The sequence below is a fragment of the Lithobates pipiens genome, unplaced genomic scaffold (assembly GCF_037356315.1).
Source record: "Lithobates pipiens isolate NorthernLeopardFrog02 unplaced genomic scaffold, aLitPip1_a1.2 Scaffold_18, whole genome shotgun sequence".
NCBI classification, from domain to species: Eukaryota; Metazoa; Chordata; class Amphibia; order Anura; family Ranidae; genus Lithobates; species Lithobates pipiens.
In genome coordinates this window covers 105,575,952-105,720,130 of record NW_027507758.1, presented here as the reverse complement: position 1 = coordinate 105,720,130, position 144,179 = coordinate 105,575,952, and the positions used below count along the sequence as shown (strand labels likewise).

At 43.7% G+C, this 144,179-nt stretch overlaps 1 protein-coding gene across 1 annotated transcript; it reads left to right on the top strand.

The window, feature by feature from the left end:
• Positions 1-39,435: 39,435 nt before the first annotated feature.
• On the top strand, positions 39,436-137,116 carry LGALSL (galectin like). The gene is made up of 5 exons (XM_077485970.1): positions 39,436-39,562; positions 75,804-75,875; positions 101,608-101,696; positions 104,221-104,398; positions 133,220-137,116. The coding sequence occupies exons 1-5, from the start codon at positions 39,530-39,532 to the stop codon at positions 133,361-133,363; spliced, it is 516 nt and encodes a 171-aa protein (XP_077342096.1). The 5' UTR covers positions 39,436-39,529; the 3' UTR covers positions 133,364-137,116.
• Positions 137,117-144,179: the final 7,063 nt, after the last annotated feature.

The window sequence follows — 144,179 nt, the reverse complement described above, 5'->3', positions numbered from 1 at the left end:
GTAAGAAAGGGAAGCTCAGAAAAAAAAAACTGTGAATCCTGGAGTTCTTTTTTAAAGGAATGAGACTGGGTAATTATCTGTACAACAGAAGGAAACTGGGAGACTTGAGATGTAGAGGGCAAAAGCTCTAAAACTGAAGACAGTACAAAATTAGAAATATCAGATACATTATGTCAGACTCAGAGATTCTAATTTGTAGAAGATTAGTCTGGTGGAACTCCTCCGAAGATGTTGGAGCCAACTGGGTCTCTGTAGATTGTGACACTGGCATAGTGTCTGGAGAGCAATCACTAGGGAAGTCTCAGGACACGTAGCACCTGGCAAGGCAATGACTTGAACGCTGTATGTGGAGATGAAGCATCTAAGGCATTAGACTTAATTCTGAAGTTCAGCTTTAATGCTTACTATCTTATGTTTGCATTTCAAGATAAACAGGAACTTCACCCCCGCAATATTTTGATGGTACGCTGCTTGCTGTCACCTACTATTATGGCTGTAGTATGTTATATTCCATTGAAATCAAAACCTGTTAAATAAAAACACAGCAGATGGTCGTATCTGTTTCACAATAACACAAGTGTATTTTTAGTAAATTATATATCTGGAATGTTTTGTGGACAGGAGGAAGGTAAAATCATTCACAACATACAAGCAATCAGTACATTAGAAAAATCTTAAAAGGCTTGGAGGATATTCAGGAAACAAAACATTTATAGGAAGGAAGCGTAGTGAGCATGGGCAACAGTCTGACTGCAGACTTACAAAAGAATAGTTTTTAAATATATTACCGTATATGTATATAAAAGCAAAAGAAAAAAAGTTGTTTTAAAAGAAATTGTATAATTGGTACAGAAATCTTTAAACTACCTTGGCCAAAAAAAAACATAATGCTCAACTACATGTTAACCTCACTGTCTTTATCTCCCAGTACCCAAATTTAAAAACACGTTAAAACTTAAAAAAAAAAGGATTCTCACCTTAATTTTTATCACGCGATCAATTGAGCTGTTGTACCTAATGACTTCTAATTCTGTTCACCCACCTTTGTGTCAAACCACCTATGGCTTTCAACAGCCCCTCCCTATGAAGAATAGCCATCCCTTATTGATTCAAGTGTTAAAACAAAAAGGTAAACTGAAAGGGAATTTAATGGAAGTTGACGTCAGAGAAGGAACTTAAATCGCAACTCCAAGCAACGATTTAATTTAAATAGTGCATTGTGCATTCATTACCTTACTCTTCAGGCTTTATTACAAACCCCTCTTCCTAAAGCCAAGTACACACTCTCAGTTTTTTTTTTTCAATTCAGCAAGCTGAATGAAAAAACTGAAGCGTTCTGGAGGAGATCCTGTACTAACAATCCGATAATAGTACAAAGATCTCCCCCGCTGAGCTATTGTGTTCTGACAGAACACACCGGTCAGTGCTCTGAGCCATTGACTGAGAGCACAGATCAGATGCTAAGCAGCAGACCTTTTTTGGTCATGCCCCTTCAACAGAAGCCAGACTTTAGGTCGGCTTTGGTTGGATCAGCTGGCGTACACACAGGGGCGGATCCAGAGTCTAGTCTCGGGAGGGGCACTGCTATAAAATATGTTTTTTGGGGGGCAATTTATATGGGAAATGGCTGGTATTGGCGCTTCAATCATTACGGCACCATGGTTGTTATGGTGTCAGGATGATTGAAGCGCATTATTTCTATTAATACATTGTAATATAAAATTAAATGGTTCAACTCACCATATTGCAGTATCAGTGGGAGCCCTGAGGATGTCACTTGCCATGTCGCCTGCCACCAAATGTGGATTGTCACTTGTCACCAAATGCGGATTGTTACTTGCCACGCCACCTGCCACACATTGTGGATTGTCACTTGCCACGTAGCCTGCCACACATTGCAGATTGCCACTTGCCACGTCACCTGCCACACATTGCGGATTGTGACTTGCCACGTCACCTGCCACACATTGCGGATTGTCACTTGCCACGTCGCCTGCCACCAGATGTGGATTGCCACGTAGCCTGCCACACATTGCGGATTGCCACTTGCCACGTCACCTGCCACACATTGCGGATTGTCACTTGCCACGTTGCCTGACCCACATTGCGGATTGCCACTTGCCACGTCACCTGCCACACATTGGGGATTGTCACTTGCCACGTCACCTGCCACACATTGCGGATTGTCACTTGCCACGTTGCCTGCCACACATTGCGGATTGCCACGTCACCTGCCACACATTGCGGATTGTCACTTGCCACGTTGCCTGCCACACATTGCGGATTGCCACTTGCCACGTAGCCTGCCACACATTGCGGATTGTCACTTGCCACGTCACCTGCCACACATTGCGGATTGCCACTTGCCACGTAGCCTGCCACACATTGCGGATTGTCACTTGCCACGTCACCTGCCACACATTGCGGATTGCCACTTGCCACGTCACCTGCCACACATTGCGGATTGTCACTTGCCACGTCACCTGCCACACATTGCGGATTGCCACTTGCCATGTAGTCTGCCACACATTGTGGATTGCCACTTGCCACGTAGTCTGCCACACATTGCGGATTGCCACTTGCCACGTAGTCTGCCACACATTGCGGATTGCCACTTGCCACGTAGCCTGCCACACACTGCGGATTGTCACCTACTGGTGGTCTTTTGTTGGGTCCCAGAGTGAAGATAGGCAGCAGAGAGATGATGCAATCTCTCTGCTGCACACAGCTTCCTACACAGTGAGGGTGGAACTGGAGGGATGCAGGGCAGTGAGAGATGATGTCATCTCCCTGCTCCCCTGCCTGCTGGCTTCCTGATTGGCCAGCAGCCCTCCTAAGCCGCCCAGCTGCCCCCCCCTCACCCGTCCACTCAGCGCGGGTACCCGCGGAACCGGCCGCGCGGGTACCCGCTGAACCGACCGCGATTGGACCCGCTGAACCGGCCGCGGGTACCCTCGGAACCGGCCGCGATTGGACCCGCGGAACCGGCCGCGATTGGACCCGCGGAACCGGCCGCGATTGGACCCGCGGAACCGGCCCGCTGGTACCCGCGGAACCGGCCGCGATTGGACCCGCGGAACCGGCCGTGCTGTCATTAGCTGGCGGTATTCTCGGAGGGGGCAATTGACCCGTTGCCCCCCCCCCAGGATCCCCCCCTGCGTACACAGGGGTCGAATGTCAGCCATTTCAATAGATACCACTTGATATTCGGCCCCTTGTGTAGGGTCCTTGCGCCATCCTTCAGTCTACTGGATCAAAGTCACAGTTTGCTCTATGGGCCCTGGGGACCAGGCATGTTTCCCTACTTGTTATCTCCTTGGGCACCAGTATCCACCATAAGTTTTCCTACCTCTGAAGCCTATGATGGAGGACCCAACAGCTGCAAGTGTTGCCTCCACCAATAGGAAGTGTGCACACCAGCGATGTGAACACTCAGTGAACAATCTCAGAAGTAAACAATGGAAGAGAAAAGGACCAGGTCAGCATTACAGAACTGTGGCTTCAGAGAGTGGTAGTAGGGGGCCACTAACATCCTGGAGTTAGGCTTTTTTTTTTTTTTTTTAAACAAATATTTTTATTTTTATTTCAAAAAGAAAATAGAAAACAAACATGCATCAACAGGGTACATACATATCATGTGCAGACAGATAACCAAATTGCAGCATATATGGATCACAAAGGAAAAAAGAGTGGGTTGCGCTCAAAAATTTTTCTAACCAAAAAATACACCTGTGTGAAAAAACTCCAATAACTTTAACTTAATAATTTATCAATCCTATACAAAAAAGTTTTAAGTGCAAGGAAATTTAAGCAATCACATAAAAATAATAAGTGCTGAATCTATGAAGACAGCAAATATGCCTCCATATTGTTCATAAAAACACCACAAATGATGATGGATACTCAGATAAGTGTGAACAATAGGAAAAGAAGGGGTGGGCTGCGCTAAAAAATATTATAGGATTAATACTTTTAAGCGAAAAAAACCCTTAAAGTGAAAAACTTTAGGAAATAACTGTTTAGTTAATATCAACTATACCAGAAGATAGAATTATATTAGGTATAGGTAACAAATATATATCAATATTGTCAGTGAAGACACCATAAATAATAATGAATTATCCTAATATGATGTGAACATTCAAAGAAAGGAGCAATGTGACATCCAATGACCAATTGCCTTAAAACATTAATAAAACATCAATATATGTGAAAAAAGATCATAACATTGAATATTAAAGTGTTCATAAAGTCCATGAAAAGTATCTCTTTTCAAAGTATTCCACAGTGATATGGTGACAGCATAAATATCCAAAACGAACGTGAACCGTGCACAACCTCCACCACAGATATTACTGCCGCTTACCGAAGGTGTATGGTTCCTTATTACAGAGAACCATGCAGAGCGGATGACTGATTCCCCCAGTCCAGCGTTTTCACAAATGGATGCAAAGGAACTCTGGAACCCGTTCGCCTCCAAATACACTCCCTAGAAATAATGTTTAAAACGATCGTTAAGCAAATCCGAGCCGGCCGGTCTCGATTCGCGCCCAATACTTCCGCAAACAAACAACGCGAGCTGGTGGCGTCAGGACGTCGCTCCTCCTCCCTATGCGTTTCGTCACTATAGGACGTGGTCACCCTGTTGCATCTAGGGCAGGTAGTCAGTCGGTCAGGGTAAATCCTTGCCAGGCGTGCCAGCGAAAAGTATACCCGGTGGAGGAACTTCAATTGTATATACCTGTCCCTTGCAGAAATCACCAGGGTCAGGTATTGCTGTATGCCCTCCTCCCAGTCCTCTACAGTAAGTTCCGGAATGTCACTGTGCCAGAGCTCAAACAAATGGGAGATCCTAGTCTCGTCCTGTATGGCCAGCGCGGTATAGATCTTGGACATTGTGCGCGCCCCCCCCCCCACAGAACCAAGTACATCCTCCACTGCAGTCACCCCTAGAGTCACTCCGGATGGGAATTGAGACCGGAAGGCGTGTCACAGCTGCAGAAATCTGAAAAACATATGATTCGGCAGGTCTCTAGCTTGTTTAAGAGCGTCAAAGGGTAGTAGTTGCCCCTGAGATACTATGTCCCCTAGTGATGTAACTCCATGCCTGGCCCAGACAATCGGATCAGGAATGGACTTAAAGTGGGGCAGGCGGGGGTTCCCCCAGAGGGGAGTCCTTGGGGCCCAGACTCCTGTGCCCACCAGCTGTTTGTTTACCAGTTCCCATACCTTAAGAGTCGTGCGCATCGGAAGAGTTATCCCGGGGTTAGAACGGGGTCCCCTATGGATTAGGTTTCTTAGTTCCGCATAGGAGCCCAACAACGCCGCCTCCAACGAGGATGCATGGTTGGCCGGACCCTCGGAGAGCCACCATTTAATAGTCACTAGGACTGCCGCCCAGTAATACTTCAGGAAACAGGGTAATGCCAAACCTCCGCGCACAAGGGGCCGTTGGAGGGTTGTTCTAGCTATTCTAGGGGGCTTACCATTCCATAACGAAGGACGAGATAATGCCATCCAGTTTCTTAAAGAATCTAAGTGGGATATGGACTGGGGTCTGGCGGAAGAGGTAGGTAAACTTAGGAAAAACCGACATTTTAATTAAATTGACCCGTCCCACTGGTGAGAGCGGCAGGGACCTCCACACATTACACTTCTGGGCTAGCTGGGTGACCACCGGACTCAGGTTAAGGGTAATAAACTGTTTCAAGTCTCTGTGTATTTCCACACCCAGATATCTAAATTGAGAAACCCTCTGCAATTGCCCATCCACCCGGGAGTCGCCAGCACCATCATGTAGTGGAAATAAAGTCAATTTATTCGTATACCCGAGAACTGTCCAAACTTGTCGATAAGCGACAATGCTGCTTTTAGGGAGGTTCCGTCATCTCTGAGATACAACAGAGCATCATCAGCATATAACGAAACCTTTTCCTGCAAAGGACCCCTGACAATGCCCCGAACCTCAGGGGAGGAGCGGAGGAGAGCCGCCATAGGTTCAATTGCCAGGGCTAAAAGCCCCGGGGACAGGGGGCACCCCTGCCTGGTTCCCCTGTGGAGGGGAAAAAGCGGGGAGAGGACCGTGCCCGTGCACACCCTAGCTGTGGGAGCCTTGTATACTGCCCTGACCCAGGAGATAAAGGCTGGACCAAATCCAAACTTACGGAGGACTTCCCACAAATAGTCCCACTCCACGGAGTCAAAGGCCTTCTCCGTGTCTAGGGAGGCCACTACCTCCTCCCCGCCTTCTGCATCCCCTGAGGCCAAGACAGTGAAGAGCCTGCAAATATTAATGTCTGTCCCCTTCCCTGGCATAAAGCCAGACTGATCCTCATGGATCAGGGTAAGTATAACATCATTCAGTCGCCTGGGAAGGATTTTGGTCAACACTTTTGCGTCTGAGTTGAGCAGGGAAATAGGTCGGTATGACGAGCACAGCTGGGGGTCCTTCCCAGGTTTAGGGATCACCACTATAATGGCTTGTGCCATAGATGGAGGGAGATCTTCCTCCTGGAGGGACGCGGTAAGCATGTCGTGCATTCTAACTGTCACCTCCTCCAGGTAGTGTTTATAGAATTCCGGGGGTATCCCATCCTCCCCAGGGGTCTTCCCTGGCTGCATGGACCCCAGTGCAAGTCGGACCTCCGCCAGTGTGATCGGGGAGTCCAGGCCATCCCTGGCCTCAGAGGTGAGGCCAGGGAGTGTCACACCCTCTAAAAAAGCATGCAACGCCTGCGGTGAGTACCTTGCCCTAGATGAGTAGAGGGTGGAGTAAAACTCTGCAAAACAAGCGTTGATGGCAAGAGGATCCGTCACCAATGTCCCAGCACTATTCTGTATTCGAGGTATAGTGGAGATTGGGGCCTGCTCCCTAGAGATCCAGGCCAACAGCCTCCCCGTCTTTTCGCCCTGTTCAAAAATCCTCTGCGTCTGAGCCAGGTGACGTTTGCTTGTCTTAGCCACCCTAAGCAGCACCACCTCCTGGTAAGCTACTTTCATATCTTGTGCCATGAGCGGGTTGGCCGTGAGGGTGAATCGGGTTTCAAGGTCTTGTGCCCTGGCTTCTGCCTCCTCAACCGTGATCCTATCATTCCTACGCTCCCGGCCAATGGAAGAAAGGTCGGCCTTGAAGGCATCCCAGACCATCCCCCTCGCAGCCGTGCCTACGTTGGAGGCCCAGAATCCCCGTATTTCACCGCCCATCTCAATGGCAATAGTGGGGTGCTCAATCCAGTACCTTGACAGTCGCCAGAGTCTATCCCGCTGGGGGGTAGAGGTCTGCAGTGTACACAATAGTGGGGAGTGGTCAGAGATGCCCCGAGGGAGTAACTCTATTCCAAGAATCCTGGGAAGCATGGGGGCACCAGCGTAAACAAGGTCAATACGGGAGAGTGTGTTGTGGGAGGAGGAGTGGCACGTAAACCTTCGATCTGATGGGTGTTTCCACCTCCAGACATCCTCCAGCCCAAACACCTGTGCCCAGCGAGAAATTGGAGAGTCCGTAGCCCGGTCAGGCGCTAACCTATCTAAGGAAGGATTGGGAGGGATATTAAAGTCCCCCGCTAGAACTACATTGTCAGTATGAAATGGGGCGATCAGGGCAGTCAATTTATGTAGCAAAGACAGGTTCGCTGGAGGTGGCATATAGAGACCCTCCAGCACCATCTCTATCATGTCTATTCTGGCGTGCACCAGCACGTATCTCCCATCCTTATCTGTAACAATATCAAGAGGCTCAAAATTAAGGGACTTATGGACCAGGATGCTAACCCCCCGGGCATAGCCGGAATACGTGACATGATAGTGGTATCCCACCCAGGGCCTTTTCAAGCCCATAATCCTTCCCCCTACTAGATGCGTCTCCTGAAGAATACAAATATGCGGAGCATATTTTTTCATGTAGTCGAAAACAAGAGAGCGTTTAATCTTCTGGTTAAGCCCCCTAACATTCCAGGAGAGGATCTTCAACGGAGCCATAACCTGGAAGGGCAGGGGGGACCAACGGATATGACCGCCTGACCAGGGTCAAGGCACAAATATCTTATCTTAAGTAATGCAATGACATACACAGTACATTTGTTATAGTAGAGCTGTCCACAGTAGAAAACATATAAGCATGTAACAGAAAAACAACTAAAAAACAAACAGAACTCCCCTCCCTTCCCACCCCACACCCCAGAAAAACAGCCCCAGGGTGTTTGAGAACCCAAACCAAACTTAGTTGAACTAATTTAAAGGAGAAATCTCCCGTGGGGGCGGTGCGTACCAACCAGCACACCTAGGACAGAGTCTTCTGCGCAGAGTAAACAGACTCCAGCGCAGCCGCTTCCTGGAGGCAAAACATGTTAAAGGGGAACAAACAGGAGTATAGGTGACGCCTCAGATTGAAGTACATTGTTCGCTTGGAGTGTTCCAAGGGCCCATTCTTAGTTGCAACTCTTCCAGCAAGGAGGAGACAAAAACCAAAAAAGCAAAAAAATTGGAAGAAGAAAAAATAAGAGAATAAGACAAAACAAGGGGGGAGAAAAAGGTACAGCTCTGGGAGCCAGGGTTGTCAGGGCGTCCAGGTCCGGCATCGCCGGTACAGTATGTCCATGTCCAGAGGTAACCATACAAACCCCCTCAGGCATAAAACTAGGGGAGAGGTGAGGCCATAAGGCCCGCAAGACAATAATATGGACCCCCCCCCACGGAGCATCAGAGCATAAGCAACCACTTCAGGACATCTCCTCGCCCCCTGCCCAAAACAGCTAATGGGAGGGAGGGGGGCAGTCTAACCGGATCCCCAAGTTCAGAGACGGAGGGTCAGAATTGGGGGGGGGACTGATCTGCTTACGACTGGGCAAAGCTGGTGATGCGTGTGGACCTCAGTCAGGGATTCTCCATCCAGGATCATCCTTGTCGGGGGAGGGAATCAATCCATCTGGAGGCCTCACTCGGGGAGGTAAAGAAACGGACGGATTCTCCATCAATCACTCTGAGTTTCGCGGGGAACATCATGTTGTACTTGAGACCTTTGGTGCGCAGCTGGGCCTTGACTTGGTCGAATGTCCTGCGTTGCCTTTGCATCTCCATTGAATAGTCAGGAAAGAGCATTAATTTAATGTTTTCAAAGCGCAGTTCGCCCACCTTCCTCGCCTCCCGGAGAACCAGGTCTCTGTCTCTAAAGTTCAAAAGGCGGAAAATAAATGTGCGCGGCGGGGCTCCTGGCGGGCCTCGAACAGACGGCATTCTATGTGCCCGCTCCACCACAAATTGAGGGGAGAACACAGCTAGCAGGAGAAGTGTGCGCAGCAGATGTTCAGTAAAATCCTCAGTGTCCCGGCCCTCCGAACCTTCTGGCAGGCCTACCAACCGCAAATTATTCCTCCTGTTCCTGTTCTCCTGGTCCTCTGCCCTGGATTCCAGCGCCTTCATCCTCACTTGTAGGGTGCGGAGGGAGGCATCATGGTCGCGGGTGACATCTTCCACGTCCCCCACCCTCCGCCCTGCCTCAGTAAGCCGCTCCCGGTGCTTATCCATATCACGCTGGATAAGCCCCATGTCAAGCTGTATCTGCTCTATCTTAGTGGTTAGGGTAGTCTGGCAGCCCGTAATCGCTTGCATAAGAGCCTGGAATTGTTCAGCACCCAGCGGCGGCGTGTCAGCTTGGTCCGTCTGAGACGCCATGTTGGTGTGGGCCTTCCCGCGTGCAGCGCGGGTCTGTAGCGGGGTTCCCGGCGGGGTTCCCGGTGCTGTGTGTTTCTTCCTATGGGAACCGGAGCTGCCTCTGCGCATCCCCGATCCTCACCACCGCTTCACCGGCCCAACAGGATAGATATATGTCCCTAATTGCCGGATAAATAGCCTGCCAGGTGCGGAGCTCTCTTCCAACACGTCCTAGCTGGTTGCCATCTTGGCCACGCCCCCCCCCTGGAGTTAGGCTTAAAGTGGACCATACACAAACTGAAATTGTTCAGCAGGGATCAGCTGCATTTTAGTGTGTGTCTGTCCCCACCGGAAAGAAGTCGATTGTTTAATCCACTTCTGTTCAAGGGACAGGTTGAAAAATATTCCCTAATCATTGGCTGCAGTTGTTGAGCAGTGTATCCTGACACCAGCGGGTTTCGGCTGTCAGAAAAAAAAAGGTTCCGGCAGGGTGGTTGGGGGATGGGGGGGGGGGGGGGTGGGGGATTCCTCCATCCACCGCTTTTGTGCGGATGGAGAAATTTGTTTTTGTTTTTAACCACTGGCAGAATGAAAAAAAAAACAAAAAAACGAACTGTATTTGGCCAGTTTTAGTTGGATTCACCTATATGCTATTGATTTAGAAATCTAGAAACCACAGGATCCCATGCTGATAACTTCCTCTTTAGATACTTTAGATACCATTCACGCTTGCTTTAGAACAGTCACACATAATCAGCAAAGTGTTATCTAATTTATTCCTTAATGCTTCTCTATTGCATTGCTCCGTAATCCAGTTTGTGAAACGGATTACAAGATACTGTGATACTAAATATTGTAGACCAACTTTCTTCCAGTTCCACCCTTCGACATGCCGAGGATTGCAGCCCACTTTAGAATCTAAACAATAAAAATAGTATGAGATTATCCCTTTGCCATGAATATATTACATTTATTGTGCATACACTTTTTTAAAGGGGATTTCTAAGAGACTTAGAAAAGGTTTGTTAGCACCCATTTTGTATGTTAGCACAAAGGGGTACACCACTCACTCAGATTCTAGAAAGAATCTGAACCAAAGCTACACATTTCACCTGCTGCACCACCTACTGGTGAAATCTGGCTTTGTAGTTTAATCGTATATCATGATTCTCCGTTGCAAATATCATATTTTTCTTTATTTTTAGACTCATGTTTTTTTTTTCTTTTACACACATCTTCATGATGCCACACAGAGTCGTATCATGACAGCAGGCAGGGTTTGTGATATAGAGTTCCTGCTTGCCTTGTCATAGTATTCTAAAAAATACAATACTGATACTTAAATGCATGTACAGATACCAAACTTTGTTTCTGTTATCACTGAGGGAATGATTCTCGTGATTTCTCCTCCTCCAGTCATAGAACATCTTGCATTCAGTGAAAAGAATGCAAGGCTTTATCTGAATGGATAAGGAGTTTAACCATAATACTTTGTGCTATATGCCCTGTCCCAAATTCCAACATACAAACAATATGCTTAGGTACCCATGGACTTTTGAGGGGCAAATAGATAAAAAAAACACTGCTTCTATAAAATCACTAAAATGTATTTATACACCGAGTAAAGACCACATAACTGGCAAACAAACATTGGTATTAAAATATGTCTATTTTGGGGTTTACACAAATATTTGGATCCATTGTAATCCACAAGTAAAATCAACGCATTTTGAATTATCTTCATCAGGAGTATATGTAAATAATATCAGTGATGAAACCCACAATCTCTTAAGTAAAAACAAGGATACATTGATTGGCTGGAATCCACAATCTGTAAGGTGTCTTTTTCCTATGGAAGGGGGGGGGGGGGGGGGGGGAGAAAAACAGTTCTCGTAGTATAGAGTGCAAGCGTTAAAAGATGTCACAAGATATCATGGTGGATTGTAGCAAACATCATTAGGTACCCATCACCTTATGTTGAGGGAAATGGGTGACCTAAGAAGATATCTCCACAGCATGTATTGTGTATTCAACACACAGTATCACTTATGCACCAGTAGGATAAGGAAAGCTCCAAGCTTCTCCACATGTATTTAATCAAAACATTCTATACATCAACATATCTTGTAGGTATCTCATGGAGTTCAGCAATGCGCTAGATGACAAAATACAGGCATTTTGTTACAAATTAGTAGGTCAATGGTATAGGGTCCAGATTAAATGTTCCTACAATCCTCACACCTTTGCTGGAGATGCCAATGGCAAGAGGGGTTGCTCTTACATGTAGTTAGGGATTGTCCAATTCTGAAAGACTTCTGAGAAAAGTTTTGGATACTATTTTTCAATAATTGGGAAAAATAATTGGGAGATGACTCTGCTGACACTAATGTCTCTCAAACATTAAAGGACAGTGATTCTCAACCAGGGTTCCTCCAGAGGTTGCTCGGGGTTCCTTCAGCATTGGGCAATTTCTGCCTCTCAGATAAGTTGCCACTGACACCATTGATCTTCTTAGCTATCTGTAAAGAGGTAACTCTTCCCAATGACCGCAAGTGTAAGAACCATTCTTCCCACTGACCATCACACTATTGTATCATGAGTTAGCCCTTGCACACACGGTCGGACATTCTGACGGAAAATGTCCGATCAGACAGTGTTGTCGGCTAATCCGACCATGTGTGGGCTCCATCGGACTGTTTCCGTCTCAATATTCGACCGACAAAGTTTTAGAGCAGGGCTATAAAATTTTCTGACAACATGATCTGATCGGACTTTGTCTGATAGTTTGTAGAGAATTCCGATCGGACAAAGTGCCACGCATGCTCAGATCAAATTACGAGACCAAAGCTATTGGCTACTAGCCTGAACGTAGTCCCGTCGTAATGAACGAACGTCATCACGTTCCAAACGATCGGATTTTCCGACAACTTTGTCCGACCGTGTGTATGCAACACCCAGTTTCAGACAAAATCTGATTTTGTTGTCGGAATGTCCAACCGTGTGTACAAGGGCTTATAGATTTCAAATTTTTAGCAGGGGTTCCCAGAGCCCGACAAACTATTTCAAGGGTTCCTCTGTGTTGAAAAGGTTGAGAAAGGCTGTTATAGGAAATCGTTACTTGTCCACCTCCTCAATGCAGTGAAGGCCTGTATCCCATTGTGCTGGAAGCAGACGCCTGCATTCGTCAATTGGTTTGTGGATAATTAAGGTAGAGGAAATACAGATTATGGAGGACCTGATGGCAGGAGTTCCCCATACATAATTGGTAAGTTTTCCAAACCCCATCAGAATACACTACACTTATGATCACAGTGCTTGGGTTGGTGTGAGAGATATGCTTGTCCCCTGCCTCCCTTCCTCTCATCACTCATCTTTCTTTCTTTCTTCTATACACTTCTATACATTTTCTTCTTCTTTCTTTTTCTCCCAGGCTTTTCCCTATGTCTGGTTACCCATTGCCAATCTCCCAGGAAAGGAATTCCAGCTCTGCGAGGACTGGGTTACTTTAGTCCTCCCTGAAACACCATAGCCTTATCTTATACATGCTGTATATATGGTAGTGAGCCTATATCAGGAGACAAAAAGGACCTATGCACCACACATCACTGCAAGATTCTGTGGATATGTGAAATGACAGCCTCAGCCTGGGGGTGGAGTGAAATGCGTTGGGGGCGTGGCTTGGCTGGAACCCAGGCTGAGGCTGTCATTTCATTTACATATCCACAGGGTCTTTCAGTGATGTTCTTTGCATAGACCTTTATTGTCTGCTGTATCATTGAAGCTGGGATGATCACTGTACTTTCCAGTACTCCCAGTGGTGTGCTACAGGAGAGGACCCAGCTGAAGCCATGAGCATCACACCAATTTGTTGTCTGGTCCCAGCCTATATCAGGGTTTCTGTTGAGATCGCTAAATCAGAGATGATGCATGCTCTCTCTTGAGTTACCTCTCTGGAAATTAGCCCTGTTTTGTTCTATATGTCTGTCTTTCATATGCGAAATCTGCTTATATTTTGTTATAATATTGAAAAACCTAAATAAATAATTTATATATATATATATATAAAAAAAATAGTTTATAGAGAGTTCTTCTTCAACTACTTTACACCCAGCCCCAGCATCCCTGTAACTGATCCTTTACACCTGGGGGCAGGAATGACTGCCATATCATGTGACCATTGTGATTGACTCTGACAGTGGTTGCATGATCAGGAGGGTCTTTCCGGCACCCAATCATTACTAGAGACCAAGAGCTGTCTAGGATGGTTCAGTCGCTGTGCTAATGCCAGCCATACACGGTTCTAATTTCAAAAGAATTTTCTTTCGAAAATCATATCTGAGAATTTGCGTACGAGTTTTGTACCATTAGTGGGCTGCAGCAATGGCCGATTTTCGTGCGGCAATCAAATTTGAGTAATTGGACATGTTGGAAATTTTTTGGAAAAACAACGGAAAATTCCTATCAAAATACTTACCGTAATTTTCCTTTCCTGATGGACTCCATGGCAGCAACGTGTGGGGTTAAGTCCCGCCTCCACTACCCTATAGGACACCACTCCCATAAATCTTTGCTCCCTGCCCATGGCCGTGTTCGGTAACTAGCCTACTCCAGCCATTTTGGGAGGGAACTCCTGCTGCCATGGAGTCCATCAGGAAAGGAAAATTACGGTAAGTATTTTGATAGGAATTTTCCGTTTTCCTGACAGACTCCATGGCAGCAACGTGTGGGAAATAACTCGCCAAACACACTCGGGTGGGCAAAAATGCTGAACAAAAATGTATGTAACACTGTCAACCGACAGCACCTTTAAACCAAAATCAATGGAAGATAAACTGGTAGGTTCGACACAATAGTGAGCCATAAATGTATGAATGGATGACCAAGAGGCAGCCTTGCAGATAAACTCAGGAGCCACATGACGTGAAGCTGCCCAAGAAGTAGAGAGACTTCCCGTGGAATGTGCCGTAACCGCCTCAGGAGGAGCCAAGCCCTTCTCTTTAAAAGCCCACTGGATCGCCTGAACCACCCACGTGGCGATGGCTCTGACCAAAGCCCAAAGGCCTTTGTTTTTACAGTGAAAAAGAACAAAAAGATAATCCGATTGCCGGAAAGAAGCTGTTGCCTCCAAGTATCGTTTCAGAATAATTCCCATGTCGAGAGGATGAAGATCCTGACTCCCAGCCGAATTAAAGGTAGGAAGAGTAATATCCTGAATTTCGTGGAAGACTGAGGTAACCTTTGGATTCGACCCCAGTATTGGCACTAGGACCACTCTGTCAGGAAAAAATGTGAGGAAAGGATCCTTTGATCCTAAAGACTGAAACTCAGAGACTCTCTTTGCTGAAGATATGGCTGCCAAAAAAGATGTCATTAGGGACAATTCTTTAAATTGAAAGTGTTCTGTCCAGTTGTGAGAAGAAGACGAGAACCAGCGGTAAATCCACTTGGGGAATCTAGGTTTCCTCTGTGGTCTAAGTCTAATTGCTCCTTTAAAGAATTGCTGAACCAAGGGATGTTTAGCCCAGGATACTCCAGAGACTTGTACACGAAGAGCGCTGACAGATAGGGGAATGTCTAGTCTGGACTGTAAGAGACCCAAAACATCCTGAACCGTCAGATTACCATTAGAGCAAGACTTGGAAGACAAGTGACTTGTGAATCTAGACCAAATCCTCTCATACACCTGGTTGGTACTTTTCCTCCTTGCACCCATGAGAGTAGGAAAGGCCTCCTTGGGACAACCCAGAGCCTCTAATCTTCCCCTCTCAAAAACCAGACCCTCAGACATAGATGGGCCGGACAGGGATGGAGCTTCGAGCCCTGGGATAGAAGATCGGGTCTGAGAGGTAAGGGAATCGGATCTCTGACGCTGAGGAGCATTAGAAGCGGAAACCATGGCCTGTTGGGCCAAAAAGGTATTACAGCTATCACCTCTACTGCTTCTGATTTGAGTCTCCGCAGGAACTGTAGAATAATAGGAATCGGAGGAAAGGCGTAAGCTTTGTTGAACCGCCATCGATCCGTCAGTGCATCCACTCCGTAAGCCTGAGGATCCGAAACCTGGAATAATACCTTGCCAGTTTCTTGTTGCAAGGAGAGGCAAATAGGTCAACCTCTGGGGAGAAACACAACGTTAGAATCCGCCTGAAAACTTCCTCGTGAAGAGACCATTCGTTGTTGTCCAGATTGACTCAAGACAGGAAGTCCGCTTGGACGTTCTGCGTTCCTGGAACATAAGTTGCTGTAATGCTGACCAGGTTCTTCTGAGCCCAAGACATGATTGGCTCTACCCCCTGAAGAAGGGACAGACTCCGAGTACCTCCTTGTCACCTTATATATGCCCCTGCTGTTGTGTTGTCTAGTCTGAGAAGAACCGAAGTTCCTGAGATCAGATGACGAAAGGCTAGGAGCGCCCGGAAGGCTGTCTTTAATTCTAGAATATTCGACACCATCCCCCTGGAAGGGAAGTCCCAGGTGCCTTGTGCTACTTCCGTCAAACAGTGGGCGCCCCAGCCCCTGTTACTGGCATCCAAAGTTATTGATATCCATGAGATGGGGAGAATGGAATGACAATTGAATAGATTCTCCTTCTGAAGCCACCAGGGCAGAGAGATTCTCATTGAAGATGTGATCCGGATAAGTTGAGCCTTGTCGCCTAACCATTGGTGAAGAAACCCTTTTTGGAATGGTCTCATCTTCCATTGGGCCCACTTCACCATTGGAATGGTGGCCACCATAGTGCCAATAATTCTCAGGCACTGAAGAGCCGGGAGATGGGAGGCTGAGAGGGCCGGACGAATTCTGTCCCGAATTACCGGTACTTTCTCTTCGGGTAATGAGATGGTGCCCTTCACTGTGTTGAAGAGTGCGCCTAGGAATACAAGAGAGACTGAGAAGGAATTAACTGACTCTTTTCTAGATTCAGGATCCAACCGAATTCTTGAAGAGTGGAAATAACCTGATCCTTGTGCAATAACAGACGGTCTCTGTCCTGGACTAGCAGCAGAAGATCGTCCAAATAGTGGTGAAGACGAATCCCCTTGGATCTCAATAGAGCCACTACGGCCAACAACACCTTTGAAAGACTCGGGGGGATGTCGAAAGCCCGAACGGAAGACATACGAACTGAAGATGTCGTTTTCCTACTGAAAATCGCAGAAACTGCTGAAAATCTTCTGCCACAGGAACATGAAAGTAAGCGTCCTTTAGGTTTATTGAAAACATCCAGACGCCTGACTGTTGTATTGTTGACAAGGTTTCCATCTTGAACCTTTTCCTTTTTGATAAAATGATTCAGATGTGTAAGGTCTATGACTGGCCTCCAAGAACCGTTTTTCTTTTGGACCATAAAAAGAGGAGAATAAATTCCTCTCCCTCGTTGATCATCTGGCACGGGAACGGCAGCGCCTTGAGCCAGTAAAGATTTCACGTAGGCCAACAGGATCTGCCTTTTTTCTTCTGAGGTCGGAAGGGAGGTGGGAACATACTTTAGTCTTGGGGACCTGCTGAAGGTCCAAGAATGACCTGAAGAGACCGTTCTGACGGTTCAGAAGTCCTGGACTGAGGCTGCCCAGACATGCCGAAAAAGTAGAAGATGAGCCCCCACCTGGCCTATCTGAGCGGGCCCAATCTCAAAAAGATTTGGTTGGTTCCCTCTCTCCTGTCGCACTGCTCTTGGCGGATTTCTTGAAAGGAGGACTGCCTTGACTTCCATGACCTGGAATATTTTCGACCCGGTCTATAGCTACGGGCCTCCCTGGCCTGCTCTTGATATTGCTTTTTAGGAAAAAATCTCCTCTGGCTTTCTAAACGTCTATCCTGAGGGAGAAACCCCGACTTCCCACCAGAGGCCCGGGTTATGGCATTATCCAACTTATTCCCAAAAAGGGAAGAACCCTCGAAAGGGATATGGCACCACACCTGTTTAGATGCTGGATCAGCCAGCCAGGAACGGAGCCCAAGAGCCCGTTTGGCGGTTACAGCTGAAAGCATAACCCGAGACACTAAGCGGATGATGTCAATCGAAGCCTCCCCCAGAAAAGCCGATACAAGCCGTAACTCCTGGATAGGAGAGTTTTTGCGACTTCATCCGAAATGTTTCTGAGGGTATCATCCACCCTGTCCGTCCAGACTTCCATGGCCTTGGACATTGCCGCTAAAGCCAATGCTGGCTTGCATGCCAAACCAGCAGTGAGGTAGACTCTCTTTAAATCGGAATCAATCCGCCTATCTAAGGCATCCTTAAATGAAACTGTATCTTCCAATGGAAGGGTTACATGTTTTACTAGTCTCATCACCGCTGCATCCACGAGAGGAGCTGAAACCAGATACTTTACCTCATCCTCCTTAAAGGGATATAACCTTAGGACTTTTGAGAGCATACTATTCTTTTTCTCAACTTTTAGTCCATTCATCCGTGATGACCTCACCAAGTTCAGACAGGAATGGAAAGTTAAGACGCTCCCTTTTAAGTTGCTTAAAATACTTCCTTTGTTTGGAAGGATTAGCCAAGTTCACAGCCTCTCTGATAGCCTCTCTGATAGCCTTCACCAAGGGGGAGAGTAAGGCAAAGTCAAACCCCACACAGGTACTATCTTCCTCAGAAGCTCTTGAGCATGCGACTCCCTGACTGGAGACTGAGGTGACTCTGACTGAGGCACAGGAGCCTGACTGGCACCGATCCCCTTGAGGGATTCTTCACCACATTTTCCACAAGGGACCTTAGATGCTGGTCCGTACCCCCTCTCTCACTAGAGGCTTTGGAAAAGCAGAGGTCACACAGGGATTTCCCAGTAGGAACTTGCGATCTGCATCCCCAGCAAGTATTAATAACTGAACGGCTGGATGAGCCTTGGAGGAGCGAGATCGATCCTCGCTACGGCGCCCGGATCTTGAGGGTGAGCCGTGATGTTTAGACTTAGAATATGAATGCCGGTGGTAAGACTTAGAAGAATCGCTTCCTCTATGCGTTGAGCTGCGTTGCTGTTCTAAACTAGATGGGCTAAGACAGAGATAGAAGAGACACACAGATAAGGAAAGATAACAGACTGACTAATACCGGACCCCCCCCCCCCCTACTCCCCCCCCCCAGACAGTACCTATTATGAAAGGGCTGGCCAAATACAGGCGGAGGTGAGTCCATATCTCTAGGGGTTTCCATAAATGCTGCAAAGACATATAAGTAAGGCTGAGAGCACCATACACACACACGCCCACCCCCCTCTTCCCAGAAGGCCACCTACCTCCACAGAAGAAAACCTGGACAAGGGGAAGTCATATAATAGCCTACAAGCAATCCCAAAGCTTGCAGGCTATTTCCTATGTTTAAATAGGGCGCCTTAGTGACGCCCTCATCGTATCCTGTGCGCCGCTACTGCGCATGCGCGAATAGCGTCATTTTGCCGCTATCGCGCATGCGCGAACCAAGCCTCGTTCCTGTGCCGCACTCGCGCATGCGCAGAACGAACGTATCTAACGAAAAACCAGGAAGTGAGCGGCGGCTGGAACGCAGGCTAATCCAGCCGCCATGCCTATACCCTTATACATGAAAACACAAAAAAACAAACGGAAATGAAGGAAAAGCAAGGAACAAACACAAACTGCTGCCATGAAAAAGAGGAACAATCTTACCGCTCCCACACGATCGTCTCCAGGCCGAAGGTAAGAACAAAACATACCGGACTTCTCAGGGCAAAATAGGTCACCTGCTATTTAGCTGGGCTATCCGACCAAATGCGCAGCCTGCCTGCCAGTGGCTAGGTTCCTGGCTTCCTCCAGCGCTTATATCCAATGCCCAATCCATACCCCGCTAGTAGCTAGGGCTTAACGGAGTCATGCGACAATTCCATCCAGTCGCAATTCGGCCAAACCAACAATGGAACCGTGTGGGAGCAATCTTCAGGTAGAAAGACCATAACGTCTGGTCCTACGGAGGAGGACAAAAAAAGAACACGGCCATGGGCAGGGAGCAAAGATTTATGGGAGTGGTGTCCTATAGGGTAGTGGAGGCGGGACTTAACCCCACACGTTGCTGCCATGGAGTCTGTCAGGAAAAATGATTTTCTAATCAATGATGGGAGAATCGTGCGATATATGTAATAAGAAAAAAAAAGTGCGCATGTGCAAGAAAAGAAAATTTACGGAGAGAAAAGAAGATTCCCAGTCACGAAAATTCTTTTCTATAGCAACATGAAGTGAAATTGAAGGCTTGGTTGACCGAATTTCGGAAATCAATGGTGGCATCATCATGTCAGAAATTTTTTTTTTTCTGGTTTTGAAAAGAAAATTTGTTCGAAATTTGACCATGTATGGCCTGCCTAAGAGCATTCTATGAGCACGCTTTCAGCACAGAAACCTTGGCTGTCCCTGGACATGTGTGAACGTTAAAGACCATCTTCTTTGCTGTTCCACATATGTGTTACATGGACAGACAGAGGTTAAAAACAGGTGCTCTTATGAGGCCTTTGTTCAACTCCTTTCAACTTAAAGAGGAGGGCCGTTTAAAAAACAAAAAAATTAAAAGTCAGCAGCTGCAAACACTGCAGCTGCTGACTTAATAAGCTGACTTACCTGTCCAGGGCGCCCGCGATGTCAGCCTCCCGAGGCCGACCCGTCCCTCGGCTCTCGGGTCCCGGCGCCGCCATTCTTTCTAAGGGAAACAGGCAGTGGAGCCTTGCGGCTTCACTACTTGTTTCCTACTGCGCATGCGCGAGTCGCGCAGCTCTTTGAGAATGGGACGCGCTGTGTTCTGGGACACACAGTTTCCAGAACACAGCGTGACTCATTACCCAGAAGACAACACGACGAAGAGAGAAGAAAGAAGATCTCCGCGGAGGAGGAAGAGGCAGATTTGGATTATGTGCCTAGCAACAGGCATTTCTGGGAAGTAAAAAAAAAAATTTCTTTCATTTTTTTTTTTAGATTTTTTTTTGATTTTTTATGTATTTTTTTTTTCAGGGTGGCCCTCCACTTTAATTTTTCGATTACGAAAATACTGAACAATTTTACTGAATCCTGGATCACCTCCTGATTCATTGCCCAGTGAGCAGTTTGGAGGCAAAGAAGTTGTGTAAAAAGTAGACATGTGCAATTTGTTTCGTTCTGAATAAATTTTTTAACAAATTTCGACAAATCGTTAATTCGGATACATCCAAATTAACGAAAATCCGTTTAACTAATTTTTCTAAATATTTGTAAATACATAAATTCAAAAATTCATAAATCCGAAAACCTGAAAATCTGAAATAATAAATAACTTAATTATAAGTATTGGAATTTCCTTTCAAATTTATCTGTTAGTGAACGTAACGAATACGAATTTATTCAAAGTTACGAATGATCTGAAATAATGAATGACGTATCTAAACAAATGGAACATAACTAATTAATAGTAATAAATAACAATAATAATAATTAAAACTTTTTATTATTATTATTAATTAGTTTTGTTCCATTTGCTTAGATGCGGCATTCATCATTTTGGATAATTCGTAACTTCAGATAAATTCATATTCATTACGTTCACTAACAGCCAAATTTGAAAGGAAATTCTAATACCTATAATTTAATAGTTAGTTATTGTTAGTTATTATTTTGAATTTTTGGATTTACATTCTTTCTTATTTTAGGATTTTCGAACATACGAATTTTTGATCTTACGAATTTACGAATTGCGATTATAACGACCCGAAAAATGAAAAATAAAATAAAAAGAAAACTAACAAATTTTTCGTCAGTGCATGTATCTACAAAAAGCAACCTTTGGTATTGAGTAGACAGCATTATTTTCCTGTGTTTACCATGCGTTTGAAACACACAAGAAAAGCAGGTGAGCAGATTCCCATTCAGTGCAGATAACAGTACCGAGGCTGCTGTAGACCTGCTTTTCATGTCTCTGGACCCAGCAGCTCATACCGTTTACATTCCAGGCAAAGTGGGTCAAATGCAGCTCTTTGCTGTGTTTTGCAAAAGAATGCAAACGCTCCAGCAGTGCTGCATATGAACACAAGGCCATGTTCAGCTAAAATACCTTTATACAAGTCCTGCCTGAATCAAGAAATATATGTTATCTACCTGGCTGAGCATTGTGGCAGACATTGTATTGTAAATCACAAAATTGATAGAAAAGTCATAGTTACAAATTCTTTGGAGGGATTTAGATAAATATTTTTGTAGATTTAAAGAGGTTGTATACCCTTTTTTTAAATTCTTTACCTACAGATAAGCCTATAATAAGGCTTACCTGTAGGTAAATTAATATTTCCTAAACCTGTATGGTTTAGGTAGAGCCAGTAAAAGGTGCGGCGGCAGGGACGGATGCCCTGAGCGGGCGCAGTGAAGTGTCCTTCTAAAACAGCTTTCACTAGTTTGCTGGGACTGCGGGTTTCCCCAGAAACCAGTGACGCTGCATACGCCTGCCCTCTGCTCCTCACCGCAGGTCTCGGAGTTGACAGAAGACCAGCTCGCACTCACGGGCCGCGAGTAGGGGCATGACGTCACGTGCGTGCCCCCCTGCTACTCGTTCCCAGGTCCTGGCTCTCCATATCTTGAAGCTTCCGCCCCTTTGGTATTTCAGTTGTGCCCTGCTGCATTCAAGGTATGTGGGCCACATGTTAACCAGTGATCATTAATGGGCATATTTTTATTGTGCACACTGCTGGGCAAATTTTGTTAAAGGCCATGCTGATGGGCACCTTTTTTTATGTTAAGGGGCACTCTGATGGACAAATTTTATTTTAAGGGGCACGCTGATGGGTATATTTTAAATATGCATACTGATGGCCATATTTTCTTAAGGTGCACACTGATGGACACATTTTGGTGTGCCAATCAGAGTGGCCCTTAACATAAAAGGTGCCCATCAGTGTGACCCTTATTTTATGTTAAGGGGCAAGCTGATGAGCACATTTTGTATTAAGGGGCACTCTGATGGGCACATTTTACATTAAGGGGCACGTTTTCTTGTGCCCATCAGAGCACCCCTTAATATAAAATGGGCCCATCAGGGTGCTCCTTAACATACAATTTGCCCATCAGAGTGTCCCTTAATATAATAATATTAAGTATATTTTTTGAAATGACATTGATTCTTTCTTAAAAACGGGGGGGGGGGGGGGGGTGCAGTTTGCCATCTTTGCCCTGGGCACAAATGACCTTGTCCCAGCACTGGATTTAGGAGATATTCACTTTGCATGCAGTGCATGCACTGTGAATGTCTGGCAGATGCTGCCGGACCTTGCCGGAAAGAAGACTCCCACACCCATGTGCGGGAGTGATGTAATCGTGGCTCCGGCCATTTACAGCATCGGAGCCGCGAACCAAGAAGAAATGCTGAGGGCAAAATGTCAGTTCCCGCTGCGTGGACTGGGATCAGATACCGGCGCTTAGTTCTAAGGTGAGTATTTCATAATGAGCTAGTATGTGTTGATATACAACCGCTTAAGCATGTATAAACCTACATTTTACAGAGTTTCAGTGTCTTACGTGTGTATGCTCCATCGGACTTTTGCTGGCGGAGTTCCCGCCAGCAAAAGATTGAGAGCAGGTTCCCAATTTTTCAGTCGGAAAATGTTCTGATTGGAAATTTCGATTGTCTGTACCAATTCCAACGTGAAAAATTCCTACGCATGCTCAGAAACAATTTGCTCTGAAGCATTGAATTTAATTTTCCCAGCTTGTTGTAGTTTTGTACGTGTAGCGCTGACTCCTGACGAGCATGAGCTATATGTTTTTTTGAAAATTAATATTCCTGAAACCACAGTTGGGTTTTAGGGCTAATTTTGCTAAATTATGATTTCAGTACCAGTCTGGCTGGATTGCACTGAGTTCTCCTTGACCGCAGGTGTCGCTGTCACCGCCGGCAAGTGGTAGAATGCAGTTTAGCTAGGTGTATTGAGTGCCACGTTTTCTTGGAACCAGCCCAGTGCGAGTGTTTCTACTGCTGTGCACTCTGGGAGGTGGTATTTAAGGTACTGACATCACGTGTTTCGGGGTTCCAATCCAGAAGATATGTTCTGTCTGTTGGTCCTGGTCCTCCTGACCAGCCCCCATGGCCCTCCTGGCCTGGGGTGCGGATCCATGCATCCATGCAATTCCAAGTCTCGGGGCTGGATAGCCCGAGGCAAAGTAACTGCAGGGACGGGCCTGAATGGATATTGAGGCCTGAGGATTCACAGGTGGTCCGGTGCCTTCTCGTCTAAGGAGAGGCCCAGCAACTGGAGAAGTATCCAGGGGAAGACTCTTCAGGAGAAGGCCATGCACAAGGCTGGTTTGTCTGAAGGAGCTTGGAGGCTCAGTTGAAGGACATTTCATGGATCCACACTCATACGGTATCGCCGGACCGGCTGAGAGATATTGGTACTGTATGATAGTTCTCTAAATTTTTCTATGTCCCTCAGTTACGCTCAAGTCTGTGGCAGAGACTTTTCTCAAGTATTTCAAGCTCAAGTCTGTGGCAGAGACTTTACTTTATTTAACACCCTACCAGCTGCTGGGCCTAGTGAGAGGTCTATCCGGAGGTTGTGAAGATCCATCTGTGAAGCGGTTATTCTCTGGATTCTTTCTATAAAGACTTTCCATTTTTGACAGTCCAAAAGTCCTTGAACTTCCTCCTTCCTCTATCCTAAACTGAGAGATCTTGTTCCTGTTCTAAATAAATAAACTAAAAGGAGATTCAGTGTCAGTTTCTGCATTTCTTTTGGCCATCTACCTCAGGAAACCCGAGACAGAGACAAGGTCAAGAAGGTAACGGTAAGCTCAATAAAACCAGCAACTCCTTCAGGGGTCAGTGCTACATACATCACACATCTTGGCGGTCGAAAGTTCAGAGAACTTTTGTGTGACCGCGTGTATGCAAGCCAAGCTTGAGCGGAATTCGGTCGGAAAAACCATCCACGTTTTTTCAGACGGAAAATCTGCTCGTGTATACGGGGCATTACAGTCTCTGTACAGCAGAGCTCAGAGAGGGAGAGGAAAAGACTGCACAAGGAACCAATCAGTTCATGTGCTGGCTAGGAGATAGGAGAGAGCAGGGTGACAGAGATATGAGAGCATCACTGTACTTCTCCTCTCCCTCCACTGTCTAGTAAGAAGTTGGGGGTGGGCCCATGACGGTGTGGGCTCAGAGGAAGCAGATTGAATGGTTCTGTCATTAAATCTGGAAGACAGGACATCTATTGATGAAAAAGAAGTACTGAAGGAGTCGGCTCCAGATTGAGGAGCGGCTCACAGCCAGAGTACGGTGTGTCTATATTCACTGTTTCAGGTCCGATTTTAGTCCAAATTTTTGGCTGACTTCAGACCTGAAAAACAGACCAGAAGACACACAGGACTCCTGTGCAAATCACACCGGAGCTGTTCCGGAGATGTGTGAACCGGCTCCATAGAGAGCCAGTCACAATCTCCTGCTATGCGAATTGGATGCAGTAAAATCAACATCTGATTTGCAATAGTGTGAAACCAGCCTGACGATAAAAAACCCAATCATGCATTTGTATCTGGTTGATACCTGTACATGTATCCGAAATGTATTAATTATATACACCGTCCATGATTCCTGATTGTTAGTGTTGCCTGATGATGTTGCTTTAGACCCCTTTCACACTGGGGTGCTTTGCAGGCGCTAAAGCGCTAAAAATAGCACCTGCAAAGTGCCCTGAAAGAGCCGTTCCTGTGTCTCCAGTGTGAAAACCCAGAGGGCTTTCACACAGAAGCAGTGCACTGGCAGGACGCTAAAAAAGCATCTTTGGAGCTGTGAAGGAGCGGTGTATGAAATCAATGGGGCAGCGCAGCTATACCGCCGGCAAAGTCCTGCTGCAACAGCGCTTTTCAGGTGGTTTAACCCTTTTTCGGCCCCTAGCAGAGGTTAAAATCACCCCGCTAGCAGCTGAATACCTCCGAAAATATGATGGTAAAGCACCGCTAAAAATAGTGGCGCTTTACCGCCGACACCATCCCAGTGTGAAAAAGGCCTTAGTGCTCCTGTTTATAAACTGAAATCTATTAATCTTCTCAGAGGAACTGGAAACAGCCTCTGGGTAGTTTATCCTGTAAATATTTCTCAGCAGTTGTTCAGAAAGACTGCCGACAGAAAACATATCTACACATCCAAATAAAAACAAATTAAAAGAATAAAGTGCTTTAAAGTGCTAACCAAAATGATACTGACCCTTAAAGGGGAACTCCACCTTACATGCAGTAGCTATTTTTTTCTACTTCCTGCTAAACAAATCCTGTATGTAATAATTACGTACCTATTAATGCATGGTGTCCAGTGCTGTCCTACTTCTAGTCCAAAGTTCTTCTTCGTTGTTCTGCTCCTGTCTCCCGATACTATCTTGGACCGATATCCCAAGCATGTGAAGACACCATGGCTCTGCGCCAGGTCTATGGGACCTAACAAAGCTCTGCTGTTTGTCCCATAGACAAACAACAACAATTTTGTATTCACAAAATCCTGCACATCCCCAGTGCAGATATTCCTTATATCTGTTAGGTCCCTGAAGACTCATGCACACGCTCAGATTTTTGGACGAAAGTTTGTCCGTTTTTTGTTGCATGCTAGTCTCATGTCGAAAGTGAAGAGGTTACTCACAATACGAAAATTCTCATACAACAGAATAGAACTTCAGAAGTGACGTCAGGTGTTGAATAGTTTTGTATGTATTCTTTCGTATGTACACACGGACTTTCTGATAGAAAATGTGCAATCGGACTGTGTTGTCGGAAATTCCGATCTTGTGTGGGCTCCATCAGACTTTTTCCGTCTGAATTTCCGACACACAAAAGTTTGAGAGCAGGATCTAAAATTTTTCGACAACAAAATCCGTTGGTTTAAATTACGATCGTGTGTAGACAATTTCGACGCGCAAAGTGCCACACATTCTCAGAATAAATTACGAGAGGAAAGCTACTGGCTACTGGTCCCTTTATAGTCCCGTCGTACGTGTTGTATGTCACCTTGTTGTGAACGATTGGATTTTCCGACAACTTTGTGCGACCGTGTGTATGCAAGACAAGTTTGGGCCAAGATCCGTCGGAAAAAATCCGATGGATTTTGTCGTCGGAATGTCCGACCATTTGTACAGGGCATTACTCTTAGCCCTTGTACACACGGTCGGACATTCTGACAACCAAATCCATTGGATTTTGTCCTACGGATTTTGTCCGACGGATCTTGTCCGAAACTGTTGCATACACACGGTCGGACAAAGTTGTCGGAAAATCCGATCGTTCAGAGCGTGATGACGTAATTTCGTTACAATGGGACTACGTTCAGGCTAGTAGCCAATAGCTTTGATGTAGGAATTTGATCTGAGCATGCGTCCGATCGGAATTCTCTACACATGATCGGAGTATGTCCGATCGGAGCAGTTTGTCGGAAAATATTTCCGGCAAGTTGGAAAATTTGGTCCGACGGATATTCCGACGGAAACAGTCCGACGCAGACCACACACAGTCGGAATATCCGACAAAACGGTCCGATAGGACACTTTCGGAAATCTCAATCTCAAATCTCAATCTCACAACGGAATCTCCGACCATGTGTACAAGGGCTTACAATTATTTTTTGGACAAAAACTGTACTAATGAAAATCACATGCAGTTTTTGTCGGACGAAAAATCAGAATCGGCTGTCGAAAGCACCATACTGACGATCCAAAAATCGCTCGTCGGACGAAATTTTACTGCTGATTTTCGTATTGTGTGTACGGGCCTTTAGAGACCTGCTTCTTTCTGCATATGCAAAGGGGGGGGGGGGGGTCATGGGATTGTACCAACCCCTATAGACCTGGCGTAAAAATAAACCCATGGTCTGTCTGCACATGGGTGAGGTCATCCTCACCTAGATGTAAACATTTAAAAAAAAAGGTATTTGTGGTTTCATAATTTTTTTTTGTGTTTTTAACCGCATCCAATTCGCAGAACACGTGAATGTGACCAGCTTTCAGTGAAGCCGGTTTACACATGTGCGGGGCAGCACGGTTTTGAAAAGAGTCCTGACTTGGAGCCAGTATGCTTCTTTTATATGTGATCGTAATGTTCATGCTCTGGAACATGCTTTTAGTTATTACGTATATGTTTGATTTTGATTTTTGCCTTTCTTTAATAAAAACATTTTGGGATAAAAAAAAAAAGAAAAGGGTCCCGTGCATTTTTGGGTCCGGTTCAGGTGTGAATTCAGAGAAAACTTCACACCTGAACGGATGAACCGTAACGCACCGGACTGCAAACCGCAGCCGCACATGCGTGAACCCAGACTTTTGCCCCGTACACACGGTCGGATTTTCTGACACAAAATGTTCGATGGGAGCTTTTTGTCATAAATTCTGACTGTGTGTAGGCTCCATCAAACATTTTCCATCGGAATTCGCGTCGCACAAAATTTGAGATCTGGTTCTCAAATTTTCCGACAACAAAATCCGTTGTCGGAAATTCCGATCGTGTGTACACAATTCTGAAGCACAAAGTTCTATGCATGCTCGGAATCAAGCAGAAGAGCCGCACTGGCTATTGAACTTCAATTTTCTCGGCTCGTCGTACGTCACCGCGTTCTTGACGTTTGGAATTTCCAACAACTTTGTGTGACCGTGTGTATCCAAGATAAGTTTGAGCCAAGATCCGTTGTCGAAATGTCAGATCAATGTCCGATCGTGTGTACGCGGCATAAAGCCGAAAAACACACTATCAGATTTTCTGATGATTTTTTCCTTCAGATTTACCAAAACCATGTAGTGCAAGGGCCTACCTGATTGCATACAAATTGAAACGCCTAAGGTTTGACCTCATATTATATGGTTTTGGTAAATCTGAAGGAAAAAAACTTCAGAAAATCTGATAGTGTGTATGGGGCTTTAGAGTGTCTCCACTCTGGATGATGGAGCAACAGTGACACCTATGGACAGTAGCATTGACAGTCTGGGGAGGGAGGGGGGGAGTGTTAAATGTATTGGCACAAATAAACAGAAGCCAAACTCCAGCTAACACTTTATAAGTAGTTACAGCAACAGTTTTATTGCGTTCGGAATAAAGAAAAGCTGATCTTTGTAAGCACTCTTGTCAGTGGAAAATGGTTTGTCTCAACCCCCTAATTGCTACGTCTGCAGCACAGCTCATTCTGTTAAACAATAACAGACTTACTAGCTGGATGACTAGGCATATATGAAAATAAAGGAAAGCAAGCATAAAAAAAAGAAAACAAATTCAGTCATCACATCTAAGAATTGACAAGCTGCAATATAATATTTGTTTTATGGGTTTAATACTGTTATGCTTTGCTGGAAACATTACTGATACATAATGATATAATTTATAAATGCCCATTAAAAACACAAGACTGTACATGACCTATTCACACCATATATTTTCCTCCAAGACCAGCAAAGCCAAGAGAAGTGAATACATGGCACCTTATGCCATACTCCCTATAGGGCTGTCAGCGAGGCCCAGCCTTAACCCATTTGTTGCTGAGGGAGTCAACCTGGCTTTACTAGAAACTAGGCGGTACTGCTAACCATCCCTGCCTACAGGGGCTATGCTAAACACGTCATTAAACAGACCTTTCAGTTAATTAACAGCAGGGTGGGAATGTATGTGAAGGGTTTGTTAGATGATACCATGATGTCAGCATCCCTGTAAAAAAAAAATCCAGCAGGACAAGTTTATTATGCACATTATAGTATAATGGAATGTGCTGTCAGACACAAGAAAAACCACACACATCAAGGAACAGACACAAACAAAAACAACTAAGCTCGCCCCATATACATACTTGACTACTGAGAAGCTTAAGCCTCATACACACGAACAATCAGGAATTCTGCCAGCAAAAGTCCGATGTGAGCTTTTGGTCAGAAATTCCGACCGTGTGTATGCTCCATCCAGGGCCGTCTTTAATATTGACTAGACCCTGGGCAAACATTTTCTTGGGCCCCCTCCTCCATGCAATTTAACTCTCCACATGCTTTGAGACATACAATAAATAGCAGCTAGACTCAAAATCAGTTTACTGAATCAGATCAGGCAGCGGTTGTGATTGGTTGCCAGAGGTTACAGTGTATCATTACCGCTCACTGACTGGCTGCTAGAGGTTACAGCACACATTATGGCTCACTGTTATTTTCTAGAGGTTACAGCACATGACTTCTGCTTGTTGATTGGTTGCTAAAGATTACTGTACATCAATACTGCTCACTGAATGCTAGAGGTTACTGAACATGTATACCACTCACTAATTGGTTTTTAGAGGTTACTGCACATTACTACTGCTCACTGATTGGTTGCCAGAGGTTAGTGCACAGCATTACTGCTCACTGATTTGTTACCAAAATTCAGGGTGCTATGGCATCGTGTTATTTTGAAGAAGGGTTCCACCTCCAATTTGCTTACTTTTGCAGAACATGATGTTAGGCTTAATGACCACAATTGTAGGCAGGACTTTCAAGCATGCTCCTTTACCTCCCCAGTGGGCAGCATTCAGCAAAAGTGATGGTGGATGTGACCTCAGGGAGACATGATATACATATGAATGCCGCCTCTATTTAAATATCAATACCACGGTCCATGACTATTTACATATTAATGCCACCACTATTTACATATCAATACAGGTTATTTACATGTAAACACAGGGTCTGCAAGTGAGCCATCTGTATATGGCAATAGGGAAGAGCTGGGCAAATTTTCAAGGGATAAGGGAATTTAAACTGGGATAGTTGGCAAGTATGAGGCAGCTGCTTTGGTCCCCACTACAATGATGGGTCCCAGGGCAGATGCCCCTTTTGCCCTGCCTTAAAAACGGTCCTGGCTCCATCGGACGTTTGCTGGCAGAATTCCAACCAGCAAAAGATTGAGAGCGGGTTCTCTATTTTTCGGTCGGTAAAAGTTCCAACTGGAAATTTTGATCGTCTGTACAATTTTGACGCGCAAAATTCCTGCGCATGCTCGGAAACAATTCGACGTATGCTCAGAAGCATTGAACTTCATTTTCTCGGCTCCTCGTAGTGTTGTACGTCACCGCGTTCTTGACGGTCGAAGGTTCAGAGAACTTTTATGTGACCGTGTGTATGCAAGGCAAGCTTGAGTGGAGTTCCATCGGAAAAACCATCCAAGATTTTTCTGAAGTAAAATACGCTCGTGTGTACGGGGCATTCGTCTTGTCTTACCCCCCCACTTATTTAAACCACCACAAAAACCCTTGCCCCCCCAAAAAGACACATAGGCCACTTTAAGTTGGAAGTAGGGCAAGGCCACAGATTTAGTGAACATCTTGGTATAACAACCTTCAAAATACCAATACCATGTCGGTCATGGTTACACCGTGAACATCTATAACCAAGCATAGCTGTTCAACTATCGAAACTGCATGTAAGTTAATTTTGTGCAAGGGACCAAATAAAATGGCTCTCGCTTTATTCTTTGCAAATCAAATGTTATCCATAGAAAAAAAAAAAAGTGGCAGGAAAATACTACATTATGGCCACTAGATGGTGCCGAGCATCATCCAGCCCATTGCCAGCAGCCTGTTAAAGAGGAAGTAAACCCTGATGGGTTTACTTCCTCTTTCATTCCCTGCAAAGGCAAAGCATAATGGACTACTATGCATCGCATAGTAGCCCATTATGTGTCACTTACCTGACACAGGAGCCAGCGATGTCACCGCTGTCCCCTGTAGTCCAGCGCATCCATCTTTTCGGTGGGGTCTCGCAGCTCCGCCGATGTCATTCGGCGCAGCCGCGATGACGTCACTCCCGCGCATGCGCACGGGAGCCGACACGCGCGGCAGCTCCATTATTGGAAATGCAGCGCTCAGTGCGCCTGCGCGCCGCTGTCTACGGCGCATGCGCCGTACACAGCGGTGCCTGTCTTCGGGCAAATATCTCCTAAACCGTATAGGTTTAGGAGATATTTCTTGGACCTACAGGTAAGCCTTAATCTAGGCTTACCTGTAGGTCAAAGTGGTTTGTAAGGGTTTACAACCACTTTAAACTCTATGAGAGGCTAAAAGTTGCTGCAGCTGGATGGGTCAAAGCAGTGCACCTAGAGTAGTGATGGCAAACCTTGGCACCCCAGATGTTTTGGATCTACATTTCCCATGATGCTCCACTACACTGAAGAGTGCACGAGCATCATGGGAAATGTAGTTCCAAAACATCTGGGGTGCCAAGGTTTGGCATCACAGACCTAGAGGTACTTAAGGGTAGTGTGCACTATAGGGGCAAATGCCTGGACCTCAGATTGCTTGGGTTCCAGGTTTTCGTTCCTGTTTGCATACTTCCCGAAACGTAAATTACTACCAAGTGCACCGTCCAGCAGTTTTCAGCCTCTCATAGAGTTGGCAGGCTGTCAGCAGTGGGGCAACAAGAAGGAAAAGCAATGCAGCCACCATATCAAAGGACCAGTAAACTGCAATACTATCAATTTTTGTGCTTGAGTTTAGATACAATGTAAACATGAAATAATGAACATTACAATGTGTGCGTGTTTTTTTTTTTTTTTTAACATAACATCCTATGTTACATCTTATTTATTTTATAAACTGCATCCAATTGTTCATTAAATATGCAGCTTTAGTCTCAGGTTTGGGTTTTTAATCTGATCAAAAGATCAGGGGAGCAGGGAAAGACCATGGGGGATATAATCTTATAATATTAACTGACTTTCAGCAACAGTAAAAAACTCTGTATTAATTAGAATTTCATATGGTTTCTACATTTAATGTATCTTGCTTGAATTAGAATTCTTTTTAAATCAAGCTTTTTTTTTCCATACATCCGCAGACCAGCAAGAAATCCAAAAATCCCAGTTTAATAACCCTTAGGCCTCGTGCACACCGGATCTTTGCCCAGCTCCTCTGAAGGCCTTTTCTACTGGCAGGAGAAAAGCAGCTTATAAGAATTGTGCCTAAAGCTGCATTTTACAAACACATTTTAGCGTGTTTAGGAGGTCATTCTTTCCATTGGCCGGAATATCATTTTGGTCTGGCTATTGACATGAATCAACACACAAGCGTTAAACACGCCTAGCATTTAGGCAAGGTTACAGATTTTTAGGCACATCAAACACTTTTTTTGCTCAAACGCTCTTATCCTAAATGTACAAATAATTTTTTTTTCAGCATTTAAAAACTCCTTTTCTAATACACCTGTGAACGCCTATGTGTGCATGGACACAAAGGCTAACATGGTGGAAAGTTTAGAAAAAAAATATAAAAAATTCAGTAAAAGCAATGTTTTTTTAATGCCCTGTGTGCATGATGGTTAAATCTAAAAGAGATCATCAGTACATTATTTTTTAAACGATGTCAAGGAGTGTAAGTAATGAGTTCTGAGTATACGAGTGTTATTTTATTGTACTTCCATATAAAAAATAGGAAGCCTGTAACCTGATTTTTCAGAAACGCTTGCAGCTTATTGATCAAGCTGTAGCCTTATTCTCGGCTAAAGTCATAAGCTATGCATATGAGCCAAAAGAACAGATGGTGTAAATGAGGTTACATCACAGCATTGTCTGAACAAAAACGTTACAGGTATTGGTATAGCACCATTGATATGCACAACAATTTACACATACCCTACATTCTCATCAGTCCCTGCCCTCAGGGTTCGTTCACACCAGCTTCTACATTGGTGTGGTACGGTCCGGCTGGACCAATGCAGTGTTGGTACTTTTTTTTTTTAAACAAACTTTATTGAAATGTCATAGAGTTCTATTAGCCAGTGTGTGGTGACCTGTGCTGCAATGGAAAAAATGACTGCACGCAATGCAGTGATGTAAACCGGCCACACTGTAGACAAGGCATTTTGCATTGTCATACGGTGGAGCTGCAGTTGGACTGTGCTGGAGCAACCGCCCAACGCAATCCCACCACACCTGGGGTGAATGGACCATCAAGGAGCTTACAGTTGAAGGTCCCTCAAACACACACATCCTGTGGTCAATTTAGCAGCCAAATAACCTACCAGCATGTCTCTGGAGTGTGAGATGAAACTAGAAAATTATGAGGAAACCCACACAATCAGAAGGAGTATGAGCTCCATGCAGATAGTTTCCTAACCAGAATTCTAACTCTGCAACACTAATAAATACAGTATTATGGAGTGTGCTCGATGTTCGGGCCGAACATAAGTTGGACTCCAACATCTGCCCACTCGCAGAACAGCGAACATTATGGGGCATTCTCAGAAAATCTGAGCACCACAGAACGCCCCATAATGCACTGTGAACTCGCAGTGCATTGCTGTATGATGATTGGCCAAAGCATGCACCTAACCTGCATGCTTTGGCCAATCACAGCGTGCTCTGTTGAAAGAGCCATAATTGGCCAAAGGCAGGGTGCATTTGGCCAATCATGGCTAAGAGGGACTAAGTCCACGCCCCACACTATATAAGGCTGCTTACACGGCGGCCATGTGTAGTGTTGTTGGCATGGACAGAGAGATAGCTTGAGTTGGATTAAGCAGGCAGGTTATTCAGTTAGTGGCAGTGTATTTAATATATATACACAGTCATTCTAGTATATGTATATATACTCTACATTTAGCATAGACTATATATTCAGAGTTTACTCGATATTCAGTCATTGCAGGCAGTGTATTAAAAAAAAAATATATATATATTGTAAGGGATCTTCCCGGGGTAGGGTGTGTTTGGACACAGTTCACAGCAGACTTGGAATTTATAAAGCAGATCTTGGCGTTTATTCGTGGTACAAACAGTCCAGCAAACAAAATATACAGCAACACCGTGCTTTCTAAGTACAACAAAAATAAAAGTCCTAGCCCGGCTGGGCGCTTACTAACAGGTTCTGCTCACCTATCTGACACTTACAAACACAGCGTCTTTCACCTGGATATCGCAGGGTGAGTTTTAGCTCCAGCAGTGGCTGTGCTTGCAGCTTCCTTCAACACACAGATTGTTCATTCCCTGGCTGAGAGCAATCACCTGCAGACCCTGCAGAGCCTTTAGCTTCCCAGGCTAATTAGGATCAAAGCTCACCTGATCCCAAACCCAGAACTGGATCGGGGGATGTGGAATGACAGGTCCCTCTACCAAACCTACCTGCCATTCCATATAAACCCAGGCCCGGCAAAATTAAATAACAACTCAGCAGCATATCGCTGCTGAGAAACTGATCCATCCTGGATTTACCATCTCACACTGTGTAGCAACCTAGGTGAGATGTACACCCCCTCGATCACTTCTCCAGTGACATGTCTACAATATATATATATATATATATATATATATACATACTCTGCATTCAGTGTAGCTGCATTCAGTGGTGTACTGTTTCTAATACACTTCAGGAGGTGTAGACAGTATCTAATGCAGTGTGAACATTTTCAACTACACTTCTGGTGGTGTACACAGTATAACATACAGTGCAGCCATAGTACAGTTTCTAATACAGTGCAGGCGTTGTACACAGTATCTAATACAGTGTGTACAGTTCCTACTACTTTTCTGGTGGTATACAGTACACAATACAGTGTGTACAGTTTCTAATACACTTCAGGCGGTGTACACATTATCAAATACAGTGTAGTGTGGTGTTGCAAAACAAAAAATACATAATGTCCGGAAGGCCGCCAAGGAAAGGCAGATGCTCACAGGCCACTAAACGAGGGCAAGCGGCCTCTGTGTATACAGTCAACAGTGGTGGTCATGGACATAGTGCATCCTCTGCAGGTGGCCGTTGGGCACGCTTGTCCTTTTTTCTGCTGCTGGTCGCGTTATTGAGCCACAACATGCAGAAGAGTTGGTGGAGTGGATAACAAAGCTGTCCTCATCCTCCTCATCCTCTGTCACCCAGGCTCAGAGTAGTTTGCTTTCCAACGCAGGTGCCAAAGCGGCCAAATTACACCAACTCCTTGTCCACAGTCACTCCTTCTGTAGCCCCACCGTCATGCATGGAGGAGTCCCCAGAATTGTTTGACCACGGTGTTGGGATGCGCAGCGATTTGAAGGCTTTGATGTTGGTTCCCAGGTTGAGGAAGGGAGTAATGTGAGCCTAGAGAGAGGGGGTGCCACAGAAGGGCAAGAAACTGGCAGTCATGTTACTCCAGCTGCAGCATACTGCCAAGTTTGCTCCAGTGACAAGGAGGGAGGGGATGATGAGGTCGCGGACTGTACTTGGGTGCCTAAGAGAAGAGAGGAAGAGGAGGCACAACTCCAACGAGGCAGGGTGTCCTCTGGGGGGGTAGCTTAAGGGCAGTTACCCTATTGCATCGCACCGCAGAGCTCTGCAGGTGCAGGGCCTGCTGACTCCCCGCTGACTTTTAAAACTTCATTGGTGTGCAGCAGATCGCACCGTTGCTGTTTGCAACCCATGTCTGATGCGGATCAAGCATGGCCAGAACACCAGCCGCTTTGGCGCCACATATTTGTCCAGACATGACGACCTGCCATGCAGTCCGTTGGCAACAGCACTTGAAAGAACCACATCAAAGAAAAAGGCACACTTCTCCTTGCTCCTCATCTAGGATCTTCAACCCTACTATACCTCCAGTCCTCTCAAAAACCTGCACCAAGAGTGAATGAAGGTATAGCAATAGGTGTCCCAAGTACTCACAGCCAATCTGCTAGCAGTACACCACCAATTGATTTTAGCAGGCAAATTTCCCTACCTCAATTGCTGAACCGTAAAAAGAAATTCGGTCCCACACATCCACATGCTCAGTGTTTAAATGCTAGCTTGGCCAAATTGTTATCACTGCACCTGCTGCCTTTTCAGCTGGTAGACTCTTCCCCCTTTTCATGAATTTGTGGAATGTGGACCCTAGGATTCATGGTATCAAGGAGAGGGATCATTACTGGCTCGGACCTGATTGGATCGCCAGTGTGAAAGGGGCCTAAGAAGCACAAATGTGACAGGTGAGGTAACAGGCTAATTTTAATGATTCCATTCACCTGGCTGAAATCAATGATCCCTAATCTTGTGTGACTAGATTAATAGCAGATGGAACCATTGAATGCTACAAATACCGTCTGTCCATAAGCACATTGAAAGGGTGGATAAGGGAATCTGTACTGCTCTAGGTTCCCTACCAGCCACTATAAAGGTAGTTTCACCATTGTACCCACCATTGTGGTTTGTCTTTGAGACTCTACGTAAGCCTTTCTCAAGCTTTTAACGCGGAGGAACCCATGAAATAACGAACTTTCAAGTTTCAGGGAACACTAGCTAATAAATGCTATATCCACAGCTCAAAGTGCATTAGCGTGAACATCCACGCTATGGGGGAGATTTACTAAAACTGGTGCACACAGAATCTGGTGCAATTATAATCAATCAACTTTTAACTTCAGCTGTTCAATTAAGCTTTTGCATTAAAACCTAGAAGCTGATAGGCTACCATGCACAAGTCCACCAATTTTAGTAAATCCCACCATATATGTCAAAATAATATTTCAGTAGCAATAATTAAATGAAATAAAATGTAATAGTGGGCAAAAAAAAATGTATACTGTAAAAATGGTATTGTTCTCAGTACAAAAATACCCCCTTACATGAATGGTCAGTTTACATGAAGGACCACAATACATCCATGGGAAGAGTGCTCCTTACAATGGCGGTCAGTAAAGGGCCCCATTACACTAGTAGTCAATTGGAAGAGTTCTCCTTGGTGGTCATGGGGAGAAGGGACCTCTCATACTGGCAGACAGCGAGAAAAGGGCCCTATTACAATAGTTATCATGGGTAGAGTGCTCCTTATGGTACATTGGTGGTCATTAGGAGAAAGGATCTCTTACAAGGATGATCAATGAGAATGAAATTGGTGGTCACTGGCAAAAAAAAAAAAAACACCTCACATTGGTGCTCATTGAAAGAAAGGCTCTCTTATGCCCCATACACACTATCAGATTTTCTGCTGATTTTTTTACCTTCAGATATACCATGTAGTGCAAGAGCCTGCCTGATTGCATACAAATTGAAACTCCTAAGGTCTGACCTCATATTATATGGCTTTGGTACATCCGAAGGAAAAACTCAGCAGAAAAACTGATAGTGTGTATGGGGCTTTACACTGATGATCAATGGGAGACGGACCCCGCTACTCTAGTAGTCGATGGGAAGAGTGCACTGTACCTGTTTTATTGTCCTTCAGACTTTAGGTGGACCAGAGTGGTCACTGGAAGTAGAAAATTCCCCAGCATTAGTAGGAGTAAAAAAAAATACATAGTGCCTGTAGTCAGTAAAAGGAGGAATAGTGTACCATCATTGGTATTAGTGGGAGGAATAGTGTCCCATCATTGGTATCAGTGGGAGGAATAGTGCCCCATCATTGGTATCAGTGGGAGGAATAGTGCCCCATCATTGGTATCAATGGGAGAAATAATGCCCCATCATTGGTATTAGTGGGAGAAATAATGCCCCATCATTGGTATTAGTGGGAGGAACAGTTCCCCATCATTGGTATTAGTGGGAGGAATAGTGCCCCATCATTGGTATTAGTGGTAGAAATAGTGCCCTATCATTGGTATCAGTGGGAGGAATAGTGCCCCATCATGGTATCCATGGGAGCAATAGTGTACCAATATTGGCATCAGTGGAAGAAATAGCACCCCATTAGTGGTATCAGTGGGCGGAATAGTGCCCCATCATTGGTATCAGTGGGGAGAATAGTGTCCTATTATTGGTATTAGTGGGAAGAATAGTGTTCCAATTTAGGTATCAGTGGGAGGAATAGTGCCCCATCATTAATATTAGTGGGAGGAATAGTGCCCGTTAGTGGTATCAGTGGGAGGAATAGTGCCCCATCATTGGTATCAATGGGAGGAATAGTGTCCCGATATTGGCGTCAGTGGGATGAATAGTGCTCCAATAGTGGTATCAGTGGGGGGAATAGTGCCTCGTCATTGGTATCAATGTGGGGGGGATAGTGCCCCATTATTGGTATTCGTGGGAGGAATAGTGGCCCATCATTGGTATCAATGGGAGGAATAGTGCCCAATCATTGGTATCAACGGGAGGAATAGTGCCCCATCATTGGTATTAGTGGGAGAAATAGAACCCCATCATTGGTATTAGTGGGAGGAATAGTTCCCCATCATTAGTATTAGTGGGAGAAATAGTGCCCCATCATTGTTATCAGTGGGAGGAATAGTGCCCCATCATTGGTATTAGTGGGAAGAATAGTGCCCAACATTGGTAATTTGGTATCATGGGATGAATAGTGTCCCATCATTGGTATCATGGGAGGAATAGTTCCCCATCATTAGTATTAGTGGGAGGAATAGTTCCCCATCACTGGTATCACTGGGGGGAATAGTACCCCATCATTAGTATCAGTGGGGGGCATAGTGCCCCATCATTGGTATTAGTGGGAGGAATAGTGCCCCATCATTGGTATCAGTGGAGGTAATAGTGCCCCATCATTGGTATCAGTGGAGGGAATAGTGCCCCATCATTGGTTACAGTGGGAGGAATAGCGCCCCATCATTGGTATCCATGGGAGCAATAGTGTCCCAATATTGGCATCAGTGAAGGGAATAGTGCCCCATCGTTGGTATCAATGGGGGGAATAGTGCATACAGGAGAAGGGGGCCTTGCCCCAGGAGCTTGCACTCCCCAGTATGGAGGGTCTCTAGGTAACAGCATATAATGAGATGATAAGCCATGATGTAATGTGTTTCCTAGGAGTCAGGGTGATAGAAGGTGATCGGGACCCCCTGCCCCGGGTGAGGTGGGTGCAGTCCCTGGTATGAGGACAGGGCGATGAATAAAGGTGAGGACAGCCCTGCCAGCATGACAGCTCAGTCCCCGCCCCCTCCTCCCCGCAGTCCCCGCCCCCTCCTCCCCGGTGCTGGAAGGAGCTTCCCCCGATCTGCACAGATCACATCCCGGAGCTCCTCCGTCTACCGACCGGCCGTGCTCTACAAGATGGCGGGGTCCCTGGTGGAGAGGGAGACCATGGTGAGTCCGAGGGCACAATGCATTCATCAGGGGGAGGGGCATGCCAGCCTGTCATCCCCATCCTCTGCCACCCTGGGACCTGTAAGCACTACAAGAATCCCCATAGCAGAGGAAGGCTGGGGGAGGGGGGATGGGGGATCACTCACTGGGACTATTGGGGTCAGCAGGTTACACTTGTAGCTCCCCCCCCCCCCCATGACAGCTCCCACCTCTGTCTATATACTGTATACATATATACACGGGAAGCCTGGCATGGTCTATCATTCAGGATCCTTCAGGTGTGCCATGTTCCATCAGCCGGGTGTAAATAAACACGCTTATTCCATAGACAGCGAGGGCAATACAATACAGCATATGCCACACTAATCCGGGGTGTGGATGTAAATCGCAGGGCTTGCAATCTACCTCTGTGTGATATTCATTGTGAGCACCGGCACATGTGACCAATTCACAGAGATCTGTTTATGTGACATTTTCCATGCCTGGCACTATGACTGTGACACATTCACAATGACATATTATCGGATCGGCGAGGGAATAAGACCCTGCATGTGCTGGATTAAATTGATGATTGTGTTGTATGTAATTAACCCTTTGCTGACTGAGTGACACATGTATGCCCAGCCGCCGTAATATTATTATTATTATTATAATACACGATTTATATAACGCCAACAGTTTACGCAGCACTTTACAATGCATGGGGGGGGGGGGGGGGGACACAAGACGTCTGAGGTTCAGTGAGTACACTGCCAGCACACTGACCGACATTTCCCTGGCACCTTTCAGACATGCTTCTGACCATGTGACTGTTGTGAGAGCCAATCGCAGTGGTCGTGTGATAGAGAAGCCGTACCATCCCCTGGCATTAAAGCCCACTTAAAGGGTGGCACAAATGGGTTAACCAACAGAACCATAAAGCGTGTGTACAGTACTGTTTGATAGCAATCAGTGGGTGGATCCATAGCCAATAGACAGCCTGCTATTGGCTATAGAATCTGCCCCACTGCCTACTGTCAATCACAAGAAGAGAGTGGACCTGATGAGGAATAAGTGTCTGTGCTTCCCCATCAGGGCTCCACCCACTGCCAGTGCCACGGGTAGCTAAAAGCCTGCCACCTGTAACGGCTAGTTTACACTTGCTAAAAAAAAAAAAGGCTTCGGACACGTTTTGTTAACCCCTTCAGATCCACGCTATAGCCGAATGACTGCTACAGCGCAGACCTACTTTGCCGGGAAATGGTAATAGATGTCCTCCCCTTTGCATGCTCCCCGCAAAGGGGTAATGAGACTCAGGTGATCAAAGTCAGGGGTCGATCCTGGCCCCTTACCACATGGTCAGCTGTCAGCCAATGACAGTTGATCACGTGATGTAAACAGAAGATAGTAATTGTTTTGTTTTTTTCTCTTCACGTTGATAGCGTGAAGAGAAAAAACAGCCGATCACGGTCTTCTGTGCAAGGGACATCGGTCACGAAGAGGAATCGGTGAAGCCGCCTCATCTGTGCCCACCAGTACCGCCTGCCAGTGCCCACACTGCCACGAATCAGTGCCCACTAGTGTATAAGTGCCAGCAATCAGTGACCCCCTATCAATGCTCATGAGTGCCCCACCTATCAGTACCCAGCAGTGGTGGCAATCAGTGCCACCTAGCAGTGCTGCCTATCAGTGTCACCTACCAGTGCCGATCAGTGCCCATCACTGGCACCCATCAGTGCCCATCACTGCCACCTATCAGTGCCCTTCAGTGCCACCTAGCAATGCCCTTTAGTGCCGCCCATCAGTGCCACCTCTCAGTGCCCACCAATGCTACCTCATCAGTGCCCATCGGTGCCACCTCATCAGTGCACACCAGTGCCACCTATTAGTGCCCATTAGTGCCGCCTATTAGTGCCCATCAGTGCAGCCTCATCAGCGTACATCAATGAAGGAGAAAAATTACCTGTTTGCAAAATGTATTAGCAAAATATAAATCAGTTTTGTATTTTTTAAATAAGTTTCGGTCTTTTTTTCATTTTTTTTAACAAAAAATAAAAATAGTAGAGGTGATTAAATACCACCAAAATAAAGCTCTATTTGTGGGGAAAAAAATGATAAAATGTCATTTGGGTACAGTGTTGTATGACCGCGCAATTGTTGTTCAAAGAGTGACAGCGCTAAAAGCTGAAAATTGGTCTGGGCAGGCGGGGTTTTAGGTGCCCAGTAAGCAAGTGGTTAAAGCTCTCTGAATGCCAATCAAAGCCCCTGTCACGAAATAAAATGGTTAGCTTGCAGTCCTGTTTACACCTGGTTTTGCTTAGTGCTTCGATGAGGCTTCAGTGAGGCTTCAGTGAAGCTTCGGTGGGGCTTCGGTGGGGCTTCGGTGGGGGTGCAGTGGGACTTCAGTGAGGCTTCATTGGGGCGTCGATGAAGTTTCGGTCGTGCTTTGGTGGAGCTTTGATGAGGCTTCAGTGAATCTTCGATGAAGCTTTGGTGGAACTTTGGTGGAGCTTCCATGGAGCTTTGATGAGGCTTTGGTTGGGCTTCGGTGAGGCTTTAGTGGGGCTTGGATGAAGCTTTGGTCAGGCTTTGGTGGAGGTTCGATGGGGCTTCGGTGACGCTTTGGTGAGGCTTCAGTGGGGCTTCGATAAAGTTTCAGTCGGGCTTTGATGGAGCTTCGATGAGGCTTCAGTGGGGCTTCAAGCAAGCTTTGCCAAAGACTTCTTTGGAGAGGCTTTGAAGCACCACTGAATCTACATGAGGTATAATTTTTTAAGTGAAGCCAAAGCAAAGCAAAAGCAGGTGTAAATAGGACTGTAAGCTAACCATTTTATTTAGTGACGGGCTTTGGCTGGCATTCAGAGAGCTTTAACAAAGCCTGTCCGAAGCCTTGTTGAAGCAAGTGTAATGAAAAGAAAGTCATTACTAGTAAAACATTTTTTTTTTTATAAATATGCCATAAAACTATCCCCTATTTTGTAAACGCTATAACTTTTGTGCAAACCAATCAATAAACTCTTATTGCGATTTTCTTTACCAAAAATATGTAGAAGAATACGTATCGGCCTAAACTGAGGAAAAAAATATGTTTTTTATATATATTTTTTGGGGATATTTATTATAGCAAAAAGTAAAAAATAATGCGTTTTTTTGAAAAACGTCGTTCTTTTTTTGTTTATAGCGCAAAAAAACCCACAGAGGTGATCAAATACCACCAAAAGAAAGCTGTATTTGTGGGGAAAAAAGGACATCAATTTTGTTTGGGAGCCACGTCGCACAACCTCGCAAATTGTCAGATAAAGTGACGCAGTGCCGAATCGCCAAAAGTGCTCTGGTCTTTGGCCAGCCAAACTGTCCGGGCTGAAGTGGTTAAGACAATTCCGGCATAAAATTTGTATTTAGAGCTCCCCATACACTCTTTTGACTCCCTTTGCATTGTTTTCCTTCTTCCTGCCCCCTGTTCAGACACTGGGGGGAGAGTTACTAAAACTAGTGCACTCAGAATCTGGTGTAACTGTGCATGGTAGCCAATCAGCTTCTAAATTCAGCTTGTTCAATTAAGCTTTGCCAATAAAACCTGGAAGCTGATTGGTTACTATGCAGAGCTGCACCAGATTCTGTCTGCTCCAGTTTTAGTAAATCGTTTAGTAAATCGTAAATAGTAAATCGACCCCTTAAAGCGGAGCTCCACCCAAAAGTGGAAGCTCTTCTTCTTTGCTTTCTCCCCTCCTCTGGTGCCACATTCGGCACCTTTTGTGTGTGTGTGTGTGTGTGTGTGTGTGTGTGTGGGTGGGGGGGTGGCAGGTACCTGTTTTAGACAGGTACTCATTCCTACTTCCGGAAGACCTCGCCACAGGAAGTTCGGCCCCCCTCCTCCTTCCCCCACCACCAGGCCATTCAGAAAGTGCATGCGCAGTAGGCATCCGGCTGTGAAGCCACCAGGCAGTGGCAGCACCCGAGAGTCGACTGAAAAATCAGCTGGGGTACCGACATCACAGGACCCCTGGACATGTAAGTGTCCTAATATTAAAAATCAGCAGCTACAGTTATTTGTAGGTGCTGACTTTTCATTTTTGAAGGTGGGGTTTGGAGTTCCACTTTCTGAATGAATGAATGAATGAAATACTTATATAGCGCACAATGCGAACTGAATCGCCTCTAGGCGCTGCTTTCTATGCATTTAACATTTTTTTTTAATAAATACAGTTTTTTGGATAACCTAGCCCACAGGTTCCTCATTCAGGTGGGGATTATGTCCTCCTGGGGGGCAACATCCCAGGAACCTTCACCTTCATTTCTGATTAAAGCCGCCCCCCCCCCCCCCCCCGATGACATTTATGTGAGTGGCACATCATCGTGTAGATGACAGTTCTGAGCTGCATATGGCCTGCTTTGTGCTCTTGGCGTTTCTTTTGATGCAATGGGGTTGATTTATGTTGCAAAGAGTACCCAATCACGTGCAAAATTTTAAAAACAGCTATTTTGCTTGCATGTGATTGGCTGATGGAAGGCAGCAGAGCTTCTGCTCATTTACTAAGCTCTGGTGAAAAGTGCATAGACTATTTGCTTTTAGTAAATCGTCCCCCGTGTGTCCTATTTTAAATTGAGACAGAAGTTTTTTTTCCCCTCCAGGGTCACCTTAAGAACAATACCACAAGGTGATTTATGTCAGCTGCAGAATGACTCTAGTTAGCGATTTTGTTCCTAGAAAAATTTGAACCGCAGTCAATGAATGCTGAGCGATTTAATTCTTGCAGCTTTTGGAGGATCGCCAGGTTCAGGTAGCTGCTCCTGTTATCCAATGAAACCGCTATTGATCATGGCGCACCAGCAGTTTTATAGCTGCATAGGCAAGCATTGTAGCCCAGCTGCTGCAGCAACTCTGTAGACTGCTGGGAATTACGTCACAAAATAATCAGATGTGGATCTGGTACAAATTTCTCTTACAAAGTTGCTGCTGTGAAATGACCCTGTACCATGATTGTTTATAACAGACAGGTGCCACAGATCTTAGGGCTTGTTCAGACTCACCTGTGCGCAAAATCGCATGTGCGCTGGTCTGAGTTTTCTAGGGGGAATGTGTTGTGCTGCTACAGTGCATTGCACTGATTACTTTTATAACTTTATTGACATGTCACACTTTATTCAACCCTATGCATTGCAGCACGTTGCAACTTTGCGCAATGAGCTGCGGAAAGATGCAGACATGCACAGACCCAACACAGTGTTATGGTGTTCACAGGGTGCATAGAAAACAATCTATGTAAATCAGCGCACATTGTGTGAACAAGGGGGATTATTTACTAAAGGAAAATCCACTTTGCCCTGGAAGTGCACTTGGAAGTAAAGTCGCTGTAGATCAGAGGGGGACATGCAAGGAAAATAAAAAACAGCATTTTAGCTTGCACATGATTGGATGATAAAATCAGCAGAGCTTCCCCTCATTTCAGATCTACCCCTTAGATTTAGAGTGACTGCACTTTCAAGTGCACTTTCAGTGCAAAGTGGAGTTGCCTTTCGTAAATAACCCCCAAGGCCTTCTAGCCAGCAGAACTCTTACATACCAACATGTTTATGACCCAACACGTGTTAATATGTTACACCATGTATTTATGTTTTTACAGTACATTGCTTATAAACTGATAAAATGAGTGAGTTCAAAATGTTCTTCCTCCTAAGCAATGGCAATATGGAATTATGGCCACCGAACAATGTCTATGTCTTGTCTATGCTGTAGCAGCATATTGTATTTAAATGTGTACATACACCAAATGGTCACCACTTTGTGTATAATGTATGAGCAGGTCATAGGCTCTAACCACAATGACAGATGTTCCTCTATTGAGTGGCATCATTTAGGAGGGAGGATTGGCTGAAAATGTCCACTTCAGCCTACCTTTTCTTACTTACCATTCCTTGTTCTGTACAGTGTGTCTCTTTGTGGCCATCTTGGTGGAGGGTTTTTCTTCCTCATGTCAGAGCCTCCAGCAAGGAGAACAGTAATGCCACGTACACACGATCAGACTGTCCAGTGGACTTAGCCCGGACTTTGAAGCGGAGGTCGGTTGGACTTTTCGAACGAGCGAACCTGCCCACACACAACCGGACTTTTCCGGCGGACTAGGTCTGCCAGACTATGGCAGGAGTCCGCCGTACTTTTGAAATGAACGGACTTGCCCACACACGGAGGAAAGTCCGTTGATTTTGAACGCGGCTCCAGGTAGACGGGACTAGCGCAGGAGGTCAATGTCGCCGCCTTCGGGCGGCGAGATTGACACGACGCTGGCCCCGTCAACTATGTATGGACTTAAAGGGAAAGCCCTACGCCGAAAAAATGGCGTGGGGGTCCCCCCAAGGTCCATATGAGACCCTTATCCGAGCATGCAACCCGGCTGGTCAGGAAAGGGGGTGGGGACGAGAGAGCGCCCCCCCTCCTGAGCCATACCAGGCCCCCCAGATACCGCCCCCCCCCCCACCCTATGTGAATGAGTATGGGGTACAATGTACCCCTACCCATTCACCTGGTGAAAAAAAAAGTAAAAAAAAAACACAACACAAGGGTTTAAAATAATTTATTGCACAGCTCCGGGGGTCTTTTTCCGTCTTGGGGGGTCTTCTCGCCGGACTCCTCCGCTATCTTCTGCTAGCTCTTTTACTAGCAAAGGAGCCCGGCTTTCTTCTTCGTCGCCGCCCAGGGGTCTTCTTCTGACTTCGGGGGTCTTGTCCCCCTCTTCGGGGGTCTTGCCCCTCTCTTCGGTTCTTCTTGCCGGGCCTCCGATTTCTTCTTTTAGCTCTTTTACTAGCGGTGGCCCGGTCTTCTGTCGCCGCCGCCTCTTCTTCCGACTTCGGGGGTTTTGCCCCCCTCTTCGGTTCTTCTTGCTGGGCCTCCGCTCCTTCTTCCAGCTCTTTTACTAGCGGTGGACCGGTCTTCTGTCACCCCCACCTTCTCTTCTTGTTCCTCTTCTTGTTCTTCTTCTTGTTCTTCCGGAGCCCACACACCGCCGGATAGTCTGATCGTGTGTACGCGGCATAAGGAGCACAGTTGTGTTATCACAAAATCTCACCCCAATATACAGCTATGAGGCTGTAGGTACACAGGCACACTCACATCACGAAGTGCCCAGCTATTTCTCATGAGAAAATAGAAAAATTTTTACGGGTACATCTTGAAGTGATTGTAAAGATAACAAAAAAAATAACAAACATGTCTATACTTACCTACTCCGTGCAATGGAATTGCACAGAGCGGCCACGGACTTCCTCTTTTCGGGTCCCCTGCGGCACTCCTGGTCCCCCCCCCCCCTGTACAGTGTCCCCATGGGAAGCAGCTTCTCATAGGGGCACTCGTGTGAGCTCAATACCCGAGCGCTGCTGCTGTGTCCATTGACACAGACAATGGGATTTGGCCCTGCCGCTCCACTCCCTCATCACTGGCTTTGATTGACAGCACTGGAAACCAATGGCTCCCAATGCCCCAGCAAAGCCAGCGTGACCCGAGAGTGAGGGGAGAGAAGAGCTGTAGACGTGCACAGCACTGAATCGAATGAGGGCTCAGGTAAGTAAAAGGGAGGGGGGATGAGGGGGGATGCTGACACCTAAATATTTTTTACCTTAATGCATTTGTGGCTTTACAACCACTTTAAAGTAGAAGTTCAGTCAAATCCTAACTATACTAAAACCTATATCCCCATTCTAAGCCTATTCTAACTACCCTGTAAAGGAAAGATGTCCATACCTACCTATGCTGAGGGTGCCGCGCTCCGGGCACACGATCTATCCAGCAACTGGCTTCAGTGAAGAGGAGGGATCGCCGACAATGGCTGAAGAGGCTGTGTGGTGACATCACCCATAAGCTTACCAAGAGGCATCTGTTGTTGGCTGTCCATTCTCTCCTCCTCTACACTGAAGCTGGCATTGGAAGCTGATCATATGACCGGACCGGATTGCTGACTGCATAGGTAAGTATAGACATCTTTCCTTTCCACAGCGTAGTTAGAATAGGGCTTAGAATGGGCATGGGAACAGGTTGAAGTATAGTCATGATTTGACTGAATTTCCTGCCCCAACAGTCTGTGATTCAATGAAGGCCACCTCAAATGTGAACTGTTAGTAGAATTCCAGGCGGCTCTAACTAACTAAGCCTAAATGTTCTTCACCCCTTTTTTACTCCTCCTAGAAGAAAGATGGTTATACTTACCTATTCTCAAGGCGCTCAGGTCTGGTCACGTGATCTCCCCAGTGGCTGGCTTCATGTGAGAGGAGAGAGTGCCGACAATGGATGCAATGGCTGGGTGGTGACATCACCCATGGGCTTTCTATAGGACATCGGTTGTCCGATGTCCCTCCTCTCCTCTGAAGCTAGCACTGAGAGTTGATAACGTGACCAGAGTGCCCTGAGAATAGGTAAGTACAAACATCTTCCTTCTACAGGGTTGTTAGAATAGGAGTTAGAAGGGTGGGAGCTGTTTTTAGGCTTAGTTAGAGCCTGGGATTTCTCTACATGGATCAAAATTCAGCCAGCTCCAGAGGCATCAGCCAAATTTCGATCCCTCTATAGCCTATGGCATGCTGCAATGATCAACTTCTGTCTAACGAGACAGTTTTTTCTTGACCAGCATGCTGTAGTCAATCGGCTGTAGCTGCTAATCAATGTATTTCAACATTGGAGGAGCCCCGCTGTGAGAATATAGTGGCACAGCGAGAGGGATTGCCCCATTCACCTTGCATGTGTGGATGGGGGAATCCATTTTTTTCCCCGGATGAGCCCCCTTGCTGGTTGAGTATGGTAGCAGCTTGGAGGCCATATGCCACCTCATTGATGCCTGTTTTTGTGGGGGAAAATCCTGCTACACCACAACCATGTGCATTATATGCAGATGCATCTTGGTTGTGGCACTCTCCCTTTCACTTGGATTGGGCATGTTTGGTGGCGGTAGTGCCTGCTAAACGTGACATGGTGTATAGAATTTAAAATCGCAACAACATGTACAGACATATTTGTTTGCAATGTTAATTTGATACATGAGCAGTTGGAAAGTAGTGAATGTGGATAAACTGCGTGTTTTCATCGCCTCTCTGCCGCCTGTGTAAATGAGGCCTTGGATGGAACTCAATCACAATGGGCAGCAGTGCTATTTTTTTTGTAGCTTGTTAAGGTTGTCAGTTGCACTCACATTTTAGTGCTTTAGCTGTACATAAAACTAAACATCACAGTTAGCTAGTAGACATTTCTAAGCATCTGATTTGGATTTCTTCTGAGATGACTATGCATTGTAATATGCATTCCCCCGGGAAGGCCTGGAGTGGAAGATAGGCCTAAAAAAGACAGCAGGCGCAAATTGAGGTTTACTGTGGTGAGCAAATTAAATGACTTATTAAATGGCTTGTAAAGAATAAATTGTAATAGTCAGTTTCACATTATTACTTAATGTTCAAACCCCCCAGAGAGACATAACACTATTTACCGCTGTGGTCGGTGACGTTTACAGTGGCTCACATAGACAAGGGCCCCTTGTATAGAAATGGTTGGGGTGTATACTGTATATGCATGTCTTCTTGCCATAGTGCCACCTGGGCAAAGTCTCAATCATTATCTCTCAAGGCACCTGAATGTTTAGCCACAAATCACTGTTCAATATGTTATTTATATCAGAAGCTGCTTTCCTTGGAATCTCCAGTAGATCTGGCATGGTGGCATTGCAGTAATGACTTCAAAGTGATACCGCCACCTTTCCTTTTCATGTCTACAGAATTTAACTGCCGTGTGGCTCCCCCCAGCACCACCCTGATGGACCCCTAGGGGCCCCATGTATCTGCACAAGTAGCCAGTGTGCTCACCCCAGGAGGTGACGTAATATTTGTCATTTAGCAAGCCTTAGCCTAAATGCCCACAGACGTTTTTTAAAAAAAGCTGTAAAGCTCGGTCTGAAGCCTGGAAAAAGCGGTGTTAAAAACTTGTTTTTTTACTGCGTTTTGCATTAGCATTTTTGCACGTTTTTTAACGTTTTGCCCTGGTTCTGTTTTTTTTTTACAGCTTAAAAACGCCTATGCCATTTGCAGCTCAAAAACGCCTAGGTGGGCATGAAGCCATAGACTAACATGGACAGGTGTTTTTAAGCTGCAAAAAACGCTCAAAATAGCGGCTGTAAAAACGTCTGTGGGCGTGAGGCCTTATTCTCAGCCTGGGTAGACTTTTATGTTTTATGCCAGAAGACTATTGATTAAAAATCTGTAAGCAGTTTAAAGACATTATTCTGATGGGCATAACAATCCACATTTTCTGGAATGCCAATTATCGGTTTATTGTTTTGTGTTTCCTTGATATATTTTTATTGTATTTGTCACTTGGAATTGTCACACTTATTTAATATTCTCTTGCTTAATTAAACAGTAAAAATTAAATCAGTCTCTTTTTCCCAGGGCAGGGCTCCCTAAATCGCATAAATAATTCATAGTCTGATTATTAAGTAGAAATACATTGGTACTGCTTGACTGCAGGAAGACATTCAAACCCATAACATATATACGGTACATACAGAATATATACTTTTTTATTCTTTTTAATCCCATGATTGTTTTAAGTAACAAATCTTGGCAGATTCATATATTAATTTTCATTGGACTTTGATGATTATGTGAATAGGTTTTACTTAAAGTGTTACTAAACCCACAACAGTAAAATCAGTTTGTATATGCAGTAACGCATGCTTGGTAAATTCCCTGTGGAACCTAAGGGGTTAATCCTGTGCATTCTGTTAAAAGGCTGTTTGATCCCGTCTTCCCTGATCCTCCCCTTCTTCCACTGTCCCCAATCTCCTGATAGTACAGAGACTTGGGGGCACCCTGCACAGCACATGCTCAGTTTGGTGTATACTGCCAGAGAGTTTTTTTTTTTTTCTTGGGAGGGTGCATGTGATCGACACAGGGCCAATCGGCACTGTCCAGACAGAGGGTCAGGAGTCCTGCGGCCCCATAGGACAGTCAGAGAATGAAAACTCCTCCTACAAGCTTTAACCAGCGCTCGGCCAGACACTAATAGAAGTCACAAGACTGCTATATACTGCTGATGAGAAAAGGTATTTAGTAGTTTATATTTACAAAAATAATTGCATTTCCACGTTATGTGTACCGTGGGAGACCAGATATAGTGAATGCAGGGTCCTGGGTTTAGTAACACTTTAAATCCATAAAGGCACGTTTGTACGTAAAATTAGGTGAAAAGTTTAACCCACCTGTTGATACACTAAATACATGAAATCCATTAAAAAAATCCCTGCTGAGTCGGCGGATGAAAAGTCTGTCTCTGACCTGTCAGAGAGTCCGCTCTCCTCTATGGGGGGATTGGATGACTACTGACTGCCTGTCTGTTTTCATCCGATCCGCCAGACGTATGGAAAATAGGGTTTCCATCCGTCTGGATTTAGCGGAGCGGATCGGTTCGGGGCGGATCGGAAGTCAGCGGACATGTCACCATGTCTCCATAGAGCTGTATGAAGCCTCGTTCAGATATGCCTAAAAAAATAACAGGCGGATCTGAACAGTCCGCACATGTGAAAGAGGCTTACAAAGAAAGTGTGTGAAATACTGGGCAAAAAGACATTCATAGTACATCAAATATATATATATATATATATTTTTTTTTAATCAGCAAAGCAAAGAGGTTGACACATAAGAAATGTCTACAAGGCAATGAATGCGGTAATGATTGGACAGAGCTGCATCTATTGCATTGACATTCCTTAGTCAGAGCCTATAGTATGGTTGTTATAAGGCAGCACTAAGCCCCAAAATGTACCCATTGTGATAACATTATATTTATTTTGGTTTTCTCTTCTGGCTATTTCTAGCTAAATTCAGCTATTTATAGGCCAAACTGTGTGCAAAGAAAGAGAAACTGGAGGGCCTGTTATAGTTCAACAAATCACCAATTTAGCTGCCAAAGAATTGGTAACCAGTTTTGTCATTTGGGCAACCCTGCCAGATGTGCCGAATCCATCACTTCCATTGCAGCCGCTACAGTACAGGTTGGTCAATGACACCCCCAGTTTACTGAGTAGAACAGGGGTCTCACAACTTTCTAAACTAAGGCCATTTTACTGTCCTTCAAACTTGACGGGGACCAGACTGTGACCAATGGGAGTAGAAAATGGCCTGGTGCCAGTGGGAGTAAACAATGCCCCATCTTTGGTATTAAAGGGAAGAATAGTGACCCATGGTTGGTGTCAGTGGCACAAACTATGCCCCACTGTTGCTTACAATGGAGTGAATAATTTCCCAAAGGCCGGATAAAAGCAACCAAGGGGCCTCATCTGGCCCCTTAGGCTGCAGTTTGGAGACTACTGCATTAGACAATGAAATAGAAGCAACACATGGATGAGGCCACCCTTCATTTATTTTACACTGTAAACGTGTTCTGCTGCAAAGCATGATTGGCCCCTAGAGCTAACTCTCTCTCCCAATCCACTGTACAGGGAATTAGAAGAGGCTGTTTTCATGACAAACTCAGGTTCTTAGACATGCTGCACTTTAATTAACCACTTGCCGACCAGCCTCCGTCATTATACTGTAGCAGGTTGGCTCGTTCCCACGAATCACCGTAGCTATACATCTGCTCTTTTAAGAGCTATAGCAGGCCCGCACACTGCACGACGGGGGGGGCGGGGGGAGGGGTGTTGATGCGCCCACCCGCGATTGCTCCACAGAGAGCCAGATTCTAAAGGGGAGTAGAGACAAATCTGCTGTTCCCAGTGATCAGGAACAGCGATCTCTCTCCTCTTTCAGTCAGTCCCCTCCCCCCACAGTTAGAAACACCTCCCAGGAAACAAGTTGAACCCCTTGATTAACTCCTTCCCTGCCAGTGTCATTTATACAGTAATCAGTGCATTTTTATAGCACTATTCGCTGTATAAATGTCAGTGGTCCCAAAAAAGTGTCCAATCTGTCCAGCGCAATGTCGCAGTCCTGCTAAAAATCGCTGATCACCGCCATTACTAGTAAAAGAAAATAATAATAAGTATAATAAAAATGCAATAAATCTATCCCCTATTTTGGAGATGCTATAACCTTTGCGCAAACCAATCATACACTTATTGCAATTTTATTTTACCAAAAATATGTAGAAGAATACATATTGGCCTAAACTAATATATATATATATATATATATATATATTTTTTTTTTTATTATCACTCTTTTTTTTGTTTATAGCGCAAAAAATAAAAACCACAGAGGTGATCAAATACCACCAAAAGAAAGCTCTATTTGTGCGAAAAAAAGTACGTAAATTTTGTTTGGGTACAACGTAGCATGACCGCACAATTGTCAGTTGAAGCGACGTATCGCAAAAAATGGCCTGGTCATTAAGGGGGGAAATCTTTCGGTCCTTAAGTGGTGTTCAATTAACATATGTAAAGGGAAATTCCAGGTATGTATATTTTATACATAGGGTCCAGCTTGGAGCAGTGCAACTATGTACAGTACATTTAGCAACTGGAGGATGCCCTTGAAAGTTGGAAATTACTGAAATAGATACAACTACTCCAGTGATCTCCAATAGCTTCCATTCTCGCACCAAGCGATTGCTACCTGAGCAGGAAGCCTGAGGATTTTGGCAATACAGAAATATTGTAGCATTATGCTAGAAGGTGAAGACATACATGAAGGATCCACAGAGCCAAGCTGGTTAGTAAGTTGAATAAAAACCATACAGGAATTGCTGTTTATGTTGGAGCTTAACTAAACCCACAACAGTAAAATCAGTCTGTATATGCATTGAAGCATGCTTGTTATACTCTCTGTGGAACCTAAGGAGTAATCCTTTGCATTGTGAAAGAAGGCTGTTTCATCCTGTCTTCTCTGATCCTCCCCTTCCACTGTCCCCAATCCATCTGCTGATAGTACAGAGCACTGGGGACACTCTGCACATGCTCAGTTTGGTGTGTAAAGGGCCAATCAGCACTGTCCAGACAGAGGGTGCAGCCTCATAGGACAGTCAGAGGAGAATGAAAAGCTTTAAAAGAATTTTTAAACCCTCAAGGTTTTTCACCTTGATGCATTCTATGCATTAAAGTGGATTTCCCGCCAAATGTATTTTTTTTTTTAAGTCAGCAACTACAAATACTGCAGCTGCTGACTTTTAAAATATGGACACGTACCTGTCCAGGGCACCCACAATGTTGTCATCCGAAGTGATCTGTCCCTCCGCTCTTGGTGGAGACACCGCCATCTTCTGTAAGGGAATCAGGAAGTGAAGCCCTGGATTATACAGATATCTGCTCCTCCCTCCCCCCTGAAAGGTACCAAATGTGACTCCGAAGGGGGGGGGGGATTCAGAAAAGCGGAAGTTCCATTTGTGGGTGGAATTCCACTTGAAGGTGAAAAAGATTCTGTAGTGCAGCAGCCCCCCAGAGCCTCCCTTGTACTTACCTGAGCCCGATCTTTCCAGCGATGAGACCGAGCCCAGCAGCTCCATCTGCTGTCTCAGGTCCTCATTGGATAGACTGATAGTAGCAGCAGACATTGGCTCCCACTGCTGTCAATCAAATGTAGTGACACGGCTGCCAGAGGGGCGGGGCCGAGTCCTGCTGTCTGTGTTAATGGACGCAGCAGCAGGACCCAGGAGCTCGCCCGCACAAGTGCCTCCTTGGAATGTGGGTCTCTGAGGGGGCACTCGATGCGAGGAGGAGCCAGGAGCGCCGCTGGGGGACCCCAGCAGAGAAGGACCAGGGCCACTCTGTGCAAAACCCTTGAACAGAGGAGGTAAGTCTACCATGTTTGTTATTTAAAAAAAAACATTTACAACCTCTTTAACCAGATCAGCACAGGGCCAATCAGCTCTGTTCAGACAGAGGGTCAGGGGTCCTGCAGCCTCATAAGACAGTCAGAGGAGAATGCAAACTCCTCCTACAAGCTTTAACCAGACACTGATAGAAGCCACAAGACTGCTATAGTATATACTGCTGATGAACAGCTATTTATAATTACCAAGATAATTGCATTTCCATGTTGTGTGTATTGTGGGAGACCAGATATATTGAATGCAGGGTCCTGGGTTTAGTAACACTTTAAAAATACTGTAAATCGGTTTGTGACCTGTTGTGACATTTAATTATTTGTGAAAATATGTGTGACCTTTGGTGAGAGAATGACACTTGGATAGTCACATGACCGTTCCCATTCTGCCAATTTAAACTGCTCATTAAAGTGTATTTGTTGGGATTATATATTATATATACAGTATATGGGCTTGTGCATGTAAAATCCTTAACCATCTGGTGTTTCAATTTGAAGTGCCCAAGATGGAGTTCCCTTCAGGTCTTTCCTAAGCAGGGGGCCCCTCCAGGAGTAAGCCATTAAAGAGGATGAGGGCTGCCGGATTAATGCACACTGCGTAGAACACATTCATTTTTTGTATTTTAGTGCATTGCAGTACAAAACAAACAACACAAAACACAGAACTATTCATACATAAAATAAACTAGTCTGCGCTATCAATTAAACATAAAAAAAGAAAACATAATTATAAGTCTCGGATGCTGCCAGGAATCTTATACACAAAGATTTAGAGCACAATAATGATGTTCAAATCATGAAGCATTACTATGGCTCCATCCACACCTGAATGTGGTGCAGCAACAGTTGCTGCACTGCGTTTTTTGTAAACTTTTTTTGTGTTTTTTTTGTGGAGCGGTTTTTGAGACGTACCATTCATTTGAATGGGCCTCCCTTCACTCCAAGAACGCTCAAAAGAAGCTCATGTACCAAATCTTGACACAGAGCCAGGAGAGGTTGGCATCGCGTTTTTTTCCACTATGTTACTGTGTTTTGTCGCTCGACAACTGCAACAGAATCGCACCGCGTTTGGGGTGCTATTAAGAAATAATGGCATCACAAACACGTGCCGCGATCCTGGAATCAATTTGTCTAGGTGTGAACAAAGCCTAAGGCCTCATGTACATGGACACTTAGCCCTGGTTCACACTTTGACGCAATTTCAAAGCTGCAGCTTACTGCAATTTGCACCGCCAATTTCATTGTGACTTTATTTAATGGAAGTCTATGCAAGTCGCAATGAAATCACAAAAAAAGTAATACAGGAACCTTTTTGATAATGGGTGCGTCATGAGTCATGGTGATATGTTTCCATTGCCGGCAATAGGGTGCAACTTGTCATACGATTTGGAACTGTCAAGTCGCATGACTAATCGCACTGGTGTGAACGAGGGCCTACAGGCATTCAGCATACATTGCAGGAATATTTCTACACCCAGGAGACATCTGCAGCGTACAGCCACCCATAGTAATAGTCATTCTTGTGTAAAATCATTTTGCGCGGCTAGGTGTTTATGGCCATGTGCATGTTTACGCAAGCATGGCGTATACACGCCACTCCATTCTTTACTAAAGGTAACTGTACTCTAAATCTATATCTATACAAGAATTGTGACGTATTTTACGCTGAATGTTCGAAAGCATCTGCTTCAAAGACTTTCTTTCCATTCTACATTGTTCTACGGTTGGATCCATAGATTAATAGAGGTCAAACTGGATGTATTGTATGTTAATATATACAGTGCATGCAGAAAGTATTCACAGCACTTCACTTTTTCCACATCTTGTTATGTTACAGCCTTATTCAAAAATGGATTAAATTCATTATTTTCCTCAAAATTCTACAAACAATACCCCATAATGACAATGTGAAAGAAGTTTGTTTGAAATCTTTGCAAATTTATTAAAAATCAAAAAAGGAAAAAAATCACATGTACATAAATTTTCACAGCCTTTGTCATGGCACTCAAAATTGAGCTCAGGGGCATCCAGTCCAAGGAACTTTAGACGTCCGAGACAGGATTGTATCGAGGCACAGATCTGGAGAAGGGTACAGAAACATTTCTACAGCATTGAAGGTCCCAATGAGCACAGTGGCTTCCATCATCCGTAAATGGAAGACGTTTGGAACCACCAGGACTCTTTCTAGAGTGGGCCGCCCGACCAAACTGAGTGATCGGGGAAGAAAGGCCTTAGTCAGGGAGGTGACCAAGAACCCAATGTCACTCTGACAGAGCTCCAGTGTTTCTCTGAGGAGAGAGGAGAACCTTCCAAAAGAACAACCACCTCTGCAGCACTCCACCATTCAGGCCTGTATGGGGGGAGTGGCCAGACGGAAGCCACTCCTCAGTGAAAGGCACATGACAGCCCATCTGGAGTTTGCCAAAAGGCACCTGAAGAACTCTCAGAGCATGAGAAACAAAATTCTCTGGTCTGGTGAAATAAAGATTGAACTCTTTGACTTGAATGGCAAGCGTCATGTCTGGAGGAAATCAGGCACCGCTCATCACCTGGCCAATACCATCACCATGCTGTGGGGATGTTTTTTAGCGCCAGGAACTGGGAGATTAGTCAGGATCGAGGGAAAGATGAATGCAGCAATGTTCAGAGAAATCCTTGATGAAAACTAGGGATGAGCTTCGGCTGTTCGCTCGTTCGGCGAATTCCGAACGTTAAGGGCCGTTCGCACCAAATTTGTGTGGCGCTCGCGGCCCAAAATGCACTGCGATGGCGCAGTGCATTGCTGGCTCATGATTGGCCAAGCATGCACTGTGACTCCGCATGCTTGGCCAATCACAGCGCCGGCAGCGAGGAGAGCCATGATTGGCCACAGGCAGGATGCCTGTGGCCAATCATAGCTCAGGCTGTGTAGTACACGCCCCACACTATATAAGGCCGCCAGCGCGGCGGCCTTGTGTAGTGTGTTGGCATCTGTAGCAGTTAATGGGTGTTCTGTGTACCTTCAACACAGTATACACCGATCGTTATCGGCCGATTTTTCGTTCTTGCTCTTCTGTAGTGGTTGTTGTCTGCGTGCCCTGACCGCAGTATACACCGCTATATTCACCTATATATCTAGCGATATATCTATCTTTTATAATAGAGCTGTCAGTCAGTGTTAGGAGATTGTGCGTGCTGTCTGCGTGCTCTGAACGCAGTATACACCGCTATATCCACCTATCTAGCTAAATATCTTGCTAGTTTTAAATAGAGCTTTCAGTCAGTGTTAGGAGATTGTGCATGTTGTCTGCGTGCTCTGAAAAAGACGGACGGCAAAACAAATTATACAGGGGTGATAACCCTTCCCTATGTTTTCCAAAAAGCTTAAAAATAGTTTTTTTGACTGGAGCTACACTTTAAAAATGTACCAGTTGAAAATTACAGACAGATTCAACTTAACACAACAAACCTACACAGTCCCTGTCTTGTTTGCACCGCCTGTATACTGCTGTTCTGAGTATATAGGGCCTGGGGGCCACACGCATTTCCTTTTTTTAATATGGGTACGGGGTTCCCCTTAATATGCGTACAAGACCCAAAGGGGCTGGTAATGGGCAGGGAGGGCTACCCATGCCATTTTTCTCAATGATTTTCAACCATATTGCAGGAACCAGATATAACATTAAAACCGCAAGCAGCTTTAAATGACGTTATTTTCATTAAATGTAATTTTGTGCAGGGACTGTTCTAAATACGGAAAACACGTGGCACTTCACAGGCATACTACAGACACCCCCCAGGCACCATATTTAAAGGAATATTTCACTTTTTCTTTTCATTTTAATCGTCAGTAAAATCAGTGCTCCCGCCAAAACGGCCGTTTTTAAAAGTTTTTTTTGCAGTGACCCATGTCCCCTGGGGCAGGAGCCAGGTCCCCAAACCCTTTTTAGGACACTATCTTGCATATTAGCTGTTAAAATTAGCACTTTTAATTTCGAACGTTCGAGTCCCATAGACTTCAATGGGGTTCTAACGTTCGTACGAATTTGGGGTCCGTTCGAAAGTTCTGGTGCGAACCGAACCGGGGGGTGTTCGGCTCATCCCTAATGAAAACCTGCTCCAGAGCATTCTGAACCTCAGCCTTGGGCGAAGGTTCATCTTCCAACAGGACAATGACCCTAAGCACACAGCCAAGATAACAAAGGAGTGGCTACAGGACAACGCTGTGAATGTCCTTGAGTGGCCCAGCCAGAGCCCAGACTTGAACCTGATTGAACATCTCTGGAGAGATCTGAAAATGGCTGAGCACTGACGCTCCCCATCCAACCTAATGGAGCCCTAATGGAGCTTGAGAGGTTCTGCAAAGAAGAATAGGAGAAACTGCCCAAAAATAGGTGTGCCAAGCTTGTGGCATCATACTCAAAAAGGCTTGAGGCTGTAATTGGTGCCAAAGGTGCTTCAACAAAGTTTTGCGCAAAGGCTGTGAATACTTATGTACATGGGATTTTTTCTTTTTGTAAATTTATTAAAAATAAAAAAACAGATTTCAAACAAACTTCTTTTACGTTGTCATTATGGGGTATTAATTGTAGAATTTTAAGGAAAATAATGAATTGAATCCATTTTGGAATAAGGCTGTAACATAACAAAATGTGGAAAAAGTGAAGCGTTGTGAATACTTTCCGGATGCACTGTAATGAGTGACTACCTTATTCCATTGGACACCTTTCCTCACATCACTGTGTGTCCTCTCTGCTTATTGCCTAGTTGCGCTTTCTATGAAGCACCTCTTATAAGTTTTCTCCAAAGGATCAGCACTTATGCATAGGGAATAGAATCAATAAGATTCTCAGACATGTTCTCCATAAACCCAATTGCTCCAGCCATGAGTGTACATCACAATGAAAGGTTCAATGCATCATTGAGCTGTTGGCTTCCTACACGTGGGTCGGTAACTGGCATCTCAAGGATGGAATGACATGGCAAATCACCTCTACAAGTTTCAGACATGCCCAGTTTGTGAGTAACATTTTGGGTAACTCTATTCTATTTCCTGTGTGTTGTGTATTGATCCTTTGGAGAAAGCCAAAGGTAGCCATACATGGTTAGATTTTCATTTGAACGTTCGTACAAAATCGTTCATCAGAGCATTTGATATGCCTTCATTGAGTCAACTAATTTGTTTGAAGGTAAGGCCAGACCTGCTAGTTGAATGGAATTCCAGATGTAAAAAACACATCACTTCACTAACGCGTTTCACCCATGACAGAGCTTAATCATAGGGACGATCCCTACGTTTAAGCCCTGTTATGGTTGAAATATGTTAGGGGCATGGCTTCAGGGGGGAGACTGCGGTGTGTGTTGTCAGTGTAATAAACATAACTGGACCATAATGTCATCAGTGTGTGGCCTGTTGTATCTGCTTTGCAGCAAGTGATGGCTCCTGGGCTTTGGAGCACTTGGCCAGCATCCATGAGACTGAGGAGGACACAGGTTGCTTCCCAGCAGTGACACAATATGTGCTTGCTTATGAAATCAAATATATACACACAATAGAATCTACAGAAACCTTTGTTTGTATTGTTCTTTCATACATTCCTACAGCATACATAATATGGTTATGGTTCACACCAATTGCAGTCCAGTGTGTTTTTTTATTCTTCATCAAAAACACATGGGCAGTGTTTAACATGGAATCCAATGGCCCTAGTTCGCATCAGTGCAGTGCATTCCAGGGCAGTCAACAAAAAGTAGAACATACATGTTGCATTTTTTTCTGTATGTGGGAAAAAATGGACGTCAATTTTGTTTGGGTGCAACATCGCACGACCGCACAATTGTCATTGAAATGCCAAATCGCAAAAAGTGCTCTGGTCAGGAAGGGGGTCAAATCTTTCAGGGCTGAACCGGTTAACTAGATACGGACCAGCCATCGCCGTTGTACTGCGGCAGATTGGTTCCCCTGCGTGAATCGCCGCCATTGTACGTCCGGCACGTACACGGCGGTCTGTGGGCCCGTTTGCTACCGGGAGGAGCCAACCAGCGGGTCCGGCAGACTCGATGTCCACGGGCAACCCGCGATCGCTCCAGAGACAGGCTAAATGTGGATCTGTCAGGGAATACAGTGGGATCTGATGTTCCTAGTGATTAGGAACAGCGATCTCTCTCCTCCTCCAGTCATCCCAGCCCCCATACAGTTAGATACACCTCCATAGGACACAGATAACCCCTCAATCGCCTCCTAGTGTTAACCCCTTCCCTGCCAGTGACATTTATACAGTAATCAGTGGCTATTTTTAGCTCTGATCGCTGTATAAATGTCAGTGGTCCCAAAAAGGTGTCCGATCTGTCTGGCTCAATGTCACAGTCCTGCTAAAAATTGCAGATCACTGCCATTACTAGTAAAAAAAAAAATGGCATCCCCTATTTTGTAGACCCAATAACTTTTGCGCAAAGCAATATACGCTTATTGTGATTTTGTTTTTACCAAAAATATAGAGAAGAATATATATTGGCTTAAATTGAGGAAGAAATTCATTTTTTTCAATTTTTTTTGCATATTTATAATAGCAAAAAGTAAAAAAATAAATAAAAATTATATATATATATATATATATATATATATATCTTTTTTTTTTTTTAATTGTTGCTTCTTTTTGTTTATAGCGCAAAAAATAAAAACCGTAGAGAGGATCGAATACCACCAAAAGAAATCTCTATTTGTGGGGAAAAAGGACATAAATTTTGTTTGGGTACAACATTGCGCAACTACACAACTGTCAGTTAAAGTGACGCAGTGCCATATTGCAAAATATGGCCTGGTCAGGAAGTGGGTAAATCCTACCAGTCCTTAAAGCGGAGTTCCACCCAAAAATGGAACTTCCGCTTTAAGGGAAGGTGACCCCCCTGAAATGCCACATTTGGCATGTCATTTCTTTTGGGGGGGGGGGGGGGCAGAAACCCTCTTTTTATAGGGTTCCAGCTTCCACTTCCTCCAGGAGCACCGTGGCACGGGAAGTAAGTTCACCCCTCCCTCTCAACAATCATCAGGGACACGTCACAGCGTGGATCCTTGCATGCTCAGTGCATGCCCGGCTGTGAAGCCACAGCTGAGCGCCCACACTTACAATGCTGGCACCGCAGAGGGGAGTAGGAGAGGAGTGGGGCTTTGTTCCCCTACATCGCTGGACCCTGGAACAGGTAAGTTTATTTATTATTATTTATTTATCCGATTATTAAAAGTCAGCAGCTACAGTATTTGTAGCTGCTGAGTTTTCTTTTTTTTTTTTTTTGTCGGAAATCGGCTTTAAGTGTTAAGTACCAACTTTCAGAAATATCAGGGTTGATTTAATAAAAGCAAATAGACTGTTGCCTCTGCAAGTGCAGTTGCTCAAGAGCTTAGTAAATGAGGTAAAGCTTCACTTTGCAAAGAGAACCCAATAACATGCAAGGAAGATTTTTGAAAAAAAAAAAAAGCATTTTTGCTTGCACGCTATTGGACGATGGATGCCAGCAGAGCTTCTACTCATTTGTACAGCTGTGTTACTCGGCCTGCTCGGCAGATAGGACAGGTTTACTTGGATGGTGGAATGAGTCTATTTTCTGTTGGCTCCTAGCTTAGACTGATTAGCTTTTAGTCTATTATTAGTTCGTCCAATCCTGCATTAGTGAAGGGTTTGAGCGATCACATGACCTTTGTAGTATTTGGAGCAAGACGCAAAGTAGTACTTTGTTTCTTTTTCGGAGGTGTGGATTGTGTGTATCCTGGGAGGTTTTACTAGAATTCTTACTTGTCCTTTGTCATTCCTGATCACTTGACTTTCACTTCCCTATCAGTTCTATGTTGACACAAAGCCCTACACAGCCAGTGTTATTTCCTGTCACTTTCGGATCATATTGCAGGTGCTGTAATCTGATAGAACAGGTGCAAAGTCGGAGAATGCCTCTTATCTTTCCAGGAGGCCGGTCCTAACTGCTTTGGAGTGTACGGAAGGGCATACAGTCTCAATGCCATTCTTCTAAGAAGGCTTATTTTGGTACTGACCTTAACCGCTTCCCGACCGCCTCACGCAGATATACTGCGGCACAAGGGGACGTTCAGGCAGATTAACGTATCTGTAGGTTTCCCTTTAAGAGGAGGCTTGTGGGCGCCCCCTGGGAGCTCCGTGATCGTGATCGCGTGTCCCGCAGACTCGATGTCCACAGCCATACCCACGATCGTCTCACAGTGAGGAAGAACGGGGAGATGCTAATGTAAGCAACCATTTCTCCGTTCTGCCTAGTGACGCTGTCACTGATCAGCGATCCCTGTAATCGGGAGCGCTGATCAGTGATTTATCACACACAGCCCCTCCTCCCACAGTTAGAATCACTCCCTAGGACACACTAAACCCCTACAGCGCCGCCTAGTGGTTAACCCCTTTACTGCCAGTGAAATTTTTACAGTAATCAATGCTATTTTTTAGCATTGATCGCTGTATTAATGCCAATGGTTCCAGAAATGTGTCATAATTGTCCGATGGGTCTGCCATAATGTAGCAGTCACGATAAAAATCGCTGATCGTCGCCATTACCAGTAAAAAAATAAAAAATTATCAATAAAAATGCCATAAAACTATCCCCTATTTTGTAGACTCTATAACTTTTGTGCAAACCAATCAATAAACACTTATTGCAATTATTTTTTTACCAAAAATACGTAGAAGAATATGTATCGGCCTAAACTGAGGAAAAAAAATGTTTTTTTTAAAAAATTTTGGGGGTATTTATTATAGCAAAAAGTAAAAATTAATGCATTTTTATTCAAAATTGTCACAATTTTTTTGTTTATAGCACAAAAAATAAAAACCGCCGAGGTGATCAAATACCACCAAAAGAAAGCTCTATTTGTGGGGGAAAATAGAACGTCAATTTTGTTTGGGAGTCACGTCACACGACCACACAGTTGTCAGTTATATTGACGCAGTGCCAAATCGCAAAAAGTGCTCTGGTCAGGAAGGGGGTAAATTCTTCCGGGCGGAAGTGGTTAAAGCGACACGTCTCTAACCAGTTGCTGCCTGCTAACATTTACTGCTAGCAGGCAGCACAGCCAGGCATGGTAAGGTACTGGTACGTCACGAGCCACTTCCTGGTTTTCAGGCACGGGTACGGCTGTCCCCTGCTGATCTGTGATTGGACACAGCACGTATTTTTCAGCAGGTTACAGCCACTGATTTTGGCTGTATACCTGCTGATCGGTTGTTTACAAACACACAAAACGGCGATCTGGCTGTTTCTTCTCACTGAGGACAACTCTAATCTCTGGGAGAAAAGACAACCAGATCATGTGAGTAAAAGCAGCACACATACACCAATCAGCCATAACATTATGACAACTGACAGGTAAAGGGAATATCTCGTTACAATGGCATCTGAAAATTGGTGGGATATATTAGGCAGCAAGTGAACATGTTGTTCATGAAGTTGATGTGGCGAAAGCAGAAAAAAATGGGCATTGCGGTTTGTTGTGTATGGGGCTGTGAAGCCCATGGTGACACATACACAAAGCCAAAAGCTTCTACAATAGTCACATGAACATCAAAACTGGACTACAGAGCAATGGAAGAAGGTGGCCTGGTCTGATGAATCACGTTTTCTTTCACATCATGTGGCTGGTAGGGTGAGTGTCCGTCACTTACCTGGGGAAGAGATGGCCCCTTGATGCGGTAAAAGAAGGCAAGTTGGCAGAGGCAGTGTGATGCTTTGGGCAATGTTCTGTTGGGAAACCTTGGGTCCTGCCATTCATGTGGATGTTACTTTGGTGTCCATGCCTTAGGTTAGGGCTGTTTTAGAAAAAGGGGCCCATCCTCAATATTAGGTGGTTGGTCATTAATGTTATGGCTGATGTATACACTATTTTACCAAAACTATTGGGGCCCTTGCCTGTACACGCACATGAACTTTAATGACACCCCAGTCTTAGTCAGTAGGGTTCAATATTGAGTTGGCCCACCCTTTGCAGCTATAACACCTTCAACTCTTCTGGGAAGGCTGTCCACAAGGTTTATGAGTGTGTCTATGAGAATGTTTGACCATTCTTCCAGAAGCACATTTGTGAGGTCAGGCTATGATGTGAACAAGAAGGCCAAGCTTGCAGTCTCTGCTCTTCATCCCAAAGGTGTTCTATCGGGTTGGGGTCAGGACTCTGTGCGGGCCAGTCAAGTTCCTCCACCCAAAACTTGTTCAGCCATGTCTTTATGGACCTTTCCTTGTGCACTGGTGTGCAGTCATGTTAGAACAAGAAGGGACCATCCTCAAACAGTTCCCAAAAAGTTGGGAGCATAAAATTGTCCAAAATGTCTTGGTATGCTTCACTGGAACTAAGTGGCCAAGCCCAACCCCTGATTAACAACCCCACACCGTAATCCCCCTTCCACCAAATGATTTGGATCAGTGCACAAAGCAAGGTCCATAAAGACATGGATAAGAGAGTCCTGACCTCATTCCGATAGGACACCTTTGGGATGAATTAGAGTGGAGACTGAGAGTCAGGCCTTTTTGACCTCACAAATGTTCTTCTGGAAGAATGGTCAAACATTCCCATAGACACACTCCCAAACCTTGTGGACAGCCTTCCCAGAAGGGTTGAAGCTGTTAAAGCTGCAAAGGGTGGGCCAACTCAATATTGAACCCTACAGACTAAGCCCTTGCACACACGGTCAGACATTCCGACCACAAAATGAATCGTATTTTTTCAGACGGATTTTGTCTGAAACTGGTGTTGCATACACACGTTCGGACAAGTTGTCGGAAAATCCGATCGTTCGGAACGTGATGACATTAGTTCGTTACGGCGGGACTACGTTCAGGCTAGTAGCCAATAGCTTTAGTCTTGTAATTTGATCTGAGCATGTGTAGCACTTTGTCCGATCGGAATTCTCTACAAACGGTCGGACTTTGTCCGATTGGATCATGTTGTCAGAAAATTTTATATCCAGCTCTCAAACTTTGTTGGTCGGACATTGAGACGGAAAAAGTCAGATGGAGCCCACACACAGTCGGATTATCCGACAACGCGGTCCGATCGGACATTCTCTTTCGGAATGTCCGACCGTGTGTACAAGGGCTAAGACTGGGACCCATTAAAGTTCATGTGCATGTAAAGGCAGGCGTCCCAATAGTTTTGGTAATATAGTGTACTCATAGTTCCCAACTGTCCCTGATTTCGAGGGACTGTCACTAATTTGGAGCAAAGTCCCTCTTTCCCCCTCATTTGTCCCTCATTTTGGTCTGATCTATAGCGTTGTATATAAAATGCACTTTTTATGTTTCAAAAAGTGTTTCCCAGCGCTAAACCTTTCATCTGATTTCTAAATTGCTTCATTTTTCTTTCTTTTTTTTTTTTTTTTATAATTTCTTTTTTTTTCTTTTTATAACAGGAGAAAAATGAACAGTCCTTCTGTATATAACATTTAATTTCTGTACATACAGCCAGACTAGATTATAATTGCCTATTTTTTTAATTTCAAAAGCAAATATAAAGGAAAAGGAGTGGTAAAATTAGTTTTTATCAAATTAATAAAATTATTATTATAATTTTTTGGATTAATTCTCTTTTAAGGGGGTGTGTCAGGGAGTGTGCCCTATGCATACATACGTTTTTGCAAGTAGCTGTCCCTCATTCCCATCTAAAAATGTTGGGGTAGTATGGTGTACTTGTTAGGTACACAGTTACCCCTTGAATGCCTTTCTGATTACCCATTAGTGTAATTATTACAATGCTCAAATGGTTAAAAATGTTGTAACTTACATAATGGGTATGGCTGTTTTCATTGCAGTCTACGGTGACCAAAAAAGTTAACTCATACTCCTTGCAACCACGGCAGAATTCTCATTACTGTACTCTTGTATTTAACATGCTGCTTCAAAGTTCAAATTTCTGCTATCTCCTGCGATATCCTGGATTTGGTGTTCCTTTTCTAATTACAGTGGGCAGATATAACCACTTGGCGCTTACTTTCAGCAAGTGTACCTTAATATTTACAGAACATACGGTAATTATGTAAGGATCAGCTGTGAATTTTAGAAAAAAGATTAATTCCTCGATTAATTGTAAATTTTTTTGATCGATCAAAATTCTTTTGATTGGTACTCACCTCTCCACTGGCTTCCGGGTCTTCAGGGAGTTCCGTCGGAGATCACTGACGTCATGGACATCGACGTCACCAGACTCCCCCCTTCCCCAAGTGCCTCCATCTGCTAACAAAGGGAAGGGGGGAGGAGTCCGGTGACGTCACAGCCTGGACAGTGATGGCAAATATGGATGTGGTTAACTGGGATCATTTAGTGAGCTAATTGTAGGCAAATTTGATAAGCTCAGTTTTTAACATTGTTGTAAAAAACAAAACAAAATGTAAATACTCTGGTATCTCTGCGTGACTGGCTTAAGTGATGCCTACTTGCCTACTATAGGCATCCAATATATATAATATATATCTAATATATTAGATAAGTTTTATAATTAAAGTTAAACTAACTTTCTAAGTTTTTCTTAAAGTTTAATAAAAAAAAAATACTTACGTCAGTGCTACAGTTTGAATTTAAAACGTATTTGTGTGAACTGTGAAGTTAAGTCATGGATTGTGGAAACTGACTAGTGTCGGGTGATTGTATATAGTGTATACCACATTTACCACTGACTATTGCAGAGTTGCAATGCAAGGAGATCAGCTAAAAGTAGTTAGATCTGTATGTGCATTATAATTAATTGAAATTAGTCGATTAATCGATTAAAAAATAAGTCGATTAATCAAACACGAATATTTTAATCAGTAACAGCCCTAGAAAAAAGTCATGCATTGTGTATGATTTAGGTGATTTTCTTTTCTCAACAAAACTAGGTTTGACCACACGTGTTTTCACTGACCTTTTGTGAATAGTGTTTATTATGTGTGTTCATGGAGCGGAACAGACTTTCAATGCCTGCTTCAAACTGGAATCTTGTAATGCTGTCTGTGTATTCTTTCAAAGATGGAAGAGTACAAAAACTAGGAATGCAATGGATCATGTGATCTATGGACTTTAACGCCCTCTACACACGGTCGGACATTCCGACCACAAAATCCGTTGGATTTTTTTCTAACGAATTTTGGCCGTAGCTTTTGTTGCATACACACGGTCAAACAAAGTTGTCGGAAAATCCGATCGTACGGGGTGCCGTTCGTTGCGTATGACGGGACTACGTAGAGGCTAGTAGCCAATAGCTTTGGTCTCGTAATTTAATCTGTGCATGCGTGGCACTTTGTCCATCTGAATTCTCTACAAACGATCAGAAAAAGTCTAAAAATTTTAGATCCAGCTCTCAAACGTATTCCGTCGGAATTTCCGATAGCGCCCACACACGATCGGATTTTCCGACAACATAATCCGATCGGACTTTTTCCATCGGAATTTCCGACCGTGTGTACAGGGCATTACTCTTTTGAGAGTATCCTCTGCTAGGCCTTGGTCATATAGGGGCTCCAACATTAAACTAAAACTAACCTAAACTAAACTAAACTAAGCATAAAAAGGACATAAATATGTATTTTGATGTTTAAGGATTACGGAAAAAATATATTAATAAATGACAATATTGTGTAGCATAGTGGGTCCAATGGTTTTGATGTAATGGTGAACCCATAGCACTTTTAAAGTGGAACCCCAGTTACATTTTTATTTTTATTTTTACAACCTTCCTGGGTTAAAAAAGAAAATCCTAAATTCCATTTACCCTCTCTATGCTCCAGCAAGTACAGTACTAGCAATCCTTATCCCTGTGAGCCCAGCCTATTGTTTACTATTGTTTACAAACCCCCCAAAGGCTAATTCATCATAAAGGGTGGGCTCACAATGCTCAAGGACTGAGTGGCGCTCACATGCCAGGGGTTTAAATGTTATGAGTTACAATGTAAGTTACAGTAAGGAAAATTATTTGATCCCCTGCCGATTGTTTTTGCTCACTAACAAAGAAATGAAGGGTCTATCGTTTTTATTATAGGTGTATTTTAAATGATAGAGACAAAATATCAACCAAAAATCCAAACACATGATACAAATATTATCAATCGACTTGTAGATCAATGAGTAAAATAAGTATTTGATGCCCAAGCAAAACATGACTTGGTGGAGAAACCCTTGTTGGCAAGAGATAAGACGTTTCTTGCAGTTGGTTACCAGGTTTGCACACATCTCAGGAGGAATTTTGATCCACTCTTCTTTACAGATCTTCTCTAAATCCTTAAGATTTCTTGGCTGTCGCTTGGCAACTTGAAGTTTAAACTCCATCAATAGGTTTTCTATAGGATTAAGGCCTGAAGACCGGCTAGACCACTCCATGACCTTAATGTGCTTCTTCTTGAGGCACTACTTTGTTGCCTTGGTGGTATGTTTTGGGTTACTGTCATGCTGGACGACCCATCCAAGTCGTATCTTAACCACTTTCAGACCGGACCATTTTGCTGGTAAATGACCAGAGGTCTTTTTACACTTTGGCACTGCGCTGCTTTAACTGGTAATTGCGCGGTCATGCAATGTTGTACCCAAACAAAATTTGCGTCCTTTTCTTCCCACAAATAGAGCTTTCTTTTGATGGTATTTGATTGCCTCTGCGATTTTTATTTTTTGCGATATAAACGTAAAAAGACCGCAAATTTTGAAAAAAAATGATATTTTCTACTTTTTGTTATTAGAAAAATCCAATAAACTCAATTTTAGTCATACATTTAGGCCAAAATGTATTCAGCCACATGTCTTTGGTAAAAAAAAAGTCAATAATTGTATATTTATTGGTTTGCGCAAAAGTTGTCACATCTACAAACTAAGGTACGTTTTCTGGAATTTACGCAGCTTTTAGTTTACGACTGCCTATCTCATTTCTTGAGGTGCTAAAATGGCAGGGCAGTACAAAACCCCCCCAAATGACCCCATTTTGGAAAGTAGACCCCCTAAGGAAATTGATAAGAGGCATGTTGAGCCCATTGAATATTTTATTTTTTTGCCTCAAGCGATTGAATAATGACAAAAAAAAAAATTTTTTTTTTTTTTTACACAAAGTTGTCACTAAATGATATATTGCTCACACATGCTATGGGCGTATGTGAAATGACACCCCAAAATAAATTCTGCTGCTTCTCCTGAGTATGGGGATACCACATATGTGGGACTTTTTGGGAGCCTAGCCGCGTACGGGGCCCCGAAAACCAAGCACCGCCTTCAGGCTTTCTAAGGGCGTAAATTTTTGAGTTCACTTCTCACTACCTATTACAGTTTTGAAGGCCATAAAATGCCAAGATGGCACAAAACCCCCACAAATGACCCCATTTTAGAAAGTAGACACCCCAAGCTATTTGCTGAGAGGCATGTTGAGTTCATGGAATATTTTATATTTTGCCACAAGTTGCGGGAAAATTACAAACTTTTTTTTTTTTTTTTTTTTTTTAACAAAGTTGTCACTAAATGATATATTGCTCATGCATGCCATGGGCATATGTGAAATGACACCCCAAAATAAATTCTGCTGCTTCTCCTGAGTACGGGGATACCACATATGTGGGACTTTTTGGGAGCCTAGCCGCGTACGGGGCCCCGAAAACCAAGCACCGCCTTCAGGCTTTCTAAGGGCGTAATTTTTTGATTTCACTCCTCACTACCTATTACAGTTTTGAAGGCCATAAAATGCCAAGATGGCACAAAACCCCCACAAATGACCCCATTTTAGAAAGTAGACACCCCAAGCTATTTGCTGAGAGGCATGTTGAGTCCATGGAATATTTTATATTTTGCCACAAGTTGCGGGAAAATTACAAACTTTTTTTTTTTTTTTTTTTTTTTCACAAAGTTGTCACTAAATGATATATTGCTCACGCATGCCATGGGCATATGTGAAATGACACCCCAAAATAAATTCTGCTGCTTCTCCTGAGTATGGGGATACCACATATGTGGGACTTTTTGGGAGCCTAGCCGCGTACGGGGCCCCGAAAACCAAGCACCGCCTTCAGGCTTTCTAAGGGCGTTACAGTTTTGAAGGCCATAAAATGCCAAGATGGCACAAACCCCCCCCAAATGACCCCATTTTGGAAAGTAGACACCCCTAAATTTAGGGGTACACTAGTGAGACTAGGTAATAAATGGCGGGTGCCCTGAAACTATAAAAAAATAACTAACCAACCAGCGTCACCTGTAACAGTTATATGGTGATCACTGGTGAAAGGGTTAACTAGGGGGCAATTAGGGGGCTTTATGCGGTAGTATATGGGGGTCCCTGGCGCTATAAAAAGCTGCAGCGAACCTAAATACCTACCTGCCTAACTAGCGTCACCTGTGACACTAATACAGCGATCAGAAAAACGATCGCTTATTAGGCTGGGTTCACACTGGAGCGATGCGGGAACGCCACGAATGCGCGGCGGGTTCCCGCATCGCATGCCTCCCGGCGGCAGTTCACACTGCCCTATGCGAACTGCTGGGAGTGTCAGTGAAATGTTACTGACACCCCCAGATCAGTTCGCATATCGCAGTGCGATCTGCAAACTCGGATCGCATGGTGTGAACACCCATGCGATCCGATTCTGCTGCGGGCCAAAAAAAGGGTCCCGTGCGAATTTGCGGCGGGTGCGGCGGGTGCGGCGAATGGCTGAACTCGAATCGCACAGAGATCGGATGTGATTTGCACTGCAGTGCGGTGCGAATCACATCCGTTCTCATAAACCGCTGCAATGTGAACCCAGCCTTAGTGACACTGGCGACGGGGGGTGATCACGGGGTTAAACCTTTATTGGGGGGGTTAGGGGGGTACCTTAGAACTAAAGGGGGCTAACCCTAACTGCCCTAACAGTTATTAGTCACAAATGACACCCGCCGGGTGATCAGGGGGTTAAACCTTTATTAGGTAATAAATGGCGGGTGCCCTGAAACTATAAAAAAATAACTAACCAACCAGCGTCACCTGTAACAGTTATATGGTGATCACTGGTGAAAGGGTTAACTAGGGGGCAATCAGGGGGCTTTATGCGGTAGTATATGGGGGTCCCTGGCGCTATAAAAAGCTGCGGCGAACCTAAATACCTACCTGCCTAACTAGCGTCACCTGTGACACTAATACGGCGATCAGAAAAATGATCGCTTATTAGGCTGGGTTCACACTGGAGCAATGCGGAAACGCCGCGAATGCGCGGCGGGTTCCCGCATCGCATGCCTCCCGGCGGCAGTTCACACTGCCCTATGCGAACTGCTGGGAGTGTCAGTGAAATGTTACTGACACCCCCAGATCAGTTCGCATATCGCAGTGCGATCTGCAAACTCGGATCGCATGGTGTGAACACCCATGCGATCCGATTCTGCTGCGGGCCAAAAAAAGGGTCCCGTGCGAATTTGCGGCGGGTGCGGCGGGTGTGGCGGGTGCGGCGAATGGCTGAACTCGAATCGCACAGAGATCGGATGTGATTTGCACTGCAGTGCGGTGCGAATCACATTCGTTCTCATAAACCGCTGCAATGTGAACCCAGCCTTAGTGACACTGGCGACAGGGGGTGATCACGGGGTTAAACCTTTATTGGGGGGGTTAGGGGGGTACATTAGAACTAAAGGGGGCTAACTCTAACTGCCCTAACAGTTATTACAGTCACAAATGACACCAATGCAAAAAAAAAAAAAAAAAAAAAAAAATGACATTGGTGTCACTGTGACTGGGGGGCAGGGGTAATTGGGGGGGTGATCGGGGGGTAAAGGGGGGGTGTGAGTGTGCCTGGCATGTTCTACTGTGTGTGTGAGTGTTGGTGCAACTTACTGATCCGCTCTCCTCCGTGTCGGAACGAAAAATACCGACACGGAGGAGAGAATACATCACTTCCTCTCCTGTGTTTACATTACAGGAGAGGAAGTGATGTCACCGGGGATTTCTATTCGTCGGGAGCGATCGCGAGGGGGTGGCCATGAATGAATGGCCGTCCCCTCGTCCGGGATCGCTCCCGCACGAATACCGACCGCCGCAGGCACCGGGCGGGGGCCCGATCGGGCCCCCGACCCGCGGGAGGCAAGGGACGTACATGTATGTCCTTATGCCTGCCCGTGCCATTGTACCGACGTACATCGGCGTGCGGCGGTCGGCAACTGGTTAAGTGTTCTGGCTGAGGGAAAAAGGTACTCATCCAAGATTTTACAATACATGGCCCCATCTATTGGCCCCTAAATACGGCAAATTCAGCCTGTACCTTTAGCAGAGAAACAGCCTCAAAGGATAATGTTTCCATCTCCGTGTTTGACTGTAGGGATGGTGTTCTTGGGGTCATAGTCAGTATATTTCTTCCTCCAAACATGTGTTGAGTTAATGCTAAAGAGCTCAATTTTGCTCTCATCTGACCACAGCACTTTCCCCCAATCCTTCTCTGAATTATTTAGATGTTCATTGGCAAACTTCAGATGGGCCTGTACATGTGTCTTTTTGAGGAGGGGGACTTTTGGGGCGCTGCAGACTTTCAATCCATGGTGGCGTATTGTGTTACCAATGGTTTGTTTGGTGACTGTGGTAATTCTCAAGCTCCTCCAGTGTAGTTCTGGGCTGATCCCTCACCTTTGTCATGGTCATCCTTACCCTATGAGGCGAAATCTTGCGTGGAGCAACAAACTGAGGGTGATTGATAGTTATTTCATATTTCTTGCATTTGCGAATAATCGCTCCAACTGTTGTCTCCTTCTCACCAAGCTTCTTGCTGATGGTCTTTCTGCCCATTCCAGCCTTGTACAGGTCTACAATCTTGTCCCTAACTTCTTTTGACAGCTCTTTGGTCTTGCACATGATGGTGGGTTTGAATGGAAGAAAGAGATTCTGTGGACAGGTGATTTTTATACACATAAGGAGTTGTCGTTAAAAGCACCTTCTTAAAGTGGTTGTAAACCCTTACAAACCACTTTGACCTACAGGTAAGCCTAGATTAAGGCTTACCTGTAGGTCCAAGCAATATCTCCTAAACCTATATGGTTTAGGAGATATTTGCCCGAAAACAGGCAGCGGCGCGCAGGCGCACTGAGCGCGGCATTTCCAAGAATGGAGCTGCCGCGCGTGTCGACTCCCGTGCGCATGCGCGGGAGTGACGTCATCGCGGCTTCGCCGAATGACAGCGGCGGAGCTGCGAGACCCCACCAACAAGATGGATGCGGCGGACTACAGGGGACAGCGGCGACTTCGCTGGCTCCTGTGTCAGGTAAGTGACACATAATGGGCTACTATGCCATGCATAGTAGTCCATTATGCTTTGCCTTTACAGGGAATGAAAGAGGAAGTAAACTCATCAGGGTTTACTTCCTCTTTAAATTGACAGGACTAATCTGTGTACCACATGAGCACATACTGTAGCCAGTCTGTGGGAGCCAGAATTATTGTTGGTTGGTAGGGGATGAAATACTTATTTTACTCACTGAACTGCAAATTATTTTATTAACATTTGTGTCGTGTTTTTTCTGCATTTTTGGTTGATATTCTGTCTCTATCATTCAAAATACACCTATGATAACAATTATAGACCCTTCATTTCATTGTAAGTGGGCAAACTTACAAAATCTGCAGGGGATCAAATAATTATTTTCCCCACTGTATGTGTGAGGCTTAAAGCCCAATCAAAGTCGCAGAAATAGATTTGCAGTCACATAATTATTATGTGAATAACCTCCAGGGTCCTGGTCGTGCCCCCAATTTTTTTTTTTTTGTTACAGCTGTTCTGACATGCCCCCTCTCTTCCTCTTTATTATATGTATGATATGTGAACATAGAGCACTGGAGGGGGAGGCCAGGAAGCAGAACTTTCACTAAAGCAGGGGTTCACATCTATTCATGTTTTCTTTAGTCTGTTTTTTAGTGCATTTTTAGCGCTCGTTGTAGCGCATTAACCACTTCAGCCCCGGAAGGATTTACCCCTTTCCTGCCCAGAGAACTTTTTGCGATTCGGCACTGCGTCGATTTAACTGACAATTGCGCAGTCGTGCAACATGGCTCCCAAACAAAATTGATGTCATGTTTTCCCCACAAATAGAGCTTTCTTTTGGTGGTATTTGATCATCTCTGTGGTTTTTATTTTTTGCGCTATAAACAAAAAAGTGCGTCAATTTTGAAAAGAAAACACATTCTTTTTTACTTTTTGCTATAATAAATATCCCCCCAAAAATGTTTTTCCCTCAGTTTAGGCCGCTATGTATTCATCTACATATTTTTACACTTTTGGCGCTATTTTGGGACCATTCACATTTATAAAGTGATCAATGCGATTGAAAATGTACTGATTGCTGTGTAAATGTGACTGGCAGTGAAGGGGTTAACACTAGGTGGCGCTGTAGGGGTTAAGTGTGTCCTAGGGAGTGATTTTAACAGTGGGGGGAGGGGCTACGTGTGACACATCACCCTGTGATCGGGAGCGGTGATCAGTGACGGTGTCATTTGGCAGAACGGGGAGATGCTTGTTTACATTAGCATTTCCCCGTTCTTCCTCTCCGTGAGACGATCGTGGGTATCCCCACGGACATCGAGTCCGCGGGACCCGCGGTCTGACTCATGGAGCTCACGGCGGACAGGTGCGCCTGCTATACAGACCTTGCGAGATAACGTAGAATAATGTGATTTCGCGCAGCGGAGCCAACCTGCTGCAGTAAAACTGCGGCGGCTGGTCCGCAAGCGGTTAAAGTAGAACTTTAGGCAAAACGTTTTTTATTTTCATTTTGGCTAGAGTAATGGAGGGTTATAACTTTTTTGTCCGCCATCTCTCCCATTGCGGAGATTTCCCTTCACTTCCTGTTCCATAGCCAAACAGGAAGTGAGTGGAAATCCCTGCAAATAAAGGGAATTCCTTGGGCCCCGCAGGTCACCAGAACTAGTATTCCTCATGGGAAGATGTCCCCTCTATTACTTTTCTGGGAACAGCCCAAAATTTGGCATTTTCTTTTACTTTCACTTTCAATGATAATGGTATACAGGGCAAATAGGAAGGGTTGTATCTCCTTAAAGGAAGCACAGACAGCAATAAAACTTGACAGGTGTTCTAATCCACCGCTACTCTATCCAAAACTAAAAAAAGTTTTGCCTTTAGTTATACTCCAAGACACATTTTCATTATTCAGTTGGGCATGAAAATGCACAGAAATCCAGATATGCCTCATTTTTTGCAACACAGCGCACAGATGTGAACAGGTTTGTTGGATTCATAACACAAATGCGTTTTTAAATCTAAAACGCACAAGAAAATGCAAAGGTGTTAACCAGACCTAAGAGAAAAATGTATTTATGTAATTTCCAAGCAAAGTTAAGTCAGAAATCACAACACATACTTCAGTATTACAGGAAAACTGACAGCGGGCCTAGTCCCTGAGTATAAGAATGTGGCAAAGTGCATCCTAATAAATGACGGTGGGGACTCGGGAGGCACCTATTTATGGAAGGTCATTCACCCAAGCTATAGTTATTGACATATGTCATGTTTTCCCTTTGTAGCAGTTGGACAGCAGGCGTCTAAGCAGTCCATTGGGGTCACCTGTTCAAGCAGAGGTCTACTTTCCACGATTGGTAAGTTCTTATCTACATTTTCTTATATACATGTAGAACTGTCTAATAAAGTCTTGAATGCCTGAATGTTTTAAAAAATAAGATTTTTAATCATTGGGCCTCATTTACAGGGGGCGTACCCATTCCTCCACCCATGCAAAGGGCCGTCTTTTCCTGCTCTGGATGCACAGCTATTTCATGAGTCTGTGTGCAATAGAGCTGCACGATTAATCGTTAAAAAAAATCACGATCTCCCCCCTCACGATCTTAATCTGGCATTTCCACGATTCTATGCAAACAGTACAGAGACGTTCACTGCTCACTCACAGCTGCCAAAAAAAAAAGAGCCTCCGGCAAATGTTTATCAATGCTGAGACATAACTATATACAATGTATCATTTGGTTCTTTTAGATCAAAGGGATGAACTTCGGTCTGTAACTGAGGTCAGTTTAACCACTTAAAGCGGAGTTCCACCCAAAAAATTGATTTCTCCCCCCCTTCAGTGCCACATTTGGCACCTTTCGGGGGGAGCGGGTACCTGTTATTTACAGGTATCCTGTCCCCTTTACCGGCCTGCGGTGAATTACATCAGTAGCTCAGTTCCCCTCCTCCTCCTCCCTCCCCTTCAGCCAGGCCAGTGAGAGAGTGCAGCCCGCTTCATGCATGCGCAGTAGGGACCCGGTTGTGAAGCTAAAGGGCTACACTGCCAGGCTCCCTTACCCACAGTGGCAGCGGCAGCACCCAAACAGCTGATGGAAACATCAGCAGTGGTGCCGACATCGCTGGACTCAAGGACAGGTAATTGTCTTAATGTCAGCAGCTACAGTATGTGTAGCTGCCGACGTTTAATTTTTAAAGGGGCGGGTGGAACTCCGCTTTAGAAACTAAACCTTTTTCTGACACTTGTTGCTTACAGGTTAAAATCTGTATTTTTTTCTAGAAAATTACTTAGAACCCCCAAACATTATCATTGTCATCAAGGGTCACGTCATGTGACCCCTGATGAAGTCAGATGCGCTGACGAAACGCGTCCTGTTACGTAGTGCGTGATTCGTCACTTCCGCCATTGTATTTGAGCACAGGTGGAACGCAGCTTGGCATACCGGCTCCATTTTATGTGCTTTTTTAGTGGAATAAATACTTTTACGAATAAACGGCTACAAGCTACACTTTGGGGAGTTCTCCGTTGATTTATGATTCTTGTCTGGCTGCATCATTGGCAGGAGGCATCTGTACTTGGTGGATACATCTTTATATACATCTTTATATACATCTCTACTTATCTGACACCTGTCATGGATGTCTGATCGGTCTGGTGAGTAGGATGTTTGCCTAAATCGGTGGAAGATGGCACCTATTCCTGTCACTGAATTTTTATACATTGCTGTGCACCTGATTGAAGAATCGGTGGTGGTTTATGGACTTTACTATTGAAAAAATATTTACCCATATTGATTACTTTAGATGCATTTGAGCGCGATATGAAATTATTAATTTTCATTTCACAATTTGACCTTTGATTACACTACGGGCTGCTCTTTATTTATTTGTTTACATTTATATACACTTTATAATTGTTGGATCCAAGGTGCGCGGCTTAGAGTTTTCACCTTTATTTTTTAACTAATGAATAAAACCTGAAGTGCTGGTAATATACTCTGATCAGCCATAACATTATGACCACAGACAGGTAAAGTGAATAACATTGATTATTTCATGACAGTGGTACCTGTAAGTGGGTAGAATATATCAGGCAGCAAATGAACATGTTGTCCCTGAAGTTGATGTGTTGAAAGTAGAAAAACAATGGATAAGCATAAGTATTTAAGCGACTTTGATGAGGGCCAAATTGTATTGGTTAGTGGGGGCCATTGGCTCCTGCTGCTGTCAATCAAATCCTGTGAGCAGAGAGTGGGGGGTGGGCGAGCCAGGCTATGTGTGTCTATGGACACACACAGCCTGACTCGGGAGCAGAACCCATACATCTGCGCCCATAGCAAGCGACTTGCTATGGTGGCAGATACAGAAGAGGAGCCAAGAGCGGTGGTAGGGGACCCCAGAAGAGTAGGCTTGGGGCCACTCTGTGCAATACCATTGCACCGAGTAGGTAAGTATAACATGTTTATTATTTTAATTTAAAAAATGCCTTTAGAAAAGCTTTAAGCAAAATATTGTTTGGATTGATTAAGTTGTGATTTGACCAGCATTAGCTGGGAGCTCTTGCGCGGTTTCTGCTTTTAAAAAGACACCAACCAAACGCCTATCTGAATCAGAATGGTTGTCATGGTAACCAGTGTAACCAATCACAACTGTCATTTGTTGTTAGCTAGTTGTTATTGGACACAACTGCATTATTTTTTGTAGGTGATCCCCATTGTGTTCCAAATAATATAGTGAAATTGTATAGTGTGCTGTGCGTATTGTTGAAGTCTCATTCAAAACTGGTTCCTTCAACACTTATTTTGGAACCTAATCTCTCTTTTGTTTTGAAGAATATTACTGTACCTAATGTGCTGTGAATGTACAGTAAGTAGGTAATCAGCATTGTGGGTGTAGGTAATCTGACAAGGTCTTAGACACCCTTAATAGAAGCTTTTAAGGATAGGAATATGAGAGCAGCCATTGCTGACTTGTTTTTGAAGGTGACTGGTCCAGGGCTGGCGACTTTATTTTTAGCTTCAATAGCTACTGCCACTGCACAGGGAGATGCATACGTATATTAGGCACCTAACTTGCATTCTTTTTTCAAGTACATAAATCAACAATGAAGGATGGATAAGGATGGCAATCCTGGAACTTGCTCCTTAAAAAACAAGTCAAGATTTGCAGCTCTCATATTTAAAGCTGAACCCCAGGAAATCTAAAAATTCTCCCTTGCAGTGGAAGGTGTACAAGCAGTGCAAAGGATAACAGTTCGTGTAGATCTAATGCCTCGTGCACACGAGCGGAATGTCCGACAGAAAAAGTCCAAACGGAAGCTTTTCAAAGTTTATTCCGATCGTGTGTACGCATCATCAGACTTTTCTTCACGAAAATTCTGATGGACCTAGAAATAGAACATGTTTTAAATCTTTCCGATGGAACCAATTCCTATCGGGAAAAAACGCTTGTCTGTAAGCCGTTCCAATGGACCAAAAACAACACATGCTCTGAAGCAAGTATGAGACGGAGGCTATTGGCTACTGGCTATTGTCCTTCCTTTTTGTAGTCCTGTCGTACGTGTTGTACATCACGGCATTCTTAACGATCGGACTTTGGTGTGATCGCATGTAGGCAAGACAGTTTCAGTGGAACTCTATCAGAACTCCGTCGGACAAAACCTTCGGAGTTTATTCCGACGGGAAAACCAGTCGTGTGTACAGGGCATAAGGCTGATGGAAAACAAGATTTAAGCTGGCCATAGATGGATCGGACCTTGGACAGTTCAGCGGGGACCATCCAAGATCCATCTATGGGCAGGCTGGTTATATCCAAGTTGATCCATTGATTGACTTGGGTATATTCAGCATGCAATTATTGCCAGTGGCTATAGCCGCTAGCAATAATCACTGTGTTCTCCCAGCAGGGACAGATCCCTGGCTCTCCGCATGCGATTGACCACATAAACACTGACTATGTTGGGGGAATCGAGTGGTTTTCTTTCCTGAAACTCATGGTTAAGGAAAAGAAAAATCGCATAATCTATGGCCTGCTTAACTTACCTGAGCTCCTCCACAAGGCCAGACTGGTCTCTACACTATCTTCTCCCCCTTGCTCTAGTGATCTAGTGTCCTGACATCATCAAGATCAAGGTCTATAGCTCTTTATTGGGCACAGTTGGGTTTGTGCATTCATGGATTTTGGACTATATTTGTTAAAGCAGAGTTCTACCCTAAAGAACTTCCACTTTAAATACTCCTCGCTCCCTGACATGCCATAATTGGCATGTCATTTTTTTGGGGGAGGGGGCTGGGTACCTGGTTTGGAGTGGGACTTCCTGTCCCACTTCCTCCTTCAGAACTTCTGGCCGCCTATGTGACTTCTAGGTGGCCCTTCCCTCCCGGCAATGTTATGGGACACGTCACAGGTCCCAGAAGATTGCCTGAACATTGACGGAGCACAGCGTGGCTCGCGCATGCGCAGTGTGTGCCCAGCTGTGCAGCTGCAAACTGTCACAGTCGGGCGCCAACACTCACAATGTCAGCGCCACAAAGACCGTGGGACAGGTGGGTGTCTGTTTATTAAAAGTCAGCAGCTATATTTTTTGTAGCTGCTGACTTTTAGTAAACTCAAAAACCAGTGAAACTCCGCTTTAACTTTAATAGTGCTGACCCATTTTATTTGGTGGGGGTTGTGGTTATATGTTAGTAAAGGGCAGGGATTGGCGTTCTGTGAGGCATAGAGTGAAAGTTTGCCACCACTGGCCTCCTGGCTCTAGGTAAAACCCAGTCAGTCTTAAAGTGTTACTAAACCCACAACATTAAAATCAGTCTGTATATTCAGGAAAGAATATGTCACTGTGGAACCTAAGGGGTTAATCCTCTGCATTGTGTAAAAAGGCTGTTTGATCCTGTCTTCTCTGATCCTCCCCTTCTTTCACTGACTCCTAAATATGGAGTCAGGCTGCGCATGATCAGTTTGGTGTGTTTTGCGCGAGAGGTTTTTTTTTTTCTTGGGAGAGTACATGTGCATGCATCAGCACTGGGCCAATCAGCACTGTCCAGACAGAGGGTCAGGGATCCTGCAGTCTCATAGGACATTCGGGAAGAATGAAAACTCCTCCTCCAAGCTTTAACCAGACACTGATACAAGTCATAAGACTGCTATGTACTGCTGATGAGAAAAGATAATTAGCTTACTTATTACTGAAATAATTACATTTCCATGTTCTGTGTACTGTGGGAGACCAGATATAGCTGGCCATGCACTGTTGTCTTTTTTTTTTCAGCCAGTAGGCTGAACAAAAAAAAAATGTGATCCACACAAATAAGGTCGATGTAAGCTCCTGCTCAGAATACACTTCAACAGCAGTCAATCAAACGATTAATACCTGTCAATCAGGGAGAGCCACACACTGATTGGAATTTGGCCGGTCCCTGCTGAACTGGCCGTATTTCGATCAGTGTATGTGCAGCTTTATCCTTGGTTTGAACCAGGTTGTGCTAGAAAGGTGCACTGTGCATCTGGAGTAAAAAGCTGATATTCATTGTAGTAGCCTGTGCTACATACAGTCAGCACTGAAGGTTCTGCTGAATATAGAGTCTATTGCTTGGCATCTCTGCTATTCAGTAAATGTCTTATATGTTTCCAATGAATACAAAGCATTCTCTGATTGGATGAGGTGGAAAGGAGGGGCAGATAGCATCACAACCTTGTCCAATCAGAGAATGCTTCCTATTTTTTTTAAAAAAAACAAGATCTTTGCTGAATGGTGGAGGTCGTTGAGTGTACCCAGCATGGGGACTAACAATGATTGCCATAGTTACTGGATACAGCTCAGCATTAACATTAACCCTGTCACTGCCAAGACCATATTTCATACAAACCTGACAGTTAGGGCCACTGATAAGGCAGTACAGCTTGCCCTCCTATACCGGGCCCGGGCTGCATCAGTTCAAAAGTGGGGCCTGGGTACTGCCTTGTGACTTTTGTGGATCCCCCTGCATCGCTGCCACGTTCTCCCTCCAGGTGTGGGAAGCAATATCCCGCCTCACCACCTGATTTAACCCCACACTGATGCTCCACAACAGAATGCTTTGCACACAGTTGCGGGGCACTTTCAGAGCAGCGCTATTTATTTGAATGGATCTTGTTCAATTTCTCCCATGGCTGCAAAGCATAGCATCGCAGCCATGGCATTTTAGTAAAAATATAATGTTATATTTTTGTAGCTGTACAGGGCACCGTGATTTCTAACAGCAGCCCTGCTGACAGTGGGGGGTTTTACATACACTCTCAGCACCTGCAGCCCCCAGGAGTGCCGAAAGTGTGTGTATATCTGGCAAGCTGACTTCTGGCTGTAAGATAGAAGCAGTGTTTCCTCTACAATAGGGGACTTTTTGTCCCCTATGTGATGAAAAAAAAAAAACTTTAAGTAGAAAAAAATTATTTTACATTGTAAAAAATGTAAGTCACACCCGAGCACATAAAATCCCCCCTGAAGCATTTATGAAGGAACCCCCCCCCCCACATGTATGAATGTAACACATGCATTGGGGGCACCTACACATAAGAAACGTTGATTGCAATACACATGTTACATATCGATATGCACACCGGAATGAGAGCAATAATTCTAGCACCAGACCTTCTCTGTAACGCTAAACTGATGACCTGTAGTAGGCTTTTAAAGTGTCACCTATGGAAAATACTTAAGTTTTTTGCTTTTTCACTGGCATGCGCAAACTTAAGGTTTGACATGTTGGGTTTCGTTTTACTCTTTTTATAACTTTTATATTTTACCAAAAACTAAACTTTGATGCATTTCTTTAGTGAAGCCTTTGCGGTAATATTGTATGGCAACAAAAATTGGAACTACCACTATTTTGTTCTCTAGGGTGTCTGCTTTCAGATAATATATAATGTTTTGGGGCTTTATGCAAATTTCAGGCCGAAAATTATTTTTTAAACATGTGTGCAAACAACGCAAAATGGCTCTGGCAGCGAAAAGGTTGAAGTGAACCTATGCTTTGCTTATGCCATTCGATCCATAGGAACAAAGAGAGGAGCATAAAGCTTACACAGGCACGAGGGACTCTCTCCCCCAGCTCCTGGGTGCCTGAGTGGCCAAGGGACAGCCCCAGCATTCTAGGGTGACAGAATAGGGTGTAAGTCACATGGATTCCCAACATACCAGTAAGATTCAGGGTTTTTTTCACTTCTGGGAGCGAAATGGAGTGGTGGGGTAGAAAAGTGCTACTAATGGGGCAAACAATAAAGTATACCTGCTGCTTTTCCTTGCATGGGCAAAGCACAGGTTTGTGCTAACTAAAGTACAGGTTCACTTAAAATCTGTAGCTGATCTAAATTATTATACAGTATTTTTTAAAATTAAGAAAATTAGGAATGGACATTTCCTCTGGATTGACCCAGTGTAAAATCAAAGAATCACGTATTGGTCTCCTAAATAAATAAAAAAATGCTGAATGACAGGTGGATATTCCATGGGAGCAAATTAATAATCAATAATAATATATATACTTCATTATGTATTTATTGCCTAATGATGGTGGTGGTCCAGCTCATCTATAAAAGTGATGGATTGCTTGCTGTTATCAGCATATCACTATTATAAATGCTGCAGGGGAGCCTGGGTGGAAGCTGGAATAGCTGTGCATTCCTCTGACATGGCCTCAGGACCTCGGCAGTAAATACTGATGACAGCAGAGAACCAATCATCTACTAGGCTGCAGGCTGGACCCCAACTCGCAGTAACAGCCTGTGGTTGCAGCAAGTGCACCTTCTGCAGCCACCTGAACAGTTTTATAACATCTGCAGTGCAGTTTTAAAGTGAAACTTTACTCTCTCCTTAGAGCCGGTTCACACAGGGGCGACTCAGATCCAACTTCAGGTTGCCCCTAGTTGCATCAGGTCAGACAAAATTTAAAAATCAATGTAAGTGAATGAGAGCCGTCTTAATGCACGCTACTGAAGTCGCTCCGACTTCAGAAGAGGTTCCTGTACTACTTCAATCCGACTTGTAGGCGACTGGTACCCATTGATTTCAATGGAGGTCGCCTCCAAGTTGGATCTCCGTCTATACGGAGGCGACTCTGACAGAATTATTAGCTCTGAAGGGGGAACTCCACGCCAAATTTATGAAAAAAAATTGGCGTGGGTTCCCCCTCCGAGAGCATACCAGGCCCTTAGGTCTGGTATGGATTCTAAGGGGAACCCCCTACGCTGAAAAAACGGCGTGGGGGTCCCCCCCAGATCCATACCAGACCCTTATCCGAGCCAGCTACCCGGCCGGCCAGGAAAGGGGGTGGGGACAAGCGAGCCCCCCCCTCCTGAGCCGTACCAGGCCGTGTGCCCTCAACATGGGGGGGTGCCTTGGGGAAAGCACCTTGTCCCCATGTTGATGAGGACAAGGGCCTCTTCCTGACAACCCCGGCTGTTGGTTGTCCGGGTCTGCGGGCGGGGGGCTTATCGGAATCCGGGAGCCCCCTTTAATAAGGGGGCCCCCGGATACCGGCCCCCCACCCTATGTGAATGAGTATGGGGTACAATGTACCCCTACCCATTCACCTGTGAAAAAAGTAAAAAAAAAACAACACAGGGTTAAAATAGTTTATTGCACAGCTCCGGGGGTCTTCCGTCTTCGGGAGTCTTCTCGCCGGACTGCTCCTCTATCTTCTGCTAGCTCTTTTACTAGCGGAGGAGCCCGGCTTTCTTCTTCGCCGCCACCCTCTTCTTCCGACTTCGGGGGTCTTGTCCCCCTCTTTGGTTCTTCTTGCCGGGCCACCGCTTCTTCTTCCAGCTCTTTTACTAGCGGTGGCCCGGTCTTCTGTCGCTGCCGCTGCCGCCTTCCGTTCTTCTTCTTCTGGAGATGTTGACTCGACGCTCTCTCCGGCCTCAATGCCAGGGACGCGGTGCGCGGCGACTTATATAGGGACAAGGGGCTGGGTCACCGGTTGATGTCACATGGCGACCCAGCCCCCTTACGATGTCACAGTCCCAGAGGATGACCAGCCCCTTTCTGACACTTTTTCTTTATATGTAAAAAAATCTGCATTTTTTTGCTATACAATTACTTAGAACCATCCCAAAAAAAAAAAAAAAAAATATATATATATATATATATATATATATATATATATATATATATATATATATATATATGAATGCTGCCCTATACCAATATCATTAATTAAATCCGAGTAGATAAATTGAGATTATATACACAACAAATAAAGTGAAAAATTGTGAATAAAGTGCTACAAGTGCAATGGTGTTCCAAACGTGTTCACGTGACAAAATACTTGTGCTCCCTCCCTGTGTGAATCTGCTCAGCCCATAGCATGTGACCTCACAATTAAATTTGGTCTATACACGCAAACGAACCACCTCTGGGTTCTTTGTGACATGAACACATTTGGAACACCATTGCAAGATTTGGATCATGTTTAAATGGACTTTATGATTTAATATGCAGTTTTGATTTATTTGAATACTAATATTGGCTTGTGTCACATGCACTGTAGCACTTTATTCACAATTTTTCACTTAATTTTTTGTGTATAGAATATCAATTTATCTACTCGGATTTAATTAATGATAGTATAGCGCAGCATTCATATATTTAATACTCACAGCACGAATGTATGGGACGTGATAAATGCCAGCAACTGAACATCTAGGATTTGAACACATACAGTTGTGTGGAAAAGTATTTGCCACGTCCTGATTTTTTTATTTTTTAGCATATTTCTCACACTTAAAGAGGAAGTAAACCCTGATGAGTTGACTTCCTCTTTCATTCTCTGCAAAGGTAAAGCATAATGGACTACTATGCATCGCATAGTAGTTCATTATGTGTCACTTACCTGACACAGAAGCCAGCGAAGTCACCGCTGTCCCCTATAGTCCGGCGCATCCATCTTCTCGGTGGGTCTCGCTTCTCCGCCACTGTCATTCGGCAAAGCCGCGATGACGTCACTCCCGCGCATGCGCACGGGAGCCGCCACTCGCGGCATATCACCGTTGACCGCGACGCGCTCAGTGCGCCTGCGTGCCGCTATCTACAGCACATGCGCCGTAGACAGCGGTGCCTGTCTTCCGGCAAATATCTCCTAAACCGTGTAGGTTTAGGAGATATTTCTTGGACATACAGGTAAGCCTTAATCTAGGCTTACCTGTAGGTCAAAGTTGGTTGTAAGGGTTTACAACCACTTTAAATGATTGATATCAAACTAATTTTAATATTACACGAAAATAAGCAGATTAAATCCAAGATGCAGTTTTTTAATTATTATTTCATTTAGGGAAAAATGTTGTTCAAACCTGCCTGGCCGTATGTGAAAAATGAATTGCTCCCTCCCATGCTGAATCATGAATGAACTGTGATTAACGGCAATGTTTTGGAAAGCTGAGGTAAATTTCACTTGCCACACCCAGACCTGATTAGTGCCAGACCTGTTGAATCAAGAAATCACATAAATAGAAGCTGTTTGACAAAGTGAAGCACGCTAACAGATCACAAAAAGCCACACGTCATGCCACAATCTAAAAATATTCAAAAACAGATTAGAAACAAAGTAATGTACATGTATAGGTTTAGGAAGGGTTTCAAAGCCATTTCTAAGGCTTTGGAACTCCAGCGAACCACAGGGAGAGCCATTATCTACAAATGGAGATAACTTGGAACAGTGGTGAACCTTCCCAGGAGTAGCTGGCCTACAAAAATTACTCCAAGAGCATGACAACGACTCATTTAGTTTATAAAAGAACCCAGAACAACATCTAAAGAACTGCAGGCCTCACTTGCCTCAGGTAAGATCAGTGTTCATGATTCAACAATAAGAAAGAGACTATGCAAAAATGGCATCCCTGGGAGAGTTCCAAGGCCAAAGCCAATTCTGACCAAAAAGAACACAAACGCTCATCTCACATTTACCAAAAAACATCTTGATTACCCTCAAGACTTTTAGGCAAATATTCTGATGAGACAAAAATTTAACTTTTTGGAAGGTGTGCGTCCCGTTACATCTGGCAAAAAACGAATAGAGCATTTCATAACAAGAACATCATACCAACAGTCGGACATGGTGGTGGTAGCGTGATGGTCTGGGGCTACTTTTCAGCTTCAGGACCTGGACAACTTACCACCATAATTGATGGAACCATTAATTCTGAGCCCTACCATAAAAACCTAAAGGGGCCTGCCCAGCCATCAGTTTGTGACTTCAAGCTCAAGTGCAGTTGGGTTATGCAGCAGAACAATGATCCAAAACACAGCAGCAAGTCCACCTCCAAATGGTTTAAACAAAGCACAATTTAGGTTTTGGAGTGGCCTAGTCAAAACCCAGACTTAAATCCAATTGAGATGCTGTATCGTGACCTTACACAGGCCGTTCATGCTGGAAAACCCTCCAATGTGGCTGAATTAAAACAATTCTGCAAAGAAGAGTGGGCCAAAATTGCTCCACAGCAATGTGAAAGACTCATTGCCAGTTATCGCAAACGCTTGATTGCAATTGTTGCCGCCAAGGTGGCACAACCAGTTATTAGGCTTAGAGGGCAATTACTTTTTTCACATGAAGCCAGACAGGTTTAGACAGCTTCTTTGCCTTAATAAATGAAACCATTATTTAAAAACTGTGTTTTGTTTTTACTTTGTGTATCTTTGTGTAATAATAAAAAATGTTGATAATCGGAGTAATTTAAGTGTGACAAATATGCAAAAAAAAAATATCAGAAAGGGGGCAAATACTTTTTCACACAACTGTATATTATTGGTAGCTCGCAAGATATATATATATATATATATATATATATATATATATATATATATATGTCTTTTTTTTTTTTTAACCAGATGCTCTAGAGCAGGGTTACTCAACCAGGGTTCCTCCAGAGGTTGCTAGGGGTTCCTTGAGCAATGAGCAGTTTTTGCCTCTCAGATAAGTTCCCACTAACACCAATGATCTCTTTGGCTATCTACAAGGAGGTAATTCTTCCCAATGACCATAGTTATAAGGAGCATTCTTCCCTATGGCCATCACATTAATTTATCATTAGTTGTAGATAAAGTAATTTTTAGCAGGGGTCCCCTGAGGCCAGAACATAATTTCAAGGGTTCCTCTGTGTTGAAAAGGTTGAGAAAGGCTGCTCTAGAGAATAAAATGGTGAGCGTTCCAATTTTTTATGTCACACGTTATTTGCACAGCAGTTTTTGTGGGGGAAAAATACACATTAATACATTTTAATACACACAAACACAATATAATACCCCATTTTCGAGGATTCCAAGCATGTAGGCTTCCATTGACAGCAAACAAGAAGGATCTATAAAAGCTGCAGTTATAAGGTTACTTGTTTCCCTCCTGTACTGAATAAAGCTATAAAAATTGTATCAATAGAATGGAATTTCATCGTGCCGTAAATATGAATTAGTGGAAAGAATGAAGTGTATGTAGCAATATGTTTGACAAGTTGTAGTAATGATAGGGCAGTTTATAATGTGTGTAATTAGCATTAGATTAAAACTGGGGGTGTGTCGGAGTCTGGGGTAATGACTCATTACGCTTTCTGTTTGTCCTGTACTAACATTCTGCACACATCTCCAGCACTGACTGAATCATCTGTAGGACAAACATGTGGAAAGAATTCACTCCTTTGCACTACAGGGGATTTCTAAGAAAATGGAATTTGCTTATTTTCCTCACACGGAAGACATTGTCAGTTGTATGGACTCTGGAACAACATATACACACTGTCAGTTTTTCTGCTGAGTTTTTCCTTCAGTTTTACCAAAACCATGTAGTGCAAGGCCTGCCTGATTACATACAAATTGAAACTCCTAGGGTTTGACCTCATAGTATATGGTTTTGGTAAATCTGAAGTAAAAACTCAGCAGAAAAACTGATAGTGTGTATGGGAATTTAGACTTGCAAGTGTAGTGTTTATTCAAGCTGAATAGCTCTGGTGAGGAAGCTCCTACAAACCCAGGCTTTCCTCCAAGGGCACCCAATGGTAGCTCAAGCCATAGAAATGCCAAAAGGAGCACCAGACCAAAACCGGAAAGCTCCATTGCTGCTCAGCAACTGCTGCTTAGTTACTCCATGTGGAGAGGTTAAAGTGGTACTAAAATTAAAACTTTTTTACCTTAACGCTGACCGCACGGAAATATAAAGCCCCACTGGACTGGGCCTTTTTTTCCATGTGGCTGCATATTTGCGTATCTCCCTTTGTGCTGGTCTCACCGAGAACCTCGGGCCCCGTTCTAATGATCGGGACCCAGAAAGGCCGATTCTGGGTCACCTGATCGCTGTGATAGCCTCTTATGGTCACAGTGACTGTCACTGTGAAGCACACCCCTGTGTTTTCTGTCTCTGTGAATGGACAAGAAAGATGCATTGGTGTTGATTTACTAAAGGCAAATCTACTCTGCACTACAAGTGTCAGTGGTTCTCAAAAAAGTGTCAAAAGTGTGAGTTATGCCACGTACACACGATCGAAATTCCAGCCAGAAAAAGTCAGATGGGAGCTTTTCATTGGAAAATGCGACCGTGTGTATGCTCCATTGGAATTTAGCTGTCCGAATTCCCGCCAGCCAAAAATTGATAGCATGTTCTCAATTTTCCCGACGGAAAAACTTTCAATCGGTAATTCTGATCGTGTGTATGCAATTCCGACACGCCAAAAATCACACATGCTCAGATTCAACTACGAGACAGAAGCTATTGGCTACTGGCTATTGAACTTCCTTTTCTAGTCGTGTCGTACGTGTTGTACGTCACCGCGTTATAAACCATCGGAGTTTGGTGTGACTGTGTGTAGGCAAGACAGCTTGAGCCGAATTCCATCGGAATTCCATCGGGAAAACCATCAGAGCTTTTTCTGACGAGAATTGCGATCGTGTGTACGCGGCATTAGTGTCCGATTTTTCCGCCACAATATCGCAGCCCCTCTGTAAGTCGCTGATCGCTGCCATTACTAGTAATAAAATAAAATAAATACAAATTCCATAAATATATCTCATATTGTAGATCATGGGTGATCAACCTGTGGCCCTCCAGCTGTTGTGGAACTACAAGTCCCATGAAGCATTGCAAGGCTGACAAATAAAAGCATTACTCCCAAAGGCACAGGCATGATGGGTCTTGTAGTTACCGAAACAGCTGGAGGGCCACAGGTTGAGCACCAATGTTGTAGATGCTAGAACTTTTGTGCAAACCAATCAATTTACCCATATTGGGATTTTCTTTACCAAAATACATGAAGCAGAATACATATTGGCCTAAATTGATGAAGAAATTAGATTAAAAAAATATATATTGGATTGGTTTTATAGCAAAAAGTAAAAAGTATTTTTTTTTTTTCCTTAACCGTCTCTTTTTTTGCTTATAGCACAAAAAAAATGCAGAGGTGATTGAATATCACCATAAGAAAGCTCTATTTGTGGGAAAAAAAAGGGCATACATTTTATTTGGGTACAGTGTAGCACGGCAGCACAATTGTCAGTTAAAATAACGCAAAAAATGGCCTGGTCATGAAGAGGGGTAAATCTCCCAGAGCTTAAGTGGTTAAACAATATTTTTACAAATGGTACAGTGCAGATTTAAACTCCTGGGACCCCTTGTCTGGATGGGCCAGGTTATAGAAAAGGTGAACTTAACCTTTACCATTTGTAAGCCCGTGAGCAATATACAGGCATTCATAAGTGTGTTAAATATAGACGGATATGTTCCTGCTTATTCCAAGCATTGGTGTTATATTTCCTACTCGCCCAGCAGGATGTATATAGACATTAAAAGCCATTTTAAATAATGATTTAGTGCACTCAAATGAAAGGCGCTATTCAGGTTGCAGCCATTCAGTAGTTGGTCACATTATACCAGCAAGACTTTAAATAGACGAGTTTGAGAGATTACATATCATGCAACTTTATGTGGCATAAAGAAGCCCTCACCGAACGAATCCATCAAGCCAGCTATTAATTCGGCAAGATACTTCTTTGTATTCATCAAATGGATTGCTTTTAGGTTTGAAACTAGCAAAATACCCAGGCAACTGTCCCAACACATCTAGTTGTTCTGCATGGGTTCATCTAGGGACAAAGCCCCTACCAGGTTTTCATGCACAAAGCTCTGTAGATGCTGCTCCGAGTTTTTCCCTGGCGTTCCTTTCCATGATGTTTGTATACATGTCTTGGTTCTTATTTAGGCACCATTCATAGGAATGAAAGTGTCCATCCCGGCACATCAAGGAATAGGTGAAGTGACCGCCCTCAGGTGATACACAGAGATTAAACAAACCCTCCTACATACAGTGCCTTGCTAAAGTATTCACCCCCCTTGGCATTTTTGGTGTTTTGTTGCCTCACAACCTGGAATTAACATGGATTGTTTGAGGATTTGCATCATTTAATTTACAGAACATGCCCACAACTTTGAAGATGTTTTTTTTTATTGTGCAGCAAACAATAAACAGGACAAAAAAAAACAGAAAAAGTCAATGTGCATAACTATTCACCCCCCTGAAGTCAATACTTTGTAGAGACACCTTTTGCAGCAATCACAGCTCAAAGTCGCTTTGGATAAGTCTCTATGATCTTGCCACATCATGCCACTGGGATTTTTGCCCATTCCTCCTTGCTAAACTGCTCCAGCTCCTTCACGTTGGATGGTTTGCACTTGTGAACAGCAATCTTTATGTCTGACCACAGATTTTCTATTGGATTGAGGTCTGGGCTTTGACTAGGCCATTCCAACACATTTACATGTTTCCCCTTAAACCACTCAAGTGTTGCTTTAGCAGTGTGTTTGGGGTCATTGTCCTGCTGGAAGGTGAACCTCCGCTCTAGCCTCAAATCACACACAGAGTGTTACAGGTTTTGCTCAAGAATATCCCTGTAGTTATCACCATCCATCTTTCCCTCAACTCTGACCAGTTTCCCAGTTCCGACTGCTGAAAAACATCCCCACAACATGAAGCTGCCACCACCATGTTTCACTGTGGGGATGGTGTTCTTTGGGTGATGTGTTGTGTTGGGTTTTCACCAGACATAGTGTTTTATTTAATGGCCAAAAAGTTCAATTTTAGTCTCATCAGACCAGAGCACCTTCCTCCATACATTTTGGGAGTCTCCCACATGCCTTTTCACAAACTCAAAATGTGCCATTTAGTTTTTTGGTAATGGCTTTCTTCTTGCCACTCTGCCATAAAGCCCAACTCTATGGAGCGTACGGCTTATTGTCGTCCTATGTACAGATACTCCAGTCTCTGCTGTGGAACTCTGCAGCTCCTCCAAAGTTACCTTAGGTCTCTGTGCTGCCTCTCTGATTAATGCCCTCCTTGCCCAGTCTGTGAGTTTTGGTATGCGGCCGTCTCTTGGCAGGTTTGCTGTTGTGCCATGTTCTTTCCGTTTGGTTATGATAGATTTGATGGTGCTCCGAGGGATCATCAAAGATTTGGATATTTTTTTATACCCTAACCCTGACTTGTACTTCTCAACAACATTGTCCCTTACTTGTTTGGAGAATTCCTTGGTCTTCATGGCAGTGTTTGGTTAGTGGTGCCTCTTGTTTAGGTGTTGCAGCCTCTGGGGCCTTTCAAAAAGGTGTGTATATGTGATGACAGATCATGTGACACTTAGATTGCACACAGGTGGACATCATTTCACTAATTATGTGACTTCTGAAGGTAATTGGTTCCACCAGCGCTTTTTATGGGCTTCATAACAAAGGGGGTGAATACATACACACATGCCAATTATCAGTTTTAATTTCTGAAAAATAGTTTTATGTGTATATTTTTCTAATTTTACTTCACCAACATAGACTATTGTGTTCTGATCCATCACATATAATTCAGATTAACCGCTTGCCGACCAGTGCATGATGATATACATCGGCACAATGGCACGGCTGCGCAAATGGGCGTACAGATACTTCCCCTTTAAGATGCGGTATTGTGGGTGCCTGCGATCGGCGAGGCACGCATGCGCCCGCAGCCTCGGGACTCAGTGTCCCGCGATCATGTCATGGAGCAGCAGAACAGGGAGATGCCTATGTAAACAAGGCCTTTCCCCATTCTGCCTAGTGACATGACATAGATCTACTGCTCCCTTTCATCGGGAGCAGTGATCACTGTCATGTCCTAAGTAGCCCACCCCCCCCCCAGTTAGAATCACTCCCTAGGACACACTTAACCCCTTGATCGCCCCTATTGTTTAACCTCCCTGGCGGTATGATTATGTCAGATTTTTGATGCTGAAAGCGGTACACTTATTTAGCATGGAAATTTGGAGTCTTATATTGTAAGATTGTAATTCTTAGGAATAACGCACTTAAATCTGTCCAAATAAGCGTTTAATAGACATCCCGGGTATGATAAAATTTGAAACACAAAATCATAAATTATAATATAATAAATAACTAGAAATAATTATAACAAATAATAATAATAAAAATTATTCAATAATGTAATCAAAAACACTGAAATTTGCTCAGTTACAGAATTGTCGCTGTCATTACTTTCAGTGTTTGATGATGGATTTCCCCACAAATCACTATCACTCAATTCTGCAAGTGATTCTAATTTATTATCGCTGTTTTCTAGCTGGTCTAAAACCACTCGATGTAAAGGGAAGGTTTTGGTTGCTATGGACAATCTCCCGTTTCCAGGCAGAAAGAACAGTATATATAATATAAAAACTGCATGCAGGACACTGGACAGACTACTAGGGACAAAAGGCCTGTGAAATAAATTGATACAGTAATGTAATCTGTAAGAATCCAGTGTACTGTATATGTATTGTGTTTTTTACTTTTTGAATTTGGCGCCGTTCTTCGTCCCTGTGCGTCGCAACGCTTGTAGGGAGCGAAGCTCGGCACTGTAATACATCCAGCGGAGGACGGCTCGCACACAAAGTGGGGAGACATCGCAAGATCCCGGGGACAAGGTAAGTAACCTCTCCCTGGATCCTGCATTGTGATCCCGAGTGTGACTCGGGGTTACCGCTTTTGGTACTGAAAATTCAGCCCGAGCCACACTTGGGATTAAGGCTAGGGAGGTTAACCCCTTCCCTGCCAGTGTAATTTATACAGTAATCAGTGCATTTGTATAGCACTGTCCGAAAATCACAGATCGCCGCCATTCCTAATAAAAAAAAAAAATTTATAATAAAAATGCCATAAATCTACCCCCTGTTTTGTAGACCCTATAACTTTTGAGCAAACCAATCAATATATACTTATTGCGATATTTTTTTTTTTTTTTACCAAAAATATGTAGAATACATATTGGCCTAAACTGAGGAAAAAAATATTTTTTTTATATATTTCTGGGGGATATTTATTATAGAGAAAAGTAAAAAATACTGCTTTTTTCAAAATTGTCACTCTTTTTGTTTGTAGTGCAAAAAAAAAAAAAACGCAGAGGTGATCAAATATCAAATACCACCAAAAGAAAGTTCTATTTGTGGGGAAAAAAAGGATGTAAATTTTGTTGGGTGCAACATCGGCCGCGCAATTGTCAGTTAAAGTGACACAGTGCCGTATCATAAAAAATGGCCTGGTCAGGAAGGGGGTACATTTTTCAGGCTCTGAAGTGGTTAAAAAAACATTGAACTAAAGGCTGTAATGAAACAAAATAGGTAAAAAGCCAAGGGGGTGAATACTTTTGCAAGACACTGTAAGTTTTACCTGTTTATCTGCATTCTTCTCTTCTGAGCGTTAAGAAAAAAGGGGGGGCGGAGAGCTGAAATTACACTCTGCAGAGCTCTGAGTGATAAGAGCTCTGAGAGCTGATTTGAGGAAACACATCCTCTTCACATAGCACACAGGAAAAGAGTTGAGGCTGTCAATCTGCTGGAGGCCCCTCATCTGTCACCATTTTTCTCTTGGTGTCAGGAAAACTTGTCAGAAGTGATTTATGCTGATAGCAGAGGAATGAAGCAGCAGACAGAAAATATACTTAGGGGGTCACATAGTCCTTGCATAGGTTGAAAAATGATGCAAGGGGGGTTATTTACGAAAGGCAAATCCACTTTGCACTGCAAGTGCATTTGAAAGTGCAGTCTCCAAGAGCAGTTGCCCCAGAGTATGGTAAATGAGTGGGAGCTCTACTGAATTCCACTATCCAATTATGTGCAAGCAGAAATTCTGTTTTTTTTTTTTTTTTTTATTATTATTTTCCTTGTACGTGATTGGGTTCTCTTGGCAAAGTGAATCTTTACCTCATTTACTAATCTCTGGAGCTACTGCATTTTGCAAAGTGCACAGTCTATTTGCCTTTAGTAAATCAACCCCATAGCGCTCCCAATTGAGATAAGTACACATGATAGAGAGATATGCTTTGTTCATATTTCATGTCTAAGGCCCTTTTTACACTGCTGCGACTTGAAAGTCGCCGCGATTTACCGTGATTTTGCGCCCGGAATTTTTCACGTGATTTCAGGGAATGCCTGTATAAACTTGAGGTCAATGGACCTCAACTCACATCAAAGTCGGACCAAAGTAGTACAGGGACTACTTTGAAGTTGGTGTGACTTGTCATGCGACTTTTCAGTCCCAAGTCGTAGGACAAGTCACACAAGTGTGAAAGGGGCCTAAGGTTTACAACCACTTTAATGAAGACATACAGATACTGGGGAATCAAACTCAAACAGGCTGAAGTAAAGGTTATTTCTGCAACACACAAAAATGTGGTATTGTGTCCAAGGATATCTACATTTTTGTTACATTATAGTATATATTATATATTATATATATATATTATAAGTTACCAGTATGTCCCCAGAAGTTCTGTACTCAACTGTTTAAGGTCCTGCGACATCCACACAGCTGTTGCATCTCTCCAGCTGGTCCTTCACTTCTCTGCATGCATATAGAACATACCTTCTATTCCTATGGAGAGGCCATCTATAATGCATCCCAGCCATACATGGCCTCTCCAAAGCAACAGATAGGGTTTTCTCCTTGTATGAGCAGGCACATAGACAGGCGGGTAAAAAATTGTGGGAGGATGGGGTGCTCGGGGGTAACTTAAAGGATACATTTCATAAAAGTATAGTTGTATGTAACTTATTTATATTGTAAAAAAGTCAAACCGTTTATACTAGGGAGAGTATGTTTGGGGCGCCCCCATTCAGTTAACCTCCCTGGCGGTACGATTATTTTTCGGATTTTAGGTGCTAAAAGCGGTACAATTATTTTGCATGAAAATTTGGCGTTTTATATTGTAGTCCTGCAATTCTTAGGAATAACTCTCTTAAATCTGTCCAAACCAGAGTCTAGCAGACATCCCGGGTATGATAAAGTTTGAAAAATTAAATCATAAATTATAATATAATAAATAATTATAAATAATTGTACCAAATAATAATATAACAATAATAAAAATTATTCAATAATGTAATCAAATCAAAAACACTGAAATTTGCTCAGTTGCAGAATTGTCACTGTCATTACTTTTCAGTATTTGATGACGGATCTCCCCACAAATCGCTATCGCTCAATTCTGCGAGTGATTCTGAATGCAACAGCGGGGATCATTTTTGCCACACTGCAGTGCAAATCATCACAGCCACAGCATCTGTACTTCACCCTCTGCTGCCTTTACAGCATAAGGCAAAGCAGTTGGGAGTGGTAAAAACATGGCTCAGCAAAGTGTTTTTACTAGGGATGCACCAATACCTGTTTAAGAGTGAGTACAAGTACTGATACTTGTGCTCCAGTACTCGTCGATGTCCTAGCTGAGGCAAGGAGGATCTCACCCAAGATTTGACAAAACATGGCCCCGTCCATCGTCCCTGTGATGCGATAAAGTTGTCATGCACCCTTAGCAGAAAAACACCACCAAAGCATAATGTTTCCGCCTCCATGTTTGACGGTGGGGATGGGTTCTTGAGGTCATAGGCAGCATTCCTCCTCCTCCAAACACAGCGAGTTGAGTTGACGCCGAAGAGCTTGATTTTGGTCTCATCTGACCACAACACTTTCACACAGTTCTCCGAATCATTCAGATGTTCATTAGCAAACTTCAGATGGGCCTGTACATGTGCTTTCTTGAGCAGGGGGACCTTGCGGGCACTGCAGGATTTCAGTCCTTCACAGCATAATGTGTTAAGCCCCATACGCATCAGATTTTCTGCTGATTTTTTTCTTCAGATTTACCAAAACCATGTAGTAGAAGGGCCTGCCTGATTGCATACACATTGGAACTCCTAAGGTTTGACCTCATATTATATGGTTTTGGTAAATCTGATGGAAGAAATCAGCAGAAAATCTGATAGTGTGTATGAGCCTTAGGCCGGGTTCACACTGGAGCGATGCGGGAACGCCGCAAATCCGCGGCGTTTTCCCGCATCGCATGCCTCCCGCCGGCAGTTCACACTGCCCTATGCGGACTGCTGGGAGTGTCAGTGAAATGTTAATGACACCCCCAGATCAGTTCGCATATCGCAGTGCGATCTGCAAACTCGGACAGGAATCGGATCGCATGGTGTGAACACCCATGCGATCCAATTCTGCTGCGGACCAAAAAAAGGGTCCCGTGCGAGTTTGCGGCGGGTGCGATGCAAATTCAGCCATACTATCTGTATGGCTGAACTCGCATCGCACAGAGATCGAATGTGATTTGCACTGCAGTGCGGTGCGAATCACATCCGGTTCTCGCTGCCGCAGCAATGTGAACCCAGCCTTACTAATTGTTTTCTTGGTGACTATGGATCCCAGCTGCCTTGATATCATTGACAAGATTCTCCTGTATAATTCTGGGCTTATTCCTCACCGTTCTCATGATCATTGAAGCTCCACGAGGTGAGATCTTGTATGGAGCCACAAACCGAGGGAGATTGACAGTTATTTTGTGTTTCTTCCATTTGCGAATAACCACACCAACTTTTGTCACCCTCTCACCAAACTGCTTGACTCATTAAAATGCAAATCAATTTATAACTTTTTTGAAAAGCCTTTTTCTGGATATTTTTGATGTTAGTCTGTTTCTCAGTGTTAAAATAAACCTACCATTAAAATGATAGACTGACCATTTCTTTGTCAGTGGGCAAACGTACAAAATCAGCAAGGGATCAAATACTTTTTTCCCCTCACTGTATTAGCAAAAGCATGTAGGCATTGGACACACCCCCTACCATGCCCCCCTTAAAGCGGTTGTATACCCGCTGAAGTTTTTTTTTTTTTCTGACCTGCAAAGAAAAAGGCATAATGAGCTAGTATGCACCGCATACTAGCTCATTATGAAATACTTACCTTAGAACGAGGCCCTGACATCTGGCCTAATCCACGCCGAGGGAGCTGACATGTTCCCTCTGCGTTTCTTTCGGGTATCGCGGCTCTGGTGCTGTGAGTGGCCGGAGCCGCGATATCATCACTCCACGCAGGAGATTTCTTTACGGCAGGGTCCGATGTCTGCCGGACTTTCAGCCGAGAATCCCCTGTGCGTATGCGCTGCTGCAGTCAGCGACGCATTGCAAGGGGAATATCTCCTAAACCGTACAGGTTTAGGAGATATATTTTTTATCTACAGGTAAGCCTTATTATAGGCTTTCCTGTAGGTAAAAGTAATTTTTATGACTATACAACCACTTTAAAGGAGAATTGTACAAAAAAAAATGATTGGTTAACCGACAGGTGCTTTTTTAAGACTTCTTTTCCTTTATATTGGCTTTTGGAATTCATAAATTCAGCAATTTAGAAATTGGATGAAAGATTTAGCACTAGGAAACACTTTTTGATACATAAGCAGTGCATTTTATATACAACTATATAGATTTAACCAAAATGAGGGACAATTGAGGAGGAAAGAGAGATGGAGGGACTGTTGAAATCAGGGACACTTAGGAGCCATGTTAGTATTGGCACTGATATCGGTATCGGAGCAACCCTAGTTTTTACCACCCCCAAACACAAGTGTAAATCATGCCTAAGGGCTTGTTTAGACATGCTTTAAAAGTTTTGGTACCATGAATGCCAGACCCCTCCTGTTGTGGAAATTTTATGAAGATGTATTTAATATGTATTGTCACAGTGTCTCCCAGTGTTAGTACTCCCGCAGCCCACTCTAAAGAGCTGCCTTGGGCAGACTGACGCTGGTTGAGTCCCGTCTGGTAGTGGAAAACTTCCTGAGGTTGGAGAGAAGTGTTTGCAGAGTGGGAATATGTCCACCAGTGAAAGGGCCCCTGTGTGATGCACAAACATTCATCTGAGGGGGATGTGTTCACTCTGCAAAGACATTATCGGTAAGGCCCCTTTCACACTGGGGCGGTGCGGCCGTCGGCGGTAAAGCGCCGCTATTTTTAGCGGCGCTTTACCATTGTTTTAGCGGTGGTCTGCGGGCGCTAGCAGGGTGGTTTTAACCCCTGCTATCGGCCGAAAAAGGGTTAAAAAGGGTATAGCCGCACTGTCCCATTGATTTCAATGGGTAGGAGCGCTGAATACACTGCTCCTTTCACCCTCTGGCTTTCACACTGGAGTGAAAGGGGGCGGTTTTTTCAGGTGCTACACAGGCGCTATTTTTAGCGCTGTAGCGCCTGAAAAGCGCCCCAGTGTGAAAGGGGCTTTAGGGGATGTACGCTCGTGTGTGTCTGTGTGCCTGATCAACACATGGAGGGATGTGTAGCGCACCTGCAGATAATCTCCCATCAGCAGGAACGGTAGTATAATGCTGGTATGCGTTCTCTGAACAGTGCAGAAAAAGGATTCATGCCAACCATAAAAATGGGAGCTTGTGAGTTGTTATGGTCAGAGACAGAATTCATGTTTGTCAGCCATGCAGCTTCCTTTGTTTAGTTGAAGAGCATGGCTTCCAGGTAAAACATACACACTGTCCCTGCCCAGACACACCCATAAGACCCCCCCAGCCATTATTTTGTATAAACTCATCCTGTTGGAAGGATTTCCTGTGTTGACATTCATATCCTGTGAGGTAATTTCCCATGGAGGAAGCGATTGGCTGTTGTGGCGATCACTTCCTGTTTGTCATTGCTTTTGTTGTTTTTGAATAAAAGACCCAGTGCGGTGCTTGGTGGGGTCGTGCTGAGATGAGGACGTAATGTCTGTTTACTTGCGGGAAATAGAGCGATAAGTAAGATACATTATACCATTCAACGAAATAGGCGCTTAATAGCGCAAAAGAGTATGGTGGGTTTTTCCACGACACTCCTCTGTGTTGGTTTTCTATTTTATGGATGCTTGTACTTGTGGATGCATCTCAGCTTGTTATAATTTCTAAAAACATCACTTAAGCTTCGAAGGGTAATTTCTGAGGCATTGTTACATTGACATGAATGGAGGCATTTGGGGAGCAACAAATCCAGCTGAATGCTACATGCCACTGCAAATGTGACCATATGATCTACACTGTCAGCTGCAATTAACGTAAACATAAGGGCTCATTTATACTAGCGGTTGGGGAGCATAAAACCATGGGGTTGACTGGTGTTTTTACTGCCTCTCATCCAATCCCCCTTTGGTTGCAAGGGCCGCAGCTATGGCAGTAATTATATCCCCTGCCGCAATTGAGGGGTGGAAGTTCCCGTTCAAGTAAATCAGGCCAAGCTGCAACCACCCTGCACCCTTGCGACTTTGTAGTCTGGAATTTAGGGGGTTAAAACAGGAGGCGAGGAGGCGAGACAACATCTCCTCACTGTATATACTATTAAAGGGTGAATCTGGTAAATATCATCAGACTCAGAGATCAAATTTTTTTATTTAAAAAAAAAAACAATGTCTTTCTTCAAAAAAAAATTCATTTTAAAAATGTTTTGATTTTCTAATCGTTATTGGGGTCAAACCGACGTTCATTTTCAACCACAGTGATGGGAAAATTTGGAAATAATAGAGGACTGCGTGGTCAAAGGAATTTTCAGACAGTGTATGTGGTTTTCGTTCTGAAATTATGTTCATTTTAAAAACAGAATGTTAAAAACAAGTGAAAACTTCAAACAAAAACCGTTCTTTAATTCAGCGAATGTACAAAGATTTTTTTGATTTCTGAATATTCTCGTCTGAAAATTGATCGGTGTGGCCAGCATAAGGCTCGGTACACACCTATGCAATTTGCTTTTGAACTGTTTCTGCAGTGCGTTTTGATTTTTTGTGCACGTGATTTTGCTGCGATTTGTGTTTTTGTATTTTTTTTTTGCCAAATTTGTTGTTGGGCAGATTAAAAAACATATATTGCTGCAAAAACGCATTACATGCTTTTCTGCAGCTTCTCCATTGAACTATATTGAACCAAAAAAAACACTTTTTTTTTTCACGCAAAACAAAGTCCCTGACCCTTTCCAAATACGCAGCTGCTGAAAAAAGCATAGATGTGAACATGTCCCGTAGGAAACCATGTAAATGACCTGTAGTGCGTTTCTTTAAAAAGCACCAAAATACACATAGGTTTGAACCAGGTTTAAGACGTTTAGTAACATAATGGGGTTAAAATAACGAAAATTAGCCCTTTATAGTCCAAAAAAGATAATCACTACTGTAAGGGGTTTATTTTTTACTGTACAAGTGTGAAAGTAATATTTACAGTAGCAATTTGCTCTTTTTGTACTATAAAGGGCTCATTTTAGTTTTTTATAACCCCATTATGTGACTAACCGATTAATTGATTATGAAAATAGTAATTAATTTCATAATTGATTAGTTGTTTCAGCCCTACTGTCAACCCAAAAGCAAAGCCAGATTACCGGGTGAAAACAGAGGGGATAAAAAGCCTTAGAAAAGAAAACAAATGCAGCTGCCACCTCTAATGATTGGTAAGCTGCAATATATTACATTTCTGGTTTGGGTTTAATACCACTTGAAGTATTTCCAAGTAGTCCCATAGTCTCACAACATCTTGTACAAAGGGAATGTTCTGGCAGCAGAATGAGGTTAGAACGTTTCTTCTGCTGCTGCTGCTCAGGCTGAGCTCCAGAAGATTTCATCCATTTAATTATGTATAGGTCTTCTTTACCACCAGAGAGACCTTTACTATTGATTAAGTACTCAAGCATTAAGCAGTGTGGTTCCCGGGCTGTTAGTAATGTGATGTTTGTGTATATTTGTGTGTTTTGTCCACCAGTAACTGAATCCTTTATCTTTTCAGACGGTTCCGTTCTGTGGTCACATAAAAGGTGGCATGAGGCCGGGGAAGAAGATCCTCATAATGGGAATTGTCGGCATGAACCCAGAGAGGTGTGAAAGCCATGTTTGGAAACACTTATTGATCTGTTCAAATATAACCCTAATCAGTGTCTGCCAGTACTGCTGTGTGAACAAGTTGTTGTGCTGCTTTCTTTATTTCATTGCCCGGACAGACATAAGTGTGTAGCGTTCAATAAACGCAAAATAACAGAAAACTTCCATATCTATCTATCGCGTGTGCACGTGTGTGTATGTATATGTGTGTGTGTGTGTGTGTGTGTGTATGTGTGTATATATATATATATATATATATATATATATATATATATATATATATATATATATATATATATATATATACATACACATACACGCACGCTAGATGGATATGGAAGTTTTCTGTTATTTTGCATTTGTTGAACGCTACACACTTGTGTCTGTCCGGGCAATGAAATAAAGAAAGCAGCACAACAACTTGTTCACACAGCAGTACTAGAGCTGCATGATTTTGGCTAAAATGAGAATCACAATTTTTTTTTTTGCTTAGAATAAAGATCACAATTCTCTCACGGTGTCTTTCACATTATGCAAAAAAATTGGGCTAGCTTTTTTTTTTTTTTTTTTTTTATTCATTAAGGCTAGGTTCACATTGCTGCGATGCGGGAACGCCGCGAATCCGTGGCGTTTTCCCGCATCGCATACCTCCCGCCGGCAGTTCACACTGCCCTATGCGGACGACTGGGGGTGTCAATGTTATGTTAATGACACCCCCAGATCCGTCGGCATATCGCAGTGCGATCTGCCGACTCGCACAGGAATCGGATCGCATGGTGTGAACCCCCATGCGATCCGATTCCGTTGCGGACCCAAAAAAGGGTCCTGTGCGAGTTTGCTGCGGGACCGCTGCGAGTTCAGCCATACTATCTGTATGGCTGAACTCGCAGCGCTACGGAGATCGGATGTGATTTGCTGTGCGAATCACATCCGGTTCTCCCCCCGCAGCGGTGTGAACCCAGCCTTAAGTGTATTTTTTTTTTATTATTGCGTTTGAAAGACCGCTGCGCAAATGCAGTGGGACATAAAATATTGTAACAACTACCATTTCATTTTATAGGGTCTCTGCTAAAATAAAAGTATATCATATTTGGGTGTTCCAAGTAATTTTCTAGCAGAAAATAATGAATTTTACTTGTAATCAACAAATGTCGGAAAAGGTTTGGAATTTAAATGGTTAAACTTCCTTCATTTACATGCTGGAGTTCTTTCCTTTGATAAAAGATTGAAAAGATACTTTTTATTGTGGGTTTGTGATTAAACTTGGCAGGCTGCTTGGATTTTTTTTTCCCCAGCTGCACTTGTTAAAGAATCATGACATGCTGTTTTGAAGATCGGGAAGAGAAAAAGATTTTGATTCTTAGGCTCCATGCACACTGAAGCTGATAAACTGCAGTTTATTGGAGTTTGGGCGTTTTTTGTAAAAGCCCATAAACTCCACTCTATGTTAGCCTATGTGTCCATGCACACATGGACGTTTTTCAGCTTTAATGAGCAGTGGAGTTTATGGGCTTTTTTCTGAACGCCAGAAATTCGCGTTCAAAGTGCCGTTTTTCAGCGCCAAAAAACGACAAACGCCGATAAACGCTCATAAACGCTTGTAAACGCTCGTTCATTAGTGTTCGGCATTCTATTTTTCAATGCATTGTGGGATTTTTGGAATGTCCTCTGTGTATTTTTATAAAAAATGCCCATTAACGCTAACGCTGTAAAACGCTCATAAACGCTAGTATAAAACGCTGTTGAAAGCAGGTTTTTAAACCAGCGTTTTGTGCCAGCAATCTGGCGTCCAGAAATAGCTTTTTTGAGCTTCAGTGTGCATGGAGCCTAAAAGCGGATTTCCACCCTAACGTGGATTCCTCCCCCCCCCCCCCCCCCCCTACGGTGCCACAATTGACACCTTTCAGGGGGGGAGGAGGGTGCAGATACCTGTATAATCCAGGTATCTACACCCACTGCATCCACTTTAGCTAGCTGCAGATGCCCCCCGCCCGTTGTGTTCCCAAGACACAACGGGGACCAGTGAAGACGTGCAGCGCGACTCGCGCATGTGCAGTAGGGAACCGGGCAGCGAAGCCGCAACACTTCACTTCCCGATTCCCTGACAGAGGATGGCGGTGGAGGCAGCCGAGAGACTAGCGATTTCTCGTCATCTGCTGCCGACATCGCGTGCACCCAGGACAGGTAAGTGTCCATTTATTAAAACTCAGCAGCTGCAGTATTTGTAGCTGCTGACTTTTAACAGTTGTGTGCCATTAGTATGCAAGGCAAAATCCAGGCTCACACCCTTCGGAGAAAAGTCTGAAGCTCTGTATTGCAACAACAATCCGATCGTGTATACAAGGCAATAGCAAACAATAGGGATGGCGGAGATGCAAAATTCAGTTACCGTTTGCGATCAATTTGTTTACCGATAAGCATTTGAGTGGATGACATCAGTAACTGCACTTTGCATATAAGTGATGATCCTTTGCATTGTTTTTAGTTAGCTTGATGCATGTATGTGTTTGATTTCTTTCAGTTTTTACATCAGACTGACATGCGGAGACTCGGACCATCCACCAGGTGATGTTGCCATTGAAGTAAAAGCAGAATTCAGTGATAAACAATTACTTCGAAATGCCTGTGTCTCTGGGGAGTGGGGAGAAGAGGAGTCGGCTATTTCTTATTTTCCATTTATTGCCGACCAGCCATTCAGGGTAAGTCGTCTTGTCTCTTTTATATGGTCAAATATTGTCTTTTGTTATTTAGCTTGGCTGGTATCTGTGTACTCCCTCTGCTGTACTGGGATACCCATTATGATAAGTGTGGGACACTGGGATTGTGTCAAAATTCTTTCTCTCTAGTCCTGAGTAACCATAGATAGACCTGGACAATGTGTGTAACTCACTATGGGGGTTATTTACGAAAGGCAAATCCACTTTGCACAGCAAGTGCACTGAAAGCGCACTTGGAAGTAAAGTCACTGTAAATCAGAGGGGGACATGCAAGGAAAAAAAAAAACAGCATTTTATCTTGCACATGATTGGATGATAAAATCAGCAGAGCTTCCACTCATTTCAGATCTACCCCTTAGACTTAGAGCCACTGCACTTCCAAGTGCACTTGCAGTGCAAAGTGGAGGAGGGGAGGAAAAAAAAGGAGCAAGAGATTGTGAGTGAGAGGGGGAGGGAGAGTGGGTGATAGAGAGGGGGAGAGAGAAAAGGTGAGCGGGAGGGGGGTGAGAGAGAGGGGCAGAGAAAGGGTGCGCAAAAGGGGGAGCGAGAGAAGGTGAGCGAGGGGGGAAAGAGACAGGAAGGGAGTGCTGGGAAGGGGTAAGAGACAGGAGTGTGGTAAGAGAGAGGGAAAACAAGATATTGTGAGAGGGGGAGGGAGAGTGGGAGTGAGAGGGGGAGAGAGAGAGGATGAGCGGGAAGGGGAGAGGGTGCGTAAAAGTCCGAGAAAGAGGGTGAGCAAGAGGGGGTGAGTAAGATGGGGGGAGAGAGAGGGTGCACGAAAGGGGGAGAGTGAGTGAGAGGGGGAGAAAGAGGGTGAGCGATGGAGGAGGGGAGGGGGAAGAGAGAGGGGAAGAGGTGAGGAGAGAGGGGGAAGAGAGGAGAGTGAGGGAGTGGGGGAGAGGGATTGAGTGGTGGGAAGGGGTAAGAGAGAGGAGTGTGGTGAGAGAGAGAAAGGGACGGGGTGACAGAGAGGAGGATGAGAGAGAGGGAGGTGAGAAAGAGAGGAGGGTGAGGGAGCAAGAGAAGGGTTGTGGAAGAGAGGGGTGGTAAGAGAGAGAGACGGGGTGTGAAAAAGGAGGGTGACAGAGGGAGGGTAGAAAAAGGAGGGAGGATATAGAAGGGGGAAGGTGGAGAGAGGAAGGGTGAGAGGGGGTAAGAGAGAGCGGGAGGTGAGAAGAGGGGGGTGAGAGAGATCCCTAGCCCTGTCCCTGTCTGCAGCCCCTCCTATGTCCCGTGCCCAAGTCGGTGAGAGCACTGTGGGGGGGGGGGCAAAAGAGCAGGGAGGAGCTGGAGTGTGCTGGGGGGGGCAGAGAGTGCTGGGGGGCGGAGAGCACTGAGAAAGGTGGAGAGCACAGGAGGGGTGGGGACTGTGGAGAGCTGGGGGGGGAGCTTGAGAGCAGGGGGTTTGGAGTGGATAGCAGGGGGGGTGCTGGAGAAATTGGGGCGGAGCCAGGGAGGACAAGGAGGGGCTGGAGAGCAGGAGGGATGGATACAGGGAGCACAAGGAGGGGCCGGAGAGTACGGGATGCAGAAAAAGTTAGATAGGAGGAGCGGTGGGGAGACTGCACATAGTGGAATTGATTTTTCCATATTCCTCCATGCAGCCGCTGAATGATCCCTTCTCCTCCTCACGATCCTGCAGACATTCAGCGGCTTCATGGAGGAATATGGAAAAATCTATTCCACTATGTGCAGTCACCCCACCATTCTATTCAGGCACACAGGGAGGCTCCACAGGCACTCACATTCTCTCCGGTCAGCCAGGCAGCTTAAGGACATCGGAGGCGAAGCTCCTTCCTCTTCACAATCATGGGGCAGCTCAGCTGAATAGTTGTGGAAGGTAGAGCAGCGTCTTCCAGGCATTCAGCAAGCAATCCTGCTGCCTCCCGAATGCAAGTTTTTTGTCAGTTTTTTTCGGGGACATGTCCCACTTTTTCAAGCCCGTCAGAGAAAGGGGGATATACACCCAAAACATGTAACAACAGGCTCTGATGTGCAACTGTGCCCAGTGTGAAGCTCCCTTCCGCCTGCCAGCCTGCAGTGAGAAATTAAAACTTCATGCTGAGTAACTATCAGACATAACTGGCTACGATATGAGCAGTTCTAGAACTTCAGCAAGATGGGGCTACATTCAAGGCACTTTTAGTTTATGAAAAATGTCAGTGAAATCATTGTTAGTTTATTTGATCATTAAAGTAGAACTAAAGGCAAAACGTTTTTTTTTTTTTCGTTTTGAATAGAGTGGAGAGGGATTAGAACCCCTGTTAGTTTTATTGCTGTCTGTGCCCCCATGAGGGACTTTCACCCTCTCTATCTGTCCTATTTATCCTTATCATTAAAAGTGGAAATAAAGAAAAACACTAATTTTGGGCTGTCCCCAGAACAGAAATAGAGGGGAAATCTGCCTATGGAACAAGAAGTGAAGGGAAATCTCCCCAGTGGGACACAGGTAGAAAAAATATATAATCCTCCTCACTTACTCTATCCAAAATAAAAACAAAAATGTGCCTATAGTTCTACTTTACCTACTTTCAGAACACCTGCCCACAATGTACTGTGGACAGACAGCCTGTACAGGCACAGTGACGTATTGGTACATCACTGCCTGTTTTCTGGGTTTAGGGCACACGCATGCGCGCCCCCTGCCGTCACCAGCTGTGATTGTACACAGTGGGAGTTTGTTAGCAGGTCCCGGTCAGTGATTCATGGCCGGAACCTGCTGATCGGCTGTGTCCAATTCACAACCCGAGAGCCCTGTGTTGACAATCAACAGAGGGAATGATCTTTAGTAGCACACGCAACACAAATGAACACTCCTTAGGCACACATTTAACCCCTTGATTACCTGAGATTTTAACCCCTTCCCAGCCAGTGTCATTAGTACAGTGTATAGTATTATCACTGTATTAGTGTCACTGGTAAAGTCGGTAGCAGTTAGTCAGTTCCCACTCGCCCGCCGCACTTAGACCCGCTATAAATCGCTGATCGTCTCCATTACTAAGCATATTAAAAAAATAATCCAGTATATATCCCATAGTTTGCAGAAGCTATAACTGTCACGCAAACCAATTAATATATACTTATTGTCAGCTTTCCCTATTGATTATCACAATCCCATTATAAGTCGCTGATCACCGCCATTAATAGTATGACAAAAAAATTCTAATATTATATAGCTCATAGTTTGTAGAAATTAATTAACAAATTAATCGATATACGCTTATTGGGATTTTTTTTTTTTTTTTTTATTGGAAAGGTGTTATAGCAGAAAGTAAAAAAAATATTGTTTTTTTTTTTTTTTTTTTTTTTTTTAAATGTTGGTCTTTTTTTGTTTATATAATAAAAAATAGAAAACCGAGAGGTGATCAAATACTACCAGAAGAAAGCTCTATTTGTGTGAAAAAATTATATCAATTATGTTTGCGTACAGTGTCTCATGAGTGCACAATTGCCAGTTAAAGTAAGCGCAGTGCCAAATAGCAAAAAATGCCCTGGTCATGAAGGGGGTAAAACCTTCCGGAAGTTAAGTGGATATCCAGACCTAGGGACTGTGAGCAGATTACAATCACTGGCAGTAATCAGAGTATTTTTCACTTTTTTTTCTGCTGCAAAGATGGCAACTGCCCTCTGGAAATAAATGTAAAATATTGGCGTGCATCTACATGACCACCACAATCTAGTAATGAACATTTTCTATAACAGTACTATTTGAATTGCCTTTATATTGATATTTGTGAGTCCAGGTTCACACTATTGCAAACACAGATATTGCATGTGATTCACACTGCATTGCTGTGTAGATCACATGCGATGTCTGTGCGATGCAAATTCAGCCACAAAGATGTTTAGCTGAACTCGCATGGGATTTGCACGAAAAAGGTGCAGGAACCTTTTTTTCCCCAGCACTGAACTCGTATCGCATGGGTGTTCACACTAAAAGTCTATTATGTAAAATTTTGACATTATGTACAGTATGGCAAGTTGTAGACAATGGGGGTTATTTACTAAAGGCAAATCCACTTTGCAATTGGAAGTACAGTCGCTGTAGATCTGAGGGGGACATGCAAGGAAAATAAAAAACAGCATTTTAGCTTGCATGTGATTGGATGATAAAATCAGCAGAGCTTCCCCTCATTTCAGATCTACCCCTTAGATTTAGAGGGACTGCACTTCCAAATGCACTTGTAGTGCAAAGTGGATTTGCCTTTCGTAAATATCCCCCATTGTGTCATTCATCTCTACGTGGAGGTTAGTACAAGGATACAGAGCAGGAGGAATTTGTAATTTTACTGCGTTACTTGAAAGAATTTTAGAAAAAAAATGATAATTGCTGATGCAAATAATTTCTTCAGATCATTTCTTTGCCCAGGGCCGAATTTCACTTTCAGAGAAGCATAGTTGCATAGGAACGGTACCTGTATAGATAGGCTATTTATAATTGGCTTTTTCTTTCATCTCAAAGAAAAAACACTAGCTTATTAAAATGTTTGGTATTTTTATATCTTTTATATTATTACACACTCTTTGAATATGTTTACTTAAAGCAGAACTCCAGCCTAAAATGAAAAGTTAAAAAATGAATACATTAAAAATTTAATTTGCTGCATGTTCACCTTCAATCCAGAGATTTCTTTGAACTTGCTTCTTCTGAGCCCAGGTTGTCCTGGACTCACCCCAGCCTGTGACTAGACAGTGAAAGAAGAGGCAGCAAAGCGATCTCCTGCATTGTTGGCCCATATGGTTTGGTCAAATCCTCATGGTGTCTCCAATTCCCAAGTTGCATATTAGATATACATGGCAATGATAGTAATGCAGGATTCCACCATAAAAACAAGATGGAAATGTCCACATAGTGTGAATCCGTAAGAAACTTTTATTAAAAGTAAAGTTTAGAACTACTCACATGTGAGTCATATAAAAAGATATCAATGACCATTCTCCTGAGCACTACTCCTGAAGACTATTATAGTGAACAGTCAGAAAATTATATATAGCTCTTCTATTAAAACCATACCAGCTGGACCTTAGGCAAGCAGCTAAACACAAGGATGAAATATACCGTGTGTGTGTGTGTGTATGTATGTGTGTGTGTGTGTATATGTATATGTGTATATATATATATATATATATATATATATATATATATATATATATATATATATATAGAAAGGCCAGTATGGTGGCCTGAAATTATGGGAGGAGCCCGGTGGAGTATATAACCAGCCCGTTCGCCTATCCACCTCGTCGGTTCCGGTGCGCGATATCTGATACGTCAGATATCAAGGGCCGACTATCCTAGACCAGACGCAGTGAGCCTGTTCGTGAGTTCCCGCGTTGTTCATCTCCGTCTTGACAAACTCGTCTTCCCGTTCATCAGCGTCCGTGGGTTTCGCCGTCGGGGTTGTCGTCATACCCGTCGAATTTGTCGTTACACGTTGGGCCGGCTGTCGCAGGTAGGGCTTCGGCACCCCCTTTTCAGTTCATGTATTACAATGTCCCATCAACATTCCCTGAACTCACGAACCGCTCACTTCCTTTCAGTCGAATGTTTTACTGTGGCTCTCGTACTCATGTCACTGTTTCTACTTTCGATGTAGTCGTTATCACCTTTCGGCATGTTCGATCACGCCACGTCAGGCGATTCATTCGCAAGTACGGCATTCGAAACCATTCGACTCCCCGAGCATTTCTATTAGTATCGGTCGAATCGTTCGACTCACAGCCGACTGCTTGTTACGACAAAGCAAGCAGTCCGCGCGTATCGGTTGGTCTGCTCCAGTTCGAGTATATCTCATCATTCATGCAGTTATGTTATGTATCTCATTTCATCTCATTTCAAGTCATTTCAGTCCCAGTCATTTCTACCGTTTCAAATCATTTCTGTCACTAGCCGCGCTCCGGCGCGAATCCTGTCGCACCTCTGGTGCACCGATTCGCTTTGAAGTGCCCCAGGGTTCGGCCTCATTTCTGTACATGCTCCAGAGACTGAGTCACTCGCAGGTTCACGCACGGTCCCTGATTCTTGTCTTTGTCATGGCATACCATTTCTGTCACTTATTACGCTCCAATTCGAATCCTGTCGCATTCTTCTATGCACCGATTCGTCCTGGTGTGCCCAGCTGCTATGCCTCATTTCGGTACATGCTCCAGAGACGGATTCTTTGTAACCTACAGTCCAGTCGTTGAATCCTGTCTCTGTCATGGGATATCATTTCTGTCACTTATTACACTCCAATTCAAATCCTGTCGCATTTTTTATGCACCGATTCGTTCTGGTGTGCCCAGCTGCTACGCCTCATTTCAGTACATGCTCCAGAGACGGATTCTTTATTGTTACCATCAGTCCAGTCATTGAATCTTGTCTCTGTCATGGGATATCATTTCTGTCACTTATTACGCTCCGATTCGAATCCTGTTGCATTTATTTATGCACCGATTCGTCCCGGTGTGCCCAGCTGCTACGCCTCATTTCAGTACATGCTCCAGAGACGGATTCTTTGTTGTAACTATCAGTCCAGTCGTTGAATCTTGTCTCTGTCATGGCATATCATTTCTGTCACTTATTACGCTCCAATTCGAATCCTGTCGCATTTTGTTTTTTATGCACTGATTCGTTCTGGTGTGTCCAGCTGCTACGCCTCATTTCAGTACATGCTCCAAAGACAGGATTCATCTGTTTGGTTCATGGGCTCGTCCTCTGATTCTTGTCTTTGTCATGGGTTTTCATTTCATTTCACCTATCACGTTCCGGTACGAATAGTCACATCTGTGTACCAAATTCGTCTCGGCGTGCCCCAGGAATGGCCTCATTTCAGTACATGCTCCAGAATCTGTTTCGTGCTCGGTCGCAAGTTGTGGCATGGCGATCTGGATCTCTGTCATGGCAGGTTCTCTCATTTCACTGTCACATACCGCTTCCCGGTTTGGGTCCGGTTGATTCTTCAATGTTTGGACGCCTACCGGGGGCCTTGCTCCTCGGCCTCATTTCATTATAAGTTGCCTCGGAAGGGAAACACAGCTTCGTTTAGGCGTGTCTCGCTGTTTTCTCCACATACAAGCGTAGACTTCTTGCAATCGTTGCAAACACACATCCAAGCGTAGACTTCTTGCAATCATGGCAAGCACGCATCCAGACATAGACTTCTCGCAATCATTGCAGGCACACATTCGAGCATAGACCTCTGGCACTCATTGCAAGCATGCATTCGAGCATAGACCTCTTGCAATCATTGCAAGCACGCATTCGAGCATAGACCTCTTGCGATCATCGCAAGCACGCATTTGAGCATAGACCTCTTGCACTCATTACAAGCACGCACTCGAGCGTAGACCTCTTGCAATCATGGCAAGCACGCATTCGAGCATAGACCTCTTGCAATCGTTGCAAGCAGATGTCCAGGCACAACTCATGGCAATCATTGTTGGCAGGCACTTCTGGCTGCTCGATAGGTTGCTTTGGGGAAAGCCTGGATACCTTCCTAAAGGTACGTTGTATTACGGGGTACTTATATTTATAGATATAGTTGATCCAGGGAAAAATCCGATTGCCTCTCGAGGGGTCAGGAAGGAATTTTTTCCCCTGCTGTAAGCAGATTGGGCTATGCTCTGTTGGGGGTTTTTTGCCTTCCTCTGGATCAGCTGCGGGCGTAGAATTGGGTGTGTCAGGTTGTGTGATACCTTATTTATTTTGATTTGTGGTGGGACTGGATGGACTTCTGTCTTTCCGGCCTGGCTACCCATGTGACCTACCATAATTCCTTGCAATCGTTGCAAGCACGAGTCCTGGCATAACTCCTTGCATTAGTTGCAGGCACGCATCCTAGCATAACATCTGGCAATCATAGCAAGCACGCATCCTGGGTAACATCTTGCAATCATCGCAAGCACGTGTCCAAACATACATTCAAGCACAACTCCTGCAGTCTTCGCAGTGCACATGCGGTAACACGAATGGCTCACAGTCACTACGTACACATCTCCAGTGACAGACTCCCGGGCAATTGTCGCAAGCACACGTTTAACACACTTTTGGTCATGCCAAGGCTCGCGACTTAGCATAACTTCTTGCAATCATTCGTTGGCAAGCACGTTCTCAGTGGCACACGAACCGGCTACACGTCATTTTCAGCAGCACTTAATTGGCCACTCGTCTCTTGTGGCTTTTCTTACAAACCACTCACTGTTGTCTGCCTACCCGTCTCTTCCTTAGGACAGTTGAGTTCAACTTCCGTCCCGCACCAGGATCATGTTGACACACGCAACTGGCTTCTTCCTGTAGCACGCCCAGGCTATTTCTAGCCAGCGTTCAGCATTTCTTATCCTTACAGTGCACGGAGAGCCATCTGTCATTCGGCCCGTACAGCAAGATCCCCACTACGAGGCATCCAGAGGCATCAGCCCATAGCCAACGGCAAACGCTCGCCCATCACAACTACCATCTTTAGGGGCATATAATATCCTCGCATATTCCCCAGTCTAGTCATCCAAAAGACACCTACAGTCCCTACACGGCATGTCGAGTTTCCCTATGCGCATCATCCCTCAGGGTCGCGCCTTTGTGTCACGCCTATTGATCTTACTGTCCCTCTCACAGGATCCAGAGCAAGCCCTCAGCCGGGATCCCGCGGCAATAGCAGTCCTTGCTATGCGGGAGGAATTCCTATCGTCTGGGAATGGCGTCTCCCTGTTCATTCCCTCCGTGTCTTCCCTTTCTCCCCAGGTGATGACCGACGCAGTGGCCTCCACGGGCTTGCGGCTGTTTTTGGCCACCTCTGGCTCGCAGCTCCCTGGCCTCCCCAGTTACTGGCAATTCCTGGCTGCGCCAAGGCGTCCTCTCTGTTGATTATGTCCTTCCTACGTCGACTGGTCCAGCTCTTGTTGTTGTTTCAGTTCAACATCCGCTGTTCCTTTATCCCCGGTAAATTCAATCAGGCAGCGGACGCCCTCTCCCGCTTTAACCTTGTCTCGTTTTCGATCAGGTACCCGGAGCCGGACCAACATCAGCAGCTATCCCGGACTGGTCTCGACTGACCCTGGATTAGCCCCTCACCTCCTAGCGGCTACCCAACTCATTGATCACTCCCTTTCCCGCAATACCCTCAAGGCCTATCAATCAGCCTGGAGGGCCTTTAACCGCTTAATCACGTATCACAGCACAGAGACGTCCCGTGTCAAGCAAGTCATAGCCTTCATTTCCTACTGCCACTCGCAGTTAGCGTTATCCTTTAATACGATCCGGCTATACCTGACCGGTATAACATTTCACCTCCCTCCAGGACCCTACCGTACCCTCCTTATTTTACCACGCCGTTCAGGCTGTTATGCGCGGTATCCAGAAGCGCCAGCCGATGGCCGGCACCAAACGACTGCCTATCACAGGAGACGTTTTAGAAATATGTCAGATATCCTGGCCACTTCACCTTTTCGGTCTCCACATTAGTGTCATTTACAAGCAGCCATACACCCGGCCTTCTACGGCTTCTTACGGCCGAGCGAGTTTACTGGTAGTAGCCTCACGGCACGCATGCTGTGCAAGCACCACCTGGTCCGATTCAAAGACCATTTCGTCTTACACTTAGCAGTCTCCAAGACACAGCAGCTTGGCTCGGGTACGGACATACACTTCTATAAGTCCAACAACCGCTGGTACCCGGTCGCCATTCTCGCCCGCTTGTTGCCCCTTTTGGCTGATCAACCAGGAACTAGTACGCTTCTGCCATTTCACACTAAGCCTCTGAACGCTGCCCGCTTTATGGAACATCTCAGGATACTCCTGGGTATCCTTCACCTCTATCCTACTCACTACTCCGGACATTCATTCCGTATCGGAGCAGCTTCAACAGCATCCCGCCAAGGGGTCCCGGACCACATTATCAAGAAGTTGGGCAGATGGAGGTCCACCTGTTTCGCCCGCTACATACCCAATCCGCTAGTGGAGATGGCCCAGGCCTTTGTCGAGCTCACCCAGTAACAAACTTGAATCAATAAAATGCAACCCCTACCTGAATGTTTTTGCCCCCTTATTTTGGTATACCGTACGTCAGACCAGGGCACACTTTCAGGTCCATTTCAAGTAAGCGAGTTTATGTTAACCTTGTTTGTCATCCTTATCTGTATCGGTCAGAGGGCTCTGGTCCATAAATAGAAAGGCCAGTATGGTGGCCTGAAATTATGGGAGGAGCCCGGTGGAGTATATAACCAGCCCGTTCGCCTATCCTCCTCGTCGGTTCCGGTGCGCGATACCCACCCACCCATCCCCTTTTTCAGGGCATTTCTCAAGCATTATACTCCTCATGAGAGTACTCATTTCACTCCATTCATATTCATTTTATTTATCACCCACTTCTCTATCTAAGGTATGCCCCCTTATTTTGGTATACCGTACGTCAGACCAGGGCACACTTTCAGGTCCAAGTAAGCGAGTTTATGTTAACCTTGTTTGTCATCCTTATCCGTATCGGTCAGAGGGCTCTGGACCATAAATATATCTATATATATATATATATATATATATATATATATATATACTGTTCGAATCTCGGCCAGTTCAGCCGGAACCTGCCGAGATTCGAACCATGGCTGAATGTACCAAGTTGATGAATCAATCAACTTGGGTACAACCAGCATGTTGGATTTTACTTGCAATTATCGCTAGTGGCTGCTGTAGTTGCTATTAATAATCACTGTCTTAGACGGGAATCCCATCAGGAGAGATTCCCGCATCAACGTTGTCTGTGTTGATGGGGGAATAGAGCGAGGAAAGAAATGTGTTCTGTTTATGGCCGGCCTAATTCTGTAAATCTACCCAGACACTCCTGTAATCCAGTCATCCCTACCAGATACCATTGTCAGGTCCTACCCCTTCATTACAGTAAAAATATCTAAAGCCCAAGCTTTTTTTTATTTTGTTTTTCATTTGAATAAGATAGAGGTCTCCAAACTTTCTAAACAAAGGGCCAGTTTGTTGTCCTTAAGACATTAGGGAAGCCGGACTGCGGCCAGCAAGAGTAGTGTCCAAAGTCCGGCCACTGTCAGTGTAAGTGGGAGTATTCTTATTATACTGGATTTATATAACGCTAACAGTTTGCACAGTGCTTTACAATATAAAGGAAGACAATACAGAAATAATACAAGTCAATATAAGAGGGTTAGGAGGGCCATGCTGCTGGGAGCTTACAATCTAATAGGGAGGGGCAGGTGGAAGAAAAAGTAATAACTGTGAGCTGATGGGAGAAATAACCTAAAAGTGGACAGAGTAGGAGATAGCCGGGCAGATTGGGGTAGGGAGGAACAGTGGGAGACAAAACAATTACATTGCAGCTGTGGTCAATAGGAAGAGGAGTAGTGCCCCATCATTGGTATTATTGGAGGAATAGTGCCCTATCATTGGTATTAGTGGGGGGAATAGTGTCCCATCATTGGTATTAGTCAGAGAAATAGTGCCCGTCATTGGTATTAGTAGAAGGAATAGTGCCCCATCCTTGGTATTAGTGGAATGAATATTGCCCCATAATTGGTATTAGTGGAAGAAATAATGTCCCATCATTTGTATTTGTGGAAGGAATAGTGTCCCATCATTGGTATTAGTCGGAGTGAATAGTGCCCCATCATTGGTGTCAGTGGGAGGAATAATGCCCCATCATTGGTGTATGTGGTAGGCATAAGGCTGGATAAAGGCAGGCATAGGGCTACATAGGGCTACAACCAGTCCACGGGCCATTGTTTGGTGACCACTAGAATAGGCAATGGTGGAAACTCATATCAGTTTTTGTTTTACTTTTTGCTGTCTGTGTTCCCATTAGGGAGATTTACTTTAATTTCCTGTCTTAGTAACAAGTATTAGGAGAATTAGGAGAAGTCCCCTTAGACAGATGCCACTGAGATAGGTGTCCCCATTGGAATATTCCCCCAAACCTCCTGTACTATAACATCTGAATTTACCATCGTTCTATGTCCCTCGGGACAGATAGATGGGGTGAATCTCCCTGATGGGCAATTAAAATTTCGCAGGGATTAAATGCTTTTTAGCCTAGGGGATGGGAAATAGGTGTAATACTTACCTTACTCCAATATTCTTTCCTGCTGTGGACTCTGGGTGGCCCCTTGCTGTTCTCTTGTACAATATTGGACCTGCCATGTATTTGATGACATCATTGTATGACTGTTGACCAGAGCGTCTTATAGGATTAGCTTTAGGGCATTGTTTACACAGGTGAAGTGGATCTGCCAGAGCAAGGAGTAAGGCAGGCCATACATTATACTTTTTTTTTTTTTTTTTTTTTTTGTGCTGGTTGAGAAAAAAAAGTGCTGATTTCCCCATCCACACATTCAAGGTGGATGGGGGATTCACTCCTGCAGAGCTATTGTGTTTCCCCACCAGCAAAATACAATGATCAGTGTTGCCAACTATAGCCGGCAGCACTGATCATTCGGGAAAATCTGACAGGTTATCGATCGACTTGTGTACGACTAGCTAGGCCATACAGGGATCAAAATTTGGGCAGTCGCTGTTGAACAAGCCGGATTTGGATCCATGTATGGCTGGCTTATGGTAGGTATTCATCTCCTAATCTGATAAGCATGTATCCCTTGCAGTGGGGGAGGGTATTGTAAAAATAACTTTTTTGTAATTGTTGGAGTTGGACTTTAAGGATTCCCAATTTGGGAAATAAATGACTATCCAAAGACTGATTAAAAGCTGTATTGCAGTGCGCAGTCGTAGTCTTTCATTCCATGGGAAATTTCAGTTCTAAAATTATCTCCCCCGTTCCTCTGCCTTGTCAAGAAAGCTGACACTGAGCTGAATATGACCATACATAGCCCTTCAAGAATGTACCAGTGAGTTAGTGATGTTGAATATTTGCACCCACCCAGATCGGATTCAGACGAATCCTGGACAACAATATCCAAAAATGACAAGTGACCCCAAGCATTTTGTGTGGTCAGTGGAAAGTCAAGTTCCCTGCCTTCCGCTGCCTCTTACTGACTGCGTCTTGATTTCTGAATTCATTCTTTTTTTTTTTTTTTTTTTTTTTTTTTTTATTCTTTATTTAGATTTTATATGTACAGAAAAGAGAAAATAAAACATATACAGTATATACGACCATATATCTTGTAAAGTGAGACAGTGAAACAATCAAGACAAAATGACAGTAGCAAATACTAAAGAAGCTAAAAGAAGGTTCCCCATAGTCATGACAGCATAACCCATATAAATATAAAAAACACCCACTATCAGCAGGAGGAGAATTCCTCTGATTCCGACAAATCGGAAGAGGCTAATCATCATAGAGGTGAAGGGTATGTCTGTCACAATCCAGGCATTCTCGTAAATAAGTCAGAACCGCTATGAAACACAGAGGAGGGGAAAAAAGGGGGGGTATAAAACAAGCGGTACGTGTACCCTCCAAAAACTACAGGAAAAACCTCTTTAATGAATGAAAAAAACACAATATTTACCCCAATTTTTTTTTGTACAATGTTTAAGATGATGCTACGCTGAGTAAATAGATAACTAACATGTCACGCTTTAAAATTGCATCTGCCTGTGCAATGGGGGTAAACTACAGTGCTTAATATTCTCCATAGGTGACGCTTTAAACACCTTTACAGGTTACCAGTTCAGAGTTAGCCCCCCGTACACGTGGTCAGACATTCCGACAGAAAATGTCCGATCGGACCATGTTGTCGTATAATCCGACCGTATTGTGGGCTCCATCAGACTTTTTCCGTCGGAATGTCCGACCAACAAAGTTTGAGAGCTGGATATAACATTTTCCCACAACATGATCCAATCCGACCGTGTGTATGCAACACCATTTCGGACAAAATCTGTTGGAAAAAATACGACGGATTTTGTGGTTGGAATGTCCGACCATGTGTACGGGGGCTTACACATGAGGTCTCATGCTAGAATTATTGCTCTCGCTCTGACGTTGGTGACAATACCTCACATGTGTGGTGCAATCACTGTTTACATATGGGAGTAACGTATGCGTGTTTTTTTTTTTTATTATTATTTCTTTTATACAAAAGTTGTTTGTTTTTTTACACTTTTTTGGGGGCATTAACTTTATTGCTATCACAAGGGCATCTCTTGTGGCACTATGGTCAGTGACAGGTTCTCTTTATAGAGAGATTTGGGGTCTATTAGATGCCTGTAGGTGCAGCCATTCTCCCAGTATAACTACTTCAACCCGAGGACGCCCATGGACGTCTTACTGGCGGGGAGTAGTTAAAGTGGTGGTAAATTTTAATTTGAAACTTGTACCAACAGGTAAGCTTATAATACGTCTTACCTGCGGGTACCATAAATATCTCTTAAATTTGCACTGTTTAGGAGATATTCACATTGGCTCTGGCCAATGATGTCAGTGAGCGTGCACAGTGCGCTCTGCATTCAATGAACAGCACCGTGCCACAATCATGACTCCCGTGCTAATGCACAGTAGTGACATCATCGCGGCCTGGCCATTTAATTGTGCATACCCAGAAGGAAGACCCGATGAAGATTAAAGTGCTGGGAGTGGTGACAGTTCCGTGCCAGAGGGTTCGGTTTAAAAGGTAAGTCTGTCATAATGTGCTGGTATGTGGTACATGCTGGCACTACAGTGCCACTTTCTGTTGGTCTATCACATAAAATCCCAAGAAAATACATTTACGTTTTTAATTTCAAGGGGTATAAATACTTTTTCAAGGATCTGTGTATAGCCTAAACTTACAGGGGCCATTAAAAAAAAAAGAAATAAAAACAGAGTTTACTTCTGTTTCAACCAGTTGTCTCCCAAACCTGTTATGACACTTTTCTCCTACATGTACATTTTTTGCTAGAAAATGACTTAGAACACCCAAACCAGCAGATGTTTTGCTCTACCTTTCTTTTGCATGGTAGGAGTGCTTATATAGGAAGTAAGCGCTCTTAATATGGATTTAGAAGCATTATAAGATTAGTGCCTGAGTCTAATACTTTGTTGTCGCCGCTGTATCCTGTAAAACAGGATAACAAATATATACCAAACAACTTCTCATGGGCTTATAAAGAGACAAGATGTTCTGTCAGGGGTCTGCCAGGGGTTTTATTATCAACACATGCTAGAGGTCTCTGAGTTTCAAGGCTAAAGGTGGCTATTACATGGAATAAAATTTGGCTGCTTCAGCGGGGACCAGACGAATTTCGATCCATGTATGGGCAGGCTGGTTGTTCACAAGTCGATCTATTGATTGTAATAGCAGGCATTCGGGTTTTTCCTATACGATCAGTGTCGCTGGCTATTGCCAGCAATTCCAATCACTGTTTTCTGACAATGGAGAAGTTTCCCCGCTGTTAGAACACAATAGCACATCAAGAGTGATTTCACATCTATATCAATTGGGACATGCTAGTTGAACAAAAAAAAATAGTAATGTATGGCCTGCCTAATCGCCCGTACACACAATCCACTGTCTGCCGCAGCAGTGACTGAGCAGGCTAAATATAACTAAAAGACATTGTGAAACCGGTAGTTGTCATTATTTGTAATTTGTTTTGAATAAAAACCCTCCCTTAGAGCCGGTTCACACTGCGGGCGATGCTCTGACTCAGAAAAAAGGTTCCTGTACTACTTCTGGGCGACCTCGGGGCGACTTGCATTGACTTCTATACAGAAGTCATCTGCAAGTTGCCACTGAGGTTGCGGCAGGTCGCGGCGAGGCAAGTCGGTGTCGCCTCGCATCGCCTGCAGTGTGAACCGGCCCTTACTCTATCCAAAATAGAAAAAAAAAACTTTTCCCTTTAATTCTACTTCTAACCACTTTAAGACCAGGCCTCTTCTTTAGATGTAGTGTTTACAAGTTAAGAAAAGTTTTGTTTTTTTTGCTAGGAAATTACTTGGAACCCCAAGCATTATACATTTTGTTTTTCTAACACCCTAGAGAACAAAATGGCGGCCATTGCAATACTTTCTGTCTACCGTATTTACGCAGAGGTCTTAAAAGCACACTTTTTTTTGGAAGAAATACACTTTTTTTAATTAAAAAAATAAGACAACATTAAAGTTAGCCCGATTTTTTTTTTTTTTTTTTTTTTTTTTTTTTTTTTTTATATTGTGAAAGATAATGTTACACCATGTAAATTGATACAAAACATGTCACGCTTCAAAATTGCGCCCGCTCATGGAATGGCGACAAACTTTTACCCTTAATCACTATAGGCGACATTTATGTCACGCTTTAAAATTGCGCTTGTGGAATGGCGACAAACTTTTACCCTTAAAAATCTCCATAGGCGCCATTTATGTCACGCTTCAAAATTGCGCCTGCTCGTGGAATGGCAACAAACATTTACCCTTAAAAATCTCCATAAGCGTCATTTAAAAAATTCTACTGGTTGCATGTTTTGCACTACAGAAGAGGTCTAGGACTATAATTATTGCTCTCGCTCTACCGATCTTGGTGATACCTCACATGTGTGGTTTGAACACTGTTTTCATATGCGGGTGCTACCTTACGTATATGCGTTCGCTTCTGCATGCAAGCTCGGCGGGAAGGGGCGCGTTTTAAATTTTTTTTTTTTTTCTTATTTATTTTACCTTTTACTTTTTATTTTTACACTGCTTTAAAAAAAAATCTGTCACTTTTATTATTACAAGGAATGTAAACATCCCTTGTAATAGAAAAAAAAAGCATGACAGGACCTCTTAAATATGAGATCTGGGGTCGAAAAGACCTTAGATCTCATATTTACACTAAAATGCAATAAAAAATAAAACAAAAAGGTTGTCATTTAAAAAAATAAAATGCCCCTTTAAGAGCTATGGCGGAAGTGACGTTATGACGTCGCTTCCGCCCTGCAGTGTTATGGAGACGGGTGGGGGCCATCTTCCCCTCACTCGTCTCCATGTCAGCCCAGGGGACAGACGCGATCGCCTCCGCTGCTGCCCGCGGCTCCCGTAAGTGGCACCTCTCCGGCCATAGATAAAAGTGATCTTGTGGCGAATCTTGTACCGGACCGCCAGCCAAATACGGGGATACTGGGGTTATGGCACTAGCTGCTGCCAGAACAACGATATCCGTCCCTAAAGTAGGGACGTACATCGTCGTGCGGCAGTCCGGAAGTGGTTAATGGAGTTTTATAGTCACAGCATACACTTTCATTTTATAATATCAGCATTGCATTACTGATATAAACAAATGTGTTATTTGCAGGATTATCAGGTGAAAATAAAGTAAAAGAAGCTTAAAAAAATAAAATTAATTAAGCCCCCACACTAGGGTGTAGTAAACTGCGAATAATTATAATTTTGGTTTACATACACTTTAATTAAAATGGGGGGTCCCCCAGGCCGGGGGGGGGGGGTTCTGTAGTCCTCAGAGATAGCTAGGAACAATGTAATTGTCCGAAAGTTAGCAGATGGGAATATCTTTGCACTCAATAAACTATAACAAGAGATAAAATATTTTCGATATAGATTTTTTTCCCTGTGCATATCAAATATCAAAGTCTAAAGGGGTGTCTATTTTAATTTCCAACCGGGTACCCTGGTCTCTTTTGGATAGACGGCTGGATGTAAATGGACACTTCTTATTCTTTAAAGGATATATAGGGGGTGTGAAGGTTACAATGGCCACCGTATAAACACCAAATACGCACCAGTAAAACTTTGACTGAATTAGCAGATTTTGCAGAAGGCAAAATGATCCTTGGTGGGGACTTTAATATACCATTGGACCCGAGTGTAGATACATCACCGGGGGCTTTCTTCTATCCCAAGGAGCACCAGGAGGGGTATTGTGTGGAAGCTGCAGGAGATTGATGTATGGCGGTTGTTACATGAAAAAAAAAAACGAAAAAAAAAATGCCCCGCTAGTGGCCAAATAGCGCCGCAAATCCGACAGTAAAGCGCCACTAAAAATAGTGGCGATTTACCGCCAATGCACCTCCCGCCTCAGCGTGAAAGGGTCCTTAGTAGTTTTTCCTTTTAATTGGGCTCACCTGCCAATCTAATTATCACAGGTGTCCGAGATTGTTTTCAGTGATCAAAAGAGCCCTGAGACACAATGCCATCCATGAGTTAAACAGAAAAAATAAATATTTAATTTTGTGACACTGAAATAGAATTTGAATAATAATTTGGAACAGGGTGTACAGTATCTGGAATGCAGATGTGACCCATTAAAAGGCTCAGAAAACTTCAGAGCACCGAAGAGATTGCTAAACTTTCCACATTTTCTTCATTTCTTTTCCTCTCCACCCTAAAAAAAACACAAAACCCCGACCTGAGCAAGCAGAGATCGGAAGAATCTGTACGTCTCTGCTGTGTACACAAGGAGGAACCTGGCTAGCTGGCCGAACAGGATAATCATGTATAAATGAATGTACTATTCAGTGCTGGTATGGCTGCACTGGACTGAGGCTCTACTTTAGATTACTAGCTGTCATAGTAATCCACTCCAACCTAAATATTAGTATCAGTTATAGGTAGGTAGCTTTTATTGGCCTTCTATATCTGCTGGGAGCTTCATGGGCAATTTTTGAGGCGGTGCTAGGCCTTATGCACACTGGACATTTTTAACATGGCTGTTAGACCCCTTTCACACTGGGGTGTTTTTCAGGCGTTTTTCAGGCGATTTAGCATTAAAAAAGTGCCTGTAAAGCGCTTGAAAGAAGCCTCCTCTGTAGTCCCAATGTGAAAGCCCAAGTGCTTTAAGAGCCCTTCCACAAGGTCAGCGCCCGAAAAATGCTCGTAAAGCGCCGCTTAAACTAGCAGCGCTTTACTGGCATTTTTTGAGCGTTATTGGGGCGCTTTTAACCCCTGCTAGTGGCCAAATAAAGGGTTAAAAGCGCACACAAAACGCTGCTGCCAATAGCATTTTTTAGGCGTTTTTCAGGCGTTTTACAGGCGCTTCCCATTGATTTCAATGGGAAGGGGCACTTTAGGAGCGTTGTATTCACCGCTCCAAAAGCGCTGCAAAGAAGCTGCCTGCAGGACTTTTTTTTGACGCCCTGCCAGCGCAGCACCTTAGTGTGAAAGCACTTGGGCTTTTACATTGGGATTGCAGTTGCAGCTTCTTTCAGGCGCTTTTTTTAACGCTAAAGGGCCTGAAAAATGCCCCAGCGTGAAAGGGATCTCAGTGTGAAAGCACTCGGGCTTTTACATTGGGATTGCAGTTGCGGCTTCTTTCAGGCGCTTTTTTTAACACTAAAGTGCTTGAAAAACGCCCCAATGTGAAAGGGGTCTTAGGGACATCTGGTGTTTTCTTCTCTAATCGCCCCTCCATGTACACATAGGTGTTTAGAGGAGGTTAGAGACAGAAAAAACCCACAGCCAGCTCTTCCAGGGGCAGCGGCAGTTTGGTAGAAAAAAACATTTCACGCGTGTATATATGTCTGAAGACACGTGTTAACACTAGGAGCATTAATTAAATAATTTCAACAGCCAGAATAAATTAATATTCTGCCCAATGAAAGGAATTAAAGTAGAAGTATAGGCAAAACCTTTTTTTTTGCATTTTGGATAGAGCAAGGGAGAGTTAGAACTTTTTTTTCTTTTGTCATCTGTGCGAAGATTTCCCTTCACTTCCTGTCCGATAGCCAAACAGGAAGTGAGAGGAAATCCTTGCAAATTAAGGGAATTCTTTGGGGACCCCCCAGGTAACCAGAACTAGTGTCCCCATTGGAAGATTTTGATTACTTTTCTGGGGACAATCCAAAATTTGTGATTTTTCTTTTACTTTAATTTTCAATTAAATGGTAAACAGGACAAATAGAGAGGATGACTCTCCTTAATGGGGGCACAGACAGAAATTAAAACTGGCAAGTTTTCTAATCCCTTCACACTCTTAAACTATTGTGCTTCCTTAAAGGTGAATTCCACTTAAAGGAGAATTATATACAATCCAGTGTATACAATTGCTATGCAAGCCATGTTGTAATTTCATATTATTAAAATGACCTTTCCATTAAAATCTGAAGCTGCTATCGTTCCAATTCCAATCTGGAGGCGTTCTATACATATCGGTTTTCTGAACCTGAACGCTTTACAGTGCCTTGCAAAAGTATTCACCCCCCTTGGCATTTTTCGTGTTTTGTTGCCTCACAACCTGGAATTAACATGGATTGTTTGAAAATTTGCATAATTTAATTTACAGAGCATGCCCAGAACTTTGAAGATTTTTTTTTTTATTGTGAAGTAAACAACAAATAGGACAAAATAACAGAAAAAGTCAATGTGCATAACTATTCACCCCCCTAAAGTCAATAGTTTGTAGAGCCACCTTTTGTGGCTATCACAGCTCCAAGTCGCTTTGGATAAGCCTCTATGAGCTTGCCACTGGGATTTTTGCCCATTCCTCCTTGCAAAACTGCTCCAGCTCCTTCAGGTTGGATGGTTTGCACTTGTGAACGGCAGTCTTTAAGTCTGACCACAGATTTTCTATTGGATTGAGGTCTGGGCTTTGATTAGGCCATTCCAACACATTTACATGTTTCCCCTTAAACCACTCAAGTGTTGCTTTAGCAGTGTGTTTGGGGTCATTGTTCTGCTGGAAGGTGAACCTCCGTCCTAGCTTTAAATCACACATAGAGTGGTACAGGTTTTGCTCAAGAATATCTCTGTATTTGGCACCATCCATCTTTCCCTCAACTATGACCAGTTTCCCATTCCCGACTGCCTAAAAACATCCCACAGCATGCTGCCACCACCATGTTTCACTGGATGGTGTTCTTTGGGTGATGTGATGTTGGGTTTGCGCCAGACATAGCGTTTTCTTTGATGGCCAAAAAGTTCAATTTTAGTCTGATCAGACCAGAGCACCTTCCTCCATACATTTTGGGAGTCTCCCACATGCCTTTTCGCAAACTCCAAAACATTTTGTTTTTTGCTGAAAGTAATGGCTTTCTTCTGGCCACTCTGCCATAAAACCCAACTCTATGGAGCGTACGACTTATTGTCGTCCTATGTACAGATATTCCAGTCTCTGCTGTGGAACTCTGCAGCTCCTCCAGGGTTACCTTAGGTCTCTGTGCTGCCTCTCTGATTAATGCCCTCCTTGCCCGGTCCCTGAGTTTTGGTGTGCGCACCTCTCTTGGCAGGTTTTCTTTTGTGTCATGTTCTTTCCATTTGGTTATGATAGATTTGATGGTGCTCCTAGGGATCTTCAACGATTTAGATATTTTTTTTTATAACCTGACCCCGACTTGTACTTCTCAACAACACTGTCCCTTACTTGTTTGGAGAGTTCCTTGGTCTTCCCGGCAGTGTTTGGTTAGTAGTGCCTCTTGCTTAGGTGTTGCAGCCTCTGGGGCCTTTCAAAAAGGTGTGTATATGTAATGACAGATCATGTGACACTTAGATTGCACACAGGTGGACATCATTTCACTAATTATGTGACTTCTGAAGGTATTTGGTTGCACCAGAGCTTTTTATGGGCTTCATAATCTAAAAAAGGTAAAAAAAAATTTAAGTAACAAACATGTTAACAACCGCATGATTAAGTCAAGTGAATGATGAAATAAGTCAGGGCGTGGTTACTAGGTGATTGATAGTGAGAGGAACCATTGGACAACTCACGTCTATCTTCACTAAGGTGCTGGCGAGGCCAAGGAGCGTGAGAGATTTGATGAGTGTGTCTCGCATACCCTGGGTCCGCTAAGACCACCAATGCTTCGACAATTAGCTGCGTTAAAGTGTGCTGTGGCTTTACTTATTTGGCGTGGTTACAAGTTTTTAAATGTGAGTGTAACTTGAGAGGATCTTCTTGTGTGTGATTAAAAGTTTTTTAATGGTATCACGCTATGGAAGCATTTCTTTTTTCTATTTCATGAGAGCAATTTTTATGAAATTGTCAATGGAGTCAGCTCTTCTCCCGCTGAAGTGAAGGATTGTATGCCTGTCATCCACATCCCTGCAAAAAGGGTTTGGAAAGCGCTTTTTTGCCAAACACGTTGAGTGTGAGGCTGATGTAGTTGGTGAGTTAATTCACATAAGGGGGAAAGGAATCACATTTCACAGTGGTGTGGTGAAGGAAAGGCGTTTTGAGAAAAAACACTGATCAATATTGTCTGCTTAAAGCGGAGGTCCACCCTAAAGTGGACCTTCCGCTCATCGGAACCCCCCCCCCCTCCGGCGCCACAATTGGCACCTTTCAGGGGGGAGGGGGGTGCAGATACCTGTACAGTACAGGTATCTGTACCCACTTCCGGGATAGCTCTCTGCGGAAAGGGGCGTATATTACGCCCCTTTCCGCAAGTGCCCGCCCCTTCCCGCAAGTGCCCCGCTGCCTGCTGGGAAAACACACAGATCCCAGAGGCAGCGGGGACCGTCCTTATTGCGCAGCGCGGCTCGCGCATGCGCAGTAGGGAACCGGGAAATGAAGCCGAAAGGCTCCATTTCCTGATTCCCATGCCCAAGATGGCGGCGGCAGCACCCGAGATACGATCTACAGATCGGCTTCGGGTGCCGACATCGCGGGCGCGCTGGACAGGTAAGTGTCACTATTTTAAAAGTCAGCAGCTGCAGTATTTGTAGCTGCTGGCTTTTAAAAAAAAAAAAAAAACGCGGAGTCCCGGCGGACTCCCGCTTTAAGTGAAGCATGCTTTGAAGACTCACGGACTTTTGCAACATTGTAGAAACACTGTATATGTTTTGCAATACTCCTTGAGGAGTGTTTGAATGTATGGTGTAAACTATCACGTATTCACTGGGTTATTCATTATTGTTTAATGTTTATTCATTATTATTATTTCTTTCATGGAAATGTATTTAATTATTTGTTTATGTATACATATTTTTGATTCATATTTGATGCATTTTGTAGCATAGGATTGAGTGGTGCAATATACACTTGATTTTAGTGCCACGTGTGTCAATTATTTATAATAGGAACATTACATAGAAAACAAACATGTTACACTTGCCTACTCTGTGTAATGGTTGTGCACAGAGCAGCTCCGATAATTCTTTTCTGGGGTCCCCTGCCAGAGCTCCTCCATCCTTTCGAGTTCCCTCCATAGCAAGCTGCTTGCTATGGGGGCACTCATGTGGGCTCGATCCTGAAACGTGCTCTGTGTGTCCATAGGCACGCATAACACAACTTGGCTCTGCCCTGCTCTCTGCTCACTGGCTCAATGGCTTCCACTGCTGTCACTGAGCCTATGAGGGAGAGAGCCAAGAGACCTGCTGCTTTTGTGTACATCGCTGGATGGAGATCGGGTACAGGTAAGTATAAGGGGTGGCTGGGGAAGCTGCGCACAGAATTCTTTTTAACTTAAAGTGGTTGTAAATCCACTTCTATAAAATGCTCATATCCCCTCTGTATTAGAAGAATAAGTTCCCCTGTGTCTGTATTATATAATAAATATGCTTATCGGTACTTTTAACACAGCATCTTCCTGTGATCAGGTGCCTCCTCTCTTCTCTCCTCTGCTCGGCTCACAGTTCCAGCGGGCAGGGCCAAGCACTGCCTCTGATGTCAGCCGAGGAGGAGAGGAGAGACGGAGCCGAGGAGTCACATGATCGCAGGAAGACACTGTGTTATCGGTACAGATAAACATATTTATTATATAACACAGACCCAGGGGAACTTATTGTTCTAATACAGAGGGATGAGAGCTTTTAATATTAAATAGGAAAGCAGCAGGAGCGGAGGCATGTATGCTGATAACGGTGTCAGGGCTCAGCTGCCCTGATATATCGGAGTCAGCATACAGGGGGAAGGTTATAGCCAAGCAGGATCAGACAGATATTACAGGTGTTACAGGGGGCCAAATGACACAGCACAAGCGCTGTGCTGTATAACATGCTTTAAGGGAACAGGATCTGTTTTGTTTGTTTTTTTAGTTAACAAATGCTTTAATGCAAAGAATGCATTAAAGTAGAAGTAAAACTAAAATCTCTAAATATACTTGCAGCCACAATCTAAGACTAATCTATCTAGCACTGTAAAGCACAAATCACTATACATACCTTTTCGGAAGACGCTGAGGTCCGGTCCCACGCTAAACTGTCAGCGGCGGCCTTTATGTGTAGGCATGTGCAAAAGAGGCAGCCAATAGTGGAAGCCCCATAGTAACTCTATGGGTGGCATCACTTCCCAGCCATTGTCGACTCTCTCCTGCACACAGGTTCCCCTGCTGGAGACCGGAGCGGCTTCAGGAAAGGTATGTATAGCGATTTTGGCTTTACAGAGCTAGATAGGCCTTAGATTGTGGCTGCCAGTAGATTTAGTGATTCCTTTTTAGGCTGAACTTCCACTTAACCACTTAAGGACCGCCGTATTGCCATTATACGTCATCGCAATGGCACAGGCAGGCACAAGCACGTAGATGTACGTGCCTGCCTTCCAGCGGGTGGGGGGTCCGATCGGACCCCCTCCCGCTGTATACGGCGGTCCGTTTCCCTCCAGGAGCGATCCGTGATGAGGGGATGGCCGTTGGTTTCTGGCCACCCTCTCTGGATCACTCCTGACCAATGACGAACTTCCTCCCACTGTGTATTGTTTACACAGGAAGGAGGAAGTGATGTCATTCTCCTCGGGGCGGTCTTTTTGACCGGACCATGAGGAGAAGACTAAAAGTAAGTGACCAAAACACTACACTGACACATAGGTACACATAGGTACACAAACCCCCCCCCCCCCCCCGATCGCCCCCCTTTCCCCCCCCCGCCCACCCTCCCCCCCCCAGTCACAGTGTCACTGATTGCATTGATCATTTCTTTACTGATCAATGCATTCAGTGTCAGTTGTAACAGTTAAAACTGTCAGGGCAGTTAGTGTTAGGTCCAGGGTAGCCCCCTATCACCCCCCAATAAAGATTTAACCCCCTGATTGCCCCTAGAGTTAACCCTTTCACCCCCTTTTGCCAGTGTCACTAAGCGATCATTTTTCTGATTGCTGCATCAGTGTCGCTACTGTCGCTAGGTAGCTAGTTATTTTTTTAGGTTCACCGCCAGGTTTTTATATCGCTAGGTACCCCGATATACTACCCAATAATGGTTTTAACCCCCTGATTGCTCCTAGTTAACCCTTTCACCCCCTTTTGCCAGTGTCACTAAGCGATCATTTTTCTGATCGCTGCATTAGTGTCGCTACTGTCGCTAGGTAGCTAGTTATTTTTTTAGGTTCACCGCCAGGTATTTATAGCGCTAGGTACCCCGATATACTACCCAATAATGGTTTTAACCCCCTGATTGCCCCTAGTTAACCCTTTCACCCCCTTTTGCCACTGTCACTAAGCGATCATTTTTCTGATCGCTGCATTAGTGTCGCTGGTGTCGCTAGGTAGCTAGTTTTTTTTTTAGGTTCACCGCCAGGTTTTTATAGCGTTAGGTACCCCCATACTACCCAATAATGGTTTTAACCCCCTGATTGCCCCTAGTTAACCCTTTCACCAGCGATCACAGTATAAGTGTCACTGGTGACGCTGGTTAGCCAGTTAGTTATTTAGGTTCCCCGTCAGGTTTTTATATAGTGCCAGGGACCCCCATATACTACCTAATAAAAATTTGAACTCCCTGATTGCCCCTAGTTAACCCTTTCACCACTGATCACCGTATAAGTGTTACGGGTGACTCTGGTTAGTTTGCTTTTTATAGCATCGGGGCACCCACCATTTATTACCCAATAAAAGTTTAACCCCCTGATCACCCGGCGGGTGATATCAATTAGGTTTTAGGGTCAGGGTCTGCATCGCCCCAGGCAGCGCTAGGTTAGTGCCAGTACCGCTAACACCCACACGCAAAGCATAAACCTCCTGTAGTGGTATAGAATCTGAACAGATCAATATCTGATCAGATCTATACTAGCGTCCCCAGCAGTTCAGGGTTCCAAAAAAACGCATTGTTAGCGGGATCAGCCCAGATACCTGCTAGCACCTGCGTTTTGCCCCTCTGCCCAGCCCACCCAAGTGCAGTATCGATCGATCACTGTCACTTACAAAACACTAAACACATAACTGCAGCGATCCCAGAGTCAGGCCTGATCCCTGCGATCGCTAACAGTTTTTTTGGTAGCATTTTATATTTAAATCCGGAAGGCAGTGCTTGGTTTTTGGGGTCCCGTACGTGGCTAGGCTCCCAAAAAGTCCCCCACATGTGGTATCCCCGTACTCGGGAGAAGCAGCAGAATGTATTTTGGGGTGTCATTTCACATATGCCCATAGCATGTGTGAGCAATATATCATTTAGTGACAACTTTGTGCAAAAAAAAAAAAGTTTTTAATATTCCCGCAACTTGTGGCAAAATATAAAATATTCCATGGACTCAACATGCCTCTCAGTAAATAGCTTGGGGTGTCTACTTTCCAAAATGGGGTCATTTTGGGGGGTTTTGTGCTATTTTGGCATTTTATGGCCTTCGAAACTGTGATAGGTAGTTAGGAGTCAAATCAAAAATTTGCACCCTTAGAAATCCTGAAGGTGGTGATTGGTTTTCGGGGTGCCGTGCGCGACTAGACTCCCAAAAAGTCCCACACATGTGGTATCCCCATACTCGGGAGAAGTAGCGGAATATATTTTGGGGTGCAATTCCACATATAACCATGGCATGTGTGAGCAATATATCATTTAGTGACAACTTTTTGTAAATTTTTTTTTTTTTTTGTCATTATTCAATCCCTTAGGACAAAAAAAATAAATATTCAATGGGCTCAACATACCCATCAGCAATTTCCTTGGGGTGTCTACTTTCCAAAATGGGGTCATTTGGGGGGGGGGGGTTTGTACTGCCCTGCCATTTTAGCACCTCAAGAAATGAGATAGGCAGTCATAAATTAAAAGCTGTGTAAATTCCAGAAAATGTACTCTAGTTTGTAGACGCTATAACTTTTGCGCAAACCAAAAAATATACGCTTATTGACATTTTTTTTACTAAAGACATGTGGCTGAATAAATTTTGCCCTCAATGTATGACTAAAATTTAGTTTATTCGATTTTTCTTATAACAAAAAGAAGAAAATATATTTTTTTTTCAAAATTTTCGCTCTTTTTCCATTTATATCGCAAAAAATAAAAATCGCAGAGGCAATCAAATACCATCAAAAGAAAGCTCTATTTGTGGGAAGAAAAGGAAGCAAATTTAGTTTGGGTGCAATATTGCATGACCGCGCAATATTAGTTAAAGCAGCGCAGTGCGAAATTGGAAAAAGACCTCTGGTCCTTAAGGTGTTTATTGGTCCGGGGCTGTAGTGGTTAAATTAAAAAGATCTTCAGCCTTTAGTGCCATGTAAAACCTAATTAGTCTTAAAAATGCTCCTTCCCCCCGCCTATTTTCAGGCCAATCCAGTCACATGATCCAGCTACCCTTTCTCGGGCAACGGAAGCTGCAGGGGAGAAAAGGGAGCAATGACATTGGAATGCCAATGGGAGCCTATGATTGACCTCGCTGCTCCCAGACATTCCAGCCATTGTTGAGTGCTCTTTCCTCTCCCCTGCAGCCACCACTGGCCAACACGGGATCACTTGACTGGCTGTGGCTAAAAATAGGTATATACATTTTTCTTACTCAGCTTAGGTATTATGAGGAGGGAGGTAGCATTTTTAAAACTAGTTAGGTTTTGAATGGAATTCTACTTTAAAATAAAGTATCCATAGTCTTGTTTCATATGCGGATTTCATTGTAATTGGATGATGATCATGATATCGATACAGAATTTAAATTGGTATTAAACCAAAAAATAAACATTAATTAAATTGCAAAGTACCAGTTCTTAGAAGTGGAGGCTGCATTTGTTTTTATTGTTTTAGGCTTTTTTTCCCAGCTGTTGATAAAAGGCAAGCAAGTCTGTTATTTTTCAGACCAAACTGTCCAGCAAAAATGTCAGTTGGTTGGTTGAGACAAACCATTTAACACTGACAGGGGTTCTTACATTGATAAACCTTTATTATTTTTTGTAAAACCTTTATCCCCCCCAAAAAAATGGTTTCTAAAACTGCTTAAAAAGTGTTAGCTGGAGTTCAGCTTTATTGTCAGTCAAGTCCATCTAAATCTGTGCATCTGACATCACCTTTTCCCCAGACTGGCAATGCTGCTGTCCAAAGATATCTCCATTATTTCTCCATCCAGAGAAGAGACACCCCAAGATGGAAACTATGTTGCTGACCACATAACCAGGTGAAAAATAGCCTAATAAAACAAATGCAGCCATCACATTAAAAGATTGGTTCTCAGCAGACACGTCTAGAAAATGGATGGAAGAAAGGCAAGCAGGTTGGGGTTTCCATATTGGTTTTGTTCCCCCTTGGTAAAGCCTTTGCCAAAGGCACCTAATATTCTGGTCAGGTTTCACAGCTACAACCAAACAGTTTTTAATGTTGCAAAGTCAAAGGAAAAGATCCATAGGCTGTACATCATGAAGCAGACCCATGTGCATGAAGTAAGATGAATGACAGCCACAGCATGGACTCCAGTCAGGCCACGCCCCCAACATATTTTGCTCAGCCCCTTGGAGCTTATCAAAGGGAGTCTGAGGCTCGGTTCACACAGGGGGCGATGCGAGGCGACACGACTTGCCACGCCGTGACCTGCCGCGACCTCATCGGCGACTTGCAAATGACTTCTGTATAGAAGTCAATGCAAGTCGCCCCGAGGTCGCCCAAAAGTAGTACAGGAACCTTTTTTCTAAGTCGGAGCGACTCGAGTCGCTCCTCTTAGAACGGTTCCGTAGTACAGAACGGGGGCAACTTGTCAGGTCGCGGCACGGCAAGTCGTGTCGCCTCGCGTCGCCCCCTGTGTGAACGGAGCCTAAGGCACCTAATATTGAGGTCAGATCTCATAGCCACATCCAGCTTGTAAGGTTGGTCGTCATCAATAACACATTATCTTCTATTGTAGGTGGAGATACTCTGCGAACATCCACGTTTCAGGGTATTTATCGATGGACACCAGCTTTTTGACTTTTATCATCGTGTTGAACTTCTATCTGCTATTGATACTGTAAAGATCAACGGAGACCTTCAGCTTACCAAACTTGGTTGACGCCTAGGAAGAGTTTTATGTCACCATTGAACTATCAGCAGACACTCCAGGACCTACAAGGAAACAGATCTCACTCCTGCTGCAGTGATCTTGTGTCATCTCTGTAGGCCTTCAGGACAATAGTCAACGTCAGCCACTTTGTTTTTGGTATCTCAGAGGTGGTTGTTTGTAAATCATATTCTAATGACTTGGATTACATTTTGTCATAATACATCGGATCATTTTATCATTATATCAGTCTTTTTTTTTTTTTTTTTGTTATTTACATTGCACAAAGATGTATTTTTGAAGTTAATTTTTCTTTTCTACATTATCATTATCTTAACTGCCATTCCCTGAAAACGCCAATCAATAAAGGGAACATTTTTCATGGGAGATTTAAATCTAAACTATCAGGAATATTTTTTTGATGTGTAGGTGCTTCTCTTAATATTAAACTAATGTTTCTTACATTACTTGTATGTACAGTACAATGTTCAGGATGGTTATTACCTCCTGCTGGACTAGTAAATATACCTATACCTGTACAGGGTGCCTTTAGTTTTATTGTTTGCGTTAGTAGCAGGGCTGCTTTAAATCAAACATCCGGGTAGCTTACCAAATGTTTGACTTTGATGTGTACAAAACATGCAAATATTCTCCTGCGCTCACAGTGGTGACCCAGAGGTATGAACAGTATAAAGACTTCCTAATGCTGGTGGTCTTGCTGACTTCTCAGGATATTGGGTATCCTCAAACTGGAAACTAACGAAACAGAAAGAGAAAGGCGCACCAACCTAGTGCATTACCACAATATGATTTATTGAAAAGATAAAAGAGCAATAATACTCACAAACGTGATTGATAAAAACACATGTTACATAGAGTGTTCTCCACTACATGAAAGTCCATTAACGTCCATTGGTCCTGCCAGAAGACTAGGAGGTGTCTAAACTGCTGATGCATTTCCAGGGCAAACCCTCTTTATCAGAACCAAAAATAGTGGCTCTAATCATGAGGGTTCCCCTGGAAACGTGTCAAACGTTTAGACACCTCCTGGTCTTCTGGCAGGGCCAATGGACGTTAATAGACTCACATAGATACTCGTTGTGATATGTGTTTCTCATCAATCACATTTGTGAGTACTGTATTATTGCTCTTTTATCTTTTCAATACATCTAATTGTGGTAATGCACTAGGTCTGTGCGCCTTTCTTTTTCTGTTTCTTTAGTTTTGATGTGTATGAGCCAGTGAATAATGCTAACCTATACCTACCATCACAAGACATTAAAAGCCTCTCCGAGCCACATAGTAACTTATTAGCAAAATCTGGATGAATAGAAATACTTTTTCTTTTCTCTAGTTATTTTAATTTGGCCTCAGCGACTGAAATAACAAACTCAGAACACATGGATTAGAATAATAAGGCAGAAATTACAGAAAAGAACATCCTAATGCCGCGTACACACGACCGGACTTTCCAGCAGGCTAGGTCCGACGAAATCAGTCCATTGTATAATCCGATCATGTGTGGGCTAATCCGATCGTTTTTCATAAAAGTATCAGATGGACCTAGAAATAGAACATGTTTCAAATCTGTCCGACGGACTGAATTCCTATCGGGAAAACCGTTCGTCTATGTGCTGGTCCGACGGACCGAATACGACGCAAGGGAAGCTATTGGTTACTGGCTATTGAACTTCCTTAGTCCCGTCTTATGTCATCATGTTCAAAACGAACGCACTTTCGAACAGACTTAGTCCGTTCGTGTGTGGCCAAGTCCGTTCGTTCAGAAGTCCATTGGAACTCCACAAACATCCATCAGGAAGACCGCCAGACCTTTTCTGCCAATAAGTCCAGTCGTGTGTACGCGGTATAATACCTCAAAATCTTAGAAACCCTAACAGCAGACCACAGATGACAGGTGTTCTTTAAGCAGTTTTATATTAAAGAGGATCTGCCCGGATAGAAATATAGGAGCTGACATTACTAACTTATTTATTGCAAGGATCAAGATGACAGTACCTGAACCTGGCTGCTATATTTCTTTCTCGTTTCCCTTTTAACCTGAGAATTACATGCCCTGTCAATTTTTTTTTCATATGAAAAGAATTATTGGAATGCCAACACCATCGAATACATTTCAATATGCAACCACTTGTAATAAGGTCTGACCCCCAGCCAGAGCCAATCCGACAACAACTAGGAAGGAGACTGCTGTTTCATAGTGGCAGCTTGTCTCGGCTCTAAGCACTTACCACAGACAAGTAATGGCAAGAGTAATGCAGAAAGAGGGTATGTATAAGTCTCTGTATGCCTCTTGCCCTTGCTTGTCTGTGAAAATTGATCAGAGCCAAGACAAGCTGCTGTTATGAAGCAGCCGTCTCCTTCCTAGCTGTTAATGGATCAGCCCTGGCAGGAGGAGAGGAGGGCAGGTCAGATCTCATAACTAGACACTGAATGCACTTGGAACAGAGTACTATGTGTACTTTATCCTATTGGCGACAGAACAGTAAAAAAAAAAAGAATGATATTTGCTTAATTACTTTTTACTGATGTTAAATAAGTACATTAACTTCTCTCTAAATATAGCCAGGCAATTAATTCATACTTGTTAATATAACCTGTAAAACCTGTTTTGCCCTTTCATTGAGAATGTCCTGTTTACTATAACCCGTCTCTGTAAATGCAGTGCGGAGTCCATCCAAATCTCATTGTCCTATTTGTACAATAGCAGCTATAAAAAAAAAAATTCTTATATCTCATGGAGATTCTGGCAGAGAGATCTCTACGCTTTTCAGGTTCATCCCCCTTCCATGACCTTTACAAAGGGTTTCACAATCGCTGTTTAGTTGTTATACATTATCATTTTATTGACATGCAGCTAGGATCCCCAATGAGAAGCATGTAAGACGCTAGGGGGCCATTCAACCCTCCAGAGTCCACACATAACTGAAATCTGGTGGACTGGAATCTTAAGCAATAGTATCCCTTTAATGCAAGCCATATCTCCTGTATTGATTGGCTGGTAGAGTTGCTGTCACTTTTTTTTATAAATTTATAATTCACATTTTAATATTTTTACCATCATTTTCTGAGCCAGTGTTATCAAATATTGTCTTATTTATCCTGTGCCAGCATGGCAGCCATGCATTATTTTTTTCTATCATAAGTAATGTATTTCTCAATATGTTTAAACCACTACGTAACATAATACCATTTTTTAAAGTAAGTGCTAAAATCACCATCCATACAAATAAACGAAACCGATTTGTGTTAAAACATTGTTTCTGCACTGAAGTGAATTAGCATAGCACAATAATCTATTTATATAAATATATAGTCAGGGTATTTGCATAGAATGTAGAATATGTTTGTTTGCACAGTTTGTTGGCTACACTTTAAAAAAAATTATCATTGTTGCTTAATTATTTGTTGTACGTGGCATTAGAACAGCAAGCAATATTGTTTTTTCTTTTATTTTTCTTTTATTTTTTTTTTTAATGTTAAACACTTTGAATGTACAAATGTACCTTTTAAGTATACTATCACTGACTGAGCATCTCATGTACGTCAACAATTTTTAGATATTTTGAATATACTTAGCTAGAGGTTAACTATGGGTATAGAATGTCATTTTCATGCTTTCTAAATTTTTGTATTGATGCACAAGTATTACGATAATGTTGCCATTTTGTAATTTGTTAATATTGCAGACAGTGATTTCAAAGAAGAAAAAGAATCTATTCTGAAAAATAAAACCACCAAAACTTACACTGGTACATTCAGAACAATTAATATTTGGTTATAAATTGTAGGATATTAAATATCTATCTACTTATCTATGTATAGAGATTAGATATATACACAGTATCTCACAAAAGTGAGTGCACCCCTCACATTTTTGAAAATATTTTATTATATTTTTTCTTTTACAAAAGTTTTATTGTCACATTTGCCAACAGAGCAGGTTTACAACAGAGCTTTGATACAGTCAAGAAACATTACAACTCAGGGCCTAATGGCCTTTATCAGTACAAAAGAGTCAGAAGACAAATATCTTATAATTAAATTCAATCAGACAGCATCTAAAAATCTGACGATCCTGGTCCCATATCATGTTAGGGATACTATATGCCTGTGGCGGGATCGTGTATTACACCCCATTGGTACCTGAAAGTTGGTAAAAAAAAAGAGGAGTCAAAATTGAAAAAGAGCATGTGAGGAAAAGAGTCAGAAGAATAGTGTGATATGAAGGAATGCAAGGGAAGGGAGTTAAGTCGCGCATGGCTAGGAAGAAAGCCAAAGGAGGAAAAGGGGACAGGAGAAGAGAGAACGGGGTCCACAGGGGGAGTGCACCAAGGTCTTTATAGTGACAGTAATGCTACATTGAATCTAGAGGGATGGTGGTATGCAATCCAAGGTTGCCAATCCTTGAGGAATTTGGTGTGCATGTCGGAAAGGACGGCCGTTAATTTCTCATTGATCATGACATCGTTCAGACGATTTTTGACTGCTTCAAAACTCAACATGGGGGTTTTCCACGCTCTCGCAATTGTCAGCTTAGTTGCAGTAAAAAGATGCTGCGCGAGTTGACGTTCGGTTCGCTTTAGTTCGGCTATGGGCTTGGCCAATAATGCCTCATATGGGTTCCTTTTAAGATTGACCTGAAACAGATTACGGAGAAGTGTGTATACCCTGACCCACAATCTACATACCCATGAGCATATCCACCAGATATGCGCCATAGAGCCTCTCTGAGAGCATCCTCTGAAGCAGAGTGGGGAGTAGGCCGGGATGAAGCAGGCTAGCCTCACTGGTGTATAGTACCATTTGTACAGCACTTTATAGGCGTTTTCTAGAATTAACACATTAGTGGAACACTTATTTATTATATTTTTTCATGTGACAACACTGAAGAAATTACACTTTGCTACAATGTAAAGTAGTGAGTGTACAGCTTGTATAACAGTGTAAATTTGCTATCCCCCCAAAATAACGCAACACGCAGCCATTAATATCTAAATCGCTGGCAACAAAAGTGAGTCCACCCCTAAGTGAAAATGTCCAAATTGGGCCCAATTAGGCATTTTTCCTCCCCGGTGTCATGTGACTCGTTAGTGTTACAAGGTCTCAGGTGTGAATGGGGAGCAGATGTGTTAAATTTGGTGTTATAACTCTCACTCTCTCATACTGGTCATTGGATGTTCAACGTGGCACCTCATGGAAAACAACTCTCCGAGGATCTGAAAAAAAGAATTGTTGCTCTACATAAAGATGGTCTAGGCTATAAGTAGTATGTCAAGACCCTGAAACTGAGCTACAGCCTGGTAGCCAAGACCATAAAGCGGTTTAACAGGACAGGTTCCACTCAGAACAGGCCACTCCATGGTCAACCAAAGAAGTTTTGTGCACGTGTTCAGCATCATGTACAGAGGTCTTTGGGAAAAAGATGTATGAGTGCTGCCAGCATTGCTGCAGAGGTTGAAGGGGTGGGGGGGCCAGCCTGTCAGTGCTCAGACCATACGTTGCACACTGCATCACCAGAAGGAAGCCTCTTCTAAAGATTATGCATAACATAGCCTGCAGTTTGCTGAAGACAATTAGACTAAGGACATGGGTTACTGGAACCATGTCCTGTGGTCTAATGAGACCAAGATAAAATCATTTGGTTCAGATGGTGTCAAGCGTGTGTGACAGGAAAAAGGTGAGGAGTACAAAAACAAGCTAAAGAAGCTGAGCGTAAAGGTGGTGGACTGGCCAAGCGTGTCTCCAGACCTAAACCCTATTGAGCATCTGTGGGGCATCCTCAAACAGAGGGTGGAGGAGCGCAAGGCCTCTAACATCCACCAGCTCTGTGATGTTGTCATGGAGGAGTGGAAGAGGACTTCAGTGGCAACCTGTGAATCTCTGATGAACTCCATGCCCAAGAGGGTAAAGATAGTGCTAGAAAATAATGGTGGCCACCCAAAATATTGATACTTTGGGCCCAATTTGGGCATTTTTACTTAGGGGTGTACTCACTTATGTTGCCAACGGTTTAGGCATTAATGGCTGTGTGTTGAGTTATTTTGAGGGGGTAGCAAATTTACACTGTTATACAAGCTGTACACTCACTACTTTACATTGTAGCAAAGTGTAATTTCTTCAGTGTTGTCACATAAAAAGATATAATAAAATATTAACAAAATGTGAGGGGTGTACTCACTTTTGTTAGATGCTGTATAAAGCCCTCTTACCACAACTAGGGGAAGGAAAGTGTCCATCATACAAGCATCATGCAAGCTTTTTAAAGTATATCTAAAACAAAAATGAATATATATATATATATATATATATATATATATATATATATATATATATATATTGTAGCTTGCCAGTGTTTGAATGTGATGGCTACATTTGTTTTCTGCTTTTCCAGGCTTTTTTCCCCCTTCATTTCACCCTGTGATCCTGACAGTAACCCACTTCACGTCCTAAGATGATCCTAGGCTACTCCACTAATTTGGACTACAAATGCCTCCTCTAATCTCCATTACAAGCTGAGGAGGTGTTGTGTAGCTCATATACGCTCACTGGGACATCTGAAAATATTGTTTGAGATTTCAGTTCAGTTCATTGAAATTTACAATAATGCCGCGTACACAAGATCAAAATTCTCGTTGGAAAAAGCTATGATGATTTTTCCAACTGAATTCCGCTGAACTTGGCTTGCTGAACTTTCGACCGCCAAGAACGTGGTGACGTACAACACTACAACGAGCCGAGAAAATAAAGTTCAATGCTTCCGAGCATGTGTCGAATTGCTTCCGAGGAATTTTGCGTGTCAGTATTGCTACAGACGATCGGGATTTCTGATCGAAACTTTTTCCGTCTGAAAAATTGAGAACATGCTCTCAATCTTTTGCTGGCGGAAATTCGGCCAGCAAAATTCCGATGGAGCATACACACAGTCGCATTTTCCGTCGAAAAACTCTCATCGGTCTTTTGCTGGCCGAATTTCCGATCCCGTGTATGTGGCATAATACTGCATTTCTGATAAATGGGTAGTATTTGTACTTGCGGAACATGTGCTTGGAATTGAAAAAAAAAATAGCATCTAAGGATTTTCAAGTTACAATATATAAAATTTTATTCTTGGGTTTAGATATACTTTGGCATAGCCAAAGCTTCTTTTTAATTTTTTATACAGTGGGGAAGAATTATAGCCCTTGTTGGTTTTTACTTCTATCCACAGTTCCACCAATGGTTTACCAGACAGGAAATCAAAGAAATTAGTGGCACAAAAATAAAAATGATATATAATTTTAACCACTTTACCTCCTTACCTTTCCTGACCAGGCCATTTTTGCGGTACGGCCCTGCGTTACTTTAACTGACAAATGCGTGGTCGTACAATACTGTACTCAAGTAAAATGTATGTACTTTTTTCCCCACAAATAGAGATTTCTTTTGGTTGTATTTGATCACCCGTGCGTTTTTTATTTTATTTTATGCACTAGAAACAAAAAACAATTTTGGGAAAAAATAATATATATGTTTTTTACTTCTTCTTTTACTTACTTCTACTTCTGCTCTAAAACACATTTAATAAAAAAAAAGTCAATCTAATTTCTTCATCAATCTAGAATGATATGTATTCTGCTAAATATTTTTGGTATAAAAAATCAATCCCAATAAGCGTATATTGAATGGTCTGCGCAAAAGTTATAGTGTCTACAAACTATAGGATTTTTCTTTTTTTTTTATACTAGTAATGGCGGCAATTAGCGCCTTATAGCAAGACTGTGATATTGTGGTAGCCAAATCGGACATCTGACACTTTTGACACGTTGTTTTGGGACCAGTGACATTATTACAGGGATCAGTGCTAAAAATATGCACTGTCACTGTGCTATGACACTAGCTGGGAAGGGGTTAACTCCAGGGGCGAGGCTTCTGTACTGACAGAATGATGGTCTGCCTTGTTTATCGAACTATCAGTGGATGCCAGCAGACATCGGTTCCGTGGGACCCACTGATCAGCTCCCGCTGTGCTAAATCTTAAAAGATTTTACACAGCGGGAACGAGCCAGCGGCGACACGCACTCATGTACACTCACACCCAAAACCCGGAAGTGCAGGATCACGTCTATATACATGATTCTGCTCAGCGTGGCCACCCTGTAGCAGTAAATTTCCTATGGGGCGGTATACACCAGAAATCAGAACAATGTGAAATAACAATTATCACAAATTCATATAGAATGAAGTGAAATATAAATCCTTTACAATTATCTATAATTATACTGTCCTTTGCCTTTAAATGTATTCCACCTTCTGAGCTCCTATTGGATGATATTTTGTGCATACACCACCATCTGATGTACTCTCACCTCCAATATTTGACCTCACAATATGTGTTCGGTCAAACTGCGTTTTTGTCCCTTAGATGGACCATGACAGATTCCTTTGGTACAGCCGTAGTTGATCTCTACCACCTAGTAATCACCTCCTTTATATCTGCGCTCCAAAACATGCAAACAAAAACACTAAAATAGTGTTTACCCTTTTAAAAAATTTTATATAGCAGCTTGCTAAATGTATTCAATTTTACAAAACTAAAAATGCTTTTTAATAGAATCTGAACCCCTGGTAGCTGTTATTGCTGTTGTAGATTTTACTTCACTTCCAGCCTGGTAAAACTCTTGGGGCACTATTCATCCTACTGATACGGGGCACCATTCCTTCTACTGACATCAACAATGAGGCACCATTCCTTCCACTGACACCAACAATATGCCATAATGCTTCCCACTGACACCCAGCAATAGAACATTATTCTTCCCACTGATTTAAATGATGGAACACTATGCCTCCTACTGATACCAACCATAGCAAACTATTCCTTCCATTGACACTAATGATGGGACACAATTCATAATTGTTTTTCTCCCACTGATGCCAAGCCAGAGGAATTGTTTACTACCACTGATACTGGGGCATGTTCTAGTCCCACTGTTGTCAGTCTGGCTTCCCCTATAGTCTGAAGGATAGTAAACTGGCCCTTCGTTTAGAACGTTTGGAGATGAAGGGAATTCTCTCTAAAGGAGCCCTGAATAGCAGTAAAAGCCTAAAAGGGGTTCAAACTCTTTACTACTCTATCCAAAATTAAAGTGCCCAGACATACAGAACTGTGCAATTAAAAAGAAGTAAATGAACAGAAAAGAAATCCAAATCGATCAGTGTATGTCGAAAATTGCTTTGCTTTCAAAACGCAGCAATTTTTCTAGGTACACTTACACACAGTTTCTGAAGGAACCTGGGGCAGGTAGGTTGTTTCAAACATCTTGGAGAACTAACCACCGATCTTGTGTGGATGTGGGCTGCCTCAAATCCTTTTATCTCTTCATGTAATCCCTGACAGACTCAATGATGCTGAGATTAGGGCTCTATGGGGACCAAACCATCTCTTCCAGGACTCCTTGTTTTTCTTTACGCTGAAGATAGTTCTTAATGACATTGGCTGTATGTTTGGGGTCGTTGTCCTACTGTGGAATACATTTGGGGCCAAACACCTCCCTAATTATATGGAATGATGGATAAGTATATGTCTCTATTCCTGTGACAGCTACATGAATCGGCACAAGTCTCATTATTTTTAGTGATGCGCCCAATGGAATTCTAGATGGTGCCCTTTATGAATTCCCCTCAATATGCTTTTATAAAGCCAAAAAGTCACATAAAAGTTGTATTATTTTTGAGTAGCTATGAAATATATATATATATATATATATATATATATATATATATATATATATATTACACACACACATATATATACAATAGGTAAAATAATTATTTGATCCCCTGCAGATTGTGTAAGTTTGCCCACTTACAAAAAAATGAAGGGTCCTTAATTTTTACCATAGGTGTATTTAAATGATAGAGAATATCAACCAAAAATCAAGAAAAAACACGATAGAAATGTTATAGTTTGAGTTGCAGTTCAGTGAGTAAAATAAGTATTTGATTGCCAAGCAAAACATGACTTAGTACTTGGTGGAGAAACCCTTGTTAGCAAGCACAGATGTAAGACGTTTCTTGTAGTTGGTGACCAGGTTTGCACACATCTCAGGAGGGATTTTGGTCCACTCTTCCTTACAAATCTTCTCTAAATCCTTAAGGTTTCTTGGCTGTCGCTTGGCAACTTGAAGTTTCACCTCCCTCCATAAATTTTCTATAGGATTAAGGTCTGGAGATTTTCTAGGCTACTCCACGACCTTAATGTTCTTCTTGAGCCACTCCTTTGTTGCCTTGGCGGTATATTTTGGGTCATTGTCATGCTGGAACACCCATCCATGACCTATCTTACATTTTCTGGCTGAGGGATGAACATTCTCATCTAAGATTTTACAATACATGGCCTCGTCCATTGGCCCCTCAATGTGGCAAAGTCGGCCTGTATCTTTAGCAGAGAAACAGCCCCAAAGCATAATGTTTCCACCTCCGTGCTTGACTGTAGGGATGGTGTTCTTAGGGTCATAGTCAGCATTTTTCTTCCTTCAAACACTACAAGTCGAGTTTATGCTAAAGAGCTCAATTTTGATCTCATCTGACCACAGCACTTTCTCCCAATCCTTCTCTGAATCATTTAGATGTTTATTGGCAAACTTCAGATGGGCCTGTACATGTGTCTTATTGAGGAGGGGAACCTTGCGGGCGCTGCAAGATTTCAATCCATGGCGGCAGATTGTGTTACCAATGGTTTGTTTGGTGACTGTGTCCCAACTGCCTTGAGATCATTCACCAGCACTGTTGTTTGCTGCAATTAGGATTCTATTCTCCCAACCTGATT

Coding starts and splice junctions, on each gene's coding strand:
- LGALSL (XM_077485970.1), top strand. CDS start 39,530: ATGGCGGGGTCCCTGGTGGAGAGGGAGACCATG. Junction 39,563..75,803: donor TGGTGGAGAGGGAGACCATG/GTGAGTCCGAGG, acceptor TTCCCTTTGTAG/CAGTTGGACAGCAGGCGTCT. Junction 104,399..133,219: donor TTGCCGACCAGCCATTCAGG/GTAAGTCGTCTT, acceptor CTTCTATTGTAG/GTGGAGATACTCTGCGAACA.